The sequence below is a fragment of the Idiotropiscis lumnitzeri genome, unplaced genomic scaffold, assembly GCF_059441095.1.
Source record: "Idiotropiscis lumnitzeri isolate Australia: NSW breed Sydney's pygmy pipehorse unplaced genomic scaffold, RoL_Ilum_1.0 HiC_scaffold_34, whole genome shotgun sequence".
NCBI classification, from domain to species: domain Eukaryota; kingdom Metazoa; phylum Chordata; class Actinopteri; order Syngnathiformes; family Syngnathidae; genus Idiotropiscis; species Idiotropiscis lumnitzeri.
The window spans coordinates 1,771,430-1,915,608 of NW_028283572.1; the positions used below are offsets into that span (position 1 = coordinate 1,771,430).

Genomic DNA, 144,179 nt, shown 5'->3' on the forward strand with positions numbered 1-144,179 from the left:
GAAGTAGCGGCGCACCTTCAAAAATGCTTAAAAAAAATATACAATATATATCATAAATATATAAATATATATATATATATATATATATATATATATATATATATATATATATATATATATATATATACGGGGAGAGAGAGAGTGAAATTCATGTTATAACAAAAAAACCAAATTATTATTAAAACGTATTATTTTTTTATTCCCCAGCCATTCTTTTTGTATTTATTTAATTACTCCGACTTTTACCTGCTGGTACGCCGTCCGGTGTGCCCTGTGAAATGAAAGGTGGCATTCTTTATTTATTTATTCATTTATTCATTCATAACTGACAGCCTCGCGCTCCGCTCGTGCCCGGGCAGAAGAGGTGCTCCAATTTGGCTTAACTGTGACACACGCCCGTCCTCCTCCGTCCGGAGCTTCCATTCGGTTAAACTTAGGGGCCGCTTGGCACCGCCCGTGCCCGGGGTAGATGCTCCTCTTCGGCTTACTGTGACGCGAGCATGCCCTCCTCCTCCGGAGCTTCCATTCGGTTAAACTTAGGGGCCGCTTGGAACCGCCCGTGCCCGGGGAAGGTGCTCCTCTTCGGCTTACTGTGACGCGAGCATGCCCTCCTCCTCCGGAGCTTCCATTCGGTTAAACTTAGGGGCCGCTTGGCACCGCCCGTGCCCGGGGAAGGTGCTCCTCTACGGCTTAACTGCCACGCACGCTGGCCGGAGCTCTGGTACGGTCCGAACCGCGCGAAACGTCGCCACCGATCGTGTCCGGGGGAACGTGCTCTTCTTCGTCCACTCTCCTCTTCGCCCACGCTCTTCTTCGGCGCACGCCGGCCGTCTAACCGCTCCAGCGCCCCGTCGTGCCGCTCGGCGAAACTACAATGCCCCCGAATATTTTTTAGACCCGCGAAGCACTGAACCTGCGAAAGGTGAACCGCGAAGTAGCGAGGGTTCACTGTATGTATAAGACCAAGACCTACAAAAAAGTCTCTTGGAGCAATGAGCTAGGTTTTACAGGAAGTCGGCCATTTTGAATTTACTTAAAAGGGGGCGGGTCACCACAATGGACTTTGTGTAGAAATTATTATTGGGGCCCGAGCAGCGACCGCGGCGAGGTCCCTATTGTTTTTGTAGAAAATATTATTACTTTTATTATTATTATTATTATTATTATTAGGGCCTGAGCAGCGACCGCTGCGAAGTCCCTATTGTTTTTGTAGAAATTATTATTATTATTTTTCCGATTGTTCGATCGCATTTTTGACCCCCGAAACATGCACAAAAACTCACCAAACTTGGCAGTCTCATCGGGCATGGCGAAAAATTTGATATTTTAACGTCTAATATGAACAGGAAGTGAGTTATGAATTTTTGAAAGTCCGACTTTTGCCCTTTTTTGCATGTTTACAGGGGTCATTCTTTTGCACCCTGATCCTAAAGGCTTCATCTGATTGCCTTAAAATTCTGTCTGTAGCATCTGAAGACCTGGCACAAACACTGGGGCTAAAATTTTTTGTTTCCGAAATACTATATGACGGGGGCGGGGCATCAAAGTTTTCACTTAAGATTTCCTTCGCCGCAATGGACAAAATGCTTAATAACTCTCCTGCACATGCTGCTAAAAATCCAAAACTTCACATGTACATAAAGAGTCTGTACCTGAAGACATCTATATGTTTATATTCAGTTATACACCTTGCGCCAATCAATATCATTTTTTACATTTTGACGTACTGCACGGTGCCCTTTTAACGAATCTGATTGAAAATTGGCTAGAAAAGACTCAAGACATTGATCTTACTCTATCCCTATTTTTGTGACTTTCCTTCGAAGGGCGTGGCTATTACGGTGCCGCAGAGTCTGATTATTCTCCGTGGCAACAAAAGTTCCTGCAAAATGATTCAGATGATCCATCTTCTCGAAATTTTTCACATTTGAGGATATTCAGGCCCTGAAGACGGCTGCCAACTTATTTTTGATCGCAGTGGTAGCGCCACCAACTGGTTAAAACAAATACAAATTATTTTCGTTGATTTTTTTCTCCGGGCAGGTTAACAAAATCTACCTTACATTTGCTCGGATGAGTGTTTAGGCCTTGAGGATGTCACAATACGAAAGTCTTTCGCCTTCTTCAGAGTGTCACATGATGGTGTCTTGTGGCCCGTCTTTATCAGCTGATGTTCCATGAGGGCGTGACTTACCTGTCACAAGAATGAAGGCAAGTCACGCCCCCCGCTGTCCGTTCACTCCGCCAAAATGCTGCTCCAGGTGGTAGAGAGGATGAAGGCTCCCTTGTCTCTGTTCATGGTTTTTATGCCTCGCTTGCAGATCTCAATGGCCTCTCTGATCCAGCGCTGTTGTTTGTTCTCTTCGGTGCGGATGACCCTGCCCTTCTCCCGGTCCATGATGTGGTTTTCCCTTTTGCAGTGGTCAGTGATTGCTGATTTGTAATGTTCATGTTGTGCTTGTTCTTTTACTGCTCTGATTTTTCATTTTTTTGACAGGTAAGTCACACCCTCATGGAACATCAGCTCAAGACACCATCATGCGACACTCTGAAGAAGGCGAAAGACTCGCCGAAACATGTCAGTGAAACAGTGAAAAAATTAACCTAAAACATAATTGTCTGCTTTTAATGAATCAGTCAAATATCAATAATAAGAAGACAAAATGAACCTAATACAAATAAATGAATGCTTAATAACTCCCCTGCACATGCTCCTAAAAATCCAAACCTTCACCTGTAAATAAAACGTCCCGACCTGAAGACATCTTAATGTTATTATTTTGTTATACACACAGTGCCGCCAAGTGGAATCAAAAATTTGTTTTTATTTTAATTTTCACGTACTGCACGGTGCCCTTTCGACGAATCCGACTGAAAATTAGTCAGAAAAGACTCAAGACAATGATCTTACTCTCTGCCGAATTTTGTGACGTTTTGGCAAAAGGCGTGGCTATTACGGTGCTGAAAAGTCCGATTGTACTCTGTGGCAACAAAAGCTCCAGCAACATGACTCAGGTGATCCTATCTTCTCGAAGTTGCACACATTTGAGGATACTTAAGCCCTGAAGACATCTACCAACTTATTTTTCATCGTAGTAGTAGCGCCACCAACTGGTAAAAGCTAATACAAGTTATTTTCTTGGATGTTTTTCTCCGTGCAACTCAACAAGGTCGCCCTCATATATGCTCGGATGACTGTTTCGGCCATGAGGATGTCCCAATACGAAATTCGTCCTTTTTCATGAAAAGTTGTGGGAGTGGCATTGCACTGTTCGGCAATAAAACAAAGCTGATTATGAGGTTCTAAATATGAACGACAACTCGTGAAACTTTACACACACATCAGGCCGAGCAAATTTATCAATATTTTATACGTTAGTTGTGCAGCTTTTTTGAAATGGCTCGCCATGGCCCTCGAGAAATGTTCAAAAAAGCAGCCCTGGTTGAGTGTTTCACCTCGCTTTTTGTAAATTTTATGGAGTACAGTGAACCCTCGGTTATCGCGGTTAATGGGGACCGAGACCACCCGCAAAAACTGAAAATCCGCGAAGTAGCGGCGCACCTTCAAAAATGCTTAAAAAAAATATACAATATATATAATAAATATATATATATATATATATATATATATATATATATATATATATATATATATATATATATACGGGGGGAGAGAGAGAGACAGAGAGTGAAATTCATGTTATAACAAAAAAAACAAATTATTATTAAAACTTATTATTTTTTTATTCCCCAACCATTCTTTTTGTATTTATTTAATTACTCCGACTTTTACCTGCTGGTACGCCGTCCGGTGTGCCCTGTGAAATGAAAGGTGGCATTCTTTATTTATTCATTTATTTATTCATTCATAACTGACAGCCTCGCGCTCCGCTCGTGCCCGGGCAGAAGAGGTGCTCCAATTCGGCTTCACTGTGACACACGCCCGCCCTCCTCCCCCGGAGCTTCCATTCGGTTAAACTTAGGGGCCGCTTGGCACCGCCCGTGCCCGGGGAAGGTGCTCCTCTTCGGCTTACTGTGACGCGAGCATGCCCTCCTCCTGCGGAGCTTCCATTCGGTTAAACTTAGGGGCCGCTTGGAACCGCCCGTGCCCGGGGAAGGTGCTCCTCTTCGGCTTACTGTGACGCGAGCATGCCCTCCTCCTCCGGAGCTTCCATTCGGTTAAACTTAGGGGCCGCTTGGCACCGCCCGTGCCCGGGAAAGGTGCTCCTCTACGGCTTAACTGCCACGCACGCCGGCCGGAGCTCTGGTACGGTCCGAACCGCGCGAAACGTCGCCACCGATCGTGTCCGGGGGAACGTGCTCTCTTCGTCCACTCTCCTCTTCGCCCACGCTCTTCTTCGGCGCACGCCGGCCGTCTAACTGCTCCAGCGCCCCGTCGTGCCGCTCGGCGAAACTACAATGCCCCCGAATATTTTTTAGACCCGCGAAGCACTGAACCCGCGAAAGGTGAACCGCGAAGTAGCGAGGGTTCACTGTATGTATAAGACCAAGACCTACAAAAAAGTCTCTTGGAGCAATGAGCTAGGTTTTACAGGAAGTCGGCCATTTTGAATTTACTTAAAAGGGGGCGGGTCACCACAATGGACTTTGTGTAGAAATTATTATTGGGGCCCGAGCAGCGACCGCGGCGAGGTCCCTATTGTTTTTGTAGAAATTATTATTATTATTATTTTTCCGATTGTTCGATCGCATTTTTGACCCCCGAAACATGCACAAAAACTCACCAAACTTGGCAGTCTCATCGGGCATGGCGAAAAATTTGATATTTTAACGTCTAATATGAACAGGAAGTGAGTTATGAATTTTTGAAAGTCCGATTTTTGCCCTTTTTTGCATGTTTACAGGGGTCATTCTTTTGCACCCTGATCCTAAAGGCTTCATCTGATTGCCTTAAAATTCTGTCTGTAGCATCTTAAGACCTGGGACAAACACTGGGGCTAAAAATTTTTGTTTCCGAAATACTATATGACGGGGGCGGGGCTTCAAAGTTTTCACTTAAGATTTCCTTCGCCGCAATGGACAAAATGCTTAATAACTCTCCTGCACGTGCTGCTAAAAATCCAAAACTTCACATGTACATAAAGAGTCGGTACCTGAAGACATCTATATGTTTATATTCAGTTATACACCTTGCGCCAATCAATATCATTTTTTACATTTTGACGTACTGCACGGTGCCCTTTTAACGAATCTGATTGAAAATTGGCTAGAAAAGACTCAAGACATTGATCTTACTCTATCCCTATTTTTGTGACTTTCCTTCGAAGGGCGTGGCTATTACGGTGCCGCAGAGTCTGATTATTCTCCGTGGCAACAAAAGTTCCTGCAAAATGATTCAGATGATCCATCTTCTCGAAATTTTTCACATTTGAGGATATTCAGGCCCTGAAGACGGCTGCCAACTTATTTTTGATCGCAGTGGTAGCGCCACCAACTGGTTAAAACAAATACAAATTATTTTCGTTGATGTTTTTCTCCGGGCAGGTTAACAAAATCTACCTTATATTTGCTCGGATGAGTGTTTAGGCCTTGAGGATGTCACAATACGAAAGTCTTTCGCCTTCTTCAGAGTGTCACATGATGGTGTCTTGTGACCCGTCTTTATCAGCTGATGTTCCATGAGGGCGTGACTTACCTGTCACGAGAATGAAGGCAAGTCACGCCCCCCGCTGTCCGTTCACTCCGCCAAGATGCTGGTCCAGGTGGTAGAGAGGATGAAGGCTCCCTTGTCTCTGTTCATGGTTTTTATGCCTCGCTTGCAGATCTCAATGGCCTCTCTGATCCAGCGCTGTTGTTTGTTCTCTTCTGTGCGGATGACCCTGCCCTTCTCCCGGTCCATGATGTGGTTTTCCCTTTTGCAGTGGTCAGTGATTGCTGATTTGTAATGTTCATGTTGTGCTTGTTCTTTTACTGCTCTGATTTTTTTCATTTTTTTGACAGGTAAGTCACACCCTCATGGAACATCAGCTCAAGACACCATCATGCGACACTCTGAAGAAGGCGAAAGACTCGCCGAAACATGTCAGTGAAAAAATTAACCTAAAACATAATTGTCTGCTTTTAATGAATCAGTCAAATATCAATAATAAGAAGACAAAATGAACCTAATACAAATAAATGAATGCTTAATAACTCCCCTGCACATGCTCCTAAAAATCCAAACCTTCACCTGTAAATAAAACGTCCCGACCTGAAGACATCTTAATGTTATTATTTTGTTATACACACAGCGCCGCCAAGTGGAATCAAAAATTTGTTTTTATTTTAATTTTCACGTACTGCACGGTGCCCTTTTGTCGAATCCGACTGAAAATTAGTCAGAAAAGACTCAAGACAATGATCTTACTCTCTGCCGAATTTTGTGACGTTTTGGCAAAAGGCGTGGCTATTACGGTGCTGAAAAGTCCGATTGTACTCTGTGGCAACAAAAGCTCCGGCAACATGACTCAGATGATCCTATCTTCTCGAATTGTACACATTTGAGGATACTTCAGCCCTGAAGACATCTACCAACTTATTTTACATCGTAGTAGTAGCGCCACCAACTGGTAAAAGCTAATACAAGTTATTTTCTTGGATGTTTTTCTCCGTGCAACTCAACAAGGTCGCCCTCATATATGCTCGGATGACTGTTTCGGCCATGAGGATGTCACAATACGAAATTCGTCCTTTTTCGTGAAAAGTTGTGGGAGTGGCATTGCACTGTTCGGCAATAAAACAAAGCTGATTATGAGGTTCTAAATATGAACGACAACTCGTGAAACTTTACACACACATCAGGCCGAGCAAATTTATCAATATTTTATACGTTAGTTGTGCAGCTTTTTTGAAATGGCTCGCCATGGCCCTCGAGAAATGTTCAAAAAAGCAGCCCTGGTTGAGTGTTTCACCTCGCTTTTTGTAAATTTTATGGAGTACAGTGAACCCTCGGTTATCGCGGTTAATGGGGACCGAGACCACCCGCAAAAACTGAAAATCCGCGAAGTAGCGGCGCACCTTCAAAAATGCTTAAAAAAAATATACAATATATATAATAAATATATATATATATATATATATATATATATATATATATATACGGGGGGAGAGAGAGAGACAGAGAGTGAAATTCATGTTATAACAAAAAAAACAAATTATTATTAAAACTTATTAGTTTTTTATTCCCCAACCATTCTTTTTGTATTTATTTAATTACTCCGACTTTTACCTGCTGGTACGCCGTCCGGTGTGCCCTGTGAAATGAAAGGTGGCATTCTTTATTTATTCATTTATTTATTCATTCATAACTGACAGCCTCGCGCTCCGCTCGTGCCCGGGCAGAAGAGGTGCTCCAATTCGGCTTCACTGTGACACACGCCCGCCCTCCTCCCCCGGAGCTTCCATTCGGTTAAACTTAGGGGCCGCTTGGCACCGCCCGTGCCCGGGGAAGGTGCTCCTCTTCGGCTTACTGTGACGCGAGCATGCCCTCCTCCTGCGGAGCTTCCATTCGGTTAAACTTAGGGGCCGCTTGGAACCGCCCGTGCCCGGGGAAGGTGCTCCTCTTCGGCTTACTGTGACGCGAGCATGCCCTCCTCCTCCGGAGCTTCCATTCGGTTAAACTTAGGGGCCGCTTGGCACCGCCCGTGCCCGGGAAAGGTGCTCCTCTACGGCTTAACTGCCACGCACGCCGGCCGGAGCTCTGGTACGGTCCGAACCGCGCGAAACGTCGCCACCGATCGTGTCCGGGGGAACGTGCTCTCTTCGTCCACTCTCCTCTTCGCCCACGCTCTTCTTCGGCGCACGCCGGCCGTCTAACTGCTCCAGCGCCCCGTCGTGCCGCTCGGCGAAACTACAATGCCCCCGAATATTTTTTAGACCCGCGAAGCACTGAACCCGCGAAAGGTGAACCGCGAAGTAGCGAGGGTTCACTGTATGTATAAGACCAAGACCTACAAAAAAGTCTCTTGGAGCAATGAGCTAGGTTTTACAGGAAGTCGGCCATTTTGAATTTACTTAAAAGGGGGCGGGTCACCACAATGGACTTTGTGTAGAAATTATTATTGGGGCCCGAGCAGCGACCGCGGCGAGGTCCCTATTGTTTTTGTAGAAATTATTATTATTATTATTTTTCCGATTGTTCGATCGCATTTTTGACCCCCGAAACATGCACAAAAACTCACCAAACTTGGCAGTCTCATCGGGCATGGCGAAAAATTTGATATTTTAACGTCTAATATGAACAGGAAGTGAGTTATGAATTTTTGAAAGTCCGATTTTTGCCCTTTTTTGCATGTTTACAGGGGTCATTCTTTTGCACCCTGATCCTAAAGGCTTCATCTGATTGCCTTAAAATTCTGTCTGTAGCATCTTAAGACCTGGGACAAACACTGGGGCTAAAAATTTTTGTTTCCGAAATACTATATGACGGGGGCGGGGCTTCAAAGTTTTCACTTAAGATTTCCTTCGCCGCAATGGACAAAATGCTTAATAACTCTCCTGCACGTGCTGCTAAAAATCCAAAACTTCACATGTACATAAAGAGTCGGTACCTGAAGACATCTATATGTTTATATTCAGTTATACACCTTGCGCCAATCAATATCATTTTTTACATTTTGACGTACTGCACGGTGCCCTTTTAACGAATCTGATTGAAAATTGGCTAGAAAAGACTCAAGACATTGATCTTACTCTATCCCTATTTTTGTGACTTTCCTTCGAAGGGCGTGGCTATTACGGTGCCGCAGAGTCTGATTATTCTCCGTGGCAACAAAAGTTCCTGCAAAATGATTCAGATGATCCATCTTCTCGAAATTTTTCACATTTGAGGATATTCAGGCCCTGAAGACGGCTGCCAACTTATTTTTGATCGCAGTGGTAGCGCCACCAACTGGTTAAAACAAATACAAATTATTTTCGTTGATGTTTTTCTCCGGGCAGGTTAACAAAATCTACCTTATATTTGCTCGGATGAGTGTTTAGGCCTTGAGGATGTCACAATACGAAAGTCTTTCGCCTTCTTCAGAGTGTCACATGATGGTGTCTTGTGACCCGTCTTTATCAGCTGATGTTCCATGAGGGCGTGACTTACCTGTCACGAGAATGAAGGCAAGTCACGCCCCCCGCTGTCCGTTCACTCCGCCAAGATGCTGGTCCAGGTGGTAGAGAGGATGAAGGCTCCCTTGTCTCTGTTCATGGTTTTTATGCCTCGCTTGCAGATCTCAATGGCCTCTCTGATCCAGCGCTGTTGTTTGTTCTCTTCTGTGCGGATGACCCTGCCCTTCTCCCGGTCCATGATGTGGTTTTCCCTTTTGCAGTGGTCAGTGATTGCTGATTTGTAATGTTCATGTTGTGCTTGTTCTTTTACTGCTCTGATTTTTTTCATTTTTTTGACAGGTAAGTCACACCCTCATGGAACATCAGCTCAAGACACCATCATGCGACACTCTGAAGAAGGCGAAAGACTCGCCGAAACATGTCAGTGAAAAAATTAACCTAAAACATAATTGTCTGCTTTTAATGAATCAGTCAAATATCAATAATAAGAAGACAAAATGAACCTAATACAAATAAATGAATGCTTAATAACTCCCCTGCACATGCTCCTAAAAATCCAAACCTTCACCTGTAAATAAAACGTCCCGACCTGAAGACATCTTAATGTTATTATTTTGTTATACACACAGCGCCGCCAAGTGGAATCAAAAATTTGTTTTTATTTTAATTTTCACGTACTGCACGGTGCCCTTTTGTCGAATCCGACTGAAAATTAGTCAGAAAAGACTCAAGACAATGATCTTACTCTCTGCCGAATTTTGTGACGTTTTGGCAAAAGGCGTGGCTATTACGGTGCTGAAAAGTCCGATTGTACTCTGTGGCAACAAAAGCTCCGGCAACATGACTCAGATGATCCTATCTTCTCGAATTGTACACATTTGAGGATACTTCAGCCCTGAAGACATCTACCAACTTATTTTACATCGTAGTAGTAGCGCCACCAACTGGTAAAAGCTAATACAAGTTATTTTCTTGGATGTTTTTCTCCGTGCAACTCAACAAGGTCGCCCTCATATATGCTCGGATGACTGTTTCGGCCATGAGGATGTCACAATACGAAATTCGTCCTTTTTCGTGAAAAGTTGTGGGAGTGGCATTGCACTGTTCGGCAATAAAACAAAGCTGATTATGAGGTTCTAAATATGAACGACAACTCGTAAAACTTTACACACACATCAGGCCGAGCAAATTTATCAATATTTTATACGTTAGTTGTGCAGCTTTTTTGAAATGGCTCGCCATGGCCCTCGAGAAATGTTAAAAAAAGCAGCTCTGGTTGAGTGTTTCACCTCGCTTTTTGTAAATTTTATGGAGTACAGTGAACCCTCGGTTATCGCGGTTAATGGGGACCGAGACCACCCGCGAAAACTGAAAATCCGCGAAGTAGCGGTGCACCTTCAAAAATGCTTAAAAAAAATATACAATATATATAATAAATATATATATATATATATATATATATATACGGGGAGAGAGAGAGTGAAATTCATGTTATAACAAAAAAACCAAATTATTATTTTTTTATTCCCCAGCCATTCTTTTTGTATTTATTTAATTACTCCGACTTTTACCTGCTGGTACGCCGTCCGGTGTGCCCTTTGAAATGAAAGGTGGCATTCTTTATTTATTTATTCATTTATTCATTCATAACTGACAGCCTCGCGCTCCGCTCATGCCCGGGCAGAAGAGGTGCTCCAATTTGGCTTAACTGTGACACACGCCCGCCCTCCTCCCCCGGAGCTTCCATTCGGTTAAACTTAGGGGCCGCTTGGCACCGCCCGTGCCCGGGGAAGGTGCTCCTCTTCGGCTTACTGTGACGTGAGCATGCCCTCCTCCACCGGAGCTTCCATTCGGTTAAACTTAGGGGCCGCTTGGAACCGCCCGTGCCCGGGGAAGGTGCTCCTCTACGGCTTAACTGCCACGCACGCCGGCCGGAGCTCTGGTACGGTCCGAACCGCGCGAAACGTCGGCACCGATCGTGTCCGGGGGAACGTGCTCTTCTTCGTCCACTCTCCTCTTCGCCCACGCTCTTCTTTGGCGCACGCCGGCCGTCTAATCTCTCCAGCGACCCGTCGTGCCGCTCGGCGAAACTACAATGCCCCCGAATATTTTTTAGACCCGCGAAGCACTGAACCCGCGAAAGGTGAACCGCGAAGTAGCGAGGGTTCACTGTATGTATAAGACCAAGACCTACAAAAAAGTCTCTTGGAGCAATGAGCTAGGTTTTACAGGAAGTCGGCCATTTTTAATTTACTTAAAAGGGGGCGGGTCACCACAATGGACTTTGTGTCGAAATTATTATTGGGGCCCGAGCAGCGACCGCGGCGAGGTCCCTATTGTTTTTGTAGAAAACATTATTACTTTTATTATTATTATTATTATTATTATTAGGGCCTGAGCAGCGACCGCTGCGAAGTCCCTATTGTTTTTGTAGAAATTATTATTATTATTATTTTTCCGATTGTTCGATCGCATTTTTGACCCCCGAAACACGCACAAAAACTCACCAAACTTGGCAGTCTCATCGGGCATGGCGAAAAATTTGATATTTTAACGTCTAATATGAACAGGAAGTGAGTTATGAATTTTTGAAAGTCCGACTTTTGCCCTTTTTTGCATGTTTACAGGGGTCATTCTTTTGCACCCTGATCCTAAAGGCTTCATCTGATTGCCTTAAAATTCTGTCTGTAGCATCTGAAGACCTGGGACAAACACTGGGGCTAAAATTTTTTGTTTCCGAAATACTATATGACGGGGGCGGGGCTTCAAAGTTTTCACTTAAGATTTCCTTCGCCGCAATGGACAAAATGCTTAATAACTCTCCTGCACATGCTGCTAAAAATCCAAAACTTCACATGTACATAAAGAGTCTGTACCTGAAGACATCTATATGTTTATATTCAGTTATACACCTTGCGCCAATCAATATCATTTTTTACATTTTGACGTACTGCACGGTGCCCTTTTAACGAATCCGATTGAAAATTGGCTAGAAAAGACTCAAGACATTGATCTTACTCTATCCCTATTTTTATGACTTTCCTTCAAAGGGCGTGGCTATTACGGTGCCGCAGAGTCTGATTATTCTCCGTGGCAAAAAAAGTTCCTGCAAAATGATTCAGATGATCCATCTTCTGGAAATCTTTCACATTTGAGGATATTCAGGCCCTGAAGACGGCTGCCAACTTATTTTTGATCGCAGTGGTAGCGCCACCAACTGGTTAAAACAAATACAAATTATTTTCGTTGATGTTTTTCTCCGGGCAGGTGAACAAAATCTACCTTATATTTGCTCGGATGAGTGTTTAGGCCTTGAGCATGTCACAATACGAAAGTCTTTCGCCTTCTTCAGAGTGTCACATGATGGTGTCTTGTGACCCGTCTTTATCAGCTGATGTTCCATGAGGGCGTGACTTACCTGTCACAAGAATGAAGGCAAGTCACGCCCCCCGCTGTCCGTTCACTCCGCCAAAATGCTGCTCCAGGTGGTAGAGAGGATGAAGGCTCCCTTGTCTCTGTTAATGGTTTTTATGCCTCGCTTGCAGATCTCAATGGCCTCTCTGATCCAGCGCTGTTGTTTGTTCTCTTCGGTGCGGATGACCCTGCCCTTCTCCCGGTCCATGATGTGGTTTTCCCTTTTGCAGTGGTCAGTGATTGCTGATTTGTAATGTTCATGTTGTGCTTGTTCTTTTACTGCTCTGATTTTTCATTTTTTTGACAGGTAAGTCACACCCTCATGGAACATCAGCTGATAGAGACGGGTCTCAAGACACCATCATGCGACACTCTGAAGAAGGCGAAAGACTCGCCGAAACATGTCAGGTAAAAAATTTACCTAAAACATAATTGTCTGCTTTTAATGAATCAGTCAAATATCAATAATAAGAAGACAAAATGAACCTAATACAAATAAATGAATGCTTAATAACTCCCCTGCACATGCTCCTAAAAATCCAAACCTTCACCTGTAAATAAAACGTCCCGACCTGAAGACATCTTAATGTTATTATTTTGTTATACACACAGTGCCGCCAAGTGGAATCAAAAATTTGTTTTTATTTTAATTTTCACGTACTGCACGGTGCCCTTTTGACGAATCCGACTGAAAATTAGTCAGAAAAGACTCAAGACAATGATCTTACTCTCTGCCGAATTTTGTGACGTTTTGGCAAAAGGCGTGGCTATTAAGGTGCTGAAAAGTCCGATTGTACTCTGTGGCAACAAAAGCTCCGGCAACATGACTCAGATGATCCTATCTTCTCGAAGTTGTACACATTTGAGGATACTTCAGCCCTGAAGACATCTACCAACTTATTTTACATCGTAGTAGTAGCGCCACCAACTGGTAAAAGCTAATACAAGTTATTTTCTTGGATGTTTTTCTCCGTGCAACTCAACAAGGTCGCCCTCATATATGCTCGGATGACTGTTTCGGCCATGAGGATGTCACAATACGAAATTCGTGATTTTTCGTGAAAAATTGTGGGAGTGGCATTGCACTGTTCGGCAATAAAACAAAGCTGATTATGAGGTTCTAAATATGAACGACAACTCGTAAAACTTTGCACACACATCAGGCCGAGCAAATTTATCAATATTTTATACGTTAGTTGTGCAGCTTTTTTGAAATGGCTCGCCATGGCCCTCGAGAAATGTTAAAAAAAAGCAGCTCTGGTTGAGTGTTTCACCTCGCTTTTTGTAAATTTTATGGAGTACAGTGAACCCTCGGTTATCGCGGTTAATGGGGACCGAGACCACCCGCGAAAACTGAAAATCCGCGAAGTAGCGGCGCACCTTCAAAAATGCTTAAAAAAAATATACAATATATATAATAAATATAGAAATATATATATATATATATATATATATATATATATATATATATATATATATATAGATATATATATATATATATACGGGGAGAGAGAGAGTGAAATTCATGTTATAACAAAAAAAAACAAATTATTATTAAAACGTATTATTTTTTTATTCCCCAGCCATTCTTTTTGTATTTATTTAATTACTCCGACTTTTACCTGCTGGTACGCCGTCCGGTGTGCCCTGTGAAATGAAAGGTGGCATTCTTTATTTATTTATTCATTTATTCATTCATAACTGACAGCCTCGCGCTCCGCTCGTGCCCGGGCAGAAGAGGTGCTCCAATTTGGCTTAACTGTGACACACGCCCGTCCTCCTCCCCCGGAGCTTCCATTCGGTTAAACTTAGGGGCCGCTTGGCACCGCCCGTGCCCGGGGAAGGTGCTCCTCTTCGGCTTACTGTGACGCGAGCATGCCCTCCTCCTCCGGAGCTTCCATTCGGTTAAACTTAGGGGCCGCTTGGAACCGCCCGTGCCCGGGGAAGGTGCTCCTCTTCGGCTTACTGTGACGCGAGCATGCCCTCCTCCTCCGGAGCTTCCATTCGGTTAAACTTAGGGGCCGCTTGGCACCGCCCGTGCCCGGGGAAGGTGCTCCTCTACGGCTTAACTGCCACGCACGCTGGCCGGAGCTCTGGTACGGTCCGAACCGCGCGAAACGTCGCCACCGATCGTGTCCGGGGGAACGTGCTCTTCTTCGTCCACTCTCCTCTTCGCCCACGCTCTTCTTCGGCGCACGCCGGCCGTCTAACCGCTCCAGCGCCCCGTCGTGCCGCTCGGCGAAACTACAATGCCCCCGAATATTTTTTAGACCCGCGAAGCACTGAACCCGCGAAAGGTGAACCGCGAAGTAGCGAGGGTTCACTGTATGTATAAGACCAAGACCTACAAAAAAGTCTCTTGGAGCAATGAGCTAGGTTTTACAGGAAGTCGGCCATTTTGAATTTACTTAAAAGGGGGCGGGTCACCACAATGGACTTTGTGTAGAAATTATTATTGGGGCCCGAGCAGCGACCGCGGCGAGGTCCCTATTGTTTTTGTAGAAAATATTATTACTTTTATTATTATTATTATTATTATTATTATTAGGGCCTGAGCAGCGACCGCTGCGAAGTCCCTATTGTTTTTGTAGAAATTATTATTATTATTATTTTTCCGATTGTTCGATCGCATTTTTGACCCCCGAAACATGCACAAAAACTCACCAAACTTGGCAGTCTCATCGGGCATGGCGAAAAATTTGATATTTTAACGTCTAATATGAACAGGAAGTGAGTTATGAATTTTTGAAAGTCCGACTTTTGCCCTTTTTTGCATGTTTACAGGGGTCATTCTTTTGCACCCTGATCCTAAAGGCTTCATCTGATTGCCTTAAAGTTCTGTCTGGAGCATCTTAAGACCTGGGACAAACACTGGGGCTAAAATTTTTTGTTTCCGAAATACTATATGACGGGGGCGGGGCTTCAAAGTTTTCACTTAAGATTTCCTTCGCCGCAATGGACAAAATGCTTAATAACTCTCCTGCACATGCTGCTAAAAATCCAAAACTTCACATGTACATAAAGAGTCGGTACCTGAAGACATCTATATGTTTATATTCAGTGATACACCTTGCGCCAATCAATATCAATTTTTACAAATTTCACGTACTGCACGGTGCCCTTTTAACGAATCCGATTGAAAATTGGCTAGAAAAGACTCAAGACATTGATCTTACTCTATCCCTATTTTTACGACTTTCCTTCAAAGGGCGTGGCTATTACGGTGCTGCAGAGTCTGATTATTCTCCGTGGCAACAAAAGTTCCTGCAAAATGATTCAGATGATCCATCTTCTGGAAATCTTTCACATTTGAGGATATTCAGGCCCTGAAGACGGCTGCCAACTTATTTTTGATCGCAGTGGTAGTGCCACCAACTGGTTAAAACAAATACAAATTATTTTCGTTGATGTTTTTCTCCGGGCAGGTGAACAAAATCTACCTTATATTTGCTCGGATGAGTGTTTAGGCCTTGAGCATGTCACAATACGAAAGTCTTTCGCCTTCTTCAGAGTGTCACATGATGCTGTCTTGTGACCCGTCTTTATCAGCTGATGTTCCATGAGGGCGTGACTTACCTGTCACAAGAATGAAGGCAAGTCACGCCCCCCGCTGTCCGTTCACTCCGCCAAGATGCTGGTCCAGGTGGTAGAGAGGATGAAGGCTCCCTTGTCTCTGTTCATGGTTTTTATGCCTCGCTTGCAGATCTCAATGGCCTCTCTGATCCAGCGCTGTTGTTTGTTCTCTTCTGTGCGGATGACCCTGCCCTTCTCCCGGTCCATGATGTGGTTTTCCCTTTTGCAGTGGTCAGTGATTGCTGATTTGTAATGTTCATGTTGTGCTTGTTCTTTTACTGCTCTGATTTTTTCATTTTTTTGACAGGTAAGTCACACCCTCATGGAACATCAGCTCAAGACACCATCATGCGACACTCTGAAGAAGGCGAAAGACTCGCCGAAACATGTCAGGTAAAAAATTAACCTAAAACATAATTGTCTGCTTTTAATGAATCAGTCAAATATCAATAATAAGAAGACAAAATGAACCTAATACAAATAAATGAATGCTTAATAACTCCCCTGCACATGCTCCTAAAAATCCAAACCTTCACCTGTAAATAAAACGTCCCGACCTGAAGACATCTTAATGTTATTATTTTGTTATACACACAGTGCCGCCAAGTGGAATCAAAAATTTGTTTTTATTTTAATTTTCACGTACTGCACGGTGCCCTTTTGACGAATCCGACTGAAAATGAGTCAGAAAAGATTCAAGACAATGATCTTACTCTCTGCCGAATTTTGTGACGTTTTGGCAAAAGGCGTGGCTATTAAGGTGCTGAAAAGTCCGATTGTACTCTGTGGCAACAAAAGCTCCGGCAACATGACTCAGATGATCCTATCTTCTCGAAGTTGTACACATTTGAGGATACTTCAGCCCTGAAGACATCTACCAACTTATTTTACATCGTAGTAGTAGCGCCACCAACTGGTAAAAGCTAATACAAGTTATTTTCTTGGATGTTTTTCTCCGTGCAACTCAACAAGGTCGCCCTCATATATGCTCGGATGACTGTTTCGGCCATGAGGATGTCACAATACGAAATTCGTCCTTTTTCATGAAAAGTTGTGGGAGTGGCATTGCACTGTTCGGCAATAAAACAAAGCTGATTATGAGGTTCTAAATATGAACGACAACTTGTAAAACTTTACACACACATCAGGCCGAGCAAATTTATCAATATTTTATACGTTAGTTGTGCAGCTTTTTTGAAATGGCTCGCCATGGCCCTCGAGAAATGTTAAAAAAAGCAGCTCTGGTTGAGTGTTTCACCTCGCTTTTTGTAAATTTTATGGAGTACAGTGAACCCTCGGTTATCGCGGTTAACGGGGACAGAGACCACCCGCGAAAACTGAAAATCCGCGAAGTAGCGGCGCACCTTCAAAAATGCTTAAAAAAAATAAACAGGTCACTGCTCGGGCCCTAATAATAGTAATAATAATAATTTCCACAAAAACAATGGGGACCTCGTAGCGGTCGCTGCTCGGGCCCTAATAATAATTTCTACAAAAACAATAGGGACCTCGCCGCGGTCGCTGCTCGGGCCCCAATAATAATTTCTACACAAAGTCCATTGTGGTGACCCGCCCCCTTTTAAGTAAATTCAAAATGGCCGACTTCCTGTAAAACCTAGCTCATTGCTCCAAGAGTCTTTTTTGTAGGTCTTGGTCTTATACATACAGTGAACCCTCGCTACTTTCGCGGGTTCAGTGCTTCGCGGGTCTAAAAAATATTCGGGGGCATTGTAGTTTCGCCGAGCGGCACGACGGGGCGCTGGAGCGGTTAGACGGCCGGCGTGCGCCAAAGAAGAGCGTGGGCGAAGAGGAGAGTGGACGAAGAAGAGCACGTTCCCCCGGACACGATCGGTGGCGACGTTTCGCGCGGTTCGGACAGTACCAGAGCTCCGGCCGGCGTGCGTGGCAGTTAAGCCGTAGAGGAGCACCTTCCCCGGGCACGGGCGGTGCCAAGCGGCCCCTAAGTTTAACCGAATGGAAGCTCCGGAGGAGGAGGGCATGCTCGCGTCACAGTAAGCCGAAGAGGAGCACCTTCCCCGGGCACCGGCGGTTCCAAGCGGCCCCTAAGTTTAACCGAATGGAAGCTCCGGAGGAGGAGGGCATGCTCGCGTCACAGTAAGCCGAAGAGGAGCACCTTCCCCGGCCACGGGCGGTTCCAAGCGGCCCCTAAGTTTAACCGAATGGAAGCTCCGGAGGAGGAGGGCATGCTCGCGTCACAGTAAGCCGAAGAGGAGCACCTTCCCCGGGCACGGGCGGTGCCAAGCGGCCCCTAAGTTTAACCGAATGGAAGCTCCGGGGGAGGAGGGTGGGCGTGTGTCACAGTTAAGCCGAATTGGAGCACCTCTTCCGCCCGGGCACGAGCGGAGCGCAAAGCTGTCAGTTATGAATGAATAAATGAATAAATAAATAAATAAATAAAGAATGGCACCTTTCATTTCACAGGGCACACCAGACGGCGTACCAGCAGGTAAAAGTCTGAGTAATTAAATAAATACAAAAAGAATGGCTGGGGAATAAAAAAATAATACGTTTTAATAATAATTTGGTTTTTTTGTTATAACATCAATTTCACTCTCTCTCTCTCTCCCCGTATATATATATATATATATTTATATATTTATTATATATATTGTATTTTTTTTTAAGCATTTTTGAAGGTGCGCCGCTACTTCGCGGATTTTCAGTTTTCGCGGGTGGTCTCGGTCCCCATTAACCGCGATAACCGAGGGTTCACTGTACTCCATAAAATTTACAAAAAGCGAGGTGAAACACTCAACCAGGGCTGCTTTTTTTAACATTTCTCGAGGGCCATGGCGAGCCATTTCAAAATAGCTGCACAACTAACATAAAATATTGATAAATTTGCTCTGCCTGATGTGTGTGTAAAGTTTCACGAGTTGTCGTTCATATTTAGAACCTCATAATCAGCGTTGTTTTATTGCCGAACAGTGCAATGCCACTCCCACAACTTTTCACGAAAAAGGATGAATTTCGTATTGTGACATCCTCATGGCCGAAACAGTCATCCGAGCATATATGAGGGCGACCTTGTTGTGTTGCACGGAGAAAAACATCCAAAAAAATAACTTGTATTAGCTTTTACCAGTTGGTGGCGCTACTACTACGATGAAAAATAAGTTGGTGGATGTCTTCAGGGCTGAAGTATCCTCAAATGTGTACAACTTCGAGAAGATAGTATCATCTGAGTAATGTTGCCGGAGCTTTTGTTGCCACAGAGTACAATCGGACTTTTCAGCACCGTAATAGCCACGCCTTTTGCCAAAACGTCACAAAATTCGGCAGAGAGTAAGTGAGTCTTTTCTGACTAATTTTCAGTCGGATTCGTCAAAAGGGCACCGTGCAGTACGTGAAAATTAAAATAAAAACAAATTTTTGATTCCACTTGGCGGCGCTGTGTGTATAACAAAATAATAACATTAAGATGTCTTCAGGTCGGGACGTTTTATTTACAGGTGAAGGTTTGGATTTTTAGGAGCATGTCCAGGGGAGTTATTAAGCATTCATTTATTTGTATTAGGTTCATTTTGTCTTCTTATTATTGATATTTGACTGATTCATTAAAAGCAGACAATTATGTTTTAGGTTAATTTTTTACCTGACATGTTTCGGCGAGTCTTTCGCCTTCTTCAGAGTGTCGCATGATGGTGTCTTGAGACCCGTCTTTATCAGCTGATGTTCCATGAGGGTGTGACTTACCTGTCAAAAAAATTAAAAAATCAGAGCAGTAAAAGAACAAGCACAACATGAACATTACAAATCAGCAATCACTGACCACTGCAAAAGGGAAAACCACATCATGGACTGGGAGAAGGGCAGGGTCATCCGCACCGGAGAGAACAAACTACAGCGCTGGATCAAAGAAGCAATTGAGATCTGCAAGCGAGGCATAAAAACCATGAACAGAGACAAGGGAGCCTTCATCCTCTCTACCACCTGGAGCAGCATCTTGGCGGAGTGAACGGACAGCGGGGGGCGTGACTTGCCTTCATTCTTGTGACAGGTAAGGCACGCCTTCATGGAACATCAGCTGATTAAGACTGGTCACAAGACACCATCACAGGGTTCGAAGTTAACTTTAAAAACTGCTTCCCCATAGGGCAAGTGCCACTAAAATTTGCCTTGCCCGAGTGGCCAAATTACTTGCCCAACTTGGGCAAGTGACAATTCTTTTTCTCTTGCCCTGAGTGACTTTTTGTATGACAAAGTGTCTAATTACAAATTGCATGAATTTTTTGTTCGGACAGTTCCCGCCTAGAAAGAATTAAAAATACGTTACAATCATAAGTGTTGCTTATATAAAAATGTATCATGTATTAACACATTAATTAGGTGTCTGCTGACCCAGGATTATGTTATTGTTATGTTATGTTATATATCAATGAGAATGTGGAATGACACTGAACGATGGAAGGTGGAAGGATGTGGAAAGATCGTGAATGACATTGAATGATTTGGAATGACACTGAAAGATTTTGAATAATACTGAATGACACTGAATGAAGTAAAACTCTCTGGGAACGGGCCAATTCAAGATAGCTGCCGCACTGTGGGGGAGGCTTTGGTACCAAATTTGGAAAGAGACCCAAACGGTTGGGTCCATTTTATATCAGTGTGGGGGTGAAACGTTGGTCTCTGCGGAGCTGTCTGAATATTGGAGAAGTGAGAAGACAAAGTAAAACAGAACAATTAAAATCACTCTTCAAATACATATTGTTTGGTAAGCAGAGCATGATTTACAGCTCACCATTTTATTGCATGCACCAAGCATGTTATACATTTTTCTGTCCACGGGATGGCGTAGTCAAGAAAAATGAAGCATCTCGAAGCCCATTCGTGTGTGAAGTATTTCCCTGCAGGGCTTGGCTGCTTTATGGGGCTTCATTTTGCCATCACTAGTTTTAGATAGTTTTAATTTTTGAAAGAGCATTTTCATTTTACAGTGAACCCTCGCTACTTCGCGGTTCACCTTTCGCGGGTTCAGTGCTTCGCGGGTCTAAAAAATATTCGGGGGCATTGTAGTTTCGCCGAGCGGCACGACGGGGCGCTGGAGCTGTTAGACGGCCGGCATGCGCCGAAGAAGAGCGTGGGCGAAGAGGAGAGTGGACGAAGAAGAGCACGTTCCCCCGGGCACGATTTGGGGCGACGTTTCGCGCGGTTCGGACCGTACCAGAGCTCCGGCCAGCGTGCGTGGCAGTTAAGCCGAAGAGGAACAACTTCCGCCCGGGCACTAGCGGGGCGACATTTCGCTCTGTTCGGGAGCGTACGAGAGCTCCGGAGGAGGCCGGCCGGCGTGCGTGGCAGTTAAGCCGAAGAGGAGCACCTTCCCCGGGCACGGGCGGTGTCAAGCGGCCCCTAAGTTTAACCGAATGGAAGCTCCGGAGGAGGAGGGCATGCTCGCGTCACAGTTAAGCCGAAGAGAAGCACCTTCCCCGGGCACGGGCGGGGCGAAATGAAACCGAGTTCAACCGAACGGAGACACGCTTCGGGGGAGCAGGTCCGGCGTGCATGACAATTAAGCCGAAGAGGAGCACCTCTTCCGCCCGAGCACGAGCGGAGCGCGAGGCTGTCAGTTATGAATGAATAAATGAATAAAAAAAATAAATGAAGAATGCCACCTTTCATTTCACAGGGCACACCGGACGGCGTACCAGCAGGTAAAGGTCGAAGTAATTAAAAAAATACAAAAAGAAGTAATTGAATAAATACAAAAATAATGGCTGGGGAATAAAAAAATAATAAGTTTTAATATTTTTTTTTTTTTGTTATAGCATGAATTTCACTCTCTCTCTCTCTACCCGTGTATATATATATATATATATACATATATATATATATATATACATATTTATTATTTTTTTTTTTTAAGCATTTTTGAAGGTGCACCACTACTTCGCACTTTTTTTTTTGAAGCATTTTTGAAGGTGCGCCGCTACTTCGCGGATTTTCAGTTTTCGCGGGTGGTCTCGGTCCCCATTAACCGCGATAACCGAGGGTTCACTGTATTTTTTTCATTATCGAATTTTATTTTTTTCTATTCAAGTTTTGAGTTCATTTTCGTTTACTAAAATAACCTTGGGCTGCAACTACTATCACAGCAACGGCTCATTATATTTTGGCTGCTAAATATGCCAATTTGTCAGAGAGAAGACCGTGACAAAGAATGGCCCAATCGCAATAAACACTCTACACCATACGTTCCTCGTTGACGTGTACATGGGGTGTTGCAGAGCACAGGTTCCAAGCGTACCGATATTGCAAAATTGGGACAATGCGTGTGACGACACCAACTTCCGCCTCCTATGTCATCGAGCTTGGCGGCACGTTATCATTATGTATTTATTTGTAACAATTTTGACGTTGAGAGTGATATTAAAACTTAAGTAATGTGGTAGTTAAGAAAAAACCCTGGCTTGGGACCCACCGGAACAAGCTATAGCTTCATTTGTACTATTTGAGGCGCTCTCACAATCTGCGGCGCATGCACACAAGGTCGCTAAGTACGCTAGCTGCACTCGGACAAAACACGTAGGTGACTTTAAAAGAGTGACCGAAATTGCACACATGCAACTGTTTATCATAATGTCATAATTTGATATGTACATTTGAAGAGAATTTTTTTCAGCATGGGCACAAGAATTCCACCGAACATAGCCAGTTCAATGGGATTTTGGTTAAGTCCGCAAATAATTGTGGACAATATACTTTGGCTGCGCGCTCGAATAATTTTACTCGTATATACTTCAATGAGGGTGTAGTGTGGGTATCGGGATCTTTAACACGCCCTAACACGAAGCTGACTCTCCAACCGCCACAGCCTTTTAATGACGAAATTATAAAATAAACAAAAACACTGTTCAACAACATAAAATAAAATAAAAAATCACATCATACTTACATTTATAAACTTTAATCCTCAAGAACATTATTCTCAGGTTGACCGAAAGACGAGGACACGGGAGCGCCTCGGGCATGTTCTTCTTCCTTGTGTAGGCGAATGACGTTTTAAGGTGCTTGTCCGCCACCTGCTGTGCTGAACTATGTATTAAATAAGAAAAGCAAATTGTTGAATGTTTTTTCCCCAATGAAGACTGAATTGTAAAATACCCGGAAATGGCTTTTCTGTTTTATTGTGCATTTAAAAAAAATTCAGATTGTCCTTTTTTGTTGAGATAATTGTTGAATATTGAAATTGCACATGTAACTGGTAATTTAGTTTTAGATATTATTTGAACCAGTGGAGGGCCATGCATTTCACACCTGGGCCTTCAATGAAGTCCTACTTCGTCCTACTTGAATAAATCCCCCTCATAATACCATAATTTATGACACCACGGGTGGACAAACAATATACAGAAAAGCACTTAGACAGCACTGACCGAGTGTTGGACGATATAGCTTCTCTTGAAAGGTCCGTGTTGAAAATGGCCTCGCAAGTGAATCTTCAATTTCTAAAGATAAAGATGTCTTTTAATTGTCCCATAACGGGGACATTTGCAGTGTTACAGCAGCAAAGATATACATCACACAGTGGCACCGACGTAATGTAGCCGTTAATGTATAACATTGGCAGCAGGCATTCATAAAAAGCATGCAAATATACACAGTATATACGTATATACACAGATCCCCATGTATATACACACTTACAGCCCACAACATATACAAGTGTAAGGAAACACTCCTAATGCCTGTCTATGGTTCAGAGGGGAAATAAATAAAAACGCTGCAATGATAAAAAAAAATACTGAATGATTGAAAATACTGCAATGATAAAAATACTGCAAGAATAAAAGTACTGTACCCAGCCAACATGTCCAACTGGGCCCCAAATGGGGTAAATGCGGGATTCCTGGGTACCAAGTGGGAATGGGCTAGAAGTGGGCAATGGTACAGGGTTCCATGTGGGCGCCATCTGGGATTGGTGGGCATGGGCTTAAACTGGGCAAATGTTGTGGGTGCAATACGGGTTGTGTATGGGCTAAGTGGGCATGGGTTAGAACTGGTAAAGATAAAGATAAAGATGTCCTTTATTAGTCCCACAATGGGGAAATTTGAGGTGTTACAGCAGCAAAGATATAGCTCACACAGAGTCGGCGGCGTAATGTAGCCGTTAATGTATAACATTAGCAGCAGACATTCATAAAAAGCATGCAAATATACACAGTATAAACGTATCTAAGTGTAAGGAAACACTCCTAATGTCTGTCCATTATACAGAGGGGAAAATGCTGTAATGATAAAAACTACTGAATCTACTACTGAAACCATTTATAGGTCCTATTTGGGTTATGTGTGGGCTAAGTGGGCATGGGTTAGAACTGGTCAACCATGTGAGGGTCTCATATGGGCTGTATATGGGCCAAGTGGGCATGGGTTAGAGCTGGTCAACCATGTCTGGGTCCTATTTGGGTTATGTGTGGGCTAAGTGGGCATGGGTTAGAAGTGGTCACCATTTATCGGTCCTGTTTGGGTTATGTGTGGGATAAGTGGGCATAGGTTAGAGCTGGTCAACCATGTCTGGGTCCTGTATGGGTTATAGATGAGCTAAGCGGGCATGGGTTTGAAAATTTGTTCTGGAGCCTTTTTGATATTTAATGCATGCTATGCTAATAGTAACCACCCGAAGACTATTCTCAGTAGAACTATTCAATGGATGCCAAAACGATAGAGACATGGCCATGGAGCCTATGCTGCGAGATTGTGAAAGGACTAAAATAAGTGTAGGATTTTTGAGGACCAGAAGTCAGCTTTTATTAGGTTTGACATTGATTTAACTTATGGAACAATGCAAATTATGGTCGGGTTGTTGTTGGACTTTTTCCGCTTTTGACTAAGGGACGGGTGTTTTTATTTTCTGGGACTCTTTAGAACAAGCGGCACGGTGGCGGACTGGTTAGCAAGTCCGCATCACAGTACAGAAGTGCAAGGTTCTCCCTATGCCTGCTAGGGTTTTCGCCGGTTTCCTCCCACTTTCCAAAAACATTCATGATAGGTTGATTGGTCACTGGTCCAAGGTCTGAGTGTGAGAGCGGATGGTTGCTTGTCTCTGTGTGCCCTGCGATTGACTGGCAACCAGTTCAGGGTGTACCCTGTCGACTGCCCGAAGACAGCTGGGATAGGCTCCAGCACTCCCGGGGACCCTTGTGAGGACAAGAAGCAGTACAGAGGATTGATTGATTTATTAAAATTAAAATTAAATTCATGTATTTATCTATGCCAAATTTAACAACGCTGGACGTTATATTTTGTGAATTTACATGTACCCCCAACTGTGACATTTTATAATATTCCAGACAGCTAAGATTGTCATCTATGAACTATTTGACAAGGCAGGTCCAGCATTGTCAGCCACATCCAACAGTCAACACAGTTACTTTTTTTTTAATAAACAAAATCAACATTATTAATTAATGTTATTTTATTAATTCTGTATGCTGTGAAAGATCTTTATTCAAAGTATATTTGAAGTTATTTCTACCTTATTGCTTGATTTTGAAGTTGGAGTTGTCAAAATTACAGATTCTTTTGAAGGCAGCATATTCAAACTGTGAGAAAAGGAGCGAATGCAAGCTACGCGGTCTTTGAGGTGCGGCAGAAGAGCTGAAAGCACGGTGAGTCCCGAACGATAATTGAATTAATTAATTAATCTTGGGTAAATGTCTGGCTCTCATTTTTTAGACTTACTTTACAATGTGTTTTGTAATTTTTCAAGGTTGCCTGTGTTGGAAAACTGCTTGGTGCGTTAGCTAAAACACAGTATGCTAAAATGATAAGTGACGAGAACACAGAGGGTATATCAACAACGTACGTACTCGAATTATTTTGGGGAAAACTTAAGTACATTATAATCACCCTTTTAATAATACTGATAAGCGTTGTGTGTTTTATTTATTTTTATGAGGACCTTTACAACGAGCTACATATTGTTAGCATTGGGCCTACGACGCTAAACACAGTGTCCCTCGATCTCTCTCCAAAATTCTCCAAAAGACTTAAGCTTTCACTCAAATTAATACAATCTACTCCACTAGCTCATTTAAGGCTTTTTTGTGATGTGTTTGATTTGGGTAAGTAAAGCAAAACATATTAACTGTTGAATGTTGCCTGTTATTTAAATAATAGAAATTCAAGATGAAAGTTGAACAGATATTGAAATGCTAGATTGGCTCATTCAGAATCATGCCACAATGTGCTTTGTATGTTTTGTGTGTGGGTTTATCAAGCTCTAATTCAATGCAGTGTCCAAAACGAGCGCGCATAATTGTTGGATGAATGTTGGTTAATAGAGTCAGATAATAGTTAAAATTCCAACAGTTGAACAGATGTTGAAATGCTAGATTGGCTCATTCAGAATCATGCCACAATGTGCTTTGTATGTTTTGTGTGTAGGCTTATCAAGCTCTAATTCAATGCAGTGTTGAGCTGCATTTGAGAGGAACTACGTAAGTAACTAATGTGGAAAAATTGTGACTTCTTTGTGTACTTTTATTTTGAATATTCAAATTTTGTGGGTAAAGGTTAGAGAAAATAAGTTAAAAATGAGAGCTGTACAGGTATTTAAGTTTTTGGTTTGTAAAATACCCGAATGTGGGTTTCAGCAGGTGAGGCAATGATTGGACAGAGCAAAAGCTATGCTCCAAAATAGAAGTGATTACACCTTCACTAGACTAACCTGCAGCTAATTACATAATTATAAAATTAACACTTTAACCTGGCTTCCCCATCACAGATGTATTCTTTTAAATGCAAAGCTCTTTGTTCTAGCTTTTGTTGTTAAATGACATTCATGCCCAAGTGTCTATGCATCCATTGCAGGGATGTTTTCTCAAGTGACGAGTCTGAAGCCTGTGATGACGAAGTACCATCTACACCTCCCCATGGATTGTCACAGAGAAAAAGCTTCCTAACCAAGAGAGGCGCTGCAGAAGGTCCTTGAGTACGTCCAACGTGTTGAGTCTGTGAGTCTACTGCAGGATCTAATGCAGGTATGAAAATGATGAAATTTTAATGTATTATCTTCAAAATTATAAATAATTATTTAATTTTTTTGAAATATAAAATTAGGTACCCTAAACCCAAGTAGGAACCCCAGTCCCAGTACATTCCTGATTCTGGAGCTACAGAGATCAAACCATCCTACTGTATCACTAAATAGCCCCACCTCTAAAACCCTGATTCGGAAGGCCGAGTTGAAAGACTTCAGAGTTCAAGATGGTCAACTGCAACTATGATAAGCCGAATGTGTTCACCCCAAGTCGGAAACTGAGAAAAAGACTCAATTTTCACATGATTTCAGTCCCTTCTATATTTAAAAGAATGTATTGGGGCTCTAAAAATGTGAAATATTTTTACAAGTATTTCTTTTACTACTCATAGGCAGTTTCATAATAATAGTACAATTTGGCATCGTGTATTGTTTTTTGGTTCCATTCAAAATGCACAAGACGTATAGACATATTTTGTTTGTGGATCGCTGCAGCATCACACGAGCGCACAGAGACAAACGTGGCAGCAACTTAAAACAATTAAAATATCGAATCGAAATCGAGAACTGAAAATCAAAAATCGAATCGGGGCTTGAGTGAATCGTTACCTCCCTAATCATAATCATTTTGGTAGAATGTTGGGCTCTTGCCCTTTGAGTGTATATGGCGTTACCGAAGCTGTTCACTTAATCGACAATTCCTTTCCTGTGACGTTTATCATACCCAGTTTAACTGCCAAAATATTTTTAAGTGTGTGATGATTATCTGGATCGAGTGACACCCATGTTATAATGGTTGCAGGTATTGGTGGATTGGACGATAGTGTCAGAACAATGATGGCGTTCATCATGACAAATCCTCTGTCTCTGAAGTACAATCTCTTTGGACATCGTAGCAAGAACAAGCGCCGAGACCTGCCTTTTTCTGATGTTCTATACGGTAATATATTTTTTATTTTTTATTTTTTTTAAGGGATTGTGGTGTGAAGACATTTCAGCATGTCCCATAAGGTTTCACAATCATTAAATAGCTTTACTAAGTTGGCTTCTTGTCTTTTTTGTTTTAGGAGCACTGAAAAGGAATGGAGCCACAAAGGACATCAACGAGAAGGACACAGGCAACCCTGTCCAAGTGGTTCATGGGAGCTTGTGATCAAGGTGGGAATAGGGCAGTTCGAGCTCGGAGATCTCAAGGCAACTGTCAGGTTTAAAACGTCCTGACGCCATTTTTAGACTGAAGGTGGCATAAATCCAGACCAAACCAGTTAGAGTTTTGTTTTTGACCATTCGCGAATGGGAGAGGAAGTCAGGAGGTGAAGCAGGCGTCTTGCCAGTTCAATCTCGCGCACTCTCTCTCACTCTCTACCACCCGTTCGGTCTTTTATCAGCAACCTAAGCAGACAATGGAGGTCTGTCTGAAATTCTAGCAGGCAGGCAGGAAGCAATCAACCACAGTAGTCAGTCAGGAATTCGAAACTAAAGTGTGTGCGTGTGTTCCAGTTGTGCGCGTGTGTGCTAAAGCAATAATGTGAGTGTCTGTGTGTGTGTGCGCAATTATAACTGATACAAATAGTGTATAAAAACATGATTAGAAATACACAAACTATTTACATATCCTCATCCCATCTCACATTCCCCCGTTTGTGGGTTTAAATCATGTCCTTACGGCTTTAAGACAGATCATCATAATGAAATCATACAACAGTGTGGTCATCCGTGGAGGGGCGAAAACCCTCAGTAGGGACAAAATTCCCCTCCTCCCTTCCGGCGTGGAACGAGATTCTCATGGTATGTTGGTCACTTGGGAATAAAACATAAAAAAACTTCAATATACCTAGTGAAAAATAACAAAACTGTCTCCACGCAGAGCTTGTCTCCACGCAGAGCTTGTCTCTGCGGCGACTTGATGGAGGCCCTTGCCTCGTTGTAGGAGGGGACAGCCGTCTTTACCTCCCGGATCTTCGTGTGTGGTGTATGTGTGTGCATGTGTGGGGGCAGGGGCAAAAGGGTCCATGTGTTATTTAGGTTTCAGTGTCCAGTTCGAGTTTGTCATTGTCCAGTTCGAATTCGTCATTCTCAACATCAATCAGGTTGTAATGGTACATTTGGGCAACAAACATGCAGTTAATAATCATCTTTGTCATAAGAATAATGCAACATGAACAGACTACACATAACAAAAATGAAAACCATAATTATCCCGATATATTGTCTTTCAAATTCTTCGTAGTGGTCATAACATCAATAATTGTTTCATTTTATTAAAAATGTAAATGCAGTAATGTTCTCCAATCAAGGCTAAAATTCTTTATGTACGTCATTAATTTCCAAACAATATCTAATCTTTTTGTTCTGAGGCTTCAACATTCGTATCTGTGGCTGGTTGTGCGGTTCCGATGTGCGTGTGGTCCGATATTGTGACTCAGGTGGGCTCCTGTTCGAGGGATTCGCGTTGCTCGGCCTTTAGCTGGAAACCGGAGAAGCTTGTACTGCAACTGGTGGATCCAGCTGCCACGCCCCGCGACCTTTGCTGCCGTCGGGGTCACTGCAATCATCTGGCGAGGGCCATCTCAGCATTCACTTGTCCCAACGAAGTCGTTTCAGCACCTTGAAGAAGAGTTGGTCTCCCACACGGACGTGATTTCTCTGTGGATCAGAACACACTGGCCAGTAATTGCGTCTTTTTTTTTTTTTTTTTTTTTTTTTGGGCAAAACATGTTTCCCATGTGTACTGGAACTGATGTGCCAGTCGCTGGTGGTTCTGATGAACCTGAGAGTCGATAGGGGATAGTGTCCTAACTTCGGCTGGCACTATCCTCATTGCTGTGATTGAAACACAGTCTGGTCATTGTCTCCTTTTTTTCCCTCATATTCTTGATAAGTCTGCCCTTAACAGTCCCATTAGTGCGTTCCACAAGTCCTGCAGACTGTATGCACAATGACGCTTTGAGTCAATTTTGCAACAACTGTCCCACTTGTTACAACATCATTCACAAAATGCATAATTTTCACTTCAAATCACTTCTTGAAATTCCAAATGTCAGGATAATTTGTGTTAGGTTGAAGATGTATTTTATCCCATATTTTACTCTATTAGTATTGCAAAAGAATTGTTCCACAGCGTGACCCATGTTTGACCATATGGATGAGAAGACTTCACAGAGAAGCGGATGCCTGAAGACTGGATCAACGTCTGCAACATCAAAGGAGGTGTGCTGAGACACACCTCTGAAACAAAAGGACTGAGACTTTAGTACCAGAGCACTAAAAGGGCATATCTGCCTTTTCAATCAGTGGATGACTGCCATTGATGTCTGTCTTTCCTCTTGTGTCTGAGATGTTTACATGTTCCTGCTGGTGCTCCCCCCTTCATCTCTTAGTGCAAATACATTGTATTGTTAGGGACTTCCCTAATAAAATAGAGGGCTCGGCGGAGTGTGCTCCAGAACGAATTTGGAGATGTAACTGAGCACACCTCTGTTCGTTCTCCTCGCGAGTAAAAGATCAACTCTTGTCTTCCTTCCATTCATTTAGCCTATGTTCAGTGAATGCTTAGGTGATTGAACCTGACAATTTGATTACACAACACTTTTTCCAACTGTTTTAGCATCAACATATGTTGTCGGAAACAACTTAATCCATTTTGAAAACATATGAATTACAACCAAACAATATTGCATCTCAAACAAATAACACTGTCTAAAAAAAAGTTTTTTGTTGAAAAGTCTGTATGTGGGAACAATTTCATATCATACTACCCCTCTCTTGACTCATGGTTATGCTCGTGTGTCACTCTTATTACTTTTCCAATCAATGAATTAGGCAGCCAGGATTTGCCATCTGCCAATTTGCTGATCCTGTCCTCAGCAATGTTTGCACCTTTGTTCTCCCAATTTGTGCGTTCAATTACTGGTACCTTTTTCCCTGGCGTGGGATCAAATTGTCAAGTTGATTTTCTGCGTGTGTGTGCGTGTGGGGGTGTGTTCATTTTCCCTTTTAGCTGCGCTGTGTCGATATAAAGGCGAGGCAGTTTCCAATTGTAATTGTGTCATTTTCTGTTAAGTGAATTTTGCGTTCACAAATAACTATTTTAGACGTGCTTTATGCACAACTTTTCTTTTCCTGTTGTGGTTTTTAAAGCCCAATGTCGACAGAACGCATGAACATTTATCTTGACTGTCAGTCCACATTGTAACCATACAACTCATACAAGATGGGAAACCCCAAATTTTAATTAGCTCACACCCGCCTACGCTCTTCCTGCTTATCCTAACAATCTCTTATCCGTTGGTATCACAATGTTAGTACTCCCATCGCATAAAAGTCAGTTTGATTTCAGGCTGCGACCTTGGTTCTCAAACACTTTTACTTCTTATCAGTCTGGAATGCGCACCTGGTCTGTGTTACAAGTCTGAGTTCCTCCAGTCGGGAGGAAGGTCAAGTCGCGGTTTGGTGATAATTTGGACGGCTCCACAGTCGTGTGGCGCCTCCTAGATGATGCGGGGAAAAAATGACGCTGGGCTGAAATGCACCGCAACTTATCAGTATAATGTGTCCCTGTGACAATTAGGCCGGCGTGCAATGTGAATGTGGTGGGAAAAGAATGTAATTTTTTGATTCCTTAAAGCAGCAGTGAAAGCTCTTAATCACACTCTAAGTGGTTCTCTGCCACGAAATCCAAATTGTTGTGACTAAATATGCAAATGAATTCATTTTGCCCTGGTTCCTGCAGTAACCCAGGCTAATGAAGTCATTTTTTGCAGTCACTGTTTTGCTCAAATGGCTTATAATAATTTGGTAGTGCGTTAAGATGCTTTGTCGATACAATCTTGTAGTGTATCTTCACAAGTTCCAACATACACAACCCATTCCATGGCCATGACGATACTGTTTTAAAGATTACCAAGGCTTGTTGGACCTTTCTCTGCCACATAAATTACAGCCCTGAGAGGCACTGGGCCTCAACTTTATCTATGAAGGGTCAGGGATTTAATGGGGGTCACCGAGGCGTCCCAAGGAAAGTTTTTACAGAAAAGTGGTCTGGCAATATCTTTTCTCTTTCTTATCACTGACAATGCGCCCCTTTAAAGTTTTGACGTTTGTTTGAATTCGCCCGTGCTTATTAATTCTATTGAAGTCCAATTTTGTCAGTGTATCACGGCCTAATGAGTAAAACGCATGTTGATGTAGAACTCCTTCTACACACACTTTTATGTTTGACTTTTTACGTCACGTGATCCTCCATTGCTACCACAACTCGTCCTGAAAAGTTAATGTTTTGTAACAAGACTTACTGCTTCCTCCTTTCTTTCTTTTCTTTTTCCTTCCTTCTGCCCAACACGTTCATGCTTTCTGTGCATAATTTAGAATTTTCTTTTCCATTTTACAAGTTGGCCAATTTAAATTAGGTTGTTTTATTTGAAAAGCCTGTAATTCTCTTTTTTTTCCCCTTTTCACCTAAACACAAATTTCTTATCACAAAAATGAACATGTTAATTCTATTTTATTTCCTATTTTTCCAATCTTGTGACTCATTTCACTTCAACCAGTTCTACCTTAAAGTGGACAAGTACACATCAATGTTTTTTGTAGTTTCTATTTTCTTCTCTGCTTTAATGAAAATTATAGCCCTTCTAGCCAAATTTTTCCTGTGTCATTTCTATCTCTGCATTTCATTCCATTTCTGGCCTACCTTAATACTAAAACAAAAATGCTCTTTCAAAAATTAAAACTATCTAAAACTAGTGATGGCAAAATGAAGCCCCATAAAGCAGCCAAGCCCTGCAGGGAAATACTTCACACACGAATGGGCTTCGAGATGCTTCATTTTTCTTGACTACGCCATCCCATGGACAGAAAAATGTATAACATGCTTGGTGCATGCAATAAAATGGTGAGCTGTAAATCATGCTCTGCCCACCAAACAATATGTATTTGAAGAGTGATTTTAATTGTTCTGTTTTACTTTGTCTTCTAACTTCTCCAATATTCAGACAGCTCCGCCGAGACCAACGTTTCACCCCCACACTGATATAAAATGGACCCAACCGTTTGGGTCTCTTTCCAAATTTGGTACCAAAGCCTCCCCCACAGTGCGGCAGCTATCTTGAATTGGCCCGTTCCCAGAAAGTTTTACTTCATTCAGTGTCATTCAGTATTATTCAAAATCTTTCAGTGTCATTCCAAATCATTCAATGTCATTCACAATCTTTCCACATCCTTCCACCTTCCATCGTTCAGTGTCATTCCACATTCTCTTTCATATATAACATAACATAACAATAACATAATCCTGGGTCAGCAGACACCTAATTAATGTGTTAATACATGATACATTTTTCTATAAGCAACCCTTATGATTGTAACGTATTTTTAATTCTTTCTAGGCGGGAACTGTCCGAACAAAAAATTCATGCAATTTGTAATTAGACACTTTGTCATACAAAAAGTCACTCAGGGCAAGAGAAAAAAAATTGTCACTTGCCCAAGTTGGGCAAGTAATTTGGCCACTCGGGCAAGGCAAATTTTAGTGGCACTTGCCCTATGGGCAAGCAGTTTTTAAAGTTAACTTCGAACCCTGTGATGGTGTCTTGTGACCTGTCTTTATCAGCTGATGTTCCATGAAGGCGTGCCTTACCTGTCACAAGAATGAAGGCAAGTCACGCCCCCCGCTGTCCATTCACTCCGCCAAGACGCTGCTCCAGGTGGTAGAGAGGATGAAGGCTCCCTTGTCTCTGTTCATGGTTTTTATGCCTCGCTTGCAGATCTCAATGGCCTCTCTGATCCAGCGCTGTAGTTTGTTCTCTTCTGTGCGGATGACCCTGCCCTTCTCCCGGTCCATGATGTGGTTTTCCCTTTTGCAGTGGTCAGTGATTGCTGATTTGTAATGTTCATGTTGTGCTTGTTCTTTTACTGCTCTGATTTTTTAATTTTTTTGACAGGTAAGTCACACCCTCATGGAACATCAGCTGATAAAGACTGGTCTCAAGACACCATCATGCGACACTCTGAAGAAGGCGAAAGACTCGCCGAAACATGTCAGGTAAAAAATTAACCTAAAACATAAATGTCTGCTTTTAATGAATCAGTCAAATATCAATAATAAGAAGACAAAATGAACCTAATACAAATAAATGAATGCTTAATAACTCCCCTGCACATGCTCCTAAAAATCCAAACCTTCACCTGTAAATAAAACGTCCCGACCTGAAGACATCTTAATGTTATTATTTTGTTTTACACACAGCGCCGCCAAGTGGAATCAAAAATTTGTTTTTATTTTAATTTTCACGTACTGCACGGTGCCCTTCTGACGAATCCGACTGAAAATTAGTCAGAAAAGACTCAAGACAATGATCTTACTCTCTGCCGAATTTTGTGACGTTTTGGCAAAAGGCGTGGCTATTACGGTGCTGAAAAGTCCGATTGTACTTTGTGACAACAAAAGCTCCGGCAACATGACTCAGATGATCCTATCTTCTCGAAGTTGTACACATTTGAGGATACTTCAGCCCTGAAGACTTCTACCAACTTATTTTTCATCGTAGTAGTAGCGCCACCAACTGGTAAAAGCTAATACAAGTTATTTTCTTGGATGTTTTTCTCCGTGCAACTCAACAAGGTCGCCCTCATATATGCTCGGATTACTGTTTCGGCCATGAGGATGTCACAATACGAAATTCGTCCTTTTTCGTGAAAGGTTGTGGGAGTGGCATTGCACTGTTCGGCAATAAAACAACGCTGATTATGAGGTTGTAAATATGAACGACAACTCGTGAAACTTTACACACACATCAGGCCGAGCAAATTTATAAATATATATATATATATATATATATATATATATATATATATACGGGGAGAGAGAGAGTGAAATTCATGTTACAACAAAAAAAAACAAATTATTATTAAAACATATTATTTTTTAATTCCCCAGCCATTCTTTTTGTATTTATTTAATTACTCCGACTTTTACCTGCTGGTACGCCGTCCGGTGTGCCCTGTGAAATGAAAGGTGGCATTCTTTATTTATTTATTCATTTATTCATTCATAACTGACAGCCTCGCGCTCCGCTCGTGCCCGGGCGGAAGAGGTGCTCCAATTCGGCTTAACTGTGACACACGCCCGCCCTCCTACCCCGGAACTTCCATTCGGTTAAACTTAGGGGCCGCTTGGCACCGCCCGTGCCCGGGGAAGGTGCTCCTCTTCGGCTTACTGTGACGCGAGCATGCCCTCCTCCTCCGGAGCTTCCATTCAGTTAAACTTAGGGGCCGCTTGAAACCGCCCGTGCCCGGGGAAGGTGCTCCTCTTCGGCTTACTGTGACGCGAGCATCCCCTCCTCCTCCGGAGCTTCCATTCGGTTAAACTTAGGGGCCGCTTGGAACCGCCCGTGCCCGTGGAAGGTGCTCCTCTTCGGCTTACTGTGACGCGAGCATGCCCTCCTCCTCCGGAGCTTCCATTCGGTTAACCTTAGGGGCCGCTTGGAACCGCCCGTGCCCGGGGAAGGTGCTCCTCTTCGGCTTACTGTGACGCGAGCATGCCCTCCTCCTCCGGAGCTTCCATTCGGTTAAACTTAGGGGCCGCTTGGCACCGCCCGTGCCCGGGGAAGGTGTTCCTCTACGGCTTAACTGCCACGCACGCCGGCCGGAGCTCTGGTACGGTTCAAACCGCGCGAAACGTCGCCACCGATCGTGTCCGGGGGAACGTGCTCTTCTTCGTCCACTCTCCTCTTCGCCCACGCTCTTCTTCGGCGCACGCCGGCCGTCTAACTGCTCCAGCGCCCCGTCGTGCCGCTCGGCGAAACTACAATGCCCCCGAATATTTTTTAGACCCGCGAAGCACTGAACCCGCGAAAGGTGAACCGCGAAGTAGCGAGGGTTCACTGTATGTATAAGACCAAGACCTACAAAAAAGTCTCTTGGAGCAATGAGCTAGGTTTTACAGGAAGTCGGCCATTTTTAATTTACTTAAAAGGGGGCGGGTCACCACAATGGACTTTGTGTAGAAATTATTATTGGGGCCCGAGCAGCGACGGCGGCGAGGTCCCTATTGTTTTTGAAGAAATTATTATTAGGGCCTGAGCAGCGACCGCTACGAGGTCCCCATTGTTTTTGTGGAAATTATTATTATTTTTATTATTATTATTAGGGCCCGAGCAGTGACCGCTGCGAGGTCCCTATTGTTTTTCTAGAAATTGTTATTAGGGCCCGAGCTGCGACGGCTGCGAGGTCCCTATTGTTTTTGTAGAAAATATTATTACTTTTATTATTAATAATATTATTATTATTATTATTATTAGGGCCTGAGCAGCGACCGCTGCGAAGTCCCTATTGTTTTTGTAGAAATTATTATTATTATTATTTTTCCGATTGTTCGATCGCATTTTTGACCCCCGAAACATGCACAAAAACTCACCAAACTTGGCAGTCTCATCGGGCATGGCGAAAAATTTGATATTTTAACGTCTAATATGAACAGGAAGTGAGTTATGAATTTTTGAAAGTCCGACTTTTGCCCTTTTTTGCATGTTTACAGGGGTCATTCTTTTGCACCCTGATCCTAAAGGCTTCATCTGATTGCCTTAAAATTCTGTCTGTAGCATCTGAAGACCTGGGACAAACACTGGGGCTAAAATTTTTTGTTTCCGAAATACTATATGACAGGGGCGGGGCTTCAAAGTTTTCACTTAAGATTTCCTTCGCCGCAATGGACAAAATGCTTAATAACTCTCCTGCACATGCTGCTAAAAATCCAAAACTTCACATGTACATAAAGAGTCTGTACCTGAAGACATCTATATGTTTATATTCAGTTATACACCTTGCGCCAATCAATATCATTTTTTACATTTTGACGTACTGCACGGTGCCCTTTTAACGAATCTGATTGAAAATTGGCTAGAAAAGACTCAAGACATTGATCTTACTCTATCCCTATTTTTGTGACTTTCCTTCGAAGGGCGTGGCTATTACGGTGCCGCAGAGTCTGATTATTCTCCGTGGCAACAAAAGTTCCTGCAAAATGATTCAGATGATCCATCTTCTCGAAATTTTTCACATTTGAGGATATTCAGGCCCTGAAGACGGCTGCCAACTTATTTTTTATCGCAGTGGTAGCGCCACCAACTGGTTAAAACAAATACAAATTATTTTCGTTGATGTTTTTCTCCGGGCAGGTTAACAAAATCTACCTTATATTTGCTCGGATGAGTGTTTAGGCCTTGAGCATGTCACAATACAAAAGTCTTTCGCCTTCTTCAGAGTGTCACATGATGGTGTCTTGTGACCCGTCTTTATCAGCTGATGTTCCATGAGGGCGTGACTTACCTGTCACAAGAATGAAGGCAAGTCACGCCCCCCGCTGTCCGTTCACTCTGCCAAGATGCTGGTCCAGGTGGTAGAGAGGATGAAGGCTCCCTTGTCTCTGTTCATGGTTTTTATGCCTCGCTTGCAGATCTCAATGGCCTCTCTGATCCAGCGCTGTTGTTTGTTCTCTTCTGTGCGGATGACCCTGCCCTTCTCCCGGTATGATGTGGTTTTCCCTTTTGCAGTGGTCAGTGATTGCTGATTTGTAATGTTCATGTTGTGCTTGTTCTTTTACTGCTCTGATTTTTTAATTTTTTTGACAGGTAAGTCACACCCTCATGGAACATCAGCTCAAGACACCATCATGCGACACTCTGAAGAAGGCGAAAGACTCGCCGAAACATGTCAGGTAAAAAATTATCCTAAAACATAATTGTCTGCTTTTAATGAATCAGTCAAATATCAATAATAAGAAGACAAAATGAACCTAATACAAATAAATGAATGCTTAATAACTCCCCTGCACATGCTCCTAAAAATCCAAACCTTCACCTGTAAATAAAACGTCCTGACCTGAAGACATCTTAATGTTATTATTTTGTTATACACACAGTGCCGCCAAGTGGAATCAAAAATTTTTTTTTATTTTAATTTTCACGTACTGCACGGTGCCCTTTTGACGAATCCGACTGAAAATTAGTCAGAAAAGACTCTAGACAATTATCTTACTCTCTGCCGAATTTTGTGACGTTTTGGCAAAAGGCATGGCTATTACGGTGCTGAAAAGTCCGATTGTACTCTGTGGCAACAAAAGCTCCAGCAACATGACTCAGATGATCCTATCTTCTCGAAGTTGCACACATTTGAGGATACTTAAGCCCTGAAGACATCTACCAACTTATTTTTCATCGTAGTAGTAGCGCCACCAACTGCTTATAGCTAATACAAGTTATTTTCTTGGATGTTTTTCTCCGTGCAACTCAACAAGGTCGCCCTCATATATGCTCGGATGACTGTTTCGGGCCATGAGGATGTCATAATACGAAATTTGTCCTTTTTCATGAAAAGTTGTGGGAGTGCCATTGCACTGTTCGGCAATAAAACAACGCTGATTATGAGGTTCTAAATATGAACAACAACTCGTGAAACTTTACACACACATCAGGCCGAGCAAATTTATCAATATTTTATACGTTAGTTGTGCAGCTTTTTTGAAATGGCTCACCATGGCCCTCGAGAAATGTTAAAAAAAGCAGCCCTGGTTGAGTGTTTCACCTCGCTTTTTGTAAATTTTATGGAGTACAGTGAACCCTCGGTTATCGCGGTTAATGGGGACCGAGACCACCCGCGAAAACTGAAAATCCGCGAAGTAGCGGCGCACCTTCAAAAATGCTTAAAAAAAATATACAATATATATAATAAATATATATATATATATATATATATATATATATATACGGGGGGAGAGAGAGAGAGAGAGAGTGAAATTCATGTTATAACAAAAAAAACAAATTATTATTAAAACTTATTATTTTTTTATTCCCCAACCATTCTTTTTGTATTTATTTAATTACTCCGACTTTTACCTGCTGGTACGCCGTCCGGTGTGCCCTGTGAAATGAAAGGTGGCATTCTTTATTTATTTATTCATTTATTCATTCATAACTGACAGCCTCGCGCTCCGCTCGTGCCCGGCAGAAGAGGTGCTCCAATTCGGCTTAACTGTGACACACGCCCGCCCTCCTCCCCCGGAGCTTCCATTCGGTTAAACTTAGGGGCCGCTTGGCACCGCCCGTGCCCGGGGAAGGTGCTCCTCTTCGGCTTACTGTGACGCAAGCATGCCCTCCTCCTCCGGAGCTTCCATTCGGTTAAACTTAGGGGCCGCTTGGAACCGCCCGTGCCCGGGGAAGGTGCTCCTCTTCGGCTTACTGTGACGCGAGCATGTCCTCCTCCTCCGGAGCTTCCATTCGGTTAAACTCAGGGGCCGCTTGGAACCGCCCGTGCCCGGGGAAGGTGCTCCTCTACGGCTTAACTGCCACGCACGCCGGCCGGAGCTCTGGTACGGTCCGAACCGCGCGAAACGTCTCCACCGATCGTGTCCGGGGGAACGTGCTCTTCTTCGTCCACTCTCCTCTTCGCCCACGCTCTTCTTCGGCGCACGCCGGCCGTCTAACCGCTCCAGCGCCCTGTCGTGCCGCTCGGCGAAACTACAATGCCCCCGAATATTTTTTAGACCCGCGAAGCACTGAACCCGCGAAAGGTGAACCTCGAAGTAGCGAGGGTTCACTGTATGTATAAGACCAAGACCTACAAAAAAGTCTCTTGGAGCAATGAGCTAGGTTTTACAGGAAGTCGGCCATTTTGAATTTACTTAAAAGGGGACGGGTCTCCACAATGGACTTTGTGTAGAAATTATTATTGGGGCCCGAGCAGCGACCGCGGCGAGGTCCCTATTGTTTTTGTAGAAAATATTATTACTTTTATTATTATTATTATTATTATTATTATTATTAGGGCCTGAGCAGCGACCGCTAAGAAGTCCCTATTGTTTTTGTAGAAATTATTATTATTATTATTTTTCCGATTGTTCGATCGCATTTTTGACCCCCGAAACATGCACAAAAACTCACCAAACTTGGCAGTCTCATCGGACATGGCGAAAAATTTGATATTTTTTAACGTCTAATATGAACAGGAAGTGAGTTATGAATTTTTGAAAGTCCGACTTTTGCCCTTTTTTGCATGTTTACAGGGGTCATTCTTTTGCACCCTGATCCTAAAGGCTTCATCTGATTGCCTTAAAGTTCTGTCTGGAGCATCTTAAGACCTGGGACAAACACTGGGGCTAAAATTTTTTGTTTCCGAAATACTATATGACGGGGGCGGGGCTTCAAAGTTTTCACTTAAGATTTCCTTCGCCGCAATGGACAAAATGCTTAATAACTCTCCTGCACGTGATGCTAAAAATCCAAAACTTCACATGTACATAAAGAGTCGGTACCTGAAGACATCTATATGTTTATATTCAGTTATACACCTTGCGCCAATCAATATAAATCTTTACATTTTGACGTACTGCACGGTGCCCTTTTAACGAATCCGACTGAAAATTGGCTAGAAAAGACTCAAGACATTGATCTTACTCTATCCCTATTTTTATGACTTTCCTTCAAAGGGCGTGGCTATTACGGTGCCGCAGAGTCTGATTATTCTCCGTGGCAACAAAAGTTCCTGCAAAATGATTCAGATGATCCATCTTCTGGAAATCTTTCACATTTGAGGATATTCAGGCCCTGAAGACGGCTGCCAACTTATTTTTGATCGCAGTGGTAGCGCCACCAACTGGTTAAAACAAATACAAATTATTTTCGTTGATGTTTTTCTCCGGGCAGGTTAACAAAATCTACCTTATATTTGCTCGGATGAGTGTTTAGGCCTTGAGCATGTCACAATACGAAAGTCTTTCGCCTTCTTCAGAGTGTCACATGATGGTGTCTTGTGACCCGTCTTTATCAGCTGATGTTCCATGAGGGCGTGACTTACCTGTCACAAGAATGAAGGCAAGTCACGCCCCCCGCTGTCCGTTCACTCCGCCAAGATGCTGGTCCAGGTGGTAGAGAGGATGAAGGCTCCCTTGTCTCTGTTCATGGTTTTTATGCCTCGCTTGCAGATCTCAATGGCCTCTATGATCCAGCGCTGTTGTTTGTTCTCTTCTGTGCGGATGACCCTGCCCTTCTCCCGGTCCATGATGTGGTTTTCCCTTTTGCAGTGGTCAGATTGCTGATTTGTAATGTTCATGTTGTGCTTGTTCTTTTACTGCTCTGATTTTTTCATTTTTTTGACAGGTAAGTCACACCCTCATGGAACATCAGCTCAAGACACCATCATGCGACACTCTGAAGAAGGCGAAAGACTCGCCGAAACATGTCAGGTAAAAAATTAACCTAAAACATAATTGTCTGCTTTTAATGAATCAGTCAAATATCAATAATAAGAAGACAAAATGAACCTAATACAAATAAAGGAATGCTTAATAACTCCCCTGCACATGCTCCTAAAAATCCAAACCTTCACCTGTAAATAAAACGTCCCGACCTGAAGACATCTTAATGTTATTATTTTGTTATACACACAGTGCCGCCAAGTGGAATCAAAAATTTGTTTTTATTTTAATTTTCACGTACTGCACGGTGCCCTTTTGACGAATCCGACTGAAAATTAGTCAGAAAAGACTCAAGACAATGATCTTACTCTCTGCCGAATTTTGTGACGTTTTGGCAAAAGGCGTGGCTATTAAGGTGCTGAAAAGTCCGATTGTACTCTGTGGCAACAAAAGCTCCGGCAACATGACTCAGATGATCCTATCTTCTCGAAGTTGTACACATTTGAGGATACTTCAGCCCTGAAGACATCTACCAACTTATTTTACATCGTAGTAGTAGCGCCACCAACTGGTAAAAGCTAATACAAGTTATTTTCTTGGATGTTTTTCTCCGTGCAACTCAACAAGGTCGCCCTCATATATGCTCGGATGACTGTTTCGGCCATGAGGATGTCACAATACGAAATTCGTGATTTTTCGTGAAAAGTTGTGGAGTGGCATTGCACTGTTCGGCAATAAAAAAAAGCTGATTATGAGGTTCTAAATATGAACGACAACTCGTAAAACTTTACACACACATCAGGCCGAGCAAATTTATCAATATTTTATACGTTAGTTGTGCAGCTTTTTTGAAATGGCTCGCCATGGCCCTCGAGAAATGTTAAAAAAAAGCAGCTCTGGTTGAGTGTTTCACCTCGCTTTTTGTAAATTTTATGGAGTACAGTGAACCCTCGGTTATCGCGGTTAATGGGGACCGAGACCACCCGCGAAAACTGAAAATCCGCGAAGTAGCGGCGCACCTTCAAAAATGCAAAAAAAAAATATACAATATATATAATAAATATATAAATATATATATATATATATATATATATATATATATATATATATATATACGGGGGGAGAGAGAGAGAGAGAGTGAAATTCATGTTATAACAAAAAAACCAAATTATTATTAAAACGTATTATTTTTTTATTCCCCAGCCATTCTTTTTGTATTTATTTAATTACTCCGACTTTTACCTGCTGGTACGCCGTCCGGTGTGCCCTGTGAAATGAAAGGTGGCATTCTTTATTTATTTATTCATTTATTCATTCATAACTGACAGCCTCGCGCTCCGCTCGTGCCCGGGCAGAAGAGGTGCTCCATTTTGGCTTAACTGTGACACACGCCCGCCCTCCTCCCCCGGAGCTTCCATTCGGTTAAACTTAGGGGCCGCTTGGCACCGCCCGTGCCCGGGGAAGGTGCTCCTCTTCGGCTTACTGTGACGCGAGCATGTCCTCCTCCTGCGGAGCTTCCATTCGGTTAAACTTAGGGGCCGCTTGGAACCGCCCGTGCCCGGGGAAGGTGCTCCTCTTCGGCTTACTGTGACGCGAGCATGCCCTCCTCCTCCGGAGCTTCCATTCGGTTAAACTTAGGGGCCGCTTGGCACCGCCCGTGCCCGGGGAAGGTGCTCCTCTACGGCTTAACTGCCACGCACGCCGGCCGGAGCTCTGGTACGGTCCGAACCGCGCGAAACGTCGCCACCGATCGTGTCCGGGGGAACGTGCTCTTCTTCGTCCACTCTCCTCTTCGCCCACGCTCTTCTTCGGCGCACGCCGGCCGTCTAACCGCTCCAGCGCCCCGTCGTGCCGCTCGGCGAAACTACAATGCCCCCGAATATTTTTTATACCCGCGAAGCACTGAACCCGCGAAAGGTGAACCGCGAAGTAGCGAGGGTTCACTGTATGTATAAGACCAAGACCTACAAAAAAGTCTCTTGGAGCAATGAGCTAGGTTTTACAGGAAGTCGGCCATTTTGAATTTACTTAAAAGGGGGCGGGTCACCACAATGGACTTTGTGTAGAAATTATTATTGGGGCCCGAGCAGCGACCGCGGCGAGGTCCCTATTGTTTTTGTAGAAAATATTATTACTTTTATTATTATTATTATTATTATTATTAGGGCCTGAGCAGCGACCGCTGCGAAGTCCCTATTGTTTTTGTAGAAATTATTATTATTATTATTTTTCCGATTGTTCGATCGCATTTTTGACCCCCGAAACATGCACAAAAACTCACCAAACTTGGCAGTCTCATCGGGCATGGCGAAAAATTTGATATTTTAACGTCTAATATGAACAGGAAGTGAGTTATGAATTTTTGAAAGTCCGACTTTTGCCCTTTTTTGCATGTTTACAGGGGTCATTCTTTTGCACCCTGATCCTAAAGGCTTCATCTGATTGCCTTAAAATTCTGTCTGTAGCATCTGAAGACCTGGGACAAACACTGGGGCTAAAATTTTTTGTTTCCGAAATACTATATGACGGGGGCGGGGCTTCAAAGTTTTCACTTAAGATTTCCTTCGCCGCAATGGACAAAATGCTTAATAACTCTCCTGCACATGCTGCTAAAAATCCAAAACTTCACATGTACATAAAGAGTCTGTACCTGAAGACATCTATATGTTTATATTCAGTTATACACCTTGCGCCAATCAATATCATTTTTTACATTTTGACGTACTGCACGGTGCCCTTTTAACGAATCTGATTGAAAATTGGCTAGAAAAGACTCAAGACATTGATCTTACTCTATCCCTATTTTTGTGACTTTCCTTCGAAGGGCGTGGCTATTACGGTGCCGCAGAGTCTGATTATTCTCCGTGGCAACAAAAGTTCCTGCAAAATGATTCAGATGATCCATCTTCTCGAAATTTTTCACATTTGAGGATATTCAGGCCCTGAAGACGGCTGCCAACTTATTTTTGATCGCAGTGGTAGCGCCACCAACTGGTTAAAACAAATACAAATTATTTTCGTTGATGTTTTTCTCTGGGCAGGTTAACAAAATCTACCTTATATTTGCTCGGATGAGTGTTTAGGCCTTGAGCATGTCACAATACGAAAGTCTTTCGCCTTCTTCAGAGTGTCACATGATGGTGCCTTGTGACCCGTCTTTATCAGATGATGTTCCATGAGGGCGTGACTTACCTGTCACAAGAATGAAGGCAAGTCACGCCCCCGCTGTCCGTTCACTCCGCCAAGATGCTGGTCCAGGTGGTAGAGAGGATGAAGGCTCCCTTGTCTCTGTTCATGGTTTTTATGCCTCGCTTGCAGATCTCAATGGCCTCTCTGATCCAGCGCTGTTGTTTGTTCTCTTCTGTGCGGATGACCCTGCCCTTCTCCCGGTCCATGATGTGGTTTTCCCTTTTGCAGTGGTCAGTGATTGCTGATTTGTAATGTTCATGTTGTGCTTGTTCTTTTACTGCTCTGATTTTTTTCATTTTTTTGACAGGTAAGTCACACCCTCATGGAACATCAGCTCAAGACACCATCATGCGACACTCTGAAGAAGGCGAAAGACTCGCCGAAACATGTCAGTGAAAAAATTAACCTAAAACATAATTGTCTGCTTTTAATGAATCAGTCAAATATCAATAATAAGAAGACAAAATGAACCTAATACAAATAAATGAATGCTTAATAACTCCCCTGCACATGCTCCTAAAAATCCAAACCTTCACCTGTAAATAAAACGTCCCGACCTGAAGACATCTTAATGTTATTATTTTGTTATACACACAGTGCCGCCAAGTGGAATCAAAAATTTGTTTTTATTTTAATTTTCACGTACTGCACGGTGCCCTTTTGACGAATCCGACTGAAAATTAGTCAGAAAAGACTCAAGACAATGATCTTACTCTCTGCCGAATTTTGTGACGTTTTGGCAAAAGGCGTGGCTATTACGGTGCTGAAAAGTCCGATTGTACTCTGTGGCAACAAAAGCTCCGGCAACATGACTCAGATGATCCTATCTTCTCGAAGTTGTACACATTTGAGGATACTTCAGCCCTGAAGACATCTATCGACTTATTTTTCATCGTAGTAGTAGCGCCACCAACTGGTAAAAGCTAATACAAGTTATTTTCTTGGATGTTTTTCTCCGTGCAACTCAACAAGGTTGCCCTCATATATGCTCGGATGACTGTTTCGGCCATGAGGATGTCACAATACGAAATTTGTCCTTTTTCGTGAAAAGTTTTGGGAGTGGCATTGCACTGTTCGGCAATAAAACAACGCTGATTATGAGGTTCTAAATATGAACGACAACTCGTGAAACTTAACACACACATCAGGCCGAGCAAATTTATCAATATTTTATACGTTAGTTGTGCAGCTTTTTTTAAATGGCTCGCCATGGCCCTCGAGAAATGTTAAAAAAAAAGCAGCCCTGATTGAGTGTTTCACCTCGCTTTTTGTAAATTTTATGGAGTACAGTGAACCCTCGGTTATCGCGGTTAATGGGGACCGAGACCACCCGCGAAAACTGAAAATCCGCGAAGTAGCGGCGCACCTTCAAAAATGCTTAAAAAAAATATACAATGTATATAATAAATATATATATATATATATATATATACGGGGAGAGAGAGAGTGAAATTCATTTTATAACAAAAAAACCAAATTATTATTAAAACGTATTATTTTTTTATTCCCCAGCCATTCTTTTTGTATTTATTTAATTACTCCGACTTTTACCTGCTGGTACGCCGTCCGGTGTGCCCTGTGAAATGAAAGGTGGCATTCTTTATTTATTTATTCATTTATTCATTCATAACTGACAGCCTCGCGCTCCGCTCGTGCCCGGGCAGAAGAGGTGCTCCAATTCGGCTTAACTGTGACACACGCCCGCCCTCCTCCCCCGGAGCTTCCATTCGGTTAAACTTAGGGGCCGCTTGGCACCGCCGTGCCCGGGGAAGGTGCTACTCTTCGGCTTACTGTGACGCGAGCATGCCCTCCTCCTCCGGAGCTTCCATTCGGTTAAACTTAGGGGCCGCTTGGAACCGCCCGTGCCCGGGGAAGGTGCTCCTCTTCGGCTTACTGTGACGCGAGCATGCCCGCCTCCTCCGGAGCTTCCATTCGGTTAAACTCAGGGGCCGCTTGGAACCGCCCGTGCCCGGGGAAGGTGCTCCTCTTCGGCTTACTGTGACGCGAACATGCCCTCCTCCTCCGGAGCTTCCATTCGGTTAAACTTAGGGGCCGCTTGGCACCGCCCGTGCCCGGGGAAGGTGCTCCTCTATGGCTTAACTGCCACGCACGCCGGCCGGAGCTCTGGTACGGTCCGAACCGCGCGAAACGTCGCCACCGATCGTGTCCGGGGGAACGTGCTCTTCTTCGTCCACTCTCCTCTTCGCCCACGCTCTTCTTCGGCGCACGCCGGCCGTCTAACCGCTCCAGCGCCCCGTCGTGCCGCTCGGCGAAACTACAATGCCCCCGAATATTTTTTAGACCCGCGAAGCACTGAACCCGCGAAAGGTGAACCGCGAAGTAGCGAGGGTTCACTGTATGTATAAGACCAAGACCTACAAAAAAGTCTCTTGGAGCAATGAGCTAGGTTTTACAGGAAGTCGGCCATTTTGAATTTACTTAAAAGGGGGCGGGTCACCACAATGGACTTTGTGTAGAAATTATTATTGGGGCCCGAGCAGCGACCGCGGCGAGGTCCCTATTGTTTTTGTAGAAAATATTATTACTTTTATTATTATTATTATTATTATTATTATTAGGGCCTGAGCAGCGACCGCTGCGAAGTCCCTATTGTTTTTGTAGGAATTATTATTATTATTATTTTTCCGATTGTTCGATCGCATTTTTGACCCCCGAAACATGCACAAAAACTCACCAAACTTGGCAGTCTCATCGGGCATGGCGAAAAATTTGATATTTTTTAACGTCTAATATGAACAGGAAGTGAGTTATGAATTTTTGAAAGTCCGACTTTTGCCCTTTTTTGCATGTTTACAGGGGTCATTCTTTTGCACCCTGATCCTAAAGGCTTCATCTGATTGCCTTAAAGTTCTGTCTGGAGCATCTTAAGACCTGGGACAAACACTGGGGCTAAAATTTTTTGTTTCCGAAATACTATATGACGGGGGCGGGGCTTCAAAGTTTTCACTTAAGATTTCCTTCGCCGCAATGGACAAAATGCTTAATAACTCTCCTGCACGTGCTGCTAAAAATCCAAAACTTCACATGTACATAAAGAGTCGGTACCTGAAGACATCTATATGTTTATATTCAGTTATACACCTTGCGCCAATCAATATAAATCTTTACATTTTGACGTACTGCACGGTGCCCTTTTAACGAATCCGATTGAAAATTGGCTAGAAAAGACTCAAGACATTGATCTTACTCTATCCCTATTTTTATGACTTTCCTTCAAAGGGCGTGGCTATTACGGTGCCGCAGAGTCTGATTATTCTCCGTGGCAACAAAAGTTCCTGCAAAATGATTCAGATGATCCATCTTCTGGAAATCTTTCACATTTGAGGATATTCAGGCCCTGAAGACGGCTGCCAACTTAATTTTGATCGCAGTGGTAGCGCCACCAACTGGTTAAAACAAATACAAATTATTTTCGTTGATGTTTTTCTCCGGGCAGGTTAACAAAATCTACCTTATATTTGCTCGGATGAGTGTTTAGACCTTGAGGATGTCACAATACGAAAGTCTTTCGCCTTCTTCAGAGTGTCACATGATGGTGTCTTGTGACCCGTCTTTATCCGCTGATGTTCCATGAGGGCGTGACTTACCTGTCACGAGAATGAAGGCAAGTCACGCCCCCCGCTGTCCGTTCACTCCGCCAAGATTCTGGTCCAGGTGGTAGAGAGGATGAAGGCTCCCTTGTCTCTGTTCATGGTTTTTATGCCTCGCTTGCAGATCTCAATGGCCTCTCTGATCCAGCGCTGTTGTTTGTTCTCTTCTGTGCGGATGACCCTGCCCTTCTCCCGGTCCATGATGTGGTTTTCCCTTTTGCAGTGGTCAGTGATTGCTGATTTGTAATGTTCATGTTGTGCTTGTTCTTTTACTGCTCTGATTTTTTCATTTTTTTGACAGGTAAGTCACACCCTCATGGAACATCAGCTGATAAAGACGGGTCTCAAGACACCATCATGCGACACTCTGAAGAAGGCAAAAGACTCGCCGAAACATGTCAGGTAAAAAATTAACCTCAAACATAATTGTCTGCTTTTAATGAATCAGTCAAATATCAATAATAAGAAGACAAAATGAACCTAATACAAATAAATGAATGCTTAATAACTCCCCTGCACATGCTCCTAAAAATCCAAACCTTCACCTGTAAATAAAACGTCCCGACCTGAAGACATCTTAATGTTATTATTTTGTTATACACACAGCGCCGCCAAGTGGAATCAAAAATTTGTTTTTATTTTAATTTTCACGTACTGCACGGTGCCCTTTTGACGAATCCGACTGAAAATTTGTCAGAAAAGACTCAAGACAATGATCTTACTCTCTGCTGAATTTTGTGACGTTTTGGCAAAAGGCGTGGCTATTACGGTGCTGAAAAGTCCGATTGTACTCTGTGGCAACAAAAGCTCCGGCAACATGACTCAGATGATCCTATCTTCTCGAAGTTGTACACATTTGAGGATAATTCAGCCCTGAAGACATCTACCGACTTATTTTTCATCGTAGTAGTAGCGCCACCAACTGGTAAAAGCTAATACAAGTTATTTTCTTGGATGTTTTTCTCCGTGCAACTCAACAAGGTCGCCCTCATATATGCTCGGATGACTGTTTCGGCCATGAGGATGTCACAATACGAAATTTGTCCTTTTTCGTGAAAAGTTGTGGGAGTGGCATTGCACTGTTCGGCAATAAAACAACGCTGATTATGAGGTTCTAAATATGAACGACAACTCGTGAAACTTTACACACACATCAGGCCGAGCAAATTTATCAATATTTTATACGTTAGTTGGGCAGCTTTTTTTAAATGGCTCGCCATGGCCCTCGAGAAATGTTAAAAAAAGCAGCCCTGATTGAGTGTTTCACCTCGCTTTTTGTAAATTTTATGGAGTACAGTGAACCCTCGGTTATCGCGGTTAATGGGGACCGAGACCACCCGCGAAAACTGAAAATCCGCGAAGTAGCGGCGCACCTTCAAAAATGCTTAAAAAAAATATACAATATATATAATAAATATATATATATATATATATATATATATATATATATATATATATATACGGGGAGAGAGAGAGTGAAATTCATTTTATAACAAAAAAAACAAATTATTATTAAAACGTATTATTTTTTTATTCCCCAGCCATTCTTTTTGTATTTATTTAATTACTCCGACTTTTACCTGCTGGTACGCCGTCCGGTGTGCCCTGTGAAATGAAAGGTGGCATTCTTTATTTATTTATTCATTTATTCATTCATAACTGACAGCCTCGCGCTCCGCTCGTGCCCGGGCAGAAGAGGTGCTCCAATTTGGCTTAACTGTGACACACGCCCGTCCTCCTCCCCCGGAGCTTCCATTCGGTTAAACTTAGGGGCCGCTTGGAACCGCCCGTGCCCGGGGAAGGTGCTCCTCTTCGGCTTACTGTGACGCGAGCATGCCCTCCTCCTCCGGAGCTTCCATTCGGTTAAACTTAGGGGCCGCTTTGCACCGCCCGTGCCCGGGGAAGGTGCTCCTCTACGGCTTAACTGCCACGCACGCTGGCCGGAGCTCTGGTACGGTCCGAACCGCGCGAAACGTCGCCACCGATCGTGTCCGGGGGAACGTGCTCTTCTTCGTCCACTCTCCTCTTCGCCCACGCTCTTCTTCGGCGCACGCCGGCCGTCTAACCGCTCCAGCGCCCCGTCGTGCCGCTCGGCGAAACTACAATGCCCCCGAATATTTTTTAGACCCGCGAAGCACTGAACCCGCGAAAGGTGAACCGCGAAGTAGCGAGGGTTCACTGTATGTATAAGACCAAGACCTACAAAAAAGTCTCTTGGAGCAATGAGCTAGGTTTTACAGGAAGTCGGCCATTTTGAATTTACTTAAAAGGGGGCGGGTCACCACAATGGACTTTGTGTAGAAATTATTATTGGGGCCCGAGCAGCGACCGCGGCGAGGTCCCAATTGTTTTTGTAGAAAATATTATTACTTTTATTATTATTATTATTATTATTATTAGGGCCTGAGCAGCGACCGCTGCGAAGTCCCTATTGTTTTTGTAGAAATTATTATTATTATTATTTTTCCGATTGTTCGATCGCATTTTTGACCCCCGAAACATGCACAAAAACTCACCAAACTTGGCAGTCTCATCGGGCATGGCGAAAAATTTGACATTTTAACGTCTAATATGAACAGGAAGTGAGTTATGAATTTTTGAAAGTCCGACTTTTGCCCTTTTTTGCATGTTTACAGGGGTCATTCTTTTGCACCCTGATCCTAAAGGCTTCATCTGATTGCCTTAAAATTCTGTCTGTAGCATCTGAAGACCTGGCACAAACACTGGGGCTAAAATTTTTTGTTTCCGAAATACTATATGACGGGGGCGGGGCATCAAAGTTTTCACTTAAGATTTCCTTCGCCGCAATGGACAAAATGCTTAATAACTCTCCTGCACATGCTGCTAAAAATCCAAAACTTCACATGTACATAAAGAGTCTGTACCTGAAGACATCTATATGTTTATATTCAGTTATACACCTTGCGCCAATCAATATCATTTTTTACATTTTGACGTACTGCACGGTGCCCTTTTAACGGATCTGATTGAAAATTGGCTAGAAAAGACTCAAGACATTGATCTTACTCTATCCCTATTTTTGTGACTTTCCTTCGAAGGGCGTGGCTATTACGGTGCCGCAGAGTCTGATTATTCTCTGTGGCAACAAAAGTTCCTGCAAAATGATTCAGATGATCCATCTTCTCGAAATTTTTCACATTTGAGGATATTCAGGCCCTGAAGACGGCTGCCAACTTATTTTTTATCGCAGTGGTAGCGCCACCAACTGGTTAAAACAAATACAAATTATTTTCGTTGATGTTTTTCTCCGGGCAGGTTAACAAAATCTACCTTATATTTGCTCGGATGAGTGTTTAGGCCTTGAGCATGTCACAATACAAAAGTCTTTCGCCTTCTTCAGAGTGTCACATGATGGTGTCTTGTGACCCGTCTTTATCAGCTGATGTTCCATGAGGGCGTGACTTACCTGTCACAAGAATGAAGGCAAGTCACGCCCCCCGCTGTCCGTTCACTCCGCCAAGATGCTGGTCCAGGTGGTAGAGAGGATGAAGGCTCCCTTGTCTCTGTTCATGGTTTTTATGCCTCGCTTGCAGATCTCAATGGCCTCTATGATCCAGCGCTGTTGTTTGTTCTCTTCTGTGCGGATGACCCTGCCCTTCTCCCGGTCCATGATGTGGTTTTCCCTTTTGCAGTGGTCAGATTGCTGATTTGTAATGTTCATGTTGTGCTTGTTCTTTTACTGCTCTGATTTTTTCATTTTTTTGACAGGTAAGTCACACCCTCATGGAACATCAGCTCAAGACACCATCATGCGACACTCTGAAGAAGGCGAAAGACTCGCCGAAACATGTCAGGTAAAAAATTAACCTAAAACATAATTGTCTGCTTTTAATGAATCAGTCAAATATCAATAATAAGAAGACAAAATGAACCTAATACAAATAAAGGAATGCTTAATAACTCCCCTGCACATGCTCCTAAAAATCCAAACCTTCACCTGTAAATAAAACGTCCCGACCTGAAGACATCTTAATGTTATTATTTTGTTATACACACAGTGCCGCCAAGTGGAATCAAAAATTTGTTTTTATTTTAATTTTCACGTACTGCACGGTGCCCTTTTGACGAATCCGACTGAAAATTAGTCAGAAAAGACTCAAGACAATGATCTTACTCTCTGCCGAATTTTGTGACGTTTTGGCAAAAGGCGTGGCTATTAAGGTGCTGAAAAGTCCGATTGTACTCTGTGGCAACAAAAGCTCCGGCAACATGACTCAGATGATCCTATCTTCTCGAAATTGTACACATTTGAGGATACTTCAGCCCTGAAGACATCTACCAACTTATTTTACATCGTAGTAGTAGCGCCACCAACTGGTAAAAGCTAATACAAGTTATTTTCTTGGATGTTTTTCTCCGTGCAACTCAACAAGGTCGCCCTCATATATGCTCGGATGACTGTTTCGGCCATGAGGATGTCACAATACGAAATTCGTGATTTTTCGTGAAAAGTTGTGGAGTGGCATTGCACTGTTCGGCAATAAAAAAAAGCTGATTATGAGGTTCTAAATATGAACGACAACTCGTAAAACTTTACACACACATCAGGCCGAGCAAATTTATCAATATTTTATACGTTAGTTGTGCAGCTTTTTTGAAATGGCTCGCCATGGCCCTCGAGAAATGTTAAAAAAAAGCAGCTCTGGTTGAGTGTTTCACCTCGCTTTTTGTAAATTTTATGGAGTACAGTGAACCCTCGGTTATCGCGGTTAATGGGGACCGAGACCACCCGCGAAAACTGAAAATCCGCGAAGTAGCGGCGCACCTTCAAAAATGCAAAAAAAAAATATACAATATATATAATAAATATATAAATATATATATATATATATATATATATATATATATATATATATATATATATATACGGGGGGAGAGAGAGAGAGAGAGTGAAATTCATGTTATAACAAAAAAACCAAATTATTATTAAAACGTATTATTTTTTTATTCCCCAGCCATTCTTTTTGTATTTATTTAATTACTCCGACTTTTACCTGCTGGTACGCCGTCCGGTGTGCCCTGTGAAATGAAAGGTGGCATTCTTTATTTATTTATTCATTTATTCATTCATAACTGACAGCCTCGCGCTCCGCTCGTGCCCGGGCAGAAGAGGTGCTCCATTTTGGCTTAACTGTGACACACGCCCGCCCTCCTCCCCCGGAGCTTCCATTCGGTTAAACTTAGGGGCCGCTTGGCACCGCCCGTGCCCGGGGAAGGTGCTCCTCTTCGGCTTACTGTGACGCGAGCATGTCCTCCTCCTGCGGAGCTTCCATTCGGTTAAACTTAGGGGCCGCTTGGAACCGCCCGTGCCCGGGGAAGGTGCTCCTCTTCGGCTTACTGTGACGCGAGCATGCCCTCCTCCTCCGGAGCTTCCATTCGGTTAAACTTAGGGGCCGCTTGGCACCGCCCGTGCCCGGGGAAGGTGCTCCTCTACGGCTTAACTGCCACGCACGCCGGCCGGAGCTCTGGTACGGTCCGAACCGCGCGAAACGTCGCCACCGATCGTGTCCGGGGGAACGTGCTCTTCTTCGTCCACTCTCCTCTTCGCCCACGCTCTTCTTCGGCGCACGCCGGCCGTCTAACCGCTCCAGCGCCCCGTCGTGCCGCTCGGCGAAACTACAATGCCCCCGAATATTTTTTATACCCGCGAAGCACTGAACCCGCGAAAGGTGAACCGCGAAGTAGCGAGGGTTCACTGTATGTATAAGACCAAGACCTACAAAAAAGTCTCTTGGAGCAATGAGCTAGGTTTTACAGGAAGTCGGCCATTTTGAATTTACTTAAAAGGGGGCGGGTCACCACAATGGACTTTGTGTAGAAATTATTATTGGGGCCCGAGCAGCGACCGCGGCGAGGTCCCTATTGTTTTTGTAGAAAATATTATTACTTTTATTATTATTATTATTATTATTATTAGGGCCTGAGCAGCGACCGCTGCGAAGTCCCTATTGTTTTTGTAGAAATTATTATTATTATTATTTTTCCGATTGTTCGATCGCATTTTTGACCCCCGAAACATGCACAAAAACTCACCAAACTTGGCAGTCTCATCGGGCATGGCGAAAAATTTGATATTTTAACGTCTAATATGAACAGGAAGTGAGTTATGAATTTTTGAAAGTCCGACTTTTGCCCTTTTTTGCATGTTTACAGGGGTCATTCTTTTGCACCCTGATCCTAAAGGCTTCATCTGATTGCCTTAAAATTCTGTCTGTAGCATCTGAAGACCTGGGACAAACACTGGGGCTAAAATTTTTTGTTTCCGAAATACTATATGACGGGGGCGGGGCTTCAAAGTTTTCACTTAAGATTTCCTTCGCCGCAATGGACAAAATGCTTAATAACTCTCCTGCACATGCTGCTAAAAATCCAAAACTTCACATGTACATAAAGAGTCTGTACCTGAAGACATCTATATGTTTATATTCAGTTATACACCTTGCGCCAATCAATATCATTTTTTACATTTTGACGTACTGCACGGTGCCCTTTTAACGAATCTGATTGAAAATTGGCTAGAAAAGACTCAAGACATTGATCTTACTCTATCCCTATTTTTGTGACTTTCCTTCGAAGGGCGTGGCTATTACGGTGCCGCAGAGTCTGATTATTCTCCGTGGCAACAAAAGTTCCTGCAAAATGATTCAGATGATCCATCTTCTCGAAATTTTTCACATTTGAGGATATTCAGGCCCTGAAGACGGCTGCCAACTTATTTTTGATCGCAGTGGTAGCGCCACCAACTGGTTAAAACAAATACAAATTATTTTCGTTGATGTTTTTCTCTGGGCAGGTTAACAAAATCTACCTTATATTTGCTCGGATGAGTGTTTAGGCCTTGAGCATGTCACAATACGAAAGTCTTTCGCCTTCTTCAGAGTGTCACATGATGGTGCCTTGTGACCCGTCTTTATCAGATGATGTTCCATGAGGGCGTGACTTACCTGTCACAAGAATGAAGGCAAGTCACGCCCCCCGCTGTCCGTTCACTCCGCCAAGATGCTGGTCCAGGTGGTAGAGAGGATGAAGGCTCCCTTGTCTCTGTTCATGGTTTTTATGCCTCGCTTGCAGATCTCAATGGCCTCTCTGATCCAGCGCTGTTGTTTGTTCTCTTCTGTGCGGATGACCCTGCCCTTCTCCCGGTCCATGATGTGGTTTTCCCTTTTGCAGTGGTCAGTGATTGCTGATTTGTAATGTTCATGTTGTGCTTGTTCTTTTACTGCTCTGATTTTTTTCATTTTTTTGACAGGTAAGTCACACCCTCATGGAACATCAGCTCAAGACACCATCATGCGACACTCTGAAGAAGGCGAAAGACTCGCCGAAACATGTCAGTGAAAAAATTAACCTAAAACATAATTGTCTGCTTTTAATGAATCAGTCAAATATCAATAATAAGAAGACAAAATGAACCTAATACAAATAAATGAATGCTTAATAACTCCCCTGCACATGCTCCTAAAAATCCAAACCTTCACCTGTAAATAAAACGTCCCGACCTGAAGACATCTTAATGTTATTATTTTGTTATACACACAGTGCCGCCAAGTGGAATCAAAAATTTGTTTTTATTTTAATTTTCACGTACTGCACGGTGCCCTTTTGACGAATCCGACTGAAAATTAGTCAGAAAAGACTCAAGACAATGATCTTACTCTCTGCCGAATTTTGTGACGTTTTGGCAAAAGGCGTGGCTATTACGGTGCTGAAAAGTCCGATTGTACTCTGTGGCAACAAAAGCTCCGGCAACATGACTCAGATGATCCTATCTTCTCGAAGTTGTACACATTTGAGGATACTTCAGCCCTGAAGACATCTACCGACTTATTTTTCATCGTAGTAGTAGCGCCACCAACTGGTAAAAGCTAATACAAGTTATTTTCTTGGATGTTTTTCTCCGTGCAACTCAACAAGGTTGCCCTCATATATGCTCGGATGACTGTTTCGGCCATGAGGATGTCACAATACGAAATTTGTCCTTTTTCGTGAAAAGTTTTGGGAGTGGCATTGCACTGTTCGGCAATAAAACAACGCTGATTATGAGGTTCTAAATATGAACGACAACTCGTGAAACTTAACACACACATCAGGCCGAGCAAATTTATCAATATTTTATACGTTAGTTGTGCAGCTTTTTTTAAATGGCTCGCCATGGCCCTCGAGAAATGTTAAAAAAAAAGCAGCCCTGATTGAGTGTTTCACCTCGCTTTTTGTAAATTTTATGGAGTACAGTGAACCCTCGGTTATCGCGGTTAATGGGGACCGAGACCACCCGCGAAAACTGAAAATCCGCGAAGTAGCGGCGCACCTTCAAAAATGCTTAAAAAAAATATACAATGTATATAATAAATATATATATATATATATATATATACGGGGAGAGAGAGAGTGAAATTCATTTTATAACAAAAAAACCAAATTATTATTAAAACGTATTATTTTTTTATTCCCCAGCCATTCTTTTTGTATTTATTTAATTACTCCGACTTTTACCTGCTGGTACGCCGTCCGGTGTGCCCTGTGAAATGAAAGGTGGCATTCTTTATTTATTTATTCATTTATTCATTCATAACTGACAGCCTCGCGCTCCGCTCGTGCCCGGGCAGAAGAGGTGCTCCAATTCGGCTTAACTGTGACACACGCCCGCCCTCCTCCCCCGGAGCTTCCATTCGGTTAAACTTAGGGGCCGCTTGGCACCGCCGTGCCCGGGGAAGGTGCTACTCTTCGGCTTACTGTGACGCGAGCATGCCCTCCTCCTCCGGAGCTTCCATTCGGTTAAACTTAGGGGCCGCTTGGAACCGCCCGTGCCCGGGGAAGGTGCTCCTCTTCGGCTTACTGTGACGCGAGCATGCCCGCCTCCTCCGGAGCTTCCATTCGGTTAAACTCAGGGGCCGCTTGGAACCGCCCGTGCCCGGGGAAGGTGCTCCTCTTCGGCTTACTGTGACGCGAACATGCCCTCCTCCTCCGGAGCTTCCATTCGGTTAAACTTAGGGGCCGCTTGGCACCGCCCGTGCCCGGGGAAGGTGCTCCTCTATGGCTTAACTGCCACGCACGCCGGCCGGAGCTCTGGTACGGTCCGAACCGCGCGAAACGTCGCCACCGATCGTGTCCGGGGGAACGTGCTCTTCTTCGTCCACTCTCCTCTTCGCCCACGCTCTTCTTCGGCGCACGCCGGCCGTCTAACCGCTCCAGCGCCCCGTCGTGCCGCTCGGCGAAACTACAATGCCCCCGAATATTTTTTAGACCCGCGAAGCACTGAACCCGCGAAAGGTGAACCGCGAAGTAGCGAGGGTTCACTGTATGTATAAGACCAAGACCTACAAAAAAGTCTCTTGGAGCAATGAGCTAGGTTTTACAGGAAGTCGGCCATTTTGAATTTACTTAAAAGGGGGCGGGTCACCACAATGGACTTTGTGTAGAAATTATTATTGGGGCCCGAGCAGCGACCGCGGCGAGGTCCCTATTGTTTTTGTAGAAAATATTATTACTTTTATTATTATTATTATTATTATTATTATTAGGGCCTGAGCAGCGACCGCTGCGAAGTCCCTATTGTTTTTGTAGGAATTATTATTATTATTATTTTTCCGATTGTTCGATCGCATTTTTGACCCCCGAAACATGCACAAAAACTCACCAAACTTGGCAGTCTCATCGGGCATGGCGAAAAATTTGATATTTTTTAACGTCTAATATGAACAGGAAGTGAGTTATGAATTTTTGAAAGTCCGACTTTTGCCCTTTTTTGCATGTTTACAGGGGTCATTCTTTTGCACCCTGATCCTAAAGGCTTCATCTGATTGCCTTAAAGTTCTGTCTGGAGCATCTTAAGACCTGGGACAAACACTGGGGCTAAAATTTTTTGTTTCCGAAATACTATATGACGGGGGCGGGGCTTCAAAGTTTTCACTTAAGATTTCCTTCGCCGCAATGGACAAAATGCTTAATAACTCTCCTGCACGTGCTGCTAAAAATCCAAAACTTCACATGTACATAAAGAGTCGGTACCTGAAGACATCTATATGTTTATATTCAGTTATACACCTTGCGCCAATCAATATAAATCTTTACATTTTGACGTACTGCACGGTGCCCTTTTAACGAATCCGATTGAAAATTGGCTAGAAAAGACTCAAGACATTGATCTTACTCTATCCCTATTTTTATGACTTTCCTTCAAAGGGCGTGGCTATTACGGTGCCGCAGAGTCTGATTATTCTCCGTGGCAACAAAAGTTCCTGCAAAATGATTCAGATGATCCATCTTCTGGAAATCTTTCACATTTGAGGATATTCAGGCCCTGAAGACGGCTGCCAACTTAATTTTGATCGCAGTGGTAGCGCCACCAACTGGTTAAAACAAATACAAATTATTTTCGTTGATGTTTTTCTCCGGGCAGGTTAACAAAATCTACCTTATATTTGCTCGGATGAGTGTTTAGACCTTGAGGATGTCACAATACGAAAGTCTTTCGCCTTCTTCAGAGTGTCACATGATGGTGTCTTGTGACCCGTCTTTATCAGCTGATGTTCCATGAGGGCGTGACTTACCTGTCACGAGAATGAAGGCAAGTCACGCCCCCCGCTGTCCGTTCACTCCGCCAAGATGCTGGTCCAGGTGGTAGAGAGGATGAAGGCTCCCTTGTCTCTGTTCATGGTTTTTATGCCTCGCTTGCAGATCTCAATGGCCTCTCTGATCCAGCGCTGTTGTTTGTTCTCTTCTGTGCGGATGACCCTGCCCTTCTCCCGGTCCATGATGTGGTTTTCCCTTTTGCAGTGGTCAGTGATTGCTGATTTGTAATGTTCATGTTGTGCTTGTTCTTTTACTGCTCTGATTTTTTCATTTTTTTGACAGGTAAGTCACACCCTCATGGAACATCAGCTGATAAAGACGGGTCTCAAGACACCATCATGCGACACTCTGAAGAAGGCAAAAGACTCGCCGAAACATGTCAGGTAAAAAATTAACCTCAAACATAATTGTCTGCTTTTAATGAATCAGTCAAATATCAATAATAAGAAGACAAAATGAACCTAATACAAATAAATGAATGCTTAATAACTCCCCTGCACATGCTCCTAAAAATCCAAACCTTCACCTGTAAATAAAACGTCCCGACCTGAAGACATCTTAATGTTATTATTTTGTTATACACACAGCGCCGCCAAGTGGAATCAAAAATTTGTTTTTATTTTAATTTTCACGTACTGCACGGTGCCCTTTTGACGAATCCGACTGAAAATTTGTCAGAAAAGACTCAAGACAATGATCTTACTCTCTGCTGAATTTTGTGACGTTTTGGCAAAAGGCGTGGCTATTACGGTGCTGAAAAGTCCGATTGTACTCTGTGGCAACAAAAGCTCCGGCAACATGACTCAGATGATCCTATCTTCTCGAAGTTGTACACATTTGAGGATAATTCAGCCCTGAAGACATCTACCGACTTATTTTTCATCGTAGTAGTAGCGCCACCAACTGGTAAAAGCTAATACAAGTTATTTTCTTGGATGTTTTTCTCCGTGCAACTCAACAAGGTCGCCCTCATATATGCTCGGATGACTGTTTCGGCCATGAGGATGTCACAATACGAAATTTGTCCTTTTTCGTGAAAAGTTGTGGGAGTGGCATTGCACTGTTCGGCAATAAAACAACGCTGATTATGAGGTTCTAAATATGAACGACAACTCGTGAAACTTTACACACACATCAGGCCGAGCAAATTTATCAATATTTTATACGTTAGTTGTGCAGCTTTTTTTAAATGGCTCGCCATGGCCCTCGAGAAATGTTAAAAAAAGCAGCCCTGATTGAGTGTTTCACCTCGCTTTTTGTAAATTTTATGGAGTACAGTGAACCCTCGGTTATCGCGGTTAATGGGGACCGAGACCACCCGCGAAAACTGAAAATCCGCGAAGTAGCTGCGCACCTTCAAAAATGCTTAAAAAAAATATACAATATATATAATAAATATATATATATATATATATATATATATATATATATATATATACGGGGAGAGAGAGAGTGAAATTCATTTTATAACAAAAAAACCAAATTATTATTAAAACGTATTATTTTTTTATTCCCCAGCCATTCTTTTTGTATTTATTTAATTACTCCGACTTTTACCTGCTGGTACGCCGTCCGGTGTGCCCTGTGAAATGAAAGGTGGCATTCTTTATTTATTTATTCATTTATTCATTCATAACTGACAGCCTCGCGCTCCGCTCGTGCCCGGGCAGAAGAGGTGCTCCAATTTGGCTTAACTGTGACACACGCCCGTCCTCCTCCCCCGGAGCTTCCATTCGGTTAAACTTAGGGGCCGCTTGGCACCGCCCGTGCCCGGGGAAGGTGCTCCTCTTCGGCTTACTGTGACGCGAGCATGCCCTCCTCCTCCGGAGCTTCCATTCGGTTAAACTTAGGGGCCGCTTGGAACCGCCCGTGCCCGGGGAAGGTGCTCCTCTTCGGCTTACTGTGACGCGAGCATGCCCTCCTCCTCCGGAGCTTCCATTCGGTTAAACTTAGGGGCCGCTTTGCACCGCCCGTGCCCGGGGAAGGTGCTCCTCTACGGCTTAACTGCCACGCACGCTGGCCGGAGCTCTGGTACGGTCCGAACCGCGCGAAACGTCGCCACCGATCGTGTCCGGGGGAACGTGCTCTTCTTCGTCCACTCTCCTCTTCGCCCACGCTCTTCTTCGGCGCACGCCGGCCGTCTAACCGCTCCAGCGCCCCGTCGTGCCGCTCGGCGAAACTACAATGCCCCCGAATATTTTTTAGACCCGCGAAGCACTGAACCCGCGAAAGGTGAACCGCGAAGTAGCGAGGGTTCACTGTATGTATAAGACCAAGACCTACAAAAAAGTCTCTTGGAGCAATGAGCTAGGTTTTACAGGAAGTCGGCCATTTTGAATTTACTTAAAAGGGGGCGGGTCACCACAATGGACTTTGTGTAGAAATTATTATTGGGGCCCGAGCAGCGACCGCGGCGAGGTCCCAATTGTTTTTGTAGAAATTATTATTATTATTATTTTTCCGATTGTTCGATCGCATTTTTGACCCCCGAAACATGCACAAAAACTCACCAAACTTGGCAGTCTCATCGGGCATGGCGAAAAATTTGACATTTTAACGTCTAATATGAACAGGAAGTGAGTTATGAATTTTTGAAAGTCCGACTTTTGCCCTTTTTTGCATGTTTACAGGGGTCATTCTTTTGCACCCTGATCCTAAAGGCTTCATCTGATTGCCTTAAAATTCTGTCTGTAGCATCTGAAGACCTGGCACAAACACTGGGGCTAAAAATTTTTGTTTCCGAAATACTATATGACGGGGGCGGGGCATCAAAGTTTTCACTTAAGATTTCCTTCGCCGCAATGGACAAAATGCTTAATAACTCTCCTGCACATGCTGCTAAAAATCCAAAACTTCACATGTACATAAAGAGTCTGTACCTGAAGACATCTATATGTTTATATTCAGTTATACACCTTGCGCCAATCAATATCATTTTTTACATTTTGACGTACTGCACGGTGCCCTTTTAACGGATCTGATTGAAAATTGGCTAGAAAAGACTCAAGACATTGATCTTACTCTATCCCTATTTTTGTGACTTTCCTTCGAAGGGCGTGGCTATTACGGTGCCGCAGAGTCTGATTATTCTCTGTGGCAACAAAAGTTCCTGCAAAATGATTCAAATGATCCATCTTCTCGAAGTTTTTCACATTTGAGGATATTCAGGCCCTGAAGACGGCTGCCAACTTATTTTTGATCGCAGTGGTAGCGCCACCAACTGGTTAAAACAAATACAAATTATTTTCGTTGATGTTTTTCTCCGGGCATGTGAACAAAATCTACCTTATATTTGCTCGGATGAGTGTTTAGGCCTTGAGCATGTCACAATATGAAAGTCTTTCGCCTTCTTCAGAGTGTCACATGATGGTGTCTTGTGACCCGTCTTTATCAGCTGATGTTCCATGAGGGCGTGACTTACCTGTCACAAGAATGAAGGCAAGTCACGCCCCCCGCTGTCCGTTCACTCCGCCAAGATGCTGGTCCAGGTGGTAGAGAGGATGAAGGCTCCCTTGTCTCTGTTCATGGTTTTTATGCCTCGCTTGCAGATCTCAATGGCCTCTCTGATCCAGCGCTGTTGTTTGTTCTCTTCTGTGCGGATGACCCTGCCCTTCTCCCGGTCCATGATGTGGTTTTCCCTTTTGCAGTGGTCAGTGATTGCTGATTTGTAATGTTCATGTTGTGCTTGTTCTTTTACTGCTCTGATTTTTTTCATTTTTTTGACAGGTAAGTCACACCCTCATGGAACATCAGCTCAAGACACCATCATGCAACACTCTGAAGAAGGCGAAAGACTCGCCGAAACATGTCAGGTAAAAAATTAACCTAAAACATAATTGTCTGCTTTTAATGAATCAGTCAAATATCAATAATAAGAAGACAAAATGAACCTAATACAAATAAATGAATGCTTAATAACTCCCCTGCACATGCTCCTAAAAATCCAAACCTTCACCTGTAAATAAAACGTCCCGACCTGAAGACATCGTAATGTTATTATTTTGTTATACACACAGTGCCGCCAAGTGGAATCAAAAATTTGTTTTTATTTTAATTTTCACGTACTGCACGGTGCCCTTTTGACGAATCCGACTGAAAATTAGTCAGAAAAGACTCAAGACAATGATCTTACTCTCTGCCGAATTTTGTGACGTTTTGGCAAAAGGCGTGGCTATTAAGGTGCTGAAAAGTCCGATTGTACTCTGTGGCAACAAAAGCTCCGGCAACATGACTCAGATGATCCTATCTTCTCGAATTGTACACATTTGAGGATACTTCAGCCCTGAAGACATCTACCAACTTATTTTACATCGTAGTAGTAGCGCCACCAACTGGTAAAAGCTAATACAAGTTATTTTCTTGGATGTTTTTCTCCGTGCAACTCAACAAGGTCGCCCTCATATATGCTCGGATGACTGTTTCGGCCATGAGGATGTCACAATACGAAATTCGTCCTTTTTCGTGAAAAGTTGTGGGAGTGGCATTGCACTGTTCGGCAATAAAACAAAGCTGATTATTAGGTTCTAAATATGAACGACAACTCGTAAAACTTTACACACACATCAGGCCGAGCAAATTTATCAATATTTTATACGTTAGTTGTGCAGCTTTTTTGAAATGGCTCGCCATGGCCCTCGAGAAATGTTAAAAAAAGCAGCTCTGGTTGAGTGTTTCACCTCGCTTTTTGTAAATTTTATGGAGTACAGTGAAGCCTCGGTTATCGCGGTTAATGGGGACCGAGACCACCCGCGAAAACTGAAAATCCGCGAAGTAGCGGCGCACCTTCAAAAATGCTTAAAAAAAATATACAATATATATAATAAATATATATATATATATATATACGGGGAGAGAGAGAGTGAAATTCATGTTATAACAAAAAAACCAAATTATTATTAAAACGTATTATTTTTTTATTCCCCAGCCATTCTTTTTGTATTTATTTAATTACTCCGACTTTTACCTGCTGGTACGCCGTCCGGTGTGCCCTGTGAAATGAAAGGTGGCATTCTTTATTTATTTATTCATTTATTCATTCATAACTGACAGCCTCGCGCTCCGCTCGTGCCCGGGCAGAAGAGGTGCTCCAATTTGGCTTAACTGTGACACACGCCCGCCCTCCTCCCCCGGAGCTTCCATTCGGTTAAACTTAGGGGCCGCTTGGCACCGCCCGTGCCCGGGGAAGGTGCTCCTCTTCGGCTTACTGTGACGTGAGCATGCCCTCCTCCTCCGGAGCTTCCATTCGGTTAAACTTAGGGGCCGCTTGGAACCGCCCGTGCCCGGGGAAGGTGCTCCTCTACGGCTTAACTGCCACGCACGCCGGCCGGAGCTCTGGTACGGTCCGAACCGCGCGAAACGTCGCCACCGATCGTGTCCGGGGGAACGTGCTCTTCTTCGTCCACTCTCCTCTTCGCCCACGCTCTTCTTCGGCGCACGCCGGCCGTCTAATCTCTCCAGCGACCCGTCGTGCCGCTCGGCGAAACTACAATGCCCCAGAATATTTTTTAGACCCGCGAAGCACTGAACCCGCGAAAGGTGAACCGCGAAGTAGCGAGGGTTCACTGTATGTATAAGACCAAGACCTACAAAAAAGTCTCTTGGAGCAATGAGCTAGGTTTTACAGGAAGTCGGCCATTTTGAATTTACTTAAAAGGGGGCGGGTCACCACAATGGACTTTGTGTAGAAATTATTATTGGGGCCCGAGCAGCGACCGCGGCGAGGTCCCTATTGTTTTTGTAGAAAACATTATTACTTTTATTATTATTATTATTATTATTATTAGGGCCTGAGCAGCGACCGCTGCGAAGTCCCTATTGTTTTTGTAGAAATTATTATTATTATTATTTTTCCGATTGTTCGATCGCATTTTTGACCCCCGAAACATGCACAAAAACTCACCAAACTTGGCAGTCTCATCGGGCATGGCGAAAAATTTGATATTTTAACGTCTAATATGAACAGGAAGTGAGTTATGAATTTTTGAAAGTCCGACTTTTGCCCTTTTTTGCATGTTTACAGGGGTCATTCTTTTGCACCCTGATCCTAAAGGCTTCATCTGATTGCCTTAAAATTCTGTCTGTAGCATCTGAAGACCTGGGACAAACACTGGGGCTAAAATTTTTTGTTTCCGGAATACTATATGACGGGGGCGGGGCTTCAAAGTTTTCACTTAAGATTTCCTTCGCCGCAATGGACAAAATGCTTAATAACTCTCCTGCACGTGCTGCTAAAAATCCAAAACTTCACATGTACATAAAGAGTCGGTACCTGAAGACATCTATATGTTTATATTCAGTTATACACCTTGCGCCAATCAATATAAATCTTTACATTTTGACGTACTGCACGGTGCCCTTTTAACGAATCCGATTGAAAATTGGCTAGAAAAGACTCAAGACATTGATCTTACTCTATCCCTATTTTTATGACTTTCCTTCAAAGGGCGTGGCTATTACGGTGCCGCAGAGTCTGATTATTCTCCGTGGCAACAAAAGTTCCTGCAAAATGATTCAGATGATCCATCTTCTGGAAATCTTTCACATTTGAGGATATTCAGGCCCTGAAGACGGCTGCCAACTTAATTTTGATCGCAGTGGTAGCGCCACCAACTGGTTAAAACAAATACAAATTATTTTCGTTGATGTTTTTCTCCGGGCAGGTTAACAAAATCTACCTTATATTTGCTCGGATGAGTGTTTAGACCTTGAGGATGTCACAATACGAAAGTCTTTCGCCTTCTTCAGAGTGTCACATGATGGTGTCTTGTGACCCGTCTTTATCAGCTGATGTTCCATGAGGGCGTGACTTACCTGTCACGAGAATGAAGGCAAGTCACGCCCCCCGCTGTCCGTTCACTCCGCCAAGATGCTGGTCCAGGTGGTAGAGAGGATGAAGGCTCCCTTGTCTCTGTTCATGGTTTTTATGCCTCGCTTGCAGATCTCAATGGCCTCTCTGATCCAGCGCTGTTGTTTGTTCTCTTCTGTGCGGATGACCCTGCCCTTCTCCCGGTCCATGATGTGGTTTTCCCTTTTGCAGTGGTCAGTGATTGCTGATTTGTAATGTTCATGTTGTGCTTGTTCTTTTACTGCTCTGATTTTTTCATTTTTTTGACAGGTAAGTCACACCCTCATGGAACATCAGCTGATAAAGACGGGTCTCAAGACACCATCATGCGACACTCTGAAGAAGGCAAAAGACTCGCCGAAACATGTCAGGTAAAAAATTAACCTCAAACATAATTGTCTGCTTTTAATGAATCAGTCAAATATCAATAATAAGAAGACAAAATGAACCTAATACAAATAAATGAATGCTTAATAACTCCCCTGCACATGCTCCTAAAAATCCAAACCTTCACCTGTAAATAAAACGTCCCGACCTGAAGACATCTTAATGTTATTATTTTGTTATACACACAGCGCCGCCAAGTGGAATCAAAAATTTGTTTTTATTTTAATTTTCACGTACTGCACGGTGCCCTTTTGACGAATCCGACTGAAAATTTGTCAGAAAAGACTCAAGACAATGATCTTACTCTCTGCTGAATTTTGTGACGTTTTGGCAAAAGGCGTGGCTATTACGGTGCTGAAAAGTCCGATTGTACTCTGTGGCAACAAAAGCTCCGGCAACATGACTCAGATGATCCTATCTTCTCGAAGTTGTACACATTTGAGGATAATTCAGCCCTGAAGACATCTACCGACTTATTTTTCATCGTAGTAGTAGCGCCACCAACTGGTAAAAGCTAATACAAGTTATTTTCTTGGATGTTTTTCTCCGTGCAACTCAACAAGGTCGCCCTCATATATGCTCGGATGACTGTTTCGGCCATGAGGATGTCACAATACGAAATTTGTCCTTTTTCGTGAAAAGTTGTGGGAGTGGCATTGCACTGTTCGGCAATAAAACAACGCTGATTATGAGGTTCTAAATATGAACGACAACTCGTGAAACTTTACACACACATCAGGCCGAGCAAATTTATCAATATTTTATACGTTAGTTGTGCAGCTTTTTTTAAATGGCTCGCCATGGCCCTCGAGAAATGTTAAAAAAAGCAGCCCTGATTGAGTGTTTCACCTCGCTTTTTGTAAATTTTATGGAGTACAGTGAACCCTCGGTTATCGCGGTTAATGGGGACCGAGACCACCCGCGAAAACTGAAAATCCGCGAAGTAGCTGCGCACCTTCAAAAATGCTTAAAAAAAATATACAATATATATAATAAATATATATATATATATATATATATATATATATATATATATATACGGGGAGAGAGAGAGTGAAATTCATTTTATAACAAAAAAACCAAATTATTATTAAAACGTATTATTTTTTTATTCCCCAGCCATTCTTTTTGTATTTATTTAATTACTCCGACTTTTACCTGCTGGTACGCCGTCCGGTGTGCCCTGTGAAATGAAAGGTGGCATTCTTTATTTATTTATTCATTTATTCATTCATAACTGACAGCCTCGCGCTCCGCTCGTGCCCGGGCAGAAGAGGTGCTCCAATTTGGCTTAACTGTGACACACGCCCGTCCTCCTCCCCCGGAGCTTCCATTCGGTTAAACTTAGGGGCCGCTTGGCACCGCCCGTGCCCGGGGAAGGTGCTCCTCTTCGGCTTACTGTGACGCGAGCATGCCCTCCTCCTCCGGAGCTTCCATTCGGTTAAACTTAGGGGCCGCTTGGAACCGCCCGTGCCCGGGGAAGGTGCTCCTCTTCGGCTTACTGTGACGCGAGCATGCCCTCCTCCTCCGGAGCTTCCATTCGGTTAAACTTAGGGGCCGCTTTGCACCGCCCGTGCCCGGGGAAGGTGCTCCTCTACGGCTTAACTGCCACGCACGCTGGCCGGAGCTCTGGTACGGTCCGAACCGCGCGAAACGTCGCCACCGATCGTGTCCGGGGGAACGTGCTCTTCTTCGTCCACTCTCCTCTTCGCCCACGCTCTTCTTCGGCGCACGCCGGCCGTCTAACCGCTCCAGCGCCCCGTCGTGCCGCTCGGCGAAACTACAATGCCCCCGAATATTTTTTAGACCCGCGAAGCACTGAACCCGCGAAAGGTGAACCGCGAAGTAGCGAGGGTTCACTGTATGTATAAGACCAAGACCTACAAAAAAGTCTCTTGGAGCAATGAGCTAGGTTTTACAGGAAGTCGGCCATTTTGAATTTACTTAAAAGGGGGCGGGTCACCACAATGGACTTTGTGTAGAAATTATTATTGGGGCCCGAGCAGCGACCGCGGCGAGGTCCCAATTGTTTTTGTAGAAATTATTATTATTATTATTTTTCCGATTGTTCGATCGCATTTTTGACCCCCGAAACATGCACAAAAACTCACCAAACTTGGCAGTCTCATCGGGCATGGCGAAAAATTTGACATTTTAACGTCTAATATGAACAGGAAGTGAGTTATGAATTTTTGAAAGTCCGACTTTTGCCCTTTTTTGCATGTTTACAGGGGTCATTCTTTTGCACCCTGATCCTAAAGGCTTCATCTGATTGCCTTAAAATTCTGTCTGTAGCATCTGAAGACCTGGCACAAACACTGGGGCTAAAAATTTTTGTTTCCGAAATACTATATGACGGGGGCGGGGCATCAAAGTTTTCACTTAAGATTTCCTTCGCCGCAATGGACAAAATGCTTAATAACTCTCCTGCACATGCTGCTAAAAATCCAAAACTTCACATGTACATAAAGAGTCTGTACCTGAAGACATCTATATGTTTATATTCAGTTATACACCTTGCGCCAATCAATATCATTTTTTACATTTTGACGTACTGCACGGTGCCCTTTTAACGGATCTGATTGAAAATTGGCTAGAAAAGACTCAAGACATTGATCTTACTCTATCCCTATTTTTGTGACTTTCCTTCGAAGGGCGTGGCTATTACGGTGCCGCAGAGTCTGATTATTCTCTGTGGCAACAAAAGTTCCTGCAAAATGATTCAAATGATCCATCTTCTCGAAGTTTTTCACATTTGAGGATATTCAGGCCCTGAAGACGGCTGCCAACTTATTTTTGATCGCAGTGGTAGCGCCACCAACTGGTTAAAACAAATACAAATTATTTTCGTTGATGTTTTTCTCCGGGCATGTGAACAAAATCTACCTTATATTTGCTCGGATGAGTGTTTAGGCCTTGAGCATGTCACAATATGAAAGTCTTTCGCCTTCTTCAGAGTGTCACATGATGGTGTCTTGTGACCCGTCTTTATCAGCTGATGTTCCATGAGGGCGTGACTTACCTGTCACAAGAATGAAGGCAAGTCACGCCCCCCGCTGTCCGTTCACTCCGCCAAGATGCTGGTCCAGGTGGTAGAGAGGATGAAGGCTCCCTTGTCTCTGTTCATGGTTTTTATGCCTCGCTTGCAGATCTCAATGGCCTCTCTGATCCAGCGCTGTTGTTTGTTCTCTTCTGTGCGGATGACCCTGCCCTTCTCCCGGTCCATGATGTGGTTTTCCCTTTTGCAGTGGTCAGTGATTGCTGATTTGTAATGTTCATGTTGTGCTTGTTCTTTTACTGCTCTGATTTTTTTCATTTTTTTGACAGGTAAGTCACACCCTCATGGAACATCAGCTCAAGACACCATCATGCAACACTCTGAAGAAGGCGAAAGACTCGCCGAAACATGTCAGGTAAAAAATTAACCTAAAACATAATTGTCTGCTTTTAATGAATCAGTCAAATATCAATAATAAGAAGACAAAATGAACCTAATACAAATAAATGAATGCTTAATAACTCCCCTGCACATGCTCCTAAAAATCCAAACCTTCACCTGTAAATAAAACGTCCCGACCTGAAGACATCGTAATGTTATTATTTTGTTATACACACAGTGCCGCCAAGTGGAATCAAAAATTTGTTTTTATTTTAATTTTCACGTACTGCACGGTGCCCTTTTGACGAATCCGACTGAAAATTAGTCAGAAAAGACTCAAGACAATGATCTTACTCTCTGCCGAATTTTGTGACGTTTTGGCAAAAGGCGTGGCTATTAAGGTGCTGAAAAGTCCGATTGTACTCTGTGGCAACAAAAGCTCCGGCAACATGACTCAGATGATCCTATCTTCTCGAATTGTACACATTTGAGGATACTTCAGCCCTGAAGACATCTACCAACTTATTTTACATCGTAGTAGTAGCGCCACCAACTGGTAAAAGCTAATACAAGTTATTTTCTTGGATGTTTTTCTCCGTGCAACTCAACAAGGTCGCCCTCATATATGCTCGGATGACTGTTTCGGCCATGAGGATGTCACAATACGAAATTCGTCCTTTTTCGTGAAAAGTTGTGGGAGTGGCATTGCACTGTTCGGCAATAAAACAAAGCTGATTATTAAGTTCTAAATATGAACGACAACTCGTAAAACTTTACACACACATCAGGCCGAGCAAATTTATCAATATTTTATACGTTAGTTGTGCAGCTTTTTTGAAATGGCTCGCCATGGCCCTCGAGAAATGTTAAAAAAAGCAGCTCTGGTTGAGTGTTTCACCTCGCTTTTTGTAAATTTTATGGAGTACAGTGAAGCCTCGGTTATCGCGGTTAATGGGGACCGAGACCACCCGCGAAAACTGAAAATCCGCGAAGTAGCGGCGCACCTTCAAAAATGCTTAAAAAAAATATACAATATATATAATAAATATATATATATATATATATACGGGGAGAGAGAGAGTGAAATTCATGTTATAACAAAAAAACCAAATTATTATTAAAACGTATTATTTTTTTATTCCCCAGCCATTCTTTTTGTATTTATTTAATTACTCCGACTTTTACCTGCTGGTACGCCGTCCGGTGTGCCCTGTGAAATGAAAGGTGGCATTCTTTATTTATTTATTCATTTATTCATTCATAACTGACAGCCTCGCGCTCCGCTCGTGCCCGGGCAGAAGAGGTGCTCCAATTTGGCTTAACTGTGACACACGCCCGCCCTCCTCCCCCGGAGCTTCCATTCGGTTAAACTTAGGGGCCGCTTGGCACCGCCCGTGCCCGGGGAAGGTGCTCCTCTTCGGCTTACTGTGACGTGAGCATGCCCTCCTCCTCCGGAGCTTCCATTCGGTTAAACTTAGGGGCCGCTTGGAACCGCCCGTGCCCGGGGAAGGTGCTCCTCTACGGCTTAACTGCCACGCACGCCGGCCGGAGCTCTGGTACGGTCCGAACCGCGCGAAACGTCGCCACCGATCGTGTCCGGGGGAACGTGCTCTTCTTCGTCCACTCTCCTCTTCGCCCACGCTCTTCTTCGGCGCACGCCGGCCGTCTAATCTCTCCAGCGACCCGTCGTGCCGCTCGGCGAAACTACAATGCCCCAGAATATTTTTTAGACCCGCGAAGCACTGAACCCGCGAAAGGTGAACCGCGAAGTAGCGAGGGTTCACTGTATGTATAAGACCAAGACCTACAAAAAAGTCTCTTGGAGCAATGAGCTAGGTTTTACAGGAAGTCGGCCATTTTGAATTTACTTAAAAGGGGGCGGGTCACCACAATGGACTTTGTGTAGAAATTATTATTGGGGCCCGAGCAGCGACCGCGGCGAGGTCCCTATTGTTTTTGTAGAAAACATTATTACTTTTATTATTATTATTATTATTATTATTAGGGCCTGAGCAGCGACCGCTGCGAAGTCCCTATTGTTTTTGTAGAAATTATTATTATTATTATTTTTCCGATTGTTCGATCGCATTTTTGACCCCCGAAACATGCACAAAAACTCACCAAACTTGGCAGTCTCATCGGGCATGGCGAAAAATTTGATATTTTAACGTCTAATATGAACAGGAAGTGAGTTATGAATTTTTGAAAGTCCGACTTTTGCCCTTTTTTGCATGTTTACAGGGGTCATTCTTTTGCACCCTGATCCTAAAGGCTTCATCTGATTGCCTTAAAATTCTGTCTGTAGCATCTGAAGACCTGGGACAAACACTGGGGCTAAAATTTTTTGTTTCCGGAATACTATATGACGGGGGCGGGGCTTCAAAGTTTTCACTTAAGATTTCCTTCGCCGCAATGGACAAAATGCTTAATAACTCTCCTGCACATGCTGCTAAATATCCAAAACTTCACATGTACATAAAGAGTCTGTACCTGAAGACATCTATAAGTTTATATTCAGTTATACACCTTGCGCCAATCAATATCATTTTTTACATTTTGACGTACTGCACGGTGCCCTTTTAACGAATCCGATTGAAAATTGGCTCGAAAAGACTCAAGACATTGATCTTACTCTATCCCTATTTTTATGACTTTCCTTCAAAGGGCGTGGCTATTACGGTGCCGCAGAGTCTGATTATTCTCCGTGGCAAAAAAAGTTCCTGCAAAATGATTCAGATGATCCATCTTCTGGAAATCTTTCACATTTGAGGATATTCAGGCCCTGAAGACGGCTGCCAACTTATTTTTGATCGCAGTGGTAGCGCCACCAACTGGTTAAAACAAATACAAATTATTTTCGTTGATGTTTTTCTCCGGGCAGGTGAACAAAATCTACCTTATATTTGCTCGGATGAGTGTTTAGGCCTTGAGCATGTCACAATACGAAAGTCTTTCGCCTTCTTCAGAGTGTCACATGATGGTGTCTTGTGACCCGTCTTTATCAGCTGATGTTCCATGAGGGCGTGACTTACCTGTCACAAGAATGAAGGCAAGTCACGCCCCCCGCTGTCCGTTCACTCCGCCAAAATGCTGCTCCAGGTGGTAGAGAGGATGAAGGCTCCCTTGTCTCTGTTCATGGTTTTTATGCCTCGCTTGCAGATCTCAATGGCCTCTCTGATCCAGCGCTGTTGTTTGTTCTCTTCGGTGCGGATGACCCTGCCCTTCTCCCGGTCCATGATGTGGTTTTCGCTTTTGCAGTGGTCAGTGATTGCTGATTTGTAATGTTCATGTTGTGCTTGTTCTTTTACTGCTCTGATTTTTCATTTTTTTGACAGGTAAGTCACACCCTCATGGAACATCAGCTGATAAAGACGGGTCTCAAGACACCATCATGCGACACTCTGAAGAAGGCGAAAGACTCGCCGAAACATGTCAGGTAAAAAATTAACCTAAAACATAATTGTCTGCTTTTAATGAATCAGTCAAATATCAATAATAAGAAGACAAAATGAACCTAATACAAATAAATGAATGCTTAATAACTCCCCTGCACATGCTCCTAAAAATCCAAACCTTCACCTGTAAATAAAACGTCCCGACCTGAAGACATCTTAATGTTATTATTTTGTTATACACACAGCGCCGCCAAGTGGAATCAAAAATGTGTTTTTATTTTAATTTTCACGTACTGCACGGTGCCCTTTTGACGAATCCGACTGAAAATTAGTCAGAAAAGACTCAAGACAATGATCTTACTCTCTGCCGAATTTTGTGACGTTTTGGCAAAAGGCGTGGCTATTAAGGTGCTGAAAAGTCCGATTGTACTCTGTGGCAACAAAAGCTCCGGCAACATGACTCAGATGATCCTATCTTCTCGAAGTTGTACACATTTGAGGATACTTCAGCCCTGAAGACATCTACCAACTTATTTTACATCGTAGTAGTAGCGCCACCAACTGGTAAAAGCTAATACAAGTTATTTTCTTGGATGTTTTTCTCCGTGCAACTCAACAAGGTCGCCCTCATATATGCTCGGATGACTGTTTCGGCCATGAGGATGTCACAATACGAAATTCGTGATTTTTCGTGAAAAGTTGTGGGAGTGGCATTGCACTGTTCGGCAATAAAACAAAGCTGATTATGAGGTTCTAAATATGAACGACAACTCGTAAAACTTTACACACACATCAGGCCGAGCAAATTTATCAATATTTTATACGTTAGTTGTGCAGCTTTTTTTAAATGGCTCGCCATGGCCCTCGAGAAATGTTAAAAAAAAAGCAGCTCTGGTTGAGTGTTTCACCTCGCTTTTTGTAAATTTTATGGAGTACAGTGAACCCTCGGTTATCGCGGTTAATGGGGACCGAGACCACCCGCGAAAACTGAAAATCCGCGAAGTAGCGGCGCACCTTCAAAAATGCTTAAAAAAAAATACAATATATATAATAAATATATAAATATATATATATATATATATATATATATATATATATATATATATACGGGGGGAGAGAGAGAGAGAGAGTGAAATTCATGTTATAACAAAAAAACCAAATTATTATTAAAACGTATTATTTTTTTATTCCCCAGCCATTCTTTTTGTATTTATTTAATTACTCCGACTTTTACCTGCTGGTACGCCGTCCGGTGTGCCCTGTGAAATGAAAGGTGGCATTCTTTATTTATTTATTCATTTATTCATTCATAACTGACAGCCTCGCGCTCCGCTCGTGCCCGGGCAGAAGAGGTGCTCCAATTCGGCTTAACTGTGACACACGCCCGCCCTCCTCCCCCGGAGCTTCCATTCGGTTAAACTTAGGGGCCGCTTGGCACCGCCGTGCCCGGGGAAGGTGCTCCTCTTCGGCTTACTGTGACGCGAGCATGCCCTCCTCCTCCGGAGCTTCCATTCAGTTAAACTTAGGGGCCGCTTGAAACCGCCCGTGCCCGGGGAAGGTGCTCCTCTTCGGCTTACTGTGACGCGAGCATCCCCTCCTCCTCCGGAGCTTCCATTCGGTTAAACTTAGGGGCCGCTTGGAACCGCCCGTGCCCGTGGAAGGTGCTCCTCTTCGGCTTACTGTGACGCGAGCATGCCCTCCTCCTCCGGAGCTTCCATTCGGTTAACCTTAGGGGCCGCTTGGAACCGCCCGTGCCCGGGGAAGGTGCTCCTCTTCGGCTTACTGTGACGCGAGCATGCCCTCCTCCTCCGGAGCTTCCATTCGGTTAAACTTAGGGGCCGCTTGGCACCGCCCGTGCCCGGGGAAGGTGTTCCTCTACGGCTTAACTGCCACGCACGCCGGCCGGAGCTCTGGTACGGTTCAAACCGCGCGAAACGTCGCCACCGATCGTGTCCGGGGGAACGTGCTCTTCTTCGTCCACTCTCCTCTTCGCCCACGCTCTTCTTCGGCGCACGCCGGCCGTCTAACTGCTCCAGCGCCCCGTCGTGCCGCTCGGCGAAACTACAATGCCCCCGAATATTTTTTAGACCCGCGAAGCACTGAACCCGCGAAAGGTGAACCGCGAAGTAGCGAGGGTTCACTGTATGTATAAGACCAAGACCTACAAAAAAGTCTCTTGGAGCAATGAGCTTGGTTTTACAGGAAGTCGGCCATTTTTAATTTACTTAAAAGGGGGCGGGTCACCACAATGGACTTTGTGTAGAAATTATTATTGGGGCCCGAGCAGCGACGGCGGCGAGGTCCCTATTGTTTTTGAAGAAATTATTATTAGGGCCCGAGCAGCGACCGCTACGAGGTCCCCATTGTTTTTGTGGAAATTATTATTATTTTTATTATTATTATTAGGGCCCGAGCAGTGACCGCTGCGAGGTCCCTATTGTTTTTCTAGAAATTGTTATTAGGGCCCGAGCTGCGACGGCTGCGAGGTCCCTATTGTTTTTGTAGAAAATATTATTACTTTTATTATTAATAATATTATTATTATTATTATTATTAGGGCCTGAGCAGCGACCGCTGCGAAGTCCCTATTGTTTTTGTAGAAATTATTATTATTATTATTTTTCCGATTGTTCGATCGCATTTTTGACCCCCGAAACATGCACAAAAACTCACCAAACTTGGCAGTCTCATCGGGCATGGCGAAAAATTTGATATTTTAACGTCTAATATGAACAGGAAGTGAGTTATGAATTTTTGAAAGTCCGACTTTTGCCCTTTTTTGCATGTTTACAGGGGTCATTCTTTTGCACCCTGATCCTAAAGGCTTCATCTGATTGCCTTAAAATTCTGTCTGTAGCATCTGAAGACCTGGGACAAACACTGGGGCTAAAATATTTTGTTTCCGAAATACTATATGACAGGGGCGGGGCTTCAAAGTTTTCACTTAAGATTTCTTTCGCCGCAATGGACAAAATGCTTAATAACTCTCCTGCACATGCTGCTAAAAATCCAAAACTTCACATGTACATAAAGAGTCTGTACCTGAAGACATCTATATGTTTATATTCAGTTATACACCTTGCGCCAATCAATATCATTTTTTACATTTTGACGTACTGCACGGTGCCCTTTTAACGAATCTGATTGAAAATTGGCTAGAAAAGACTCAAGACATTGATCTTACTCTATCCCTATTTTTGTGACTTTCCTTCGAAGGGCGTGGCTATTACGGTGCCGCAGAGTCTGATTATTCTCCGTGGCAACAAAAGTTCCTGCAAAATGATTCAGATGATCCATCTTCTCGAAATTTTTCACATTTGAGGATATTCAGGCCCTGAAGACGGCTGCCAACTTATTTTTGATCGCAGTGGTAGCGCCACCAACTGGTTAAAACAAATACAAATTATTTTTGTTGATGTTTTTCTCCGGGCAGGTTAACAAAATCTACCTTATATTTGCTCGGATGAGTGTTTAGGCCTTGAGCATGTCACAATACAAAAGTCTTTCGCCTTCTTCAGAGTGTCACATGATGGTGTCTTGTGACCCGTCTTTATCAGCTGATGTTCCATGAGGGCGTGACTTACCTGTCACAAGAATGAAGGCAAGTCACGCCCCCCGCTGTCCGTTCACTCCGCCAAGATGCTGGTCCAGGTGGTAGAGAGGATGAAGGCTCCCTTGTCTCTGTTCATGGTTTTTATGCCTCGCTTGCAGATCTCAATGGCCTCTCTGATCCAGCGCTGTTGTTTGTTCTCTTCTGTGTGGATGACCCTGCCCTTCTCCCGGTCCATGATGTGGTTTTCCCTTTTGCAGTGGTCAGTGATTGCTGATTTGTAATGTTCATGTTGTGCTTGTTCTTTTACTGCTCTGATTTTTTTCATTTTTTTGACAGGTAAGCCACACCCTCATGGAACATCAGCTCAAGACACCATCATGCGACACTCTGAAGAAGGCGAAAGACTCGCCGAAACATGTCAGGTAAAAAATTATCCTAAAACATAATTGTCTGCTTTTAATGAATCAGTCAAATATCAATAATAAGAAGACAAAATGAACCTAATACAAATAAATGAATGCTTAATAACTCCCCTGCACATGCTCCTAAAAATCCAAACCTTCACCTGTAAATAAAACGTCCCGACCTGAAGACATCTTAATGTTATTATTTTGTTATACACACAGTGCCGCCAAGTGGAATCAAAAAATTTTTTTTATTTTAATTTTCACGTACTGCACGGTGCCCTTTTGACGAATCCGACTGAAAATTAGTCAGAAAAGAGTCTAGACAATGATCTTACTCTCTGCCGAATTTTGTGACGTTTTGGCAAAAGGCGTGGCTATTACGGTGCTGAAAAGTCCGATTGTACTCTGTGGCAACAAAAGCTCCAGCAACATGACTCAGATGATCCTATCTTCTCGAAGTTGCACACATTTGAGGATACTTAAGCCCTGAAGACATCTACCAACTTATTTTTCATCGTAGTAGTAGCGCCACCAACTGCTAATAGCTAATACAAGTTATTTTCTTGGATGTTTTTCTCCGTGCAACTCAACAAGGTCGCCCTCATATATGCTCGGATGACTGTTTCGGGCCATGAGGATGTCATAATACGAAATTTGTCCTTTTTCATGAAAAGTTGTGGGAGTGGCATTGCACTGTTCGGCAATAAAACAACGCTGATTATGAGGTTCTAAATATGAACAACAACTCGTGAAACTTTACACACACATCAGGCCGAGCAAATTTATCAATATTTTATACGTGAGTTGTGCAGCTTTTTTGAAATGGCTCACCATGGCCCTCGAGAAATGTTCAAAAAAGCAGCCCTGGTTGAGTGTTTCACCTCGCTTTTTGTAAATTTTATGGAGTACAGTGAACCCTCGGTTATCGCGGTTAATGGGGACCGAGACCACCCGCGAAAACTGAAAATCCGCGAAGTAGCGGCGCACCTTCAAAAATGCTTAAAAAAAATATACAATATATATAATAAATATATATATATATATATATATATATATATATATATATATATATATATATATATATATATATATATACGGGGGGAGAGAGAGAGAGAGAGAGTGAAATTCATGTTATAACAAAAAAAACAAATTATTATTAAAACGTATTATTTTTTTATTCCCCAACCATTCTTTTTGTATTTATTTAATTACTCCGACTTTTACCTGCTGGTACGCCGTCCGGTGTGCCCTGTGAAATGAAAGGTGGCATTCTTTATTTATTTATTCATTTATTCATTCATAACTGACAGCCTCGCGCTCCGCTCGTGCCCGGGCAGAAGAGGTGCTCCAATTCGGCTTAACTGTGACACACGCCCGCCCTCCTCCCCCGGAGCTTCCATTCGGTTAAACTTAGGGGCCGCTTGGCACCGCCCGTGCCCGGGGAAGGTGCTCCTCTTCGGCTTACTGTGACGCGAGCATGCCCTCCTCCTCCGGAGCTTCCATTCGGTTAAACTTAGGGGCCGCTTGGAACCGCCCGTGCCCGGGGAAGGTGCTCCTCTTCGGCTTACTGTGACGCGAGCATGCCCTCCTCCTCCGGAGCTTCCATTCGGTTAAACTCAGGGGCCGCTTGGAACCGCCCGTGCCCGGGGAAGGTGCTCCTCTACGGCTTAACTGCCACGCACGCCGGCCGGTGCTCTGGTACGGTCCGAACCGCGCGAAACGTCGCCACCGATCGTGTCCGGGTGAACGTGCTCTTCTTCGTCCACTCTCCTCTTTGCCCACGCTCTTCTTCGGCGCCCGCCGGCTGTCTAACCGCTCCAGCGCCCCGTCGTGCCGCTCGGCGAAACTACAATGCCCCCGAATATTTTTTAGACCCGCGAAGCACTGAACCCGCGAAAGGTGAACCTCGAAGTAGCTAGGGTTCACTGTATGTATAAGACCAAGACCTACAAAAAAGTCTCTTGGAGCAATGAGCTAGGTTTTACAGGAAGTCGGCCATTTTGAATTTACTTAAAAGGGGGCGGGTCTCCACAATGGACTTTGTGTAGAAATTATTATTGGGGCCCGAGCAGCGACCGCGTCGAGGTCCCTATTGTTTTTGTAGAAATTATTATTACTTTTATTATTATTATTATTATTATTATTAGGGCCTGAGCAGCGACCGCTGCGAAGTCCCTATTGTTTTTGTAGAAATTATTATTATTATTATTTTTCCGATTGTTCGATCGCATTTTTGACCCCCGAAACATGCACAAAAACTCACCAAACTTGGCAGTCTCATCGGGCATGGCGAAAAATTTTATATTTTTTAACGTCTAATATGAACAGGAAGTGAGTTATGAATTTTTGAAAGTCCGACTTTTGCCCTTTTTTGCATGTTTACAGGGGTCATTCTTTTGCACCCTGATCCTAAAGGCTTCATCTGATTGCCTTAAAGTTCTGTCTGGAGCATCTTAAGACCTGGGACAAACACTGGGGCTAAAATTTTTTGTTTCCGAAATACTATATGACGGGGGCGGGGCTTCAAAGTTTTCACTTAAGATTTCCTTCGCCGCAATGGACAAAATGCTTAATAACTCTCCTGCACGTGCTGCTAAAAATCCAAAACTTCACATGTACATAAAGAGTCGGTACCTGAAGACATCTATATGTTTATATTCAGTTATACACCTTGCGCCAATCAATATAAATTTTTACATTTTGACGTACTGCACGGTGCCCTTTTAACGAATCCGATTGAAAATTGGCTAGAAAAGACTCAAGACATTGATCTTACTCTATCCCTATTTTTATGACTTTCCTTCAAAGGGCGTGGCTATTACGGTGCCGCAGAGTCTGATTATTCTCCGTGGCAACAAAAGTTCCTGCAAAATGATTCAGATGATCCATCTTCTGGAAATCTTTCACATTTGAGGATATTCAGGCCCTGAAGACGGCTGCCAACTTATTTTTGATCGCAGTGGTAGCGCCACCAACTGGTTAAAACAAATACAAATTATTTTCGTTGATGTTTTTCTCCGGGCAGGTTAACAAAATCTACCTTATATTTGCTCGGATGAGTGTTTAGGCCTTGAGCATGTCACAATACGAAAGTCTTTCGCCTTCTTCAGAGTGTCACATGATGGTGTCTTGTGACCCGTCTTTATCAGCTGATGTTCCATGAGGGCGTGACTTACCTGTCACAAGAATGAAGGCAAGTCACGCCCCCCGCTGTCCGTTCACTCCGCCAAGATGCTGGTCCAGGTGGTAGAGAGGATGAAGGCTCCCTTGTCTCTGTTCATGGTTTTTATGCCTCGCTTGCAGATCTCAATGGCCTCTCTGATCCAGCGCTGTTGTTTGTTCTCTTCTGTGCGGATGACCCTGCCCTTCTCCCGGTCCATGATGTGGTTTTCCCTTTTGCAGTGGTCAGTGATTGCTGATTTGTAATGTTCATGTTGTGCTTGTTCTTTTACTGCTCTGATTTTTTCATTTTTTTGACAGGTAAGTCACACCCTCATGGAACATCAGCTCAAGACACCATCATGCGACACTCTGAAGAAGGCGAAAGACTCGCCGAAACATGTCAGGTAAAAAATTAACCTAAAACATAATTGTCTGCTTTTAATGAATCAGTCAAATATCAATAATAAGAAGACAAAATGAACCTAATACAAATAAATGAATGCTTAATAACTCCCCTGCACATGCTCCTAAAAATCCAAACCTTCACCTGTAAATAAAACGTCCCGACCTGAAGACATCTTAATGTTATTATTTTGTTATACACACAGTGCCGCCAAGTGGAATCAAAAATTTGTTTTTATTTTAATTTTCACGTACTGCACGGTGCCCTTTTGACGAATCCGACTGAAAATTAGTCAGAAAAGACTCAAGACAATGATCTTACTCTCTGCCGAATTTTGTGACGTTTTGGCAAAAGGCGTGGCTATTAAGGTGCTGAAAAGTCCAATTGTACTCTGTGGCAACAAAAGCTCCGGCAACATGACTCAGATGATCCTATCTTCTCGAAGTTGTACACATTTGAGGATACTTCAGCCCTGAAGACATCTACCAACTTATTTTACATCGTAGTAGTAGCGCCACCAACTGGTAAAAGCTAATACAAGTTATTTTCTTGGATGTTTTTCTCCGTGCAACTCAACAAGGTCGCCCTCATATATGCTCGGATTACTGTTTCGGCCATGAGGATGTCACAATACGAAATTCGTGATTTTTCGTGAAAAGTTGTGGGAGTGGCATTGCACTGTTCGGCAATAAAACAAAGCTGATTATGAGGTTCTAAATATGAACGACAACTCGTAAAACTTTACACACACATCAGGCCGAGCAAATTTATCAATATTTTATAAGTTAGTTGTGCAGCTTTTTTGAAATGGCTCGCCATGGCCCTCGAGAAATGTTAAAAAAAAGCAGCTCTGGTTGAGTGTTTCACCTCGCTTTTTGTAAATTTTATGGAGTACAGTGAACCCTCGGTTATCGCGGTTAATGGGGACCGAGACCACCCGCGAAAACTGAAAATCCGCGAAGTAGCGGCGCACCTTCAAAAATGCTTAAAAAAAATATACAATATATATAATAAATATATAAATATATATATATATATATATATATATATATATACGGGGAGAGAGAGAGTGAAATTCATGTTATAACAAAAAAACCAAATTATTATTAAAACGTATTATTTTTTTATTCCCCAGCCATTCTTTTAGTATTTATTTAATTACTCCGACTTTTACCTGCTGGTACGCCGTCCGGTGTGCCCTGTGAAATGAAAGGTAGCATTCTTTATTTATTTATTCATTTATTCATTCATAACTGACAGCCTCGCGCTCCGCTCGTGCCCGGGCAGAAGAGGTGCTCCAATTTGGCTTAACTGTGACACACGCCCGTCCTCCTCCCCCGGAGCTTCCATTCGGTTAAACTTAGGGGCCGCTTGGAACCGCCCGTGCCCGGGGAAGGTGCTCCTCTTCGGCTTACTGTGACGCGAGCATGCCCTCCTCCTCCGGAGCTTCCATTCGGTTAACCTTAGGGGCCGCTTGGAACCGCCCGTGCCCGGGGAAGGTGCTCCTCTTCGGCTTACTGTGACGCGAGCATGCCCTCCTCCTCCGGAGCTTCCATTCGGTTAAACTTAGGGGCCGCTTGGCACCGCCCGTGCCCGGGGAAGGTGCTCCTCTACGGCTTAACTGCCACGCACGCTGGCCGGAGCTCTGGTACGGTCCGAACCGCGCGAAACGTCGCCACCGATCGTGTCCGGGGGAACGTGCTCTTCTTCGTCCACTCTCCTCTTCGCCCACGCTCTTCTTCGGCGCACGCCGGCCGTCTAACCGCTCCAGCGCCCCGTCGTGCCGCTCGGCGAAACTACAATGCCCCCGAATATTTTTTAGACCCGCGAAGCACTGAACCCGCGAAAGGTGAACCGCGAAGTAGCGAGGGTTCACTGTATGTATAAGACCAAGACCTACAAAAAAGTCTCTTGGAGCAATGAGCTAGGTTTTACAGGAAGTCGGCCATTTTGAATTTACTTAAAAGGGGGCGGGTCACCACAATGGACTTTGTGTAGAAATTATCATTGGGGCCCGAGCAGCGACGGCGGCGAGGTCCCTATTGTTTTTGTAGAAATTATTATTAGGGCCTGAGCAGCGACCGCTACGAGGTCCCCATTGTTTTTGTGGAAATTATTATTATTTTTATTATTATTATTATTAGGGCCCGAGCAGTGACCGCTGCGAGGTCCCTATTGTTTTTCTAGAAATTGTTATCAGGGCCCGAGCTGCGACGGCTGCGAGGTCCCTATTGTTTTTGTAGAAAATATTATTACTTTTATTATTATTAATATTATTATTATTATTATGAGGGCCTGAGCAGCGACCGCTGCGAAGTCCCTATTGTTTTTGTAGAAATTATTATTATTATTATTTTTCCGATTGTTCGATCGCATTTTTGACCCCGAAACATGCACAAAAACTCACCAAACTTGGCAGTCTCATCGGGCATGGCGAAAAATTTGATATTTTAACGTCTAATATGAACAGGAAGTGAGTTATGAATTTTTGAAAGTCCGACTTTTGCCCTTTTTTGCATGTTTACAGGGGTCATTCTTTTGCACCCTGATCCTAAAGGCTTCATCTGATTGCCTTAAAATTCTGTCTGTAGCATCTGAAGACCTGGGACAAACACTGGGGCTAAAATTTTTTGTTTCCGAAATACTATATGACGGGGGCGGGGCTTCAAAGTTTTCACTTAAGATTTCCTTCGCCGCAATGGACAAAATGCTTCATAACTCTCCTGCACATGCTGCTAAAAATCCAAAACTTCACATGTACATAAAAAGTCTGTACCTGAAGACATCTATATGTTTATATTCAGTTATACACCTTGCGCCAATCAATATCATTTTTTACATTTTGACGTACTGCACGGTGCCCTTTTAACGAATCTGATTGAAAATTGGCTAGAAAAGACTCAAGACATTGATCTTACTCTATCCCTATTTTTGTGACTTTCCTTCGAAGGGCGTGGCTATTACGGTGCCGCAGAGTCTGATTATTCTCCGTGGCAACAAAAGTTCCTGCAAAATGATTCAGATGATCCATCTTCTCGAAATTTTTCACATTTGAGGATATTCAGGCCCTGAAGACGGCTGCCAACTTATTTTTGATCGCAGTGGTAGCGCCACCAACTGGTTAAAACAAATACAAATTATTTTCGTTGATGTTTTTCTCCGGGCAGGTGAACAAAATCTACCTTATATTTGCTCGGATGAGTGTTTAGGCCTTGAGCATGTCACAATACGAAAGTCTTTCGCCTTCTTCAGAGTGTCACATGATGCTGTCTTGTGACCCGTCTTTATCAGCTGATGTTCCATGAGGGCGTGACTTACCTGTCACAAGAATGAAGGCAAGTCACGCCCCCCGCTGTCCGTTCACTCCGCCAAGATGCTGGTCCAGGTGGTAGAGAGGATGAAGGCTCCCTTGTCTCTGTTCATGGTTTTTATGCCTCGCTTGCAGATCTCAATGGCCTCTCTGATCCAGCGCTGTTGTTTGTTCTCTTCTGTGCGGATGACCCTGCCCTTCTCCCGGTCCATGATGTGGTTTTCCCTTTTGCAGTGGTCAGTGATTGCTGATTTGTAATGTTCATGTTGTGCTTGTTCTTTTACTGCTCTGATTTTTTTCATTTTTTTGACAGGTAAGTCACACCCTCATGGAACATCAGCTCAAGACACCATCATGCGACACTCTGAAGAAGGCGAAAGACTCGCCGAAACATGTCAGGTAAAAAATTAACCTAAAACATAATTGTCTGCTTTTAATGAATCAGTCAAATATCAATAATAAGAAGACAAAATGAACCTAATACAAATAAATGAATGCTTAATAACTCCCCTGCACATGCTCCTAAAAATCCAAACCTTCACCTGTAAATAAAACGTCCCGACCTGAAGACATCTTAATGTTATTATTTTGTATATATAATAATATAATATATACAATATATATAATAAATATATATATATATATATATATATATATATATATATATATATATACGGGGAGAGAGAGAGTGAAATTCATTTTATAACAAAAAAACCAAATTATTATTAAAACGTATTATTTTTTTATTCCCCAGCCATTCTTTTTGTATTTATTTAATTACTCCGACTTTTACCTGCTGGTACGCCGTCCGGTGTGCCCTGTGAAATGAAAGGTGGCATTCTTTATTTATTTATTCATTTATTCATTCATAACTGACAGCCTCGCGCTCCGCTCGTGCCCGGGCGGAAGAGGTGCTCCAATTCGGCTTAACTGTGACACACGCCCGCCCTCCTCCCCCGGAACTTCCATTCGGTTAAACTTAGGGGCCGCTTGGCACCGCCCATGCCCGGGGAAGGTGCTCCTCTTCGGCTTACTGTGACGCGAGCATGCCCTCCTCCTCCGGAGCTTCCATTCAGTTAAACTTAGGGGCCGCTTGGAACCGCCCGTGCCCGGGGAAGGTGCTCCTCTTCGGCTTACTGTGACGCGAGCATGCCCTCCTCCTCCGGAGCTTCCATTCGGTTAAACTTAGGGGCCGCTTGGAACCGCCCGTGCCCGGGGAAGGTGCTCCTCTTCGGCTTACTGTGACGCGAGCATGCCCTCCTCCTCCGGAGCTTCCATTCGGTTAAACTTAGGGGCCGCTTGGCACCGCCCGTGCCCGGGGAAGGTGCTCTTCTACGGCTTAACTGCCACGCACGCCGGCCGGAGCTCTGGTACGGTCCGAACCGCGCGAAACGTCGCCACCGATCGTGTCCGGGAGAACGTGCTCTTCTTCGTCCACTCTCCTCTTCGCCCACGCTCTTCTTCGGCGCACGCCGGCCGTCTAACCGCTCCAGCGCCCCGTCGTGCCGCTCGGCGAAACTACAATGCCCCCGAATATTTTTTAGACCCGCGAAGCACTGAACCCGCGAAAGGTGAACCGCGAAGTAGCGAGGGTTCACTGTATGTATAAGACCAAGACCTACAAAAAAGTCTCTTGGAGCAATGAGCTAGGTTTTACAGGAAGTCGGCCATTTTGAATTTACTTAAAAGGGGGCGGGTCACCACAATGGACTTTGTGTAGAAATTATTATTGGGGCCCGAGCAGCGACGGCGGCGAGGTCCCTATTGTTTTTGTAGAAATTATTATTAGGGCCTGAGCAGCGACCGCTACGAGGTCCCCATTGTTTTTGTGGAAATTATTATTATTTTTATTATTATTATTATTAGGGCCCGAGCAGTGACCGCTGCGAGGTCCCTATTGTTTTTCTAGAAATTGTTATTAGGGCCCGAGCTGCGACGGCTGCGAGGTCCCTATTGTTTTTGTAGAAAATATTATTACTTTTATTATTATTAATATTATTATTATTATTATTAGGGCCTGAGCAGCGACCGCTGCGAAGTCCCTATTGTTTTTGTAGAAATTATTATTATTATTATTTTTCCGATTGTTCGATCGCATTTTTGACCCCCGAAACATGCACAAAAACTCACCAAACTTGGCAGTCTCATCGGGCATGGCGAAAAATTTGATATTTTAACGTCTAATATGAACAGGAAGTGAGTTATGAATTTTTGAAAGTCCGACTTTTGCCCTTTTTTGCATGTTTACAGGGGTCATTCTTTTGCACCCTGATCCTAAAGGCTTCATCTGATTGCCTTAAAATTCTGTCTGTAGCATCTGAAGACCTGGGACAAACACTGGGGCTAAAATATTTTGTTTCCGAAATACTATATGACAGGGGCGGGGCTTCAAAGTTTTCACTTAAGATTTCTTTCGCCGCAATGGACAAAATGCTTAATAACTCTCCTGCACATGCTGCTAAAAATCCAAAACTTCACATGTACATAAAAAGTCTGTACCTGAAGACATCTATATGTTTATATTCAGTTATACACCTTGCGCCAATCAATATCATTTTTTACATTTTGACGTACTGCACGGTGCCCTTTTAACGAATCTGATTGAAAATTGGCTAGAAAAGACTCAAGACATTGATCTTACTCTATCCCTATTTTTGTGACTTTCCTTCGAAGGGCGTGGCTATTACGGTGCTGCAGAGTCTGATTATTCTCCGTGGCAACAAAAGTTCCTGCAAAATGATTCAGATGATCCATCTTCTCGAAATTTTTCACATTTGAGGATATTCAGGCCCTGAAGACGGCTGCCAACTTATTTTTGATCGCAGTGGTAGTGCCACCAACTGGTTAAAACAAATACAAATTATTTTCGTTGATGTTTTTCTCCGGGCAGGTGAACAAAATCTACCTTATATTTGCTCGGATGAGTGTTTAGGCCTTGAGCATGTCACAATACGAAAGTCTTTCGCCTTCTTCAGAGTGTCACATGATGCTGTCTTGTGACCCGTCTTTATCAGCTGATGTTCCATGAGGGCGTGACTTACCTGTCACAAGAATGAAGGCAAGTCGCGCCCCCCGCTGTCCGTTCACTCCGCCAAGATGCTGGTCCAGGTGGTAGAGAGGATGAAGGCTCCCTTGTCTCTGTTCATGGTTTTTATGCCTCGCTTGCAGATCTCAATGGCCTCTCTGATCCAGCGCTGTTGTTTGTTCTCTTCTGTGCGGATGACCCTGCCCTTCTCCCGGTCCATGATGTGGTTTTCCCTTTTGCAGTGGTCAGTGATTGCTGATTTGTAATGTTCATGTTGTGCTTGTTCTTTTACTGCTCTGATTTTTTTCATTTTTTTGACAGGTAAGTCACACCCTCATGGAACATCAGCTCAAGACACCATCATGCGACACTCTGAAGAAGGCGAAAGACTCGCCGAAACATGTCAGGTAAAAAATTAACCTAAAACATAATTGTCTGCTTTTAATGAATCAGTCAAATATCAATAATAAGAAGACAAAATGAACCTAATACAAATAAATGAATGCTTAATAACTCCCCTGCACATGCTCCTAAAAATCCAAACCTTCACCTGTAAATAAAACGTCCCGACCTGAAGACATCTTAATGTTATTATTTTGTTATACACACAGTGCCGCCAAGTGGAATCAAAAATTTGTTTTTATTTTAATTTTCACGTACTGCACGGTGCCCTTTTGACGAATCCGACTGAAAATGAGTCAGAAAAGATTCAAGACAATGATCTTACTCTCTGCCGAATTTTGTGACGTTTTGGCAAAAGGCGTGGCTATTAAGGTGCTGAAAAGTCCGATTGTACTCTGTGGCAACAAAAGCTCCGGCAACATGACTCAGATGATCCTATCTTCTCGAAGTTGTACACATTTGAGGATACTTCAGCCCTGAAGACATCTACCAACTTATTTTACATCGTAGTAGTAGCGCCACCAACTGGTAAAAGCTAATACAAGTTATTTTCTTGGATGTTTTTCTCCGTGCAACTCAACAAGGTCGCCCTCATATATGCTCGGATGACTGTTTCGGCCATGAGGATGTCACAATACGAAATTCGTCCTTTTTCATGAAAAGTTGTGGGAGTGGCATTGCACTGTTCGGCAATAAAACAAAGCTGATTATGAGGTTCTAAATATGAACGACAACTTGTAAAACTTTACACACACATCAGGCCGAGCAAATTTATCAATATTTTATACGTTAGTTGTGCAGCTTTTTTGAAATGGCTCGCCATGGCCCTCGAGAAATGTTAAAAAAAGCAGCTCTGGTTGAGTGTTTCACCTCGCTTTTTGTAAATTTTATGGAGTACAGTGAACCCTCGGTTATCGCGGTTAACGGGGACCGAGACCACCCGCGAAAACTGAAAATCCGCGAAGTAGCGGCGCACCTTCAAAAATGCTTAAAAAAAATAAACAGGTCACTGCTCGGGCCCTAATAATAATAATAATAATAATTTCCACAAAAACAATGGGGACCTCGTAGCGGTCGCTGCTCGGGCCCTAATAATAATTTCTACAAAAACAATAGGGACCTCGCCGCGGTCGCTGCTCGGGCCCCAATAATAATTTCTACACAAAGTCCATTGTGGTGACCCGCCCCCTTTTAAGTAAATTCAAAATGGCCGACTTCCTGTAAAACCTAGCTCATTGCTCCAAGAGTCTTTTTTGTAGGTCTTGGTCTTATACATACAGTGAACCCTCGCTACTTTCGCGGGTTCAGTGCTTCGCGGGTCTAAAAAATATTCGGGGGCATTGTAGTTTCGCCGAGCGGCACGACGGGGCGCTGGAGCGGTTAGACGGCCGGCGTGCGCCAAAGAAGAGCGTGGGCGAAGAGGAGAGTGGACGAAGAAGAGCACGTTCCCCCGGACACGATCGGTGGCGACGTTTCGCGCGGTTCGGACAGTACCAGAGCTCCGGCCGGCGTGCGTGGCAGTTAAGCCGTAGAGGAGCACCTTCCCCGGGCACGGGCGGTGCCAAGCGGCCCCTAAGTTTAACCGAATGGAAGCTCCGGAGGAGGAGGGCATGCTCGCGTCACAGTAAGCCGAAGAGGAGCACCTTCCCCGGGCACCGGCGGTTCCAAGCGGCCCCTAAGTTTAACCGAATGGAAGCTCCGGAGGAGGAGGGCATGCTCGCGTCACAGTAAGCCGAAGAGGAGCACCTTCCCCGGCCACGGGCGGTTCCAAGCGGCCCCTAAGTTTAACCGAATGGAAGCTCCGGAGGAGGAGGGCATGCTCGCGTCACAGTAAGCCGAAGAGGAGCACCTTCCCCGGGCACGGGCGGTGCCAAGCGGCCCCTAAGTTTAACCGAATGGAAGCTCCGGGGGAGGAGGGTGGGCGTGTGTCACAGTTAAGCCGAATTGGAGCACCTCTTCCGCCCGGGCACGAGCGGAGCGCAAAGCTGTCAGTTATGAATGAATAAATGAATAAATAAATAAATAAATAAAGAATGGCACCTTTCATTTCACAGGGCACACCAGACGGCGTACCAGCAGGTAAAAGTCTGAGTAATTAAATAAATACAAAAAGAATGGCTGGGGAATAAAAAAATAATACGTTTTAATAATAATTTGGTTTTTTTGTTATAACATCAATTTCACTCTCTCTCTCTCTCCCCGTATATATATATATATATATTTATATACTTATTATATATATTGTATTTTTTTTTAAGCATTTTTGAAGGTGCGCCGCTACTTCGCGGATTTTCAGTTTTCGCGGGTGGTCTCGGTCCCCATTAACCGCGATAACCGAGGGTTCACTGTACTCCATAAAATTTACAAAAAGCGAGGTGAAACACTCAACCAGGGCTGCTTTTTTTAACATTTCTCGAGGGCCATGGCGAGCCATTTCAAAATAGCTGCACAACTAACATATAAAATATTGATAAATTTGCTCTGCCTGATGTGTGTGTAAAGTTTCACGAGTTGTCGTTCATATTTAGAACCTCATAATCAGCGTTGTTTTATTGCCGAACAGTGCAATGCCACTCCCACAACTTTTCACGAAAAAGGATGAATTTCGTATTGTGACATCCTCATGGCCGAAACAGTCATCCGAGCATATATGAGGGCGACCTTGTTGTGTTGCACGGAGAAAAACATCCAAAAAAATAACTTGTATTAGCTTTTACCAGTTGGTGGCGCTACTACTACGATGAAAAATAAGTTGGTGGATGTCTTCAGGGCTGAAGTATCCTCAAATGTGTACAACTTCGAGAAGATAGTATCATCTGAGTAATGTTGCCGGAGCTTTTGTTGCCACAGAGTACAATCGGACTTTTCAGCACCGTAATAGCCACGCCTTTTGCCAAAACGTCACAAAATTCGGCAGAGAGTAAGTGAGTCTTTTCTGACTAATTTTCAGTCGGATTCGTCAAAAGGGCACCGTGCAGTACGTGAAAATTAAAATAAAAACAAATTTTTGATTCCACTTGGCGGCGCTGTGTGTATAACAAAATAATAACATTAAGATGTCTTCAGGTCGGGACGTTTTATTTACAGGTGAAGGTTTGGATTTTTAGGAGCATGTCCAGGGGAGTTATTAAGCATTCATTTATTTGTATTAGGTTCATTTTGTCTTCTTATTATTGATATTTGACTGATTCATTAAAAGCAGACAATTATGTTTTAGGTTAATTTTTTACCTGACATGTTTCGGCGAGTCTTTCGCCTTCTTCAGAGTGTCGCATGATGGTGTCTTGAGACCCGTCTTTATCAGCTGATGTTCCATGAGGGTGTGACTTACCTGTCAAAAAAATTAAAAAATCAGAGCAGTAAAAGAACAAGCACAACATGAACATTACAAATCAGCAATCACTGACCACTGCAAAAGGGAAAACCACATCATGGACTGGGAGAAGGGCAGGGTCATCCGCACCGGAGAGAACAAACTACAGCGCTGGATCAAAGAAGCAATTGAGATCTGCAAGCGAGGCATAAAAACCATGAACAGAGACAAGGGAGCCTTCATCCTCTCTACCACCTGGAGCAGCATCTTGGCGGAGTGAACGGACAGCGGGGGGCGTGACTTGCCTTCATTCTTGTGACAGGTAAGGCACGCCTTCATGGAACATCAGCTGATTAAGACTGGTCACAAGACACCATCACAGGGTTCGAAGTTAACTTTAAAAACTGCTTCCCCATAGGGCAAGTGCCACTAAAATTTGCCTTGCCCGAGTGGCCAAATTACTTGCCCAACTTGGGCAAGTGACAATTCTTTTTCTCTTGCCCTGAGTGACTTTTTGTATGACAAAGTGTCTAATTACAAATTGCATGAATTTTTTGTTCGGACAGTTCCCGCCTAGAAAGAATTAAAAATACGTTACAATCATAAGTGTTGCTTATATAAAAATGTATCATGTATTAACACATTAATTAGGTGTCTGCTGACCCAGGATTATGTTATTGTTATGTTATGTTATATATCAATGAGAATGTGGAATGACACTGAACGATGGAAGGTGGAAGGATGTGGAAAGATCGTGAATGACATTGAATGATTTGGAATGACACTGAAAGATTTTGAATAATACTGAATGACACTGAATGAAGTAAAACTCTCTGGGAACGGGCCAATTCAAGATAGCTGCCGCACTGTGGGGGAGGCTTTGGTACCAAATTTGGAAAGAGACCCAAACGGTTGGGTCCATTTTATATCAGTGTGGGGGTGAAACGTTGGTCTCTGCGGAGCTGTCTGAATATTGGAGAAGTGAGAAGACAAAGTAAAACAGAACAATTAAAATCACTCTTCAAATACATATTGTTTGGTAAGCAGAGCATGATTTACAGCTCACCATTTTATTGCATGCACCAAGCATGTTATACATTTTTCTGTCCACGGGATGGCGTAGTCAAGAAAAATGAAGCATCTCGAAGCCCATTCGTGTGTGAAGTATTTCCCTGCAGGGCTTGGCTGCTTTATGGGGCTTCATTTTGCCATCACTAGTTTTAGATAGTTTTAATTTTTGAAAGAGCATTTTCATTTTACAGTGAACCCTCGCTACTTCGCGGTTCACCTTTCGCGGGTTCAGTGCTTCGCGGGTCTAAAAAATATTCGGGGGCATTGTAGTTTCGCCGAGCGGCACGACGGGGCGCTGGAGCTGTTAGACGGCCGGCATGCGCCGAAGAAGAGCGTGGGCGAAGAGGAGAGTGGACGAAGAAGAGCACGTTCCCCCGGGCACGATTTGGGGCGACGTTTCGCGCGGTTCGGACCGTACCAGAGCTCCGGCCAGCGTGCGTGGCAGTTAAGCCGAAGAGGAACAACTTCCGCCCGGGCACTAGCGGGGCGACATTTCGCTCTGTTCGGGAGCGTACGAGAGCTCCGGAGGAGGCCGGCCGGCGTGCGTGGCAGTTAAGCCGAAGAGGAGCACCTTCCCCGGGCACGGGCGGTGTCAAGCGGCCCCTAAGTTTAACCGAATGGAAGCTCCGGAGGAGGAGGGCATGCTCGCGTCACAGTTAAGCCGAAGAGAAGCACCTTCCCCGGGCACGGGCGGGGCGAAATGAAACCGAGTTCAACCGAACGGAGACACGCTTCGGGGGAGCAGGTCCGGCGTGCATGACAATTAAGCCGAAGAGGAGCACCTCTTCCGCCCGAGCACGAGCGGAGCGCGAGGCTGTCAGTTATGAATGAATAAATGAATAAAAAAAATAAATGAAGAATGCCACCTTTCATTTCACAGGGCACACCGGACGGCGTACCAGCAGGTAAAGGTCGAAGTAATTAAAAAAATACAAAAAGAAGTAATTGAATAAATACAAAAATAATGGCTGGGGAATAAAAAAATAATAAGTTTTAATATTTTTTTTTTTTTGTTATAGCATGAATTTCACTCTCTCTCTCTCTACCCGTGTATATATATATATATATATACATATATATATATATATATACATATTTATTATTTTTTTTTTTTAAGCATTTTTGAAGGTGCACCACTACTTCGCACTTTTTTTTTTGAAGCATTTTTGAAGGTGCGCCGCTACTTCGCGGATTTTCAGTTTTCGCGGGTGGTCTCGGTCCCCATTAACCGCGATAACCGAGGGTTCACTGTATTTTTTTCATTATCGAATTTTATTTTTTTCTATTCAAGTTTTGAGTTCATTTTCGTTTACTAAAATAACCTTGGGCTGCAACTACTATCACAGCAACGGCTCATTATATTTTGGCTGCTAAATATGCCAATTTGTCAGAGAGAAGACCGTGACAAAGAATGGCCCAATCGCAATAAACACTCTACACCATACGTTCCTCGTTGACGTGTACATGGGGTGTTGCAGAGCACAGGTTCCAAGCGTACCGATATTGCAAAATTGGGACAATGCGTGTGACGACACCAACTTCCGCCTCCTATGTCATCGAGCTTGGCGGCACGTTATCATTATGTATTTATTTGTAACAATTTTGACGTTGAGAGTGATATTAAAACTTAAGTAATGTGGTAGTTAAGAAAAAACCCTGGCTTGGGACCCACCGGAACAAGCTATAGCTTCATTTGTACTATTTGAGGCGCTCTCACAATCTGCGGCGCATGCACACAAGGTCGCTAAGTACGCTAGCTGCACTCGGACAAAACACGTAGGTGACTTTAAAAGAGTGACCGAAATTGCACACATGCAACTGTTTATCATAATGTCATAATTTGATATGTACATTTGAAGAGAATTTTTTTCAGCATGGGCACAAGAATTCCACCGAACATAGCCAGTTCAATGGGATTTTGGTTAAGTCCGCAAATAATTGTGGACAATATACTTTGGCTGCGCGCTCGAATAATTTTACTCGTATATACTTCAATGAGGGTGTAGTGTGGGTATCGGGATCTTTAACACGCCCTAACACGAAGCTGACTCTCCAACCGCCACAGCCTTTTAATGACGAAATTATAAAATAAACAAAAACACTGTTCAACAACATAAAATAAAATAAAAAATCACATCATACTTACATTTATAAACTTTAATCCTCAAGAACATTATTCTCAGGTTGACCGAAAGACGAGGACACGGGAGCGCCTCGGGCATGTTCTTCTTCCTTGTGTAGGCGAATGACGTTTTAAGGTGCTTGTCCGCCACCTGCTGTGCTGAACTATGTATTAAATAAGAAAAGCAAATTGTTGAATGTTTTTTCCCCAATGAAGACTGAATTGTAAAATACCCGGAAATGGCTTTTCTGTTTTATTGTGCATTTAAAAAAAATTCAGATTGTCCTTTTTTGTTGAGATAATTGTTGAATATTGAAATTGCACATGTAACTGGTAATTTAGTTTTAGATATTATTTGAACCAGTGGAGGGCCATGCATTTCACACCTGGGCCTTCAATGAAGTCCTACTTCGTCCTACTTGAATAAATCCCCCTCATAATACCATAATTTATGACACCACGGGTGGACAAACAATATACAGAAAAGCACTTAGACAGCACTGACCGAGTGTTGGACGATATAGCTTCTCTTGAAAGGTCCGTGTTGAAAATGGCCTCGCAAGTGAATCTTCAATTTCTAAAGATAAAGATGTCTTTTAATTGTCCCATAACGGGGACATTTGCAGTGTTACAGCAGCAAAGATATACATCACACAGTGGCACCGACGTAATGTAGCCGTTAATGTATAACATTGGCAGCAGGCATTCATAAAAAGCATGCAAATATACACAGTATATACGTATATACACAGATCCCCATGTATATACACACTTACAGCCCACAACATATACAAGTGTAAGGAAACACTCCTAATGCCTGTCTATGGTTCAGAGGGGAAATAAATAAAAACGCTGCAATGATAAAAAAAAATACTGAATGATTGAAAATACTGCAATGATAAAAATACTGCAAGAATAAAAGTACTGTACCCAGCCAACATGTCCAACTGGGCCCCAAATGGGGTAAATGCGGGATTCCTGGGTACCAAGTGGGAATGGGCTAGAAGTGGGCAATGGTACAGGGTTCCATGTGGGCGCCATCTGGGATTGGTGGGCATGGGCTTAAACTGGGCAAATGTTGTGGGTGCAATACGGGTTGTGTATGGGCTAAGTGGGCATGGGTTAGAACTGGTAAAGATAAAGATAAAGATGTCCTTTATTAGTCCCACAATGGGGAAATTTGAGGTGTTACAGCAGCAAAGATATAGCTCACACAGAGTCGGCGGCGTAATGTAGCCGTTAATGTATAACATTAGCAGCAGACATTCATAAAAAGCATGCAAATATACACAGTATAAACGTATCTAAGTGTAAGGAAACACTCCTAATGTCTGTCCATTATACAGAGGGGAAAATGCTGTAATGATAAAAACTACTGAATCTACTACTGAAACCATTTATAGGTCCTATTTGGGTTATGTGTGGGCTAAGTGGGCATGGGTTAGAACTGGTCAACCATGTGAGGGTCTCATATGGGCTGTATATGGGCCAAGTGGGCATGGGTTAGAGCTGGTCAACCATGTCTGGGTCCTATTTGGGTTATGTGTGGGCTAAGTGGGCATGGGTTAGAAGTGGTCACCATTTATCGGTCCTGTTTGGGTTATGTGTGGGATAAGTGGGCATAGGTTAGAGCTGGTCAACCATGTCTGGGTCCTGTATGGGTTATAGATGAGCTAAGCGGGCATGGGTTTGAAAATTTGTTCTGGAGCCTTTTTGATATTTAATGCATGCTATGCTAATAGTAACCACCCGAAGACTATTCTCAGTAGAACTATTCAATGGATGCCAAAACGATAGAGACATGGCCATGGAGCCTATGCTGCGAGATTGTGAAAGGACTAAAATAAGTGTAGGATTTTTGAGGACCAGAAGTCAGCTTTTATTAGGTTTGACATTGATTTAACTTATGGAACAATGCAAATTATGGTCGGGTTGTTGTTGGACTTTTTCCGCTTTTGACTAAGGGACGGGTGTTTTTATTTTCTGGGACTCTTTAGAACAAGCGGCACGGTGGCGGACTGGTTAGCAAGTCCGCATCACAGTACAGAAGTGCAAGGTTCTCCCTATGCCTGCTAGGGTTTTCGCCGGTTTCCTCCCACTTTCCAAAAACATTCATGATAGGTTGATTGGTCACTGGTCCAAGGTCTGAGTGTGAGAGCGGATGGTTGCTTGTCTCTGTGTGCCCTGCGATTGACTGGCAACCAGTTCAGGGTGTACCCTGTCGACTGCCCGAAGACAGCTGGGATAGGCTCCAGCACTCCCGGGGACCCTTGTGAGGACAAGAAGCAGTACAGAGGATTGATTGATTTATTAAAATTAAAATTAAATTCATGTATTTATCTATGCTAAATTTAACAACGCTGGACGTTATATTTTGTGAATTTACATGTACCCCCAACTGTGACATTTTATAATATTCCAGACAGCTAAGATTGTCATCTATGAACTATTTGACAAGGCAGGTCCAGCATTGTCAGCCACATCCAACAGTCAACACAGTTACTTTTTTTTTAATAAACAAAATCAACATTATTAATTAATGTTATTTTATTAATTCTGTATGCTGTGAAAGATCTTTATTCAAAGTATATTTGAAGTTATTTCTACCTTATTGCTTGATTTTTGTAGATTCAAGTTGGAGTTGTCAAAATTACAGATTCTTTTGAAGGCAGCATATTCAAACTGTGAGAAAAGGAGCGAATGCAAGCTACGCGGTCTTTGAGGTGCGGCAGAAGAGCTGAAAGCACGGTGAGTCCCGAACGATAATTGAATTAATTAATTAATCTTGGGTAAATGTCTGGCTCTCATTTTTTAGACTTACTTTACAATGTGTTTTGTAATTTTTCAAGGTTGCCTGTGTTGGAAAACTGCTTGGTGCGTTAGCTAAAACACAGTATGCTAAAATGATAAGTGACGAGAACACAGAGGGTATATCCACAACGTACGTACTCGAATTATTTTGGGGAAAACTTAAGTACATTATAATCACCCTTTTAATAATACTGATAAGCGTTGTGTGTTTTATTTATTTTTATGAGGACCTTTACAACGAGCTACATATTGTTAGCATTGGGCCTACGACGCTAAACACAGTGTCCCTCGATCTCTCTCCAAAATTCTCCAAAAGACTTAAGCTTTCACTCAAATTAATACAATCTACTCCACTAGCTCATTTAAGGCTTTTTTGTGATGTGTTTGATTTGGGTAAGTAAAGCAAAACATATTAACTGTTGAATGTTGCCTGTTATTTAAATAATAGAAATTCAAGATGAAAGTTGAACAGATATTGAAATGCTAGATTGGCTCATTCAGAATCATGCCACAATGTGCTTTGTATGTTTTGTGTGTGGGTTTATCAAGCTCTAATTCAATGCAGTGTCCAAAACGAGCGCGCATAATTGTTGGATGAATGTTGGTTAATAGAGTCAGATAATAGTTAAAATTCCAACAGTTGAACAGATGTTGAAATGCTAGATTGGCTCATTCAGAATCATGCCACAATGTGCTTTGTATGTTTTGTGTGTAGGCTTATCAAGCTCTAATTCAATGCAGTGTTGAGCTGCATTTGAGAGGAACTACGTAAGTAACTAATGTGGAAAAATTGTGACTTCTTTGTGTACTTTTATTTTGAATATTCAAATTTTGTGGGTAAAGGTTAGAGAAAATAAGTTAAAAATGAGAGCTGTACAGGTATTTAAGTTTTTGGTTTGTAAAATACCCGAATGTGGGTTTCAGCAGGTGAGGCAATGATTGGACAGAGCAAAAGCTATGCTCCAAAATAGAAGTGATTACACCTTCACTAGACTAACCTGCAGCTAATTACATAATTATAAAATTAACACTTTAACCTGGCTTCCCCATCACAGATGTATTCTTTTAAATGCAAAGCTCTTTGTTCTAGCTTTTGTTGTTAAATGACATTCATGCCCAAGTGTCTATGCATCCATTGCAGGGATGTTTTCTCAAGTGACGAGTCTGAAGCCTGTGATGACGAAGTACCATCTACACCTCCCCATGGATTGTCACAGAGAAAAAGCTTCCTAACCAAGAGAGGCGCTGCAGAAGGTCCTTGAGTACGTCCAACGTGTTGAGTCTGTGAGTCTACTGCAGGATCTAATGCAGGTATGAAAATGATGAAATTTTAATGTATTATCTTCAAAATTATAAATAATTATTTAATTTTTTTGAAATATAAAATTAGGTACCCTAAACCCAAGTAGGAACCCCAGTCCCAGTACATTCCTGATTCTGGAGCTACAGAGATCAAACCATCCTACTGTATCACTAAATAGCCCCACCTCTAAAACCCTGATTCGGAAGGCCGAGTTGAAAGACTTCAGAGTTCAAGATGGTCAACTGCAACTATGATAAGCCGAATGTGTTCACCCCAAGTCGGAAACTGAGAAAAAGACTCAATTTTCACATGATTTCAGTCCCTTCTATATTTAAAAGAATGTATTGGGGCTCTAAAAATGTGAAATATTTTTACAAGTATTTCTTTTACTACTCATAGGCAGTTTCATAATAATAGTACAATTTGGCATCGTGTATTGTTTTTTGGTTCCATTCAAAATGCACAAGACGTATAGACATATTTTGTTTGTGGATCGCTGCAGCATCACACGAGCGCACAGAGACAAACGTGGCAGCAACTTAAAACAATTAAAATATCGAATCGAAATCGAGAACTGAAAATCAAAAATCGAATCGGGGCTTGAGTGAATCGTTACCTCCCTAATCATAATCATTTTGGTAGAATGTTGGGCTCTTGCCCTTTGAGTGTATATGGCGTTACCGAAGCTGTTCACTTAATCGACAATTCCTTTCCTGTGACGTTTATCATACCCAGTTTAACTGCCAAAATATTTTTAAGTGTGTGATGATTATCTGGATCGAGTGACACCCATGTTATAATGGTTGCAGGTATTGGTGGATTGGACGATAGTGTCAGAACAATGATGGCGTTCATCATGACAAATCCTCTGTCTCTGAAGTACAATCTCTTTGGACATCGTAGCAAGAACAAGCGCCGAGACCTGCCTTTTTCTGATGTTCTATACGGTAATATATTTTTTATTTTTTATTTTTTTTAAGGGATTGTGGTGTGAAGACATTTCAGCATGTCCCATAAGGTTTCACAATCATTAAATAGCTTTACTAAGTTGGCTTCTTGTCTTTTTTGTTTTAGGAGCACTGAAAAGGAATGGAGCCACAAAGGACATCAACGAGAAGGACACAGGCAACCCTGTCCAAGTGGTTCATGGGAGCTTGTGATCAAGGTGGGAATAGGGCAGTTCGAGCTCGGAGATCTCAAGGCAACTGTCAGGTTTAAAACGTCCTGACGCCATTTTTAGACTGAAGGTGGCATAAATCCAGACCAAACCAGTTAGAGTTTTGTTTTTGACCATTCGCGAATGGGAGAGGAAGTCAGGAGGTGAAGCAGGCGTCTTGCCAGTTCAATCTCGCGCACTCTCTCTCACTCTCTACCACCCGTTCGGTCTTTTATCAGCAACCTAAGCAGACAATGGAGGTCTGTCTGAAATTCTAGCAGGCAGGCAGGAAGCAATCAACCACAGTAGTCAGTCAGGAATTCGAAACTAAAGTGTGTGCGTGTGTTCCAGTTGTGCGCGTGTGTGCTAAAGCAATAATGTGAGTGTCTGTGTGTGTGTGCGCAATTATAACTGATACAAATAGTGTATAAAAACATGATTAGAAATACACAAACTATTTACATATCCTCATCCCATCTCACATTCCCCCGTTTGTGGGTTTAAATCATGTCCTTACGGCTTTAAGACAGATCATCATAATGAAATCATACAACAGTGTGGTCATCCGTGGAGGGGCAAAAACCCTCAGTAGGGACAAAATTCCCCTCCTCCCTTCCGGCGTGGAACGAGATTCTCATGGTATGTTGGTCACTTGGGAATAAAACATAAAAAAACTTCAATATACCTAGTGAAAAATAACAAAACTGTCTCCACGCAGAGCTTGTCTCCACGCAGAGCTTGTCTCTGCGGCGACTTGATGGAGGCCCTTGCCTCGTTGTAGGAGGGGACAGCCGTCTTTACCTCCCGGATCTTCGTGTGTGGTGTATGTGTGTGCATGTGTGGGGGCAGGGGCAAAAGGGTCCATGTGTTATTTAGGTTTCAGTGTCCAGTTCGAGTTTGTCATTGTCCAGTTCGAATTCGTCATTCTCAACATCAATCAGGTTGTAATGGTACATTTGGGCAACAAACATGCAGTTAATAATCATCTTTGTCATAAGAATAATGCAACATGAACAGACTACACATAACAAAAATGAAAACCATAATTATCCCGATATATTGTCTTTCAAATTCTTCGTAGTGGTCATAACATCAATAATTGTTTCATTTTATTAAAAATGTAAATGCAGTAATGTTCTCCAATCAAGGCTAAAATTCTTTATGTACGTCATTAATTTCCAAACAATATCTAATCTTTTTGTTCTGAGGCTTCAACATTCGTATCTGTGGCTGGTTGTGCGGTTCCGATGTGCGTGTGGTCCGATATTGTGACTCAGGTGGGCTCCTGTTCGAGGGATTCGCGTTGCTCGGCCTTTAGCTGGAAACCGGAGAAGCTTGTACTGCAACTGGTGGATCCAGCTGCCACGCCCCGCGACCTTTGCTGCCGTCGGGGTCACTGCAATCATCTGGCGAGGGCCATCTCAGCATTCACTTGTCCCAACGAAGTCGTTTCAGCACCTTGAAGAAGAGTTGGTCTCCCACACGGACGTGATTTCTCTGTGGATCAGAACACACTGGCCAGTAATTGCGTCTTTTTTTTTTTTTTTTTTTTTTTTTGGGCAAAACATGTTTCCCATGTGTACTGGAACTGATGTGCCAGTCGCTGGTGGTTCTGATGAACCTGAGAGTCGATAGGGGATAGTGTCCTAACTTCGGCTGGCACTATCCTCATTGCTGTGATTGAAACACAGTCTGGTCATTGTCTCCTTTTTTTCCCTCATATTCTTGATAAGTCTGCCCTTAACAGTCCCATTAGTGCGTTCCACAAGTCCTGCAGACTGTATGCACAATGACGCTTTGAGTCAATTTTGCAACAACTGTCCCACTTGTTACAACATCATTCACAAAATGCATAATTTTCACTTCAAATCACTTCTTGAAATTCCAAATGTCAGGATAATTTGTGTTAGGTTGAAGATGTATTTTATCCCATATTTTACTCTATTAGTATTGCAAAAGAATTGTTCCACAGCGTGACCCATGTTTGACCATATGGATGAGAAGACTTCACAGAGAAGCGGATGCCTGAAGACTGGATCAACGTCTGCAACATCAAAGGAGGTGTGCTGAGACACACCTCTGAAACAAAAGGACTGAGACTTTAGTACCAGAGCACTAAAAGGGCATATCTGCCTTTTCAATCAGTGGATGACTGCCATTGATGTCTGTCTTTCCTCTTGTGTCTGAGATGTTTACATGTTCCTGCTGGTGCTCCCCCCTTCATCTCTTAGTGCAAATACATTGTATTGTTAGGGACTTCCCTAATAAAATAGAGGGCTCGGCGGAGTGTGCTCCAGAACGAATTTGGAGATGTAACTGAGCACACCTCTGTTCGTTCTCCTCGCGAGTAAAAGATCAACTCTTGTCTTCCTTCCATTCATTTAGCCTATGTTCAGTGAATGCTTAGGTGATTGAACCTGACAATTTGATTACACAACACTTTTTCCAACTGTTTTAGCATCAACATATGTTGTCGGAAACAACTTAATCCATTTTGAAAACATATGAATTACAACCAAACAATATTGCATCTCAAACAAATAACACTGTCTAAAAAAAAGTTTTTTGTTGAAAAGTCTGTATGTGGGAACAATTTCATATCATACTACCCCTCTCTTGACTCATGGTTATGCTCGTGTGTCACTCTTATTACTTTTCCAATCAATGAATTAGGCAGCCAGGATTTGCCATCTGCCAATTTGCTGATCCTGTCCTCAGCAATGTTTGCACCTTTGTTCTCCCAATTTGTGCGTTCAATTACTGGTACCTTTTTCCCTGGCGTGGGATCAAATTGTCAAGTTGATTTTCTGCGTGTGTGTGCGTGTGGGGGTGTGTTCATTTTCCCTTTTAGCTGCGCTGTGTCGATATAAAGGCGAGGCAGTTTCCAATTGTAATTGTGTCATTTTCTGTTAAGTGAATTTTGCGTTCACAAATAACTATTTTAGACGTGCTTTATGCACAACTTTTCTTTTCCTGTTGTGGTTTTTAAAGCCCAATGTCGACAGAACGCATGAACATTTATCTTGACTGTCAGTCCACATTGTAACCATACAACTCATACAAGATGGGAAACCCCAAATTTTAATTAGCTCACACCCGCCTACGCTCTTCCTGCTTATCCTAACAATCTCTTATCCGTTGGTATCACAATGTTAGTACTCCCATCGCATAAAAGTCAGTTTGATTTCAGGCTGCGACCTTGGTTCTCAAACACTTTTACTTCTTATCAGTCTGGAATGCGCACCTGGTCTGTGTTACAAGTCTGAGTTCCTCCAGTCGGGAGGAAGGTCAAGTCGCGGTTTGGTGATAATTTGGACGGCTCCACAGTCGTGTGGCGCCTCCTAGATGATGCGGGGAAAAAATGACGCTGGGCTGAAATGCACCGCAACTTATCAGTATAATGTGTCCCTGTGACAATTAGGCCGGCGTGCAATGTGAATGTGGTGGGAAAAGAATGTAATTTTTTGATTCCTTAAAGCAGCAGTGAAAGCTCTTAATCACACTCTAAGTGGTTCTCTGCCACGAAATCCAAATTGTTGTGACTAAATATGCAAATGAATTCATTTTGCCCTGGTTCCTGCAGTAACCCAGGCTAATGAAGTCATTTTTTGCAGTCACTGTTTTGCTCAAATGGCTTATAATAATTTGGTAGTGCGTTAAGATGCTTTGTCGATACAATCTTGTAGTGTATCTTCACAAGTTCCAACATACACAACCCATTCCATGGCCATGACGATACTGTTTTAAAGATTACCAAGGCTTGTTGGACCTTTCTCTGCCACATAAATTACAGCCCTGAGAGGCACTGGGCCTCAACTTTATCTATGAAGGGTCAGGGATTTAATGGGGGTCACCGAGGCGTCCCAAGGAAAGTTTTTACAGAAAAGTGGTCTGGCAATATCTTTTCTCTTTCTTATCACTGACAATGCGCCCCTTTAAAGTTTTGACGTTTGTTTGAATTCGCCCGTGCTTATTAATTCTATTGAAGTCCAATTTTGTCAGTGTATCACGGCCTAATGAGTAAAACGCATGTTGATGTAGAACTCCTTCTACACACACTTTTATGTTTGACTTTTTACGTCACGTGATCCTCCATTGCTACCACAACTCGTCCTGAAAAGTTAATGTTTTGTAACAAGACTTACTGCTTCCTCCTTTCTTTCTTTTCTTTTTCCTTCCTTCTGCCCAACACGTTCATGCTTTCTGTGCATAATTTAGAATTTTCTTTTCCATTTTACAAGTTGGCCAATTTAAATTAGGTTGTTTTATTTGAAAAGCCTGTAATTCTCTTTTTTTTCCCCTTTTCACCTAATCACAAATTTCTTATCACAAAAATGAACATGTTAATTCTATTTTATTTCCTATTTTTCCAATCTTGTGACTCATTTCACTTCAACCAGTTCTACCTTAAAGTGGACAAGTACACATCAATGTTTTTTGTAGTTTCTATTTTCTTCTCTGCTTTAATGAAAATTATAGCCCTTCTAGCCAAATTTTTCCTGTGTCATTTCTATCTCTGCATTTCATTCCATTTCTGGCCTACCTTAATACTAAAACAAAAATGCTCTTTCAAAAATTAAAACTATCTAAAACTAGTGATGGCAAAATGAAGCCCCATAAAGCAGCCAAGCCCTGCAGGGAAATACTTCACACACGAATGGGCTTCGAGATGCTTCATTTTTCTTGACTACGCCATCCCATGGACAGAAAAATGTATAACATGCTTGGTGCATGCAATAAAATGGTGAGCTGTAAATCATGCTCTGCCCACCAAACAATATGTATTTGAAGAGTGATTTTAATTGTTCTGTTTTACTTTGTCTTCTAACTTCTCCAATATTCAGACAGCTCCGCCGAGACCAACGTTTCACCCCCACACTGATATAAAATGGACCCAACCGTTTGGGTCTCTTTCCAAATTTGGTACCAAAGCCTCCCCCACAGTGCGGCAGCTATCTTGAATTGGCCCGTTCCCAGAAAGTTTTACTTCATTCAGTGTCATTCAGTATTATTCAAAATCTTTCAGTGTCATTCCAAATCATTCAATGTCATTCACAATCTTTCCACATCCTTCCACCTTCCATCGTTCAGTGTCATTCCACATTCTCTTTCATATATAACATAACATAACAATAACATAATCCTGGGTCAGCAGACACCTAATTAATGTGTTAATACATGATACATTTTTCTATAAGCAACCCTTATGATTGTAACGTATTTTTAATTCTTTCTAGGCGGGAACTGTCCGAACAAAAAATTCATGCAATTTGTAATTAGACACTTTGTCATACAAAAAGTCACTCAGGGCAAGAGAAAAAAAATTGTCACTTGCCCAAGTTGGGCAAGTAATTTGGCCACTCGGGCAAGGCAAATTTTAGTGGCACTTGCCCTATGGGCAAGCAGTTTTTAAAGTTAACTTCGAACCCTGTGATGGTGTCTTGTGACCTGTCTTTATCAGCTGATGTTCCATGAAGGCGTGCCTTACCTGTCACAAGAATGAAGGCAAGTCACGCCCCCCGCTGTCCATTCACTCCGCCAAGACGCTGCTCCAGGTGGTAGAGAGGATGAAGGCTCCCTTGTCTCTGTTCATGGTTTTTATGCCTCGCTTGCAGATCTCAATGGCCTCTCTGATCCAGCGCTGTAGTTTGTTCTCTTCTGTGCGGATGACCCTGCCCTTCTCCCGGTCCATGATGTGGTTTTCCCTTTTGCAGTGGTCAGTGATTGCTGATTTGTAATGTTCATGTTGTGCTTGTTCTTTTACTGCTCTGATTTTTTAATTTTTTTGACAGGTAAGTCACACCCTCATGGAACATCAGCTGATAAAGACTGGTCTCAAGACACCATCATGCGACACTCTGAAGAAGGCGAAAGACTCGCCGAAACATGTCAGGTAAAAAATTAACCTAAAACATAAATGTCTGCTTTTAATGAATCAGTCAAATATCAATAATAAGAAGACAAAATGAACCTAATACAAATAAATGAATGCTTAATAACTCCCCTGCACATGCTCCTAAAAATCCAAACCTTCACCTGTAAATAAAACGTCCCGACCTGAAGACATCTTAATGTTATTATTTTGTTTTACACACAGCGCCGCCAAGTGGAATCAAAAATTTGTTTTTATTTTAATTTTCACGTACTGCACGGTGCCCTTCTGACGAATCCGACTGAAAATTAGTCAGAAAAGACTCAAGACAATGATCTTACTCTCTGCCGAATTTTGTGACGTTTTGGCAAAAGGCGTGGCTATTACGGTGCTGAAAAGTCCGATTGTACTTTGTGACAACAAAAGCTCCGGCAACATGACTCAGATGATCCTATCTTCTCGAAGTTGTACACATTTGAGGATACTTCAGCCCTGAAGACTTCTACCAACTTATTTTTCATCGTAGTAGTAGCGCCACCAACTGGTAAAAGCTAATACAAGTTATTTTCTTGGATGTTTTTCTCCGTGCAACTCAACAAGGTCGCCCTCATATATGCTCGGATTACTGTTTCGGCCATGAGGATGTCACAATACGAAATTCGTCCTTTTTCGTGAAAGGTTGTGGGAGTGGCATTGCACTGTTCGGCAATAAAACAACGCTGATTATGAGGTTGTAAATATGAACGACAACTCGTGAAACTTTACACACACATCAGGCCGAGCAAATTTATAAATATATATATATATATATATATATATATATATATATATATATACGGGGAGAGAGAGAGTGAAATTCATGTTACAACAAAAAAAAACAAATTATTATTAAAACATATTATTTTTTAATTCCCCAGCCATTCTTTTTGTATTTATTTAATTACTCCGACTTTTACCTGCTGGTACGCCGTCCGGTGTGCCCTGTGAAATGAAAGGTGGCATTCTTTATTTATTTATTCATTTATTCATTCATAACTGACAGCCTCGCGCTCCGCTCGTGCCCGGGCGGAAGAGGTGCTCCAATTCGGCTTAACTGTGACACACGCCCGCCCTCCTCCCCCGGAACTTCCATTCGGTTAAACTTAGGGGCCGCTTGGCACCGCCCGTGCCCGGGGAAGGTGCTCCTCTTCGGCTTACTGTGACGCGAGCATGCCCTCCTCCTCCGGAGCTTCCATTCAGTTAAACTTAGGGGCCGCTTGAAACCGCCCGTGCCCGGGGAAGGTGCTCCTCTTCGGCTTACTGTGACGCGAGCATCCCCTCCTCCTCCGGAGCTTCCATTCGGTTAAACTTAGGGGCCGCTTGGAACCGCCCGTGCCCGTGGAAGGTGCTCCTCTTCGGCTTACTGTGACGCGAGCATGCCCTCCTCCTCCGGAGCTTCCATTCGGTTAACCTTAGGGGCCGCTTGGAACCGCCCGTGCCCGGGGAAGGTGCTCCTCTTCGGCTTACTGTGACGCGAGCATGCCCTCCTCCTCCGGAGCTTCCATTCGGTTAAACTTAGGGGCCGCTTGGCACCGCCCGTGCCCGGGGAAGGTGTTCCTCTACGGCTTAACTGCCACGCACGCCGGCCGGAGCTCTGGTACGGTTCAAACCGCGCGAAACGTCGCCACCGATCGTGTCCGGGGGAACGTGCTCTTCTTCGTCCACTCTCCTCTTCGCCCACGCTCTTCTTCGGCGCACGCCGGCCGTCTAACTGCTCCAGCGCCCCGTCGTGCCGCTCGGCGAAACTACAATGCCCCCGAATATTTTTTAGACCCGCGAAGCACTGAACCCGCGAAAGGTGAACCGCGAAGTAGCGAGGGTTCACTGTATGTATAAGACCAAGACCTACAAAAAAGTCTCTTGGAGCAATGAGCTAGGTTTTACAGGAAGTCGGCCATTTTTAATTTACTTAAAAGGGGGCGGGTCACCACAATGGACTTTGTGTAGAAATTATTATTGGGGCCCGAGCAGCGACGGCGGCGAGGTCCCTATTGTTTTTGAAGAAATTATTATTAGGGCCTGAGCAGCGACCGCTACGAGGTCCCCATTGTTTTTGTGGAAATTATTATTATTTTTATTATTATTATTAGGGCCCGAGCAGTGACCGCTGCGAGGTCCCTATTGTTTTTCTAGAAATTGTTATTAGGGCCCGAGCTGCGACGGCTGCGAGGTCCCTATTGTTTTTGTAGAAAATATTATTACTTTTATTATTAATAATATTATTATTATTATTATTATTAGGGCCTGAGCAGCGACCGCTGCGAAGTCCCTATTGTTTTTGTAGAAATTATTATTATTATTATTTTTCCGATTGTTCGATCGCATTTTTGACCCCCGAAACATGCACAAAAACTCACCAAACTTGGCAGTCTCATCGGGCATGGCGAAAAATTTGATATTTTAACGTCTAATATGAACAGGAAGTGAGTTATGAATTTTTGAAAGTCCGACTTTTGCCCTTTTTTGCATGTTTACAGGGGTCATTCTTTTGCACCCTGATCCTAAAGGCTTCATCTGATTGCCTTAAAATTCTGTCTGTAGCATCTGAAGACCTGGGACAAACACTGGGGCTAAAATTTTTTGTTTCCGAAATACTATATGACAGGGGCGGGGCTTCAAAGTTTTCACTTAAGATTTCCTTCGCCGCAATGGACAAAATGCTTAATAACTCTCCTGCACATGCTGCTAAAAATCCAAAACTTCACATGTACATAAAGAGTCTGTACCTGAAGACATCTATATGTTTATATTCAGTTATACACCTTGCGCCAATCAATATCATTTTTTACATTTTGACGTACTGCACGGTGCCCTTTTAACGAATCTGATTGAAAATTGGCTAGAAAAGACTCAAGACATTGATCTTACTCTATCCCTATTTTTGTGACTTTCCTTCGAAGGGCGTGGCTATTACGGTGCCGCAGAGTCTGATTATTCTCCGTGGCAACAAAAGTTCCTGCAAAATGATTCAGATGATCCATCTTCTCGAAATTTTTCACATTTGAGGATATTCAGGCCCTGAAGACGGCTGCCAACTTATTTTTTATCGCAGTGGTAGCGCCACCAACTGGTTAAAACAAATACAAATTATTTTCGTTGATGTTTTTCTCCGGGCAGGTTAACAAAATCTACCTTATATTTGCTCGGATGAGTGTTTAGGCCTTGAGCATGTCACAATACAAAAGTCTTTCGCCTTCTTCAGAGTGTCACATGATGGTGTCTTGTGACCCGTCTTTATCAGCTGATGTTCCATGAGGGCGTGACTTACCTGTCACAAGAATGAAGGCAAGTCACGCCCCCCGCTGTCCGTTCACTCTGCCAAGATGCTGGTCCAGGTGGTAGAGAGGATGAAGGCTCCCTTGTCTCTGTTCATGGTTTTTATGCCTCGCTTGCAGATCTCAATGGCCTCTCTGATCCAGCGCTGTTGTTTGTTCTCTTCTGTGCGGATGACCCTGCCCTTCTCCCGGTATGATGTGGTTTTCCCTTTTGCAGTGGTCAGTGATTGCTGATTTGTAATGTTCATGTTGTGCTTGTTCTTTTACTGCTCTGATTTTTTAATTTTTTTGACAGGTAAGTCACACCCTCATGGAACATCAGCTCAAGACACCATCATGCGACACTCTGAAGAAGGCGAAAGACTCGCCGAAACATGTCAGGTAAAAAATTATCCTAAAACATAATTGTCTGCTTTTAATGAATCAGTCAAATATCAATAATAAGAAGACAAAATGAACCTAATACAAATAAATGAATGCTTAATAACTCCCCTGCACATGCTCCTAAAAATCCAAACCTTCACCTGTAAATAAAACGTCCTGACCTGAAGACATCTTAATGTTATTATTTTGTTATACACACAGTGCCGCCAAGTGGAATCAAAAATTTTTTTTTATTTTAATTTTCACGTACTGCACGGTGCCCTTTTGACGAATCCGACTGAAAATTAGTCAGAAAAGACTCTAGACAATTATCTTACTCTCTGCCGAATTTTGTGACGTTTTGGCAAAAGGCATGGCTATTACGGTGCTGAAAAGTCCGATTGTACTCTGTGGCAACAAAAGCTCCAGCAACATGACTCAGATGATCCTATCTTCTCGAAGTTGCACACATTTGAGGATACTTAAGCCCTGAAGACATCTACCAACTTATTTTTCATCGTAGTAGTAGCGCCACCAACTGCTTATAGCTAATACAAGTTATTTTCTTGGATGTTTTTCTCCGTGCAACTCAACAAGGTCGCCCTCATATATGCTCGGATGACTGTTTCGGGCCATGAGGATGTCATAATACGAAATTTGTCCTTTTTCATGAAAAGTTGTGGGAGTGCCATTGCACTGTTCGGCAATAAAACAACGCTGATTATGAGGTTCTAAATATGAACAACAACTCGTGAAACTTTACACACACATCAGGCCGAGCAAATTTATCAATATTTTATACGTTAGTTGTGCAGCTTTTTTGAAATGGCTCACCATGGCCCTCGAGAAATGTTAAAAAAAGCAGCCCTGGTTGAGTGTTTCACCTCGCTTTTTGTAAATTTTATGGAGTACAGTGAACCCTCGGTTATCGCGGTTAATGGGGACCGAGACCACCCGCGAAAACTGAAAATCCGCGAAGTAGCGGCGCACCTTCAAAAATGCTTAAAAAAAATATACAATATATATAATAAATATATATATATATATATATATATATATATATATACGGGGGGAGAGAGAGAGAGAGAGAGTGAAATTCATGTTATAACAAAAAAAACAAATTATTATTAAAACTTATTATTTTTTTATTCCCCAACCATTCTTTTTGTATTTATTTAATTACTCCGACTTTTACCTGCTGGTACGCCGTCCGGTGTGCCCTGTGAAATGAAAGGTGGCATTCTTTATTTATTTATTCATTTATTCATTCATAACTGACAGCCTCGCGCTCCGCTCGTGCCCGGCAGAAGAGGTGCTCCAATTCGGCTTAACTGTGACACACGCCCGCCCTCCTCCCCCGGAGCTTCCATTCGGTTAAACTTAGGGGCCGCTTGGCACCGCCCGTGCCCGGGGAAGGTGCTCCTCTTCGGCTTACTGTGACGCAAGCATGCCCTCCTCCTCCGGAGCTTCCATTCGGTTAAACTTAGGGGCCGCTTGGAACCGCCCGTGCCCGGGGAAGGTGCTCCTCTTCGGCTTACTGTGACGCGAGCATGTCCTCCTCCTCCGGAGCTTCCATTCGGTTAAACTCAGGGGCCGCTTGGAACCGCCCGTGCCCGGGGAAGGTGCTCCTCTACGGCTTAACTGCCACGCACGCCGGCCGGAGCTCTGGTACGGTCCGAACCGCGCGAAACGTCTCCACCGATCGTGTCCGGGGGAACGTGCTCTTCTTCGTCCACTCTCCTCTTCGCCCACGCTCTTCTTCGGCGCACGCCGGCCGTCTAACCGCTCCAGCGCCCCGTCGTGCCGCTCGGCGAAACTACAATGCCCCCGAATATTTTTTAGACCCGCGAAGCACTGAACCCGCGAAAGGTGAACCTCGAAGTAGCGAGGGTTCACTGTATGTATAAGACCAAGACCTACAAAAAAGTCTCTTGGAGCAATGAGCTAGGTTTTACAGGAAGTCGGCCATTTTGAATTTACTTAAAAGGGGACGGGTCTCCACAATGGACTTTGTGTAGAAATTATTATTGGGGCCCGAGCAGCGACCGCGGCGAGGTCCCTATTGTTTTTGTAGAAAATATTATTACTTTTATTATTATTATTATTATTATTATTATTATTAGGGCCTGAGCAGCGACCGCTAAGAAGTCCCTATTGTTTTTGTAGAAATTATTATTATTATTATTTTTCCGATTGTTCGATCGCATTTTTGACCCCCGAAACATGCACAAAAACTCACCAAACTTGGCAGTCTCATCGGACATGGCGAAAAATTTGATATTTTTTAACGTCTAATATGAACAGGAAGTGAGTTATGAATTTTTGAAAGTCCGACTTTTGCCCTTTTTTGCATGTTTACAGGGGTCATTCTTTTGCACCCTGATCCTAAAGGCTTCATCTGATTGCCTTAAAGTTCTGTCTGGAGCATCTTAAGACCTGGGACAAACACTGGGGCTAAAATTTTTTGTTTCCGAAATACTATATGACGGGGGCGGGGCTTCAAAGTTTTCACTTAAGATTTCCTTCGCCGCAATGGACAAAATGCTTAATAACTCTCCTGCACGTGATGCTAAAAATCCAAAACTTCACATGTACATAAAGAGTCGGTACCTGAAGACATCTATATGTTTATATTCAGTTATACACCTTGCGCCAATCAATATAAATCTTTACATTTTGACGTACTGCACGGTGCCCTTTTAACGAATCCGACTGAAAATTGGCTAGAAAAGACTCAAGACATTGATCTTACTCTATCCCTATTTTTATGACTTTCCTTCAAAGGGCGTGGCTATTACGGTGCCGCAGAGTCTGATTATTCTCCGTGGCAACAAAAGTTCCTGCAAAATGATTCAGATGATCCATCTTCTGGAAATCTTTCACATTTGAGGATATTCAGGCCCTGAAGACGGCTGCCAACTTATTTTTGATCGCAGTGGTAGCGCCACCAACTGGTTAAAACAAATACAAATTATTTTCGTTGATGTTTTTCTCCGGGCAGGTTAACAAAATCTACCTTATATTTGCTCGGATGAGTGTTTAGGCCTTGAGCATGTCACAATACGAAAGTCTTTCGCCTTCTTCAGAGTGTCACATGATGGTGTCTTGTGACCCGTCTTTATCAGCTGATGTTCCATGAGGGCGTGACTTACCTGTCACAAGAATGAAGGCAAGTCACGCCCCCCGCTGTCCGTTCACTCCGCCAAGATGCTGGTCCAGGTGGTAGAGAGGATGAAGGCTCCCTTGTCTCTGTTCATGGTTTTTATGCCTCGCTTGCAGATCTCAATGGCCTCTATGATCCAGCGCTGTTGTTTGTTCTCTTCTGTGCGGATGACCCTGCCCTTCTCCCGGTCCATGATGTGGTTTTCCCTTTTGCAGTGGTCAGATTGCTGATTTGTAATGTTCATGTTGTGCTTGTTCTTTTACTGCTCTGATTTTTTCATTTTTTTGACAGGTAAGTCACACCCTCATGGAACATCAGCTCAAGACACCATCATGCGACACTCTGAAGAAGGCGAAAGACTCGCCGAAACATGTCAGGTAAAAAATTAACCTAAAACATAATTGTCTGCTTTTAATGAATCAGTCAAATATCAATAATAAGAAGACAAAATGAACCTAATACAAATAAAGGAATGCTTAATAACTCCCCTGCACATGCTCCTAAAAATCCAAACCTTCACCTGTAAATAAAACGTCCCGACCTGAAGACATCTTAATGTTATTATTTTGTTATACACACAGTGCCGCCAAGTGGAATCAAAAATTTGTTTTTATTTTAATTTTCACGTACTGCACGGTGCCCTTTTGACGAATCCGACTGAAAATTAGTCAGAAAAGACTCAAGACAATGATCTTACTCTCTGCCGAATTTTGTGACGTTTTGGCAAAAGGCGTGGCTATTAAGGTGCTGAAAAGTCCGATTGTACTCTGTGGCAACAAAAGCTCCGGCAACATGACTCAGATGATCCTATCTTCTCGAAGTTGTACACATTTGAGGATACTTCAGCCCTGAAGACATCTACCAACTTATTTTACATCGTAGTAGTAGCGCCACCAACTGGTAAAAGCTAATACAAGTTATTTTCTTGGATGTTTTTCTCCGTGCAACTCAACAAGGTCGCCCTCATATATGCTCGGATGACTGTTTCGGCCATGAGGATGTCACAATACGAAATTCGTGATTTTTCGTGAAAAGTTGTGGAGTGGCATTGCACTGTTCGGCAATAAAAAAAAGCTGATTATGAGGTTCTAAATATGAACGACAACTCGTAAAACTTTACACACACATCAGGCCGAGCAAATTTATCAATATTTTATACGTTAGTTGTGCAGCTTTTTTGAAATGGCTCGCCATGGCCCTCGAGAAATGTTAAAAAAAAGCAGCTCTGGTTGAGTGTTTCACCTCGCTTTTTGTAAATTTTATGGAGTACAGTGAACCCTCGGTTATCGCGGTTAATGGGGACCGAGACCACCCGCGAAAACTGAAAATCCGCGAAGTAGCGGCGCACCTTCAAAAATGCAAAAAAAAAATATACAATATATATAATAAATATATAAATATATATATATATATATATATATATATATATATATATATATATATATATACGGGGGGAGAGAGAGAGAGAGAGTGAAATTCATGTTATAACAAAAAAACCAAATTATTATTAAAACGTATTATTTTTTTATTCCCCAGCCATTCTTTTTGTATTTATTTAATTACTCCGACTTTTACCTGCTGGTACGCCGTCCGGTGTGCCCTGTGAAATGAAAGGTGGCATTCTTTATTTATTTATTCATTTATTCATTCATAACTGACAGCCTCGCGCTCCGCTCGTGCCCGGGCAGAAGAGGTGCTCCATTTTGGCTTAACTGTGACACACGCCCGCCCTCCTCCCCCGGAGCTTCCATTCGGTTAAACTTAGGGGCCGCTTGGCACCGCCCGTGCCCGGGGAAGGTGCTCCTCTTCGGCTTACTGTGACGCGAGCATGCCCTCCTCCTGCGGAGCTTCCATTCGGTTAAACTTAGGGGCCGCTTGGAACCGCCCGTGCCCGGGGAAGGTGCTCCTCTTCGGCTTACTGTGACGCGAGCATGCCCTCCTCCTCCGGAGCTTCCATTCGGTTAAACTTAGGGGCCGCTTGGCACCGCCCGTGCCCGGGGAAGGTGCTCCTCTACGGCTTAACTGCCACGCACGCCGGCCGGAGCTCTGGTACGGTCCGAACCGCGCGAAACGTCGCCACCGATCGTGTCCGGGGGAACGTGCTCTTCTTCGTCCACTCTCCTCTTCGCCCACGCTCTTCTTCGGCGCACGCCGGCCGTCTAACCGCTCCAGCGCCCCGTCGTGCCGCTCGGCGAAACTACAATGCCCCCGAATATTTTTTATACCCGCGAAGCACTGAACCCGCGAAAGGTGAACCGCGAAGTAGCGAGGGTTCACTGTATGTATAAGACCAAGACCTACAAAAAAGTCTCTTGGAGCAATGAGCTAGGTTTTACAGGAAGTCGGCCATTTTGAATTTACTTAAAAGGGGGCGGGTCACCACAATGGACTTTGTGTAGAAATTATTATTGGGGCCCGAGCAGCGACCGCGGCGAGGTCCCTATTGTTTTTGTAGAAAATATTATTACTTTTATTATTATTATTATTATTATTATTAGGGCCTGAGCAGCGACCGCTGCGAAGTCCCTATTGTTTTTGTAGAAATTATTATTATTATTATTTTTCCGATTGTTCGATCGCATTTTTGACCCCCGAAACATGCACAAAAACTCACCAAACTTGGCAGTCTCATCGGGCATGGCGAAAAATTTGATATTTTAACGTCTAATATGAACAGGAAGTGAGTTATGAATTTTTGAAAGTCCGACTTTTGCCCTTTTTTGCATGTTTACAGGGGTCATTCTTTTGCACCCTGATCCTAAAGGCTTCATCTGATTGCCTTAAAATTCTGTCTGTAGCATCTGAAGACCTGGGACAAACACTGGGGCTAAAATTTTTTGTTTCCGAAATACTATATGACGGGGGCGGGGCTTCAAAGTTTTCACTTAAGATTTCCTTCGCCGCAATGGACAAAATGCTTAATAACTCTCCTGCACATGCTGCTAAAAATCCAAAACTTCACATGTACATAAAGAGTCTGTACCTGAAGACATCTATATGTTTATATTCAGTTATACACCTTGCGCCAATCAATATCATTTTTTACATTTTGACGTACTGCACGGTGCCCTTTTAACGAATCTGATTGAAAATTGGCTAGAAAAGACTCAAGACATTGATCTTACTCTATCCCTATTTTTGTGACTTTCCTTCGAAGGGCGTGGCTATTACGGTGCCGCAGAGTCTGATTATTCTCCGTGGCAACAAAAGTTCCTGCAAAATGATTCAGATGATCCATCTTCTCGAAATTTTTCACATTTGAGGATATTCAGGCCCTGAAGACGGCTGCCAACTTATTTTTGATCGCAGTGGTAGCGCCACCAACTGGTTAAAACAAATACAAATTATTTTCGTTGATGTTTTTCTCTGGGCAGGTTAACAAAATCTACCTTATATTTGCTCGGATGAGTGTTTAGGCCTTGAGCATGTCACAATACGAAAGTCTTTCGCCTTCTTCAGAGTGTCACATGATGGTGCCTTGTGACCCGTCTTTATCAGATGATGTTCCATGAGGGCGTGACTTACCTGTCACAAGAATGAAGGCAAGTCACGCCCCCCGCTGTCCGTTCACTCCGCCAAGATGCTGGTCCAGGTGGTAGAGAGGATGAAGGCTCCCTTGTCTCTGTTCATGGTTTTTATGCCTCGCTTGCAGATCTCAATGGCCTCTCTGATCCAGCGCTGTTGTTTGTTCTCTTCTGTGCGGATGACCCTGCCCTTCTCCCGGTCCATGATGTGGTTTTCCCTTTTGCAGTGGTCAGTGATTGCTGATTTGTAATGTTCATGTTGTGCTTGTTCTTTTACTGCTCTGATTTTTTTCATTTTTTTGACAGGTAAGTCACACCCTCATGGAACATCAGCTCAAGACACCATCATGCGACACTCTGAAGAAGGCGAAAGACTCGCCGAAACATGTCAGTGAAAAAATTAACCTAAAACATAATTGTCTGCTTTTAATGAATCAGTCAAATATCAATAATAAGAAGACAAAATGAACCTAATACAAATAAATGAATGCTTAATAACTCCCCTGCACATGCTCCTAAAAATCCAAACCTTCACCTGTAAATAAAACGTCCCGACCTGAAGACATCTTAATGTTATTATTTTGTTATACACACAGTGCCGCCAAGTGGAATCAAAAATTTGTTTTTATTTTAATTTTCACGTACTGCACGGTGCCCTTTTGACGAATCCGACTGAAAATTAGTCAGAAAAGACTCAAGACAATGATCTTACTCTCTGCCGAATTTTGTGACGTTTTGGCAAAAGGCGTGGCTATTACGGTGCTGAAAAGTCCGATTGTACTCTGTGGCAACAAAAGCTCCGGCAACATGACTCAGATGATCCTATCTTCTCGAAGTTGTACACATTTGAGGATACTTCAGCCCTGAAGACATCTACCGACTTATTTTTCATCGTAGTAGTAGCGCCACCAACTGGTAAAAGCTAATACAAGTTATTTTCTTGGATGTTTTTCTCCGTGCAACTCAACAAGGTTGCCCTCATATATGCTCGGATGACTGTTTCGGCCATGAGGATGTCACAATACGAAATTTGTCCTTTTTCGTGAAAAGTTTTGGGAGTGGCATTGCACTGTTCGGCAATAAAACAACGCTGATTATGAGGTTCTAAATATGAACGACAACTCGTGAAACTTAACACACACATCAGGCCGAGCAAATTTATCAATATTTTATACGTTAGTTGTGCAGCTTTTTTTAAATGGCTCGCCATGGCCCTCGAGAAATGTTAAAAAAAAAGCAGCCCTGATTGAGTGTTTCACCTCGCTTTTTGTAAATTTTATGGAGTACAGTGAACCCTCGGTTATCGCGGTTAATGGGGACCGAGACCACCCGCGAAAACTGAAAATCCGCGAAGTAGCGGCGCACCTTCAAAAATGCTTAAAAAAAATATACAATGTATATAATAAATATATATATATATATATATATATATATACGGGGAGAGAGAGAGTGAAATTCATTTTATAACAAAAAAACCAAATTATTATTAAAACGTATTATTTTTTTATTCCCCAGCCATTCTTTTTGTATTTATTTAATTACTCCGACTTTTACCTGCTGGTACGCCGTCCGGTGTGCCCTGTGAAATGAAAGGTGGCATTCTTTATTTATTTATTCATTTATTCATTCATAACTGACAGCCTCGCGCTCCGCTCGTGCCCGGGCAGAAGAGGTGCTCCAATTCGGCTTAACTGTGACACACGCCCGCCCTCCTCCCCCGGAGCTTCCATTCGGTTAAACTTAGGGGCCGCTTGGCACCGCCGTGCCCGGGGAAGGTGCTACTCTTCGGCTTACTGTGACGCGAGCATGCCCTCCTCCTCCGGAGCTTCCATTCGGTTAAACTTAGGGGCCGCTTGGAACCGCCCGTGTCCGGGGAAGGTGCTCCTCTTCGGCTTACTGTGACGCGAGCATGCCCGCCTCCTCCGGAGCTTCCATTCGGTTAAACTCAGGGGCCGCTTGGAACCGCCCGTGCCCGGGGAAGGTGCTCCTCTTCGGCTTACTGTGACGCGAACATGCCCTCCTCCTCCGGAGCTTCCATTCGGTTAAACTTAGGGGCCGCTTGGCACCGCCCGTGCCCGGGGAAGGTGCTCCTCTATGGCTTAACTGCCACGCACGCCGGCCGGAGCTCTGGTACGGTCCGAACCGCGCGAAACGTCGCCACCGATCGTGTCCGGGGGAACGTGCTCTTCTTCGTCCACTCTCCTCTTCGCCCACGCTCTTCTTCGGCGCACGCCGGCCGTCTAACCGCTCCAGCGCCCCGTCGTGCCGCTCGGCGAAACTACAATGCCCCCGAATATTTTTTAGACCCGCGAAGCACTGAACCCGCGAAAGGTGAACCGCGAAGTAGCGAGGGTTCACTGTATGTATAAGACCAAGACCTACAAAAAAGTCTCTTGGAGCAATGAGCTAGGTTTTACAGGAAGTCGGCCATTTTGAATTTACTTAAAAGGGGGCGGGTCACCACAATGGACTTTGTGTAGAAATTATTATTGGGGCCCGAGCAGCGACCGCGGCGAGGTCCCTATTGTTTTTGTAGAAAATATTATTACTTTTATTATTATTATTATTATTATTATTATTATTAGGGCCTGAGCAGCGACCGCTGCGAAGTCCCTATTGTTTTTGTAGGAATTATTATTATTATTATTTTTCCGATTGTTCGATCGCATTTTTGACCCCCGAAACATGCACAAAAACTCACCAAACTTGGCAGTCTCATCGGGCATGGCGAAAAATTTGATATTTTTTAACGTCTAATATGAACAGGAAGTGAGTTATGAATTTTTGAAAGTCCGACTTTTGCCCTTTTTTGCATGTTTACAGGGGTCATTCTTTTGCACCCTGATCCTAAAGGCTTCATCTGATTGCCTTAAAGTTCTGTCTGGAGCATCTTAAGACCTGGGACAAACACTGGGGCTAAAATTTTTTGTTTCCGAAATACTATATGACGGGGGCGGGGCTTCAAAGTTTTCACTTAAGATTTCCTTCGCCGCAATGGACAAAATGCTTAATAACTCTCCTGCACGTGCTGCTAAAAATCCAAAACTTCACATGTACATAAAGAGTCGGTACCTGAAGACATCTATATGTTTATATTCAGTTATACACCTTGCGCCAATCAATATAAATCTTTACATTTTGACGTACTGCACGGTGCCCTTTTAACGAATCCGATTGAAAATTGGCTAGAAAAGACTCAAGACATTGATCTTACTCTATCCCTATTTTTATGACTTTCCTTCAAAGGGCGTGGCTATTACGGTGCCGCAGAGTCTGATTATTCTCCGTGGCAACAAAAGTTCCTGCAAAATGATTCAGATGATCCATCTTCTGGAAATCTTTCACATTTGAGGATATTCAGGCCCTGAAGACGGCTGCCAACTTAATTTTGATCGCAGTGGTAGCGCCACCAACTGGTTAAAACAAATACAAATTATTTTCGTTGATGTTTTTCTCCGGGCAGGTGAACAAAATCTACCTTATATTTGCTCGGATGAGTGTTTAGACCTTGAGGATGTCACAATACGAAAGTCTTTCGCCTTCTTCAGAGTGTCACATGATGGTGTCTTGTGACCCGTCTTTATCCGCTGATGTTCCATGAGGGCGTGACTTACCTGTCACGAGAATGAAGGCAAGTCACGCCCCCCGCTGTCCGTTCACTCCGCCAAGATGCTGGTCCAGGTGGTAGAGAGGATGAAGGCTCCCTTGTCTCTGTTCATGGTTTTTATGCCTCGCTTGCAGATCTCAATGGCCTCTCTGATCCAGCGCTGTTGTTTGTTCTCTTCTGTGCGGATGACCCTGCCCTTCTCCCGGTCCATGATGTGGTTTTCCCTTTTGCAGTGGTCAGTGATTGCTGATTTGTAATGTTCATGTTGTGCTTGTTCTTTTACTGCTCTGATTTTTTCATTTTTTTGACAGGTAAGTCACACCCTCATGGAACATCAGCTGATAAAGACGGGTCTCAAGACACCATCATGCGACACTCTGAAGAAGGCAAAAGACTCGCCGAAACATGTCAGGTAAAAAATTAACCTCAAACATAATTGTCTGCTTTTAATGAATCAGTCAAATATCAATAATAAGAAGACAAAATGAACCTAATACAAATAAATGAATGCTTAATAACTCCCCTGCACATGCTCCTAAAAATCCAAACCTTCACCTGTAAATAAAACGTCCCGACCTGAAGACATCTTAATGTTATTATTTTGTTATACACACAGCGCCGCCAAGTGGAATCAAAAATTTGTTTTTATTTTAATTTTCACGTACTGCACGGTGCCCTTTTGACGAATCCGACTGAAAATTTGTCAGAAAAGACTCAAGACAATGATCTTACTCTCTGCTGAATTTTGTGACGTTTTGGCAAAAGGCGTGGCTATTACGGTGCTGAAAAGTCCGATTGTACTCTGTGGCAACAAAAGCTCCGGCAACATGACTCAGATGATCCTATCTTCTCGAAGTTGTACACATTTGAGGATAATTCAGCCCTGAAGACATCTACCGACTTATTTTTCATCGTAGTAGTAGCGCCACCAACTGGTAAAAGCTAATACAAGTTATTTTCTTGGATGTTTTTCTCCGTGCAACTCAACAAGGTCGCCCTCATATATGCTCGGATGACTGTTTCGGCCATGAGGATGTCACAATACGAAATTTGTCCTTTTTCGTGAAAAGTTGTGGGAGTGGCATTGCACTGTTCGGCAATAAAACAACGCTGATTATGAGGTTCTAAATATGAACGACAACTCGTGAAACTTTACACACACATCAGGCCGAGCAAATTTATCAATATTTTATACGTTAGTTGGGCAGCTTTTTTTAAATGGCTCGCCATGGCCCTCGAGAAATGTTAAAAAAAGCAGCCCTGATTGAGTGTTTCACCTCGCTTTTTGTAAATTTTATGGAGTACAGTGAACCCTCGGTTATCGCGGTTAATGGGGACCGAGACCACCCGCGAAAACTGAAAATCCGCGAAGTAGCGGCGCACCTTCAAAAATGCTTAAAAAAAATATACAATATATATAATAAATATATATATATATATATATATATATATATATATATATATATATATACGGGGAGAGAGAGAGTGAAATTCATTTTATAACAAAAAAACCAAATTATTATTAAAACGTATTATTTTTTTATTCCCCAGCCATTCTTTTTGTATTTATTTAATTACTCCGACTTTTACCTGCTGGTACGCCGTCCGGTGTGCCCTGTGAAATGAAAGGTGGCATTCTTTATTTATTTATTCATTTATTCATTCATAACTGACAGCCTCGCGCTCCGCTCGTGCCCGGGCAGAAGAGGTGCTCCAATTTGGCTTAACTGTGACACACGCCCGTCCTCCTCCCCCGGAGCTTCCATTCGGTTAAACTTAGGGGCCGCTTGGCACCGCCCGTGCCCGGGGAAGGTGCTCCTCTTCGGCTTACTGTGACGCGAGCATGCCCTCCTCCTCCGGAGCTTCCATTCGGTTAAACTTAGGGGCCGCTTGGAACCGCCCGTGCCCGGGGAAGGTGCTCCTCTTCGGCTTACTGTGACGCGAGCATGCCCTCCTCCTCCGGAGCTTCCATTCGGTTAAACTTAGGGGCCGCTTTGCACCGCCCGTGCCCGGGGAAGGTGCTCCTCTACGGCTTAACTGCCACGCACGCTGGCCGGAGCTCTGGTACGGTCCGAACCGCGCGAAACGTCGCCACCGATCGTGTCCGGGGGAACGTGCTCTTCTTCGTCCACTCTCCTCTTCGCCCACGCTCTTCTTCGGCGCACGCCGGCCGTCTAACCGCTCCAGCGCCCCGTCGTGCCGCTCGGCGAAACTACAATGCCCCCGAATATTTTTTAGACCCGCGAAGCACTGAACCCGCGAAAGGTGAACCGCGAAGTAGCGAGGGTTCACTGTATGTATAAGACCAAGACCTACAAAAAAGTCTCTTGGAGCAATGAGCTAGGTTTTACAGGAAGTCGGCCATTTTGAATTTACTTAAAAGGGGGCGGGTCACCACAATGGACTTTGTGTAGAAATTATTATTGGGGCCCGAGCAGCGACCGCGGCGAGGTCCCAATTGTTTTTGTAGAAAATATTATTACTTTTATTATTATTATTATTATTATTATTAGGGCCTGAGCAGCGACCGCTGCGAAGTCCCTATTGTTTTTGTAGAAATTATTATTATTATTATTTTTCCGATTGTTCGATCGCATTTTTGACCCCCGAAACATGCACAAAAACTCACCAAACTTGGCAGTCTCATCGGGCATGGCGAAAAATTTGACATTTTAACGTCTAATATGAACAGGAAGTGAGTTATGAATTTTTGAAAGTCCGACTTTTGCCCTTTTTTGCATTTTTACAGGGGTCATTCTTTTGCACCCTGATCCTAAAGGCTTCATCTGATTGCCTTAAAATTCTGTCTGTAGCATCTGAAGACCTGGCACAAACACTGGGGCTAAAATTTTTTGTTTCCGAAATACTATATGACGGGGGCGGGGCATCAAAGTTTTCACTTAAGATTTCCTTCGCCGCAATGGACAAAATGCTTAATAACTCTCCTGCACATGCTGCTAAAAATCCAAAACTTCACATGTACATAAAGAGTCTGTACCTGAAGACATCTATATGTTTATATTCAGTTATACACCTTGCGCCAATCAATATCATTTTTTACATTTTGACGTACTGCACGGTGCCCTTTTAACGGATCTGATTGAAAATTGGCTAGAAAAGACTCAAGACATTGATCTTACTCTATCCCTATTTTTGTGACTTTCCTTCGAAGGGCGTGGCTATTACGGTGCCGCAGAGTCTGATTATTCTCTGTGGCAACAAAAGTTCCTGCAAAATGATTCAGATGATCCATCTTCTCGAAATTTTTCACATTTGAGGATATTCAGGCCCTGAAGACGGCTGCCAACTTATTTTTTATCGCAGTGGTAGCGCCACCAACTGGTTAAAACAAATACAAATTATTTTCGTTGATGTTTTTCTCCGGGCAGGTTAACAAAATCTACCTTATATTTGCTCGGATGAGTGTTTAGGCCTTGAGCATGTCACAATACAAAAGTCTTTCGCCTTCTTCAGAGTGTCACATGATGGTGTCTTGTGACCCGTCTTTATCAGCTGATGTTCCATGAGGGCGTGACTTACCTGTCACAAGAATGAAGGCAAGTCACGCCCCCCGCTGTCCGTTCACTCTGCCAAGATGCTGGTCCAGGTGGTAGAGAGGATGAAGGCTCCCTTGTCTCTGTTCATGGTTTTTATGCCTCGCTTGCAGATCTCAATGGCCTCTCTGATCCAGCGCTGTTGTTTGTTCTCTTCTGTGCGGATGACCCTGCCCTTCTCCCGGTATGATGTGGTTTTCCCTTTTGCAGTGGTCAGTGATTGCTGATTTGTAATGTTCATGTTGTGCTTGTTCTTTTACTGCTCTGATTTTTTAATTTTTTTGACAGGTAAGTCACACCCTCATGGAACATCAGCTCAAGACACCATCATGCGACACTCTGAAGAAGGCGAAAGACTCGCCGAAACATGTCAGGTAAAAAATTATCCTAAAACATAATTGTCTGCTTTTAATGAATCAGTCAAATATCAATAATAAGAAGACAAAATGAACCTAATACAAATAAATGAATGCTTAATAACTCCCCTGCACATGCTCCTAAAAATCCAAACCTTCACCTGTAAATAAAACGTCCTGACCTGAAGACATCTTAATGTTATTATTTTGTTATACACACAGTGCCGCCAAGTGGAATCAAAAATTTTTTTTTATTTTAATTTTCACGTACTGCACGGTGCCCTTTTGACGAATCCGACTGAAAATTAGTCAGAAAAGACTCTAGACAATTATCTTACTCTCTGCCGAATTTTGTGACGTTTTGGCAAAAGGCATGGCTATTACGGTGCTGAAAAGTCCGATTGTACTCTGTGGCAACAAAAGCTCCAGCAACATGACTCAGATGATCCTATCTTCTCGAAGTTGCACACATTTGAGGATACTTAAGCCCTGAAGACATCTACCAACTTATTTTTCATCGTAGTAGTAGCGCCACCAACTGCTTATAGCTAATACAAGTTATTTTCTTGGATGTTTTTCTCCGTGCAACTCAACAAGGTCGCCCTCATATATGCTCGGATGACTGTTTCGGGCCATGAGGATGTCATAATACGAAATTTGTCCTTTTTCATGAAAAGTTGTGGGAGTGCCATTGCACTGTTCGGCAATAAAACAACGCTGATTATGAGGTTCTAAATATGAACAACAACTCGTGAAACTTTACACACACATCAGGCCGAGCAAATTTATCAATATTTTATACGTTAGTTGTGCAGCTTTTTTGAAATGGCTCACCATGGCCCTCGAGAAATGTTAAAAAAAGCAGCCCTGGTTGAGTGTTTCACCTCGCTTTTTGTAAATTTTATGGAGTACAGTGAACCCTCGGTTATCGCGGTTAATGGGGACCGAGACCACCCGCGAAAACTGAAAATCCGCGAAGTAGCGGCGCACCTTCAAAAATGCTTAAAAAAAATATACAATATATATAATAAATATATATATATATATATATATATATATATATATATATACGGGGGGAGAGAGAGAGAGAGAGAGTGAAATTCATGTTATAACAAAAAAAACAAATTATTATTAAAACTTATTATTTTTTTATTCCCCAACCATTCTTTTTGTATTTATTTAATTACTCCGACTTTTACCTGCTGGTACGCCGTCCGGTGTGCCCTGTGAAATGAAAGGTGGCATTCTTTATTTATTTATTCATTTATTCATTCATAACTGACAGCCTCGCGCTCCGCTCGTGCCCGGCAGAAGAGGTGCTCCAATTCGGCTTAACTGTGACACACGCCCGCCCTCCTCCCCCGGAGCTTCCATTCGGTTAAACTTAGGGGCCGCTTGGCACCGCCCGTGCCCGGGGAAGGTGCTCCTCTTCGGCTTACTGTGACGCAAGCATGCCCTCCTCCTCCGGAGCTTCCATTCGGTTAAACTTAGGGGCCGCTTGGAACCGCCCGTGCCCGGGGAAGGTGCTCCTCTTCGGCTTACTGTGACGCGAGCATGTCCTCCTCCTCCGGAGCTTCCATTCGGTTAAACTCAGGGGCCGCTTGGAACCGCCCGTGCCCGGGGAAGGTGCTCCTCTACGGCTTAACTGCCACGCACGCCGGCCGGAGCTCTGGTACGGTCCGAACCGCGCGAAACGTCGCCACCGATCGTGTCCGGGGGAACGTGCTCTTCTTCGTCCACTCTCCTCTTCGCCCACGCTCTTCTTCGGCGCACGCCGGCCGTCTAACCGCTCCAGCGCCCCGTCGTGCCGCTCGGCGAAACTACAATGCCCCCGAATATTTTTTAGACCCGCGAAGCACTGAACCCGCGAAAGGTGAACCTCGAAGTAGCGAGGGTTCACTGTATGTATAAGACCAAGACCTACAAAAAAGTCTCTTGGAGCAATGAGCTAGGTTTTACAGGAAGTCGGCCATTTTGAATTTACTTAAAAGGGGGCGGGTCTCCACAATGGACTTTGTGTAGAAATTATTATTGGGGCCCGAGCAGCGACCGCGGCGAGGTCCCTATTGTTTTTGTAGAAAATATTATTACTTTTATTATTATTATTATTATTATTATTATTATTAGGGCCTGAGCAGCGACCGCTAAGAAGTCCCTATTGTTTTTGTAGAAATTATTATTATTATTATTTTTCCGATTGTTCGATCGCATTTTTGACCCCCGAAACATGCACAAAAACTCACCAAACTTGGCAGTCTCATCGGGCATGGCGAAAAATTTGATATTTTTTAACGTCTAATATGAACAGGAAGTGAGTTATGAATTTTTGAAAGTCCGACTTTTGCCCTTTTTTGCATGTTTACAGGGGTCATTCTTTTGCACCCTGATCCTAAAGGCTTCATCTGATTGCCTTAAAGTTCTGTCTGGAGCATCTTAAGACCTGGGACAAACACTGGGGCTAAAATTTTTTGTTTCCGAAATACTATATGACGGGGGCGGGGCTTCAAAGTTTTCACTTAAGATTTCCTTCGCCGCAATGGACAAAATGCTTAATAACTCTCCTGCACGTGATGCTAAAAATCCAAAACTTCACATGTACATAAAGAGTCGGTACCTGAAGACATCTATATGTTTATATTCAGTTATACACCTTGCGCCAATCAATATAAATCTTTACATTTTGACGTACTGCACGGTGCCCTTTTAACGAATCCGACTGAAAATTGGCTAGAAAAGACTCAAGACATTGATCTTACTCTATCCCTATTTTTATGACTTTCCTTCAAAGGGCGTGGCTATTACGGTGCCGCAGAGTCTGATTATTCTCCGTGGCAACAAAAGTTCCTGCAAAATGATTCAGATGATCCATCTTCTGGAAATCTTTCACATTTGAGGATATTCAGGCCCTGAAGACGGCTGCCAACTTATTTTTGATCGCAGTGGTAGCGCCACCAACTGGTTAAAACAAATACAAATTATTTTCGTTGATGTTTTTCTCCGGGCAGGTTAACAAAATCTACCTTATATTTGCTCGGATGAGTGTTTAGGCCTTGAGCATGTCACAATACGAAAGTCTTTCGCCTTCTTCAGAGTGTCACATGATGGTGTCTTGTGACCCGTCTTTATCAGCTGATGTTCCATGAGGGCGTGACTTACCTGTCACAAGAATGAAGGCAAGTCACGCCCCCCGCTGTCCGTTCACTCCGCCAAGATGCTGGTCCAGGTGGTAGAGAGGATGAAGGCTCCCTTGTCTCTGTTCATGGTTTTTATGCCTCGCTTGCAGATCTCAATGGCCTCTCTGATCCAGCGCTGTTGTTTGTTCTCTTCGGTGCGGATGACCCTGCCCTTCTCCCGGTCCATGATGTGGTTTTCCCTTTTGCAGTGGTCAGTGATTGCTGATTTGTAATGTTCATGTTGTGCTTGTTCTTTTACTGCTCTGATTTTTTCATTTTTTTGACAGGTAAGTCACACCCTCATGGAACATCAGCTCAAGACACCATCATGCGACACTCTGAAGAAGGCGAAAGACTCGCCGAAACATGTCAGGTAAAAAATTAACCTAAAACATAATTGTCTGCTTTTAATGAATCAGTCAAATATCAATAATAAGAAGACAAAATGAACCTAATACAAATAAAGGAATGCTTAATAACTCCCCTGCACATGCTCCTAAAAATCCAAACCTTCACCTGTAAATAAAACGTCCCGACCTGAAGACATCTTAATGTTATTATTTTGTTATACACACAGTGCCGCCAAGTGGAATCAAAAATTTGTTTTTATTTTAATTTTCACGTACTGCACGGTGCCCTTTTGACGAATCCGACTGAAAATTAGTCAGAAAAGACTCAAGACAATGATCTTACTCTCTGCCGAATTTTGTGACGTTTTGGCAAAAGGCGTGGCTATTAAGGTGCTGAAAAGTCCGATTGTACTCTGTGGCAACAAAAGCTCCGGCAACATGACTCAGATGATCCTATCTTCTCGAAGTTGTACACATTTGAGGATACTTCAGCCCTGAAGACATCTACCAACTTATTTCACATCGTAGTAGTAGCGCCACCAACTGGTAAAAGCTAATACAAGTTATTTTCTTGGATGTTTTTCTCCGTGCAACTCAACAAGGTCGCCCTCATATATGCTCGGATGACTGTTTCGGCCATGAGGATGTCACAATACGAAATTCGTGATTTTTCGTGAAAAGTTGTGGAGTGGCATTGCACTGTTCGGCAATAAAACAAAGCTGATTATGAGGTTCTAAATATGAACGACAACTCGTAAAACTTTACACACACATCAGGCCGAGCAAATTTATCAATATTTTATACGTTAGTTGTGCAGCTTTTTTGAAATGGCTCGCCATGGCCCTCGAGAAATGTTAAAAAAAAGCAGCTCTGGTTGAGTGTTTCACCTCGCTTTTTGTAAATTTTATGGAGTACAGTGAACCCTCGGTTATCGCGGTTAATGGGGACCGAGACCACCCGCGAAAACTGAAAATCCGCGAAGTAGCGGCGCACCTTCAAAAATGCAAAAAAAAAATATACAATATATATAATAAATATATAAATATATATATATATATATATATATATATATATATATATACGGGGGGAGAGAGAGAGAGAGAGTGAAATTCATGTTATAACAAAAAAACCAAATTATTATTAAAACGTATTATTTTTTTATTCCCCAGCCATTCTTTTTGTATTTATTTAATTACTCCGACTTTTACCTGCTGGTACGCCGTCCGGTGTGCCCTGTGAAATGAAAGGTGGCATTCTTTATTTATTTATTCATTTATTCATTCATAACTGACAGCCTCGCGCTCCGCTCGTGCCCGGGCAGAAGAGGTGCTCCATTTTGGCTTAACTGTGACACACGCCCGCCCTCCTCCCCCGGAGCTTCCATTCGGTTAAACTTAGGGGCCGCTTGGCACCGCCCGTGCCCGGGGAAGGTGCTCCTCTTCGGCTTACTGTGACGCGAGCATGCCCTCCTCCTGCGGAGCTTCCATTCGGTTAAACTTAGGGGCCGCTTGGAACCGCCCGTGCCCGGGGAAGGTGCTCCTCTTCGGCTTACTGTGACGCGAGCATGCCCTCCTCCTCCGGAGCTTCCATTCGGTTAAACTTAGGGGCCGCTTGGCACCGCCCGTGCCCGGGGAAGGTGCTCCTCTACGGCTTAACTGCCACGCACGCCGGCCGGAGCTCTGGTACGGTCCGAACCGCGCGAAACGTCGCCACCGATCGTGTCCGGGGGAACGTGCTCTTCTTCGTCCACTCTCCTCTTCGCCCACGCTCTTCTTCGGCGCACGCCGGCCGTCTAACCGCTCCAGCGCCCCGTCGTGCCGCTCGGCGAAACTACAATGCCCCCGAATATTTTTTATACCCGCGAAGCACTGAACCCGCGAAAGGTGAACCGCGAAGTAGCGAGGGTTCACTGTATGTATAAGACCAAGACCTACAAAAAAGTCTCTTGGAGCAATGAGCTAGGTTTTACAGGAAGTCGGCCATTTTGAATTTACTTAAAAGGGGGCGGGTCACCACAATGGACTTTGTGTAGAAATTATTATTGGGGCCCGAGCAGCGACCGCGGCGAGGTCCCTATTGTTTTTGTAGAAAATATTATTACTTTTATTATTATTATTATTATTATTATTAGGGCCTGAGCAGCGACCGCTGCGAAGTCCCTATTGTTTTTGTAGAAATTATTATTATTATTATTTTTCCGATTGTTCGATCGCATTTTTGACCCCCGAAACATGCACAAAAACTCACCAAACTTGGCAGTCTCATCGGGCATGGCGAAAAATTTGATATTTTTTAACGTCTAATATGAACAGGAAGTGAGTTATGAATTTTTGAAAGTCCGACTTTTGCCCTTTTTTGCATGTTTACAGGGGTCATTCTTTTGCACCCTGATCCTAAAGGCTTCATCTGATTGCCTTAAAGTTCTGTCTGGAGCATCTTAAGACCTGGGACAAACACTGGGGCTAAAATTTTTTGTTTCCGAAATACTATATGACGGGGGCGGGGCTTCAAAGTTTTCACTTAAGATTTCCTTCGCCGCAATGGACAAAATGCTTAATAACTCTCCTGCACGTGATGCTAAAAATCCAAAACTTCACATGTACATAAAGAGTCGGTACCTGAAGACATCTATATGTTTATATTCAGTTATACACCTTGCGCCAATCAATATAAATCTTTACATTTTGACGTACTGCACGGTGCCCTTTTAACGAATCCGACTGAAAATTGGCTAGAAAAGACTCAAGACATTGATCTTACTCTATCCCTATTTTTATGACTTTCCTTCAAAGGGCGTGGCTATTACGGTGCCGCAGAGTCTGATTATTCTCCGTGGCAACAAAAGTTCCTGCAAAATGATTCAGATGATCCATCTTCTGGAAATCTTTCACATTTGAGGATATTCAGGCCCTGAAGACGGCTGCCAACTTATTTTTGATCGCAGTGGTAGCGCCACCAACTGGTTAAAACAAATACAAATTATTTTCGTTGATGTTTTTCTCCGGGCAGGTTAACAAAATCTACCTTATATTTGCTCGGATGAGTGTTTAGGCCTTGAGCATGTCACAATACGAAAGTCTTTCGCCTTCTTCAGAGTGTCACATGATGGTGTCTTGTGACCCGTCTTTATCAGCTGATGTTCCATGAGGGCGTGACTTACCTGTCACAAGAATGAAGGCAAGTCACGCCCCCCGCTGTCCGTTCACTCCGCCAAGATGCTGGTCCAGGTGGTAGAGAGGATGAAGGCTCCCTTGTCTCTGTTCATGGTTTTTATGCCTCGCTTGCAGATCTCAATGGCCTCTCTGATCCAGCGCTGTTGTTTGTTCTCTTCGGTGCGGATGACCCTGCCCTTCTCCCGGTCCATGATGTGGTTTTCCCTTTTGCAGTGGTCAGTGATTGCTGATTTGTAATGTTCATGTTGTGCTTGTTCTTTTACTGCTCTGATTTTTTCATTTTTTTGACAGGTAAGTCACACCCTCATGGAACATCAGCTCAAGACACCATCATGCGACACTCTGAAGAAGGCGAAAGACTCGCCGAAACATGTCAGGTAAAAAATTAACCTAAAACATAATTGTCTGCTTTTAATGAATCAGTCAAATATCAATAATAAGAAGACAAAATGAACCTAATACAAATAAAGGAATGCTTAATAACTCCCCTGCACATGCTCCTAAAAATCCAAACCTTCACCTGTAAATAAAACGTCCCGACCTGAAGACATCTTAATGTTATTATTTTGTTATACACACAGTGCCGCCAAGTGGAATCAAAAATTTGTTTTTATTTTAATTTTCACGTACTGCACGGTGCCCTTTTGACGAATCCGACTGAAAATTAGTCAGAAAAGACTCAAGACAATGATCTTACTCTCTGCCGAATTTTGTGACGTTTTGGCAAAAGGCGTGGCTATTAAGGTGCTGAAAAGTCCGATTGTACTCTGTGGCAACAAAAGCTCCGGCAACATGACTCAGATGATCCTATCTTCTCGAAGTTGTACACATTTGAGGATACTTCAGCCCTGAAGACATCTACCAACTTATTTTACATCGTAGTAGTAGCGCCACCAACTGGTAAAAGCTAATACAAGTTATTTTCTTGGATGTTTTTCTCCGTGCAACTCAACAAGGTCGCCCTCATATATGCTCGGATGACTGTTTCGGCCATGAGGATGTCACAATACGAAATTCGTGATTTTTCGTGAAAAGTTGTGGAGTGGCATTGCACTGTTCGGCAATAAAACAAAGCTGATTATGAGGTTCTAAATATGAACGACAACTCGTAAAACTTTACACACACATCAGGCCGAGCAAATTTATCAATATTTTATACGTTAGTTGTGCAGCTTTTTTGAAATGGCTCGCCATGGCCCTCGAGAAATGTTAAAAAAAAGCAGCTCTGGTTGAGTGTTTCACCTCGCTTTTTGTAAATTTTATGGAGTACAGTGAACCCTCGGTTATCGCGGTTAATGGGGACCGAGACCACCCGCGAAAACTGAAAATCCGCGAAGTAGCGGCGCACCTTCAAAAATGCAAAAAAAAAATATACAATATATATAATAAATATATAAATATATATATATATATATATATATATATATATATATATATATATATATATATATATATATACGGGGGGAGAGAGAGAGAGAGAGTGAAATTCATGTTATAACAAAAAAACCAAATTATTATTAAAACGTATTATTTTTTTATTCCCCAGCCATTCTTTTTGTATTTATTTAATTACTCCGACTTTTACCTGCTGGTACGCCGTCCGGTGTGCCCTGTGAAATGAAAGGTGGCATTCTTTATTTATTTATTCATTTATTCATTCATAACTGACAGCCTCGCGCTCCGCTCGTGCCCGGGCAGAAGAGGTGCTCCATTTTGGCTTAACTGTGACACACGCCCGCCCTCCTCCCCCGGAGCTTCCATTCGGTTAAACTTAGGGGCCGCTTGGCACCGCCCGTGCCCGGGGAAGGTGCTCCTCTTCGGCTTACTGTGACGCGAGCATGCCCTCCTCCTGCGGAGCTTCCATTCGGTTAAACTTAGGGGCCGCTTGGAACCGCCCGTGCCCGGGGAAGGTGCTCCTCTTCGGCTTACTGTGACGCGAGCATGCCCTCCTCCTCCGGAGCTTCCATTCGGTTAAACTTAGGGGCCGCTTGGCACCGCCCGTGCCCGGGGAAGGTGCTCCTCTACGGCTTAACTGCCACGCACGCCGGCCGGAGCTCTGGTACGGTCCGAACCGCGCGAAACGTCGCCACCGATCGTGTCCGGGGGAACGTGCTCTTCTTCGTCCACTCTCCTCTTCGCCCACGCTCTTCTTCGGCGCACGCCGGCCGTCTAACCGCTCCAGCGCCCCGTCGTGCCGCTCGGCGAAACTACAATGCCCCCGAATATTTTTTATACCCGCGAAGCACTGAACCCGCGAAAGGTGAACCGCGAAGTAGCGAGGGTTCACTGTATGTATAAGACCAAGACCTACAAAAAAGTCTCTTGGAGCAATGAGCTAGGTTTTACAGGAAGTCGGCCATTTTGAATTTACTTAAAAGGGGGCGGGTCACCACAATGGACTTTGTGTAGAAATTATTATTGGGGCCCGAGCAGCGACCGCGGCGAGGTCCCTATTGTTTTTGTAGAAAATATTATTACTTTTATTATTATTATTATTATTATTATTAGGGCCTGAGCAGCGACCGCTGCGAAGTCCCTATTGTTTTTGTAGAAATTATTATTATTATTATTTTTCCGATTGTTCGATCGCATTTTTGACCCCCGAAACATGCACAAAAACTCACCAAACTTGGCAGTCTCATCGGGCATGGCGAAAAATTTGATATTTTAACGTCTAATATGAACAGGAAGTGAGTTATGAATTTTTGAAAGTCCGACTTTTGCCCTTTTTTGCATGTTTACAGGGGTCATTCTTTTGCACCCTGATCCTAAAGGCTTCATCTGATTGCCTTAAAATTCTGTCTGTAGCATCTGAAGACCTGGGACAAACACTGGGGCTAAAATTTTTTGTTTCCGAAATACTATATGACGGGGGCGGGGCTTCAAAGTTTTCACTTAAGATTTCCTTCGCCGCAATGGACAAAATGCTTAATAACTCTCCTGCACATGCTGCTAAAAATCCAAAACTTCACATGTACATAAAGAGTCTGTACCTGAAGACATCTATATGTTTATATTCAGTTATACACCTTGCGCCAATCAATATCATTTTTTACATTTTGACGTACTGCACGGTGCCCTTTTAACGAATCTGATTGAAAATTGGCTAGAAAAGACTCAAGACATTGATCTTACTCTATCCCTATTTTTGTGACTTTCCTTCGAAGGGCGTGGCTATTACGGTGCCGCAGAGTCTGATTATTCTCCGTGGCAACAAAAGTTCCTGCAAAATGATTCAGATGATCCATCTTCTCGAAATTTTTCACATTTGAGGATATTCAGGCCCTGAAGACGGCTGCCAACTTATTTTTGATCGCAGTGGTAGCGCCACCAACTGGTTAAAACAAATACAAATTATTTTCGTTGATGTTTTTCTCCGGGCAGGTTAACAAAATCTACCTTATATTTGCTCGGATGAGTGTTTAGGCCTTGAGCATGTCACAATACGAAAGTCTTTCGCCTTCTTCAGAGTGTCACATGATGGTGCCTTGTGACCCGTCTTTATCAGATGATGTTCCATGAGGGCGTGACTTACCTGTCACAAGAATGAAGGCAAGTCACGCCCCCCGCTGTCCGTTCACTCCGCCAAGATGCTGGTCCAGGTGGTAGAGAGGATGAAGGCTCCCTTGTCTCTGTTCATGGTTTTTATGCCTCGCTTGCAGATCTCAATGGCCTCTCTGATCCAGCGCTGTTGTTTGTTCTCTTCTGTGCGGATGACCCTGCCCTTCTCCCGGTCCATGATGTGGTTTTCCCTTTTGCAGTGGTCAGTGATTGCTGATTTGTAATGTTCATGTTGTGCTTGTTCTTTTACTGCTCTGATTTTTTTCATTTTTTTGACAGGTAAGTCACACCCTCATGGAACATCAGCTCAAGACACCATCATGCGACACTCTGAAGAAGGCGAAAGACTCGCCGAAACATGTCAGTGAAAAAATTAACCTAAAACATAATTGTCTGCTTTTAATGAATCAGTCAAATATCAATAATAAGAAGACAAAATGAACCTAATACAAATAAATGAATGCTTAATAACTCCCCTGCACATGCTCCTAAAAATCCAAACCTTCACCTGTAAATAAAACGTCCCGACCTGAAGACATCTTAATGTTATTATTTTGTTATACACACAGTGCCGCCAAGTGGAATCAAAAATTTGTTTTTATTTTAATTTTCACGTACTGCACGGTGCCCTTTTGACGAATCCGACTGAAAATTAGTCAGAAAAGACTCAAGACAATGATCTTACTCTCTGCCGAATTTTGTGACGTTTTGGCAAAAGGCGTGGCTATTACGGTGCTGAAAAGTCCGATTGTACTCTGTGGCAACAAAAGCTCCGGCAACATGACTCAGATGATCCTATCTTCTCGAAGTTGTACACATTTGAGGATACTTCAGCCCTGAAGACATCTACCGACTTATTTTTCATCGTAGTAGTAGCGCCACCAACTGGTAAAAGCTAATACAAGTTATTTTCTTGGATGTTTTTCTCCGTGCAACTCAACAAGGTTGCCCTCATATATGCTCGGATGACTGTTTCGGCCATGAGGATGTCACAATACGAAATTTGTCCTTTTTCGTGAAAAGTTTTGGGAGTGGCATTGCACTGTTCGGCAATAAAACAACGCTGATTATGAGGTTCTAAATATGAACGACAACTCGTGAAACTTAACACACACATCAGGCCGAGCAAATTTATCAATATTTTATACGTTAGTTGTGCAGCTTTTTTTAAATGGCTCGCCATGGCCCTCGAGAAATGTTAAAAAAAAAGCAGCCCTGATTGAGTGTTTCACCTCGCTTTTTGTAAATTTTATGGAGTACAGTGAACCCTCGGTTATCGCGGTTAATGGGGACCGAGACCACCCGCGAAAACTGAAAATCCGCGAAGTAGCGGCGCACCTTCAAAAATGCTTAAAAAAAATATACAATGTATATAATAAATATATATATATATATATATATATATACGGGGAGAGAGAGAGTGAAATTCATTTTATAACAAAAAAACCAAATTATTATTAAAACGTATTATTTTTTTATTCCCCAGCCATTCTTTTTGTATTTATTTAATTACTCCGACTTTTACCTGCTGGTACGCCGTCCGGTGTGCCCTGTGAAATGAAAGGTGGCATTCTTTATTTATTTATTCATTTATTCATTCATAACTGACAGCCTCGCGCTCCGCTCGTGCCCGGGCAGAAGAGGTGCTCCAATTTGGCTTAACTGTGACACACGCCCGTCCTCCTCCCCCGGAGCTTCCATTCGGTTAAACTTAGGGGCCGCTTGGCACCGCCCGTGCCCGGGGAAGGTGCTCCTCTTCGGCTTACTGTGACGCGAGCATGCCCTCCTCCTCCGGAGCTTCCATTCGGTTAAACTTAGGGGCCGCTTGGAACCGCCCGTGCCCGGGGAAGGTGCTCCTCTTCGGCTTACTGTGACGCGAGCATGCCCTCCTCCTCCGGAGCTTCCATTCGGTTAAACTTAGGGGCCGCTTTGCACCGCCCGTGCCCGGGGAAGGTGCTCCTCTACGGCTTAACTGCCACGCACGCTGGCCGGAGCTCTGGTACGGTCCGAACCGCGCGAAACGTCGCCACCGATCGTGTCCGGGGGAACGTGCTCTTCTTCGTCCACTCTCCTCTTCGCCCACGCTCTTCTTCGGCGCACGCCGGCCGTCTAACCGCTCCAGCGCCCCGTCGTGCCGCTCGGCGAAACTACAATGCCCCCGAATATTTTTTAGACCCGCGAAGCACTGAACCCGCGAAAGGTGAACCGCGAAGTAGCGAGGGTTCACTGTATGTATAAGACCAAGACCTACAAAAAAGTCTCTTGGAGCAATGAGCTAGGTTTTACAGGAAGTCGGCCATTTTGAATTTACTTAAAAGGGGGCGGGTCACCACAATGGACTTTGTGTAGAAATTATTATTGGGGCCCGAGCAGCGACCGCGGCGAGGTCCCAATTGTTTTTGTAGAAATTATTATTATTATTATTTTTCCGATTGTTCGATCGCATTTTTGACCCCCGAAACATGCACAAAAACTCACCAAACTTGGCAGTCTCATCGGGCATGGCGAAAAATTTGACATTTTAACGTCTAATATGAACAGGAAGTGAGTTATGAATTTTTGAAAGTCCGACTTTTGCCCTTTTTTGCATGTTTACAGGGGTCATTCTTTTGCACCCTGATCCTAAAGGCTTCATCTGATTGCCTTAAAATTCTGTCTGTAGCATCTGAAGACCTGGCACAAACACTGGGGCTAAAAATTTTTGTTTCCGAAATACTATATGACGGGGGCGGGGCATCAAAGTTTTCACTTAAGATTTCCTTCGCCGCAATGGACAAAATGCTTAATAACTCTCCTGCACATGCTGCTAAAAATCCAAAACTTCACATGTACATAAAGAGTCTGTACCTGAAGACATCTATATGTTTATATTCAGTTATACACCTTGCGCCAATCAATATCATTTTTTACATTTTGACGTACTGCACGGTGCCCTTTTAACGGATCTGATTGAAAATTGGCTAGAAAAGACTCAAGACATTGATCTTACTCTATCCCTATTTTTGTGACTTTCCTTCGAAGGGCGTGGCTATTACGGTGCCGCAGAGTCTGATTATTCTCCGTGGCAACAAAAGTTCCTGCAAAATGATTCAAATGATCCATCTTCTCGAAGTTTTTCACATTTGAGGATATTCAGGCCCTGAAGACGGCTGCCAACTTATTTTTGATCGCAGTGGTAGCGCCACCAACTGGTTAAAACAAATACAAATTATTTTCGTTGATGTTTTTCTCCGGGCATGTGAACAAAATCTACCTTATATTTGCTCGGATGAGTGTTTAGGCCTTGAGCATGTCACAATATGAAAGTCTTTCGCCTTCTTCAGAGTGTCACATGATGGTGTCTTGTGACCCGTCTTTATCAGCTGATGTTCCATGAGGGCGTGACTTACCTGTCACAAGAATGAAGGCAAGTCACGCCCCCCGCTGTCCGTTCACTCCGCCAAGATGCTGGTCCAGGTGGTAGAGAGGATGAAGGCTCCCTTGTCTCTGTTCATGGTTTTTATGCCTCGCTTGCAGATCTCAATGGCCTCTCTGATCCAGCGCTGTTGTTTGTTCTCTTCTGTGCGGATGACCCTGCCCTTCTCCCGGTCCATGATGTGGTTTTCCCTTTTGCAGTGGTCAGTGATTGCTGATTTGTAATGTTCATGTTGTGCTTGTTCTTTTACTGCTCTGATTTTTTTCATTTTTTTGACAGGTAAGTCACACCCTCATGGAACATCAGCTCAAGACACCATCATCCAACACTCTGAAGAAGGCGAAAGACTCGCCGAAACATGTCAGGTAAAAAATTAACCTAAAACATAATTGTCTGCTTTTAATGAATCAGTCAAATATCAATAATAAGAAGACAAAATGAACCTAATACAAATAAATGAATGCTTAATAACTCCCCTGCACATGCTCCTAAAAATCCAAACCTTCACCTGTAAATAAAACGTCCCGACCTGAAGACATCGTAATGTTATTATTTTGTTATACACACAGTGCCGCCAAGTGGAATCAAAAATTTGTTTTTATTTTAATTTTCACGTACTGCACGGTGCCCTTTTGACGAATCCGACTGAAAATTAGTCAGAAAAGACTCAAGACAATGATCTTACTCTCTGCCGAATTTTGTGACGTTTTGGCAAAAGGCGTGGCTATTAAGGTGCTGAAAAGTCCGATTGTACTCTGTGGCAACAAAAGCTCCGGCAACATGACTCAGATGATCCTATCTTCTCGAATTGTACACATTTGAGGATACTTCAGCCCTGAAGACATCTACCAACTTATTTTACATCGTAGTAGTAGCGCCACCAACTGGTAAAAGCTAATACAAGTTATTTTCTTGGATGTTTTTCTCCGTGCAACTCAACAAGGTCGCCCTCATATATGCTCGGATGACTGTTTCGGCCATGAGGATGTCACAATACGAAATTCGTCCTTTTTCGTGAAAAGTTGTGGGAGTGGCATTGCACTGTTCGGCAATAAAACAAAGCTGATTATTAGGTTCTAAATATGAACGACAACTCGTAAAACTTTACACACACATCAGGCCGAGCAAATTTATCAATATTTTATACGTTAGTTGTGCAGCTTTTTTGAAATGGCTCGCCATGGCCCTCGAGAAATGTTAAAAAAAGCAGCTCTGGTTGAGTGTTTCACCTCGCTTTTTGTAAATTTTATGGAGTACAGTGAAGCCTCGGTTATCGCGGTTAATGGGGACCGAGACCACCCGCGAAAACTGAAAATCCGCGAAGTAGCGGCGCACCTTCAAAAATGCTTAAAAAAAATATACAATATATATAATAAATATATATATATATATATATACGGGGAGAGAGAGAGTGAAATTCATGTTATAACAAAAAAACCAAATTATTATTAAAACGTATTATTTTTTTATTCCCCAGCCATTCTTTTTGTATTTATTTAATTACTCCGACTTTTACCTGCTGGTACGCCGTCCGGTGTGCCCTGTGAAATGAAAGGTGGCATTCTTTATTTATTTATTCATTTATTCATTCATAACTGACAGCCTCGCGCTCCGCTCGTGCCCGGGCAGAAGAGGTGCTCCAATTTGGCTTAACTGTGACACACGCCCGCCCTCCTCCCCCGGAGCTTCCATTCGGTTAAACTTAGGGGCCGCTTGGCACCGCCCGTGCCCGGGGAAGGTGCTCCTCTTCGGCTTACTGTGACGTGAGCATGCCCTCCTCCTCCGGAGCTTCCATTCGGTTAAACTTAGGGGCCGCTTGGAACCGCCCGTGCCCGGGGAAGGTGCTCCTCTACGGCTTAACTGCCACGCACGCCGGCCGGAGCTCTGGTACGGTCCGAACCGCGCGAAACGTCGCCACCGATCGTGTCCGGGGGAACGTGCTCTTCTTCGTCCACTCTCCTCTTCGCCCACGCTCTTCTTCGGCGCACGCCGGCCGTCTAATCTCTCCAGCGACCCGTCGTGCCGCTCGGCGAAACTACAATGCCCCAGAATATTTTTTAGACCCGCGAAGCACTGAACCCGCGAAAGGTGAACCGCGAAGTAGCGAGGGTTCACTGTATGTATAAGACCAAGACCTACAAAAAAGTCTCTTGGAGCAATGAGCTAGGTTTTACAGGAAGTCGGCCATTTTGAATTTACTTAAAAGGGGGCGGGTCACCACAATGGACTTTGTGTAGAAATTATTATTGGGGCCCGAGCAGCGACCGCGGCGAGGTCCCTATTGTTTTTGTAGAAAACATTATTACTTTTATTATTATTATTATTATTATTATTAGGGCCTGAGCAGCGACCGCTGCGAAGTCCCTATTGTTTTTGTAGAAATTATTATTATTATTATTTTTCCGATTGTTCGATCGCATTTTTGACCCCCGAAACATGCACAAAAACTCACCAAACTTGGCAGTCTCATCGGGCATGGCGAAAAATTTGATATTTTAACGTCTAATATGAACAGGAAGTGAGTTATGAATTTTTGAAAGTCCGACTTTTGCCCTTTTTTGCATGTTTACAGGGGTCATTCTTTTGCACCCTGATCCTAAAGGCTTCATCTGATTGCCTTAAAATTCTGTCTGTAGCATCTGAAGACCTGGGACAAACACTGGGGCTAAAATTTTTTGTTTCCGGAATACTATATGACGGGGGCGGGGCTTCAAAGTTTTCACTTAAGATTTCCTTCGCCGCAATGGACAAAATGCTTATTAACTCTCCTGCACATGCTGCTAAATATCCAAAACTTCACATGTACATAAAGAGTCTGTACCTGAAGACATCTATAAGTTTATATTCAGTTATACACCTTGCGCCAATCAATATCATTTTTTACATTTTGACGTACTGCACGGTGCCCTTTTAACGAATCCGATTGAAAATTGGCTCGAAAAGACTCAAGACATTGATCTTACTCTATCCCTATTTTTATGACTTTCCTTCAAAGGGCGTGGCTATTACGGTGCCGCAGAGTCTGATTATTCTCCGTGGCAAAAAAAGTTCCTGCAAAATGATTCAGATGATCCATCTTCTGGAAATCTTTCACATTTGAGGATATTCAGGCCCTGAAGACGGCTGCCAACTTATTTTTGATCGCAGTGGTAGCGCCACCAACTGGTTAAAACAAATACAAATTATTTTCGTTGATGTTTTTCTCCGGGCAGGTGAACAAAATCTACCTTATATTTGCTCGGATGAGTGTTTAGGCCTTGAGCATGTCACAATACGAAAGTCTTTCGCCTTCTTCAGAGTGTCACATGATGGTGTCTTGTGACCCGTCTTTATCAGCTGATGTTCCATGAGGGCGTGACTTACCTGTCACAAGAATGAAGGCAAGTCACGCCCCCCGCTGTCCGTTCACTCCGCCAAAATGCTGCTCCAGGTGGTAGAGAGGATGAAGGCTCCCTTGTCTCTGTTCATGGTTTTTATGCCTCGCTTGCAGATCTCAATGGCCTCTCTGATCCAGCGCTGTTGTTTGTTCTCTTCGGTGCGGATGACCCTGCCCTTCTCCCGGTCCATGATGTGGTTTTCGCTTTTGCAGTGGTCAGTGATTGCTGATTTGTAATGTTCATGTTGTGCTTGTTCTTTTACTGCTCTGATTTTTCATTTTTTTGACAGGTAAGTCACACCCTCATGGAACATCAGCTGATAAAGACGGGTCTCAAGACACCATCATGCGACACTCTGAAGAAGGCGAAAGACTCGCCGAAACATGTCAGGTAAAAAATTAACCTAAAACATAATTGTCTGCTTTTAATGAATCAGTCAAATATCAATAATAAGAAGACAAAATGAACCTAATACAAATAAATGAATGCTTAATAACTCCCCTGCACATGCTCCTAAAAATCCAAACCTTCACCTGTAAATAAAACGTCCCGACCTGAAGACATCTTAATGTTATTATTTTGTTATACACACAGCGCCGCCAAGTGGAATCAAAAATGTGTTTTTATTTTAATTTTCACGTACTGCACGGTGCCCTTTTGACGAATCCGACTGAAAATTAGTCAGAAAAGACTCAAGACAATGATCTTACTCTCTGCCGAATTTTGTGACGTTTTGGCAAAAGGCGTGGCTATTAAGGTGCTGAAAAGTCCGATTGTACTCTGTGGCAACAAAAGCTCCGGCAACATGACTCAGATGATCCTATCTTCTCGAAGTTGTACACATTTGAGGATACTTCAGCCCTGAAGACATCTACCAACTTATTTTACATCGTAGTAGTAGCGCCACCAACTGGTAAAAGCTAATACAAGTTATTTTCTTGGATGTTTTTCTCCGTGCAACTCAACAAGGTCGCCCTCATATATGCTCGGATGACTGTTTCGGCCATGAGGATGTCACAATACGAAATTCGTGATTTTTCGTGAAAAGTTGTGGGAGTGGCATTGCACTGTTCGGCAATAAAACAAAGCTGATTATGAGGTTCTAAATATGAACGACAACTCGTAAAACTTTACACACACATCAGGCCGAGCAAATTTATCAATATTTTATACGTTAGTTGTGCAGCTTTTTTTAAATGGCTCGCCATGGCCCTCGAGAAATGTTAAAAAAAAAGCAGCTCTGGTTGAGTGTTTCACCTCGCTTTTTGTAAATTTTATGGAGTACAGTGAACCCTCGGTTATCGCGGTTAATGGGGACCGAGACCACCCGCGAAAACTGAAAATCCGCGAAGTAGCGGCGCACCTTCAAAAATGCTTAAAAAAAAATACAATATATATAATAAATATATAAATATATATATATATATATATATACGGGGGGAGAGAGAGAGAGAGAGTGAAATTCATGTTATAACAAAAAAACCAAATTATTATTAAAACGTATTATTTTTTTATTCCCCAGCCATTCTTTTTGTATTTATTTAATTACTCCGACTTTTACCTGCTGGTACGCCGTCCGGTGTGCCCTGTGAAATGAAAGGTGGCATTCTTTATTTATTTATTCATTTATTCATTCATAACTGACAGCCTCGCGCTCCGCTCGTGCCCGGGCAGAAGAGGTGCTCCAATTCGGCTTAACTGTGACACACGCCCGCCCTCCTCCCCCGGAGCTTCCATTCGGTTAAACTTAGGGGCCGCTTGGCACCGCCGTGCCCGGGGAAGGTGCTCCTCTTCGGCTTACTGTGACGCGAGCATGCCCTCCTCCTCCGGAGCTTCCATTCAGTTAAACTTAGGGGCCGCTTGAAACCGCCCGTGCCCGGGGAAGGTGCTCCTCTTCGGCTTACTGTGACGCGAGCATCCCCTCCTCCTCCGGAGCTTCCATTCGGTTAAACTTAGGGGCCGCTTGGAACCGCCCGTGCCCGTGGAAGGTGCTCCTCTTCGGCTTACTGTGACGCGAGCATGCCCTCCTCCTCCGGAGCTTCCATTCGGTTAACCTTAGGGGCCGCTTGGAACCGCCCGTGCCCGGGGAAGGTGCTCCTCTTCGGCTTACTGTGACGCGAGCATGCCCTCCTCCTCCGGAGCTTCCATTCGGTTAAACTTAGGGGCCGCTTGGCACCGCCCGTGCCCGGGGAAGGTGTTCCTCTACGGCTTAACTGCCACGCACGCCGGCCGGAGCTCTGGTACGGTTCAAACCGCGCGAAACGTCGCCACCGATCGTGTCCGGGGGAACGTGCTCTTCTTCGTCCACTCTCCTCTTCGCCCACGCTCTTCTTCGGCGCACGCCGGCCGTCTAACTGCTCCAGCGCCCCGTCGTGCCGCTCGGCGAAACTACAATGCCCCCGAATATTTTTTAGACCCGCGAAGCACTGAACCCGCGAAAGGTGAACCGCGAAGTAGCGAGGGTTCACTGTATGTATAAGACCAAGACCTACAAAAAAGTCTCTTGGAGCAATGAGCTTGGTTTTACAGGAAGTCGGCCATTTTTAATTTACTTAAAAGGGGGCGGGTCACCACAATGGACTTTGTGTAGAAATTATTATTGGGGCCCGAGCAGCGACGGCGGCGAGGTCCCTATTGTTTTTGAAGAAATTATTATTAGGGCCCGAGCAGCGACCGCTACGAGGTCCCCATTGTTTTTGTGGAAATTATTATTATTTTTATTATTATTATTAGGGCCCGAGCAGTGACCGCTGCGAGGTCCCTATTGTTTTTCTAGAAATTGTTATTAGGGCCCGAGCTGCGACGGCTGCGAGGTCCCTATTGTTTTTGTAGAAAATATTATTACTTTTATTATTAATAATATTATTATTATTATTATTATTAGGGCCTGAGCAGCGACCGCTGCGAAGTCCCTATTGTTTTTGTAGAAATTATTATTATTATTATTTTTCCGATTGTTCGATCGCATTTTTGACCCCCGAAACATGCACAAAAACTCACCAAACTTGGCAGTCTCATCGGGCATGGCGAAAAATTTGATATTTTAACGTCTAATATGAACAGGAAGTGAGTTATGAATTTTTGAAAGTCCGACTTTTGCCCTTTTTTGCATGTTTACAGGGGTCATTCTTTTGCACCCTGATCCTAAAGGCTTCATCTGATTGCCTTAAAATTCTGTCTGTAGCATCTGAAGACCTGGGACAAACACTGGGGCTAAAATATTTTGTTTCCGAAATACTATATGACAGGGGCGGGGCTTCAAAGTTTTCACTTAAGATTTCTTTCGCCGCAATGGACAAAATGCTTAATAACTCTCCTGCACATGCTGCTAAAAATCCAAAACTTCACATGTACATAAAGAGTCTGTACCTGAAGACATCTATATGTTTATATTCAGTTATACACCTTGCGCCAATCAATATCATTTTTTACATTTTGACGTACTGCACGGTGCCCTTTTAACGAATCTGATTGAAAATTGGCTAGAAAAGACTCAAGACATTGATCTTACTCTATCCCTATTTTTGTGACTTTCCTTCGAAGGGCGTGGCTATTACGGTGCCGCAGAGTCTGATTATTCTCCGTGGCAACAAAAGTTCCTGCAAAATGATTCAGATGATCCATCTTCTCGAAATTTTTCACATTTGAGGATATTCAGGCCCTGAAGACGGCTGCCAACTTATTTTTGATCGCAGTGGTAGCGCCACCAACTGGTTAAAACAAATACAAATTATTTTTGTTGATGTTTTTCTCCGGGCAGGTTAACAAAATCTACCTTATATTTGCTCGGATGAGTGTTTAGGCCTTGAGCATGTCACAATACAAAAGTCTTTCGCCTTCTTCAGAGTGTCACATGATGGTGTCTTGTGACCCGTCTTTATCAGCTGATGTTCCATGAGGGCGTGACTTACCTGTCACAAGAATGAAGGCAAGTCACGCCCCCCGCTGTCCGTTCACTCCGCCAAGATGCTGGTCCAGGTGGTAGAGAGGATGAAGGCTCCCTTGTCTCTGTTCATGGTTTTTATGCCTCGCTTGCAGATCTCAATGGCCTCTCTGATCCAGCGCTGTTGTTTGTTCTCTTCTGTGCGGATGACCCTGCCCTTCTCCCGGTCCATGATGTGGTTTTCCCTTTTGCAGTGGTCAGTGATTGCTGATTTGTAATGTTCATGTTGTGCTTGTTCTTTTACTGCTCTGATTTTTTTCATTTTTTTGACAGGTAAGCCACACCCTCATGGAACATCAGCTCAAGACACCATCATGCGACACTCTGAAGAAGGCGAAAGACTCGCCGAAACATGTCAGGTAAAAAATTATCCTAAAACATAATTGTCTGCTTTTAATGAATCAGTCAAATATCAATAATAAGAAGACAAAATGAACCTAATACAAATAAATGAATGCTTAATAACTCCCCTGCACATGCTCCTAAAAATCCAAACCTTCACCTGTAAATAAAACGTCCCGACCTGAAGACATCTTAATGTTATTATTTTGTTATACACACAGTGCCGCCAAGTGGAATCAAAAAATTTTTTTTATTTTAATTTTCACGTACTGCACGGTGCCCTTTTGACGAATCCGACTGAAAATTAGTCAGAAAAGAGTCTAGACAATGATCTTACTCTCTGCCGAATTTTGTGACGTTTTGGCAAAAGGCGTGGCTATTACGGTGCTGAAAAGTCCGATTGTACTCTGTGGCAACA

The 144,179-nt window shown here is 43.4% G+C and overlaps 1 long non-coding RNA gene across 1 annotated transcript; it reads left to right on the forward strand.

Annotated features, from left to right (window-relative positions):
* The first annotated feature begins 12,601 nt into the window (after positions 1-12,601).
* On the forward strand, positions 12,602-72,488 carry LOC148315932 (uncharacterized). The gene is made up of 3 exons (XR_015840515.1): positions 12,602-12,703; positions 12,779-12,879; positions 72,400-72,488. It is a non-coding gene; the product is annotated as an uncharacterized LOC148315932 (long non-coding RNA).
* The last annotated feature ends 71,691 nt before the right edge of the window (positions 72,489-144,179 follow it).